Below are 144179 nucleotides of genomic sequence, written 5' to 3'. Positions count from 1 at the left end.
TGCGGGACGACAGGAAGCTAACAAAGATGCTTTTGTAGACGGACTGTTGGACAGCGAAATCAGATACACACTCCTGAAGGAAGAAACGGGAAGCTTCAATGCAGCTACACAACGGGCCATTGCTCTAGACGCCATCAGTAAAGCGGAATCCAGTCGACTGCGAGGACGAAGAAACGGACATGTGAGATGGACAAAGGGTGAACAAGATAATGATGAGTCAGTAGCAGCTGACTTTAGAGCACTCAACACCAGTCTGTCATCGGGTTTCAATCAAATGATCGAGTTTTAGACCAGAAGCTTCAATAAGATGCTAGAGCAGCAAGAGCGACATACACAGATCATGGAGAAGATTCTTGAGACCCAAACAAGGTTTCTATCCGAATCAAGTCAACCCAGATTTCAGAGTAGAAGTCCGGGAAGACCGGAAGGCTTTCGACCCAGAACGTCTGCGATGCAGTGCTATAATTGCAACGAGTTTGGGCACTTGTCCAATCAGTGCCCACAGAAAGGAACAATACAACCGGGTATAACCGCAAACTTGGACACCGATAGACAACCAATCGTAAAAAGCATTTTACAGAGAGCGAACCCAGAACAAGTGAGCAGTATCAACAAAGTTCAAGCCGAAGCAGTCTTTGGACCTACAGTCTACGTGATTGTTGATCTTGACGGACATAAACACAAAGCGTTAGTGGATAATGGGAGCAATGTGAACATTCTATCAGAAAAAGCTTACTCACAGTACGAACAGCGTTCCAAACTCAGACCTTTCCGAGAACAAGTTCTTTCGGCCACCAATGATCCTTTCGAAATACTTGGCGTTTTTACTGGCGAAATAACGTTCGACACCGGGGTAAAAGTAAAAGCCGATCTCCTGGTGACCCCAAACACAGACGTGCCTTTGATACTTGGAACCCAGGTGATGGAGGAGAATAAAGTATCAATCGACTTCCATTCTAAGCAGCTCATGATGGAGAAAGAAAGCAGTGTTGTAAATTTGCAATTTGCCTATAAACCTGAAGTCCCCAGGCACGTACATCTTTGTGAGACGGAAGTAGAATCTGGTCTTGATCAAATTGAAACAATGGAAGAAACACAGGACAGGGCAACTGCAGAAACAAACCTAAACCTATCATGCGATGAAGAGTTGGAACAGATTTGTTCTTTAGCAATTCCAGACAGGAACCAACAAACTGACGATAGAAGAACACTGCTACGAGAGTTCAGAGATGTGTTTGTAATGAACGACAACGAACTTGGACAGACACACTTGGTTCAGCATGAAATTGACACAGGTGATACGCTGCCCATCAAGCTTGCACCCCATAGACTTGCACCTGGAAAGATCACTGTGGTTAAGAAGGAGATTGAGGACATGTTGGCAGAAAACATTATCCGACCATCAAACAGCCCGTACAGTGCACCAATCGTTCTCGTTACCAAAAAGGATGGGAGCAATCGAATGTGCACAGACTTCAGACGACTAAACGAAGTAACAAAGAAAGACGCTTTTCCCCTTCCGCGAATTGACCAGATACTGGATCATCTTCACGGAGCAACGATTTTCTCAAGCCTCGACCTAGCCTCTGGATATTGGCAGGTCCCATTAGCTGAGAGTGCTATTCCAAAAACTGCGTTCGTCACTCCCGATGGTGGACACTATGAGTACCTCAGACTTCCATTTGGACTTTGCAATGCACCGGGAACCTTCCAGCGACTTATGACAAGCATCCTCAATGAATATCTCTTCTCGTTCGTCCTCATCTTCTTGGTTGACGTTCTGGTGTTTAGTAGGAATGTGGAGGAACAAGAAAAACACATGCGCCTCGTTTTCCACGCTCTTCGCCAGGCCAATCTTAAACTCAAACCCAAGAAATGCCGCCTCTTTCAAGAGTCCGTAACCTATCTGGGATACAAACTGAGCCCAGAGGGAATTGCACCAGATGAAAACAAACTCGTTGCAGTACGGGACTGGAAACGACCAGAAAACGTTACCGAAGTGAGGTCTTTTATTGGATTTTGCAGTTACTACAGACGGTTCATCAAAGACTTCGCTGGGATAGCGAAACCTCTTCACCAGATAACAAAAAAGAACAGCCGTTTCACTTTGAACCCTGAATGCCATAATGCTTTCGAAAAACTGAAAGCGGCTTTGATTGATAGCTCAGTACTCAAGCATCCGGACTACAACTCTCCTTTTATTGTGGACACGGATGCAAGTGACAACAGTCTTGGGGCAGTACTCTTGAATATTGTCGATGGAGTAGAATACCCAGTGGCTTTCACAAGCAGAGTTTTGACCCCAGCAGAATGTCGTTACTCAACAACAAAAAGAGAAGCATTGGCAGTCATTCAGGCGATGAAATGGTTCAAGCCTTACATTTGGGGAACTCAATTTGTGCTCAGAACAGATCATGCATCGCTACAGTGGTTATTTAGACAATGACGGGATGATATTCAGGATGCTACAAAGACCGCAAGAGTTTGATTTTCAAGTAGTACATAGACCAGGAGACAAGCACGGGAATGCAGATGGACTGTCAAGACAGTGCAGCATCACACCTGAGCTAACTGAAGCTGAGAGACTGGATATGTTTGGAAGTTGCCCATCAGCTAACTCTTTGGAAGACGCCCTCGGAAGAATTAACTTAGTTACAGCAGAGGACACGAACGAACCAATGAGTATCCAATTTCAAGAAGACGTAAACTCACTTAGACTGGCTCAAAGAAACGATCCCTGCTTACGTCTCATCTTGCAATGGGCAAACGCTGAGAAACATCCAGACCAAAATCCGCTGAGAGACTTAAAAATCAAGAAGGCAAACGCAATAGCACAAGGAGAAGATGCAGTAGCGATGTGGGGCCTTTGGGACCAGATGGAACTGACTGATGGCGTGCTGTACAGGAAGTGGCATGTAGAAGGAAGCAATACAACACAAAAACAACTTGTAGTACCGCAGGGACTCAGAGAGACAGTTTTGGAACAACTTCACGATTCAAAACTCAGTGGAGGCCATTTTGCTTTTCAAAAAACCTTGGACAGGGCAAGACAGAGGTTTTTGTGGCCCAATATGAGAAAAAACATTGAACAAAAATGTGAGAACTGCACCCTGTGTCAAGCACGAAGTACCGCTGGAAAGAAAAGAATAGCCCCTCTCCAGACAATCAACGTTGGGATCCGATTCAGCAAAGTGGCAGCAGATATCCTAGGTCCTGTTACCCGAGCGAAGACAAGCGGTGCAAAATACATACTCGTGTTGACGGACTATTTTACAAAATACGTGGTTTGCGTTCCCTTAGAAAGAACTACGGCCGAAGATGTTGCTAGAGCAATTGTGGAGAAATGGGTTTTGACGTTTGGAGCACCTGATTGCCTACACACCGATCAAGGATCAAACTTCTGCAGCGAACTGTTACTGGAAGTGTGCAAAATTTTTGGAATAGAGAAGACAAGAACATCTCCATATCACTCGCAGGGAAATGGTATGATAGAACGTCACAACAGAGTTGTTGCGAATGTTATTTCCAAATATTGCGCAAACAATCCAAGTAGCTGGGATCAAATGATTCCCTATCTCAACTTCGTCTATAAAACGACCGTACACAAAACAACAGCACAGACTCCATTCTCCCTTGTGTTTGGACAAGAATGCAAATACCCGATTGAGTTGCTACTCCCGAAAGCACCTGGTCACGAAATTGCCAAATACGAATTCGCAAGATGGCTCAACGAGCAATTCAGAGAAGCACATATGAATGCTAGAGAGACACTTGATTACAAGCAAGAAAGACAGAAAGATATGTATCAGAAAAACGTTTTTGGAGAGGAATTGAAGCCAGGAGAGAGAGTCTGGCTTTTTGCACCCCACAAAGCGAAATCAAAAAAATTCTTCCTTCCGTGGGACGGACTGTACAACATCATTGAGAAGACGTCAGAGGTCAATTACAAAATTTCAAAGGATGCGAATGCAAAGAAATGGCAGATAGTCCACTACAATCGATTGAAGCCTGTGAAGGAGGAAGACGAGTTACCCAGAATGGAAACGAGATCATCACATCAGGAAAAATGGCCCAGCCGCCAGAATATAAATGACCAGGAAGTTCCCATTGAAGTAAACAATCAAACTTTCACTCCAGAAGTTATATCAAAACGACCCAAACAAGAGAATCCCTTCAAATGGATGGACGAAGATGAAGATTTTTTCTACGATCTCTTTGCAGAGCGAGAACATTCAACTAAAAGGCCCACTAAGACTAACATAGGAGCAGAACCGAACACTCCGGAACAAGCAACAACCCAAGAGCACCAGTCTCCTTTTGTAACACCAGCCAAAGAGATTGAATCTACACCACTGCCCCAACGACCACACAAGCCAAAAAATGTCTTGAGGGACCTCAGTGAAATACAGTCAACACCTGCAAGCGCCAAAAGAGAAATGTGCAAACCAAAAACATTTGGAGAACTTTTGGGAACCAAAACTGACGAAACAGTAAACTCCATCGCTAAAACCCGAGAAAGACGCGCAGTGAAATACCCAAAACGATTCGGAATCGACGACGAATAAAAAAATAATATATGTTATATATATATATATATATATATATATATATATATATATATATATATGTCTTTTAAAAAAAAGAAACTTGATTAAGTTTCTCTATATAGCATTGCCTAAAAAAATGTAAAGATCAAAAGATGAGCCGAAATTTCTATTAACGACGGGGGCATTCGTAAAACATATTTGAATAGCACCAAATTAAAAAAAAAAAGAACTATCTTGCAAGTTAATGTAACACCGGTATTATGAAAAGAACTAATTAGCTCGAATACATTTCAGGGAATTTGGGGGAATTTTTGTAGAATGTAGCACTCTTTCTAATACAGAAAAAATGCTATCTAGGTTTAGCGCAGTAATTAACCATAGTAGTGTTTAGATGTACAACTTTGTGATATTTATATTATTACTTGCGGTACGACAGCAAACAGCGGAGAGTGCACGAACTACTGCGCATGTTCTCTTCCAAACTCAAACTCCAGTTTCATTGGCTGACTCATATCTGACTGTGGATATCGCAGTCCCACTTCCAAAGCTGTTGAACCTGGATCTCCGACCAATTTATAAATTCTCTTCAAAACTTCAGCAATTGGAACAAAAAACATGGAAGAGCTCCCAGTTTTGCAACAACCCAGAAATAAGCGCACTATTACAGCACCACTTTGACGGAATAATCTCATCTATTCAGACAGAATACGAAAGAGCAGAGAAAGAAAGGACAAAGCTTGTCAAAGAAGTAGCATCGTTTGTAAACCAGACTATCACTCTTCAGCGACAGAGACGACCACGACTGCTGTTTGCAATGGGAGCTGCGACGGCGATAACTTTGGAACCCTTACTGGAAAAAGCAGGCTGCAGGCTACTCTCAATTTTTGGTCTGTTTGAAAGCTCCAAGCGAAAGATGGAACAACTGGAAGGACGGTTGCACTATTTGGAATCAAGAATGGTTCACCTGCACAGCGAAGAAAAAGAGTCTATTCAGGTCATGGCCAGCAGTAGTTTGAAGCTTCATGAAGACACACGAAAAGTGCTAAACTATTCAAAGGATAACTTTGAGATTCTGCAAACAAACCTGGAGATGCTTCAAAAACAATGGAAGAAATACAACAAGCCCAAGCCTGTGATCATCGAAGGTCTGACGTTTTTATGTATGCCTTTCGCGCCCAAAGTGCAATTAACAACGTATCGTGGACTCTCAATGCTATGCACAGTGAGTTGCAAGTACAAACACTATATTTTTGACGGAACAGAGAAACATGTTTATTACAAGCATTGGAGTGCTATCCAAAGGAACACTGCCAACCGCACTAGTACCCTACGAGGATTTACGGAAAATAATTACAACACTGAAGCTGGGAGACAACAAGTGTTCAATCCCAGACGACCACTCAACTTTACTTTACAGCCTGCCCTTAGTGAGAAATGTTTTTTCCAATCCACACGGACTGTTAATCACAATGGAGGTGCCAGTATACAGTGGTGAACCAATCCACGATGCCTACAAAGCAATCCCTCTGCCGCAACCAATCAAGAACACAACAACGGCCGCAACTCTAAAATTAGAAAGGAGCTATTTGATTGTATCAAGGCGAGAAGAAAGCTATGCCGAAATGAAGAGTGAGGAATATCTGTCTTGTTGGGGGACACAATTGCTTACACTTTGCACTAAGCCAGTAGCGTTAGTGAGCGCGCAAGATCAACTCTGCTTGACTTCACTCCTATACAGTCACGAGGTGGCTGCTTTGAAGACTTGCACACGAGAAGTAACCGAATTGCCAATTTTACCGACAGCAATCTACCTTGGGAACTCTATGTACCTCCTCAACGCGGCAGACGATCAACAATTTTTTTATAACATAACGTACAGTGGGGGCAGAAAGTTTTCAAACCGTGTGCCAGCCTGTAAAAGTTGCCTAGTGCATCCCCCCTGCAATGGAAAACTGGTTCAACCGCAGAATGGACTGGTCATGTTGCCCGATCCAGCATATTGTCTTCAACACAGTGGACTAATAACAACAATCACAACTCCCGAACTACTGGATACCGCTTTCGACATCCCGAGCTTTCCAGCGGTCACGCCTACAGAAGAGAGTCGGAACTTGATCTTGCATAGGATCAGATCGGCACTCAAGGATGTGCCTACGCTTGATGTCACGCCTGAATTAGTCAGTGAGATGGTAGACAAAATCCATCAACAACTTTCTGACGAAAACAACTTCAAATCCTTTGGCCATGGGTCAACACTGCATACATTTAAAGAGCTGGCTGGTCTGCTTGGTTTCTCTTTATGGTGTCTTGCTTTTTTCCTTCTGGCTGTCTGGACAGGGAAGAAGTGTTACCAGTCCAAGAACACTACGAAACATATTCCTAATTTGCCCAACGATGATCAACGAGATATCGGAACTGACATGCAGTTTGGGGAGAGATTAAACTTAGTTGAGAGAATGCGAAATGAGGAGACAAGCGCTGATTAAGAGAAAAAAAAACTGTCGTACCAAAATATGGTGATGGTGCTTTTATATACTTATACTCTAATTTCACTTTATTGTACTATTCAGGAGAATAGTTTAGTCCGGATGGGTGAGATGTAGGAATGGAAAGTTAAACTTAAGCTTTTTTTCGGAAAAGAACCAAATTAAAACTGGCCTTGAATTATTCCCAACACAAAAGCGAATTCTAAATTTGAAACTGTACAAAGATAATAATGGTAAAGAAATTTAAAATGATGAGAATGGTTGAATAAGTAAATATTGATTCTGATAAAGATTATATCATGGATTGAACACCAAAATTCTCACCCACTTAATATTGGATTAGAAACCCAATTTAGGGGCCTAAGTTATCAGAGTCATGAATGACCTTCTGAAAACTTTTCCCAAAAAAGTATTTTTCTCACAAAAATTCGGAACATTTGGTAAAAATAGGACTAAACTATCATAACCAAACATAGATTAGCAGTATATATACGGCTCAATTTTAGCCAACTTGTGTAACCAAAATCAGTCTGAAAATAGTTATATTGTCGTGATAATCGAAATTTCGGAGTGAGTTAACAGATCTCTGTCGTGGTACTGAACTTGTAAAAATTGTTGAAACTAGTATACCCTGGTAATTATACTTTTCGTTAATTTAACTTAGCAAATTTTCAACTACTTTCTCTTTTTGGACCTTTTCTTATAAATTAGTAGAGTTTAAACTGGTATCTAGTCGATATTTGTTAAACACTTTGATACGTGGCACTCATAGGCATCTGTAACTAGTTGTTTTGAAGGAACCATAGTCTTGTAATAATTAGGACTGGGTAAAACTTAATCGTTTCTTTCGGTTTTCTGTTAATCAAAAGCGTACTTGTACAACTTTAGTAACTTCACAATACATCTCTAAGGATCTGAAATCATACTCAATCTAGCTTCAATTTATTGGATTTAAATTAGTTTGGTGACTAGTAAAGTAGTGATCAACCAATCAATAATTAGGTTAAGTTAGGTTAACGGACTGGAGGACAGCACCGAGTCCAGGACAACATCAAGACGATTGATTTCTCAGAGTATTAATCGGCCAAGCTCCTTCCAGGAGACCGCATAGTGAAGCCACTCTGAGGGTAGGCCTGCCTGCTCGTAGAAGACTTGGCAAGTTAAGTTAACCCATGTAGTATGGAATGGTGAACCAAGTAGACAATTAAAAAGGTCTGCAGTAACCTGAAATACCTGATGGGCAATGTCTTAACGTTCTATCAAGTTGGTTAATACTCGTCTGGTTGGGTTGTGGAGTGAACACCGACGAGCTCTTCACGTCATCTACTATTTATTTTAAGTATATTGGTTGATCGATTAATTAGAAACTGAATTGAGGACCTGGTATAATTCTCAATCTTAGAGTCACCAATTTATTTCATTTTGTAAAGCATTTCTTAGAAGCTAAAATATCATATAACATAAAAAGGCATTACCGACATATTTTAATAACATTATTATTAGCAATTGACTACAGTTCTATAGCGCCTGAAAATACTTTCTTTAGGACTTGAACGGAGGGCCTGGTATAACCCTTCAGTCTAGTTAAGAGTAGCAGGTTTTGTGAAGTTACTATCCAGTCCAGTAGTTTTCTCTAAGATAGATTTTAGGAACAATTGTGGAATTGTGAATAGGGTAAAACCTCCACCCTAAAATTCAGATTCTATAATTTTGCTTTTTAACAAAAAACAGTATGTTTTTAGGTTATTGATTGAAAAAGATCAAAGCAACATTTGCTACAGTAGTGAGTTGATTATTGCTTTTAAATTTAATTTTGGAAAGAATGCACAGCGTGAACATTACCTATATAGTTAGCAGCCAAGTACCTTCATATTTTGTCTATCCCTTTTCCATTTTTTTGAGAGTTTCACCCGAATTAGTGAAATCCGTTTCAGTATTTCACCTAATGTTTCTTTTGAAAGGTTGAGAGAGAACAACCTAATGTAAAAAGTGCATAAAATACACGTGACATAGCTTGACAAGAAACTGTACTTGCTCAACGTATACTTGGCTAGAGAAAAGAAGCATCAAGGAGCAAGAAAGAACATGAGAATGGGTTATAAGAGATGCCCAATTTCGAGAGCTTAAGACCAGTTGGTGTAATGGTTAGCACTCTAGTCTTTTTAGGAAGAGATGCTGGTTCGAATCCAGTACTGGTCCATTTTCACAGTAGTTGCGCCTGTTTAGAGCCCTTAACAGTTTTACTTTGATTTTTATGCTATTAATCGTAAGGTACTTCCTGTTTCAGAGCACAATTTGTCTAGTCGATTTTTGCTTGATTATCTATGCAAAAATATCCTGCTACACAACAGTAATTAAAATGGCGCGACTATCTTTGTTTAAAACATGATTTATTGTTTGTGTTATTTGGGACTCGGAACTATAAATTATCATCGAAATTGTGCAAGATCTAAGCCCATCAGCATGCTTTTACTCATTATAATCTGGAAATCCAGTGGCTGTTTCAAAATTTTGATTTAATCCCCCTCTGATCAGACATCTGTGTATCCCTCAGCAGACATTACCCACGAAATGGCTTTTTATCCGATTTTAGTTTGTCGGTAGTCAATGGTTATTCCTGGGGAAAATGCGTGCTAAGTTGTAAAAGAACGATACTTTGGACAGCTATCGTAGATTGGTGTTCGAATTCTAACAATGCCACAATGATTTAGAGGATTAACTGAAAAACTAGGCCATATGTTTCCTTGAGAAATGTATTCATATTAACAATACTGTTTATTTTCATATTTTTTTCTCAAGACTTTTAGTTACTCAATATAAATTTGTTTGATGCACTGTAAGAGATAGTGAATCTTTTTACTTTTCTTGCGTGATGTCTAAGTTTCTGAAATATTTGTGTTAATAAACCGTTGTTTTCTTTGTCAGTTCACATCGAATCAATAATGGAATCACTTTCGTTGCTGTTTATGAAGAACCTTAAGGAATCACTCCTTTTTACGTTTGTTCAGAGTAAGGAGTATATCTGAGGCTATAAGAGGGCACTTTCAAAGATGCCTACCAACTTCTACAGCCAGACTGGCGAGGACAAGGACCGCATCCACTTACACATAGTGCGGGGAGACACCGACACATCCCCAGATGAACGCCATTTCCTCAAATCTGTTGAAAAGGGAGACTTCTCAAGTGTGCAGAACTTTCTAGAAGAATCAGCAATATACTTCAACATCAACATCAACTGTGTGGATGCTTTGGGCCGCACAGGTTTGATAATAGCTATTGAAAATGAGAATATGGATATTATTGAACTGTTGTTGTCTTACAACGTTGAGTTGGGTGACGCGTTGCTATTTGCAATTGAAGAGGAGGTGCCGCAAGCCGTGGAGATCCTGCTCACTTATCGGGTTCCGAAAGCGTCCAAGAAAGACCAGATGGCCTTGATGAACGGAGGGAAAAAACAGGAAAGTAATTTTACCCCTGACATTACACCTGTTATCTTGGCTGCCCATACGAACAACTATGAGATTCTGAAGACCCTGATTTCACGTGGCGCGACAATTGTGAAGCCCCACGGGGTTAAATGCAGTTGCTACGAATGCGTTCACAGTGCAACGTTTGACAGTTTGAGACATTCCCAGACTAGAATGAATGCGTACAGGGCTCTAGCCAGTCCCTGTCTCATGATACTATGCAGTGATGACCCGTTTCTAACAGCGTTTGAGCTCAGCTGGGAATTGCATCACTTGAGTTACGGGGAAGTTGAGTTCAAAGAGGAGTATCAACGGTTGTCCCATCAATGCAGTAAGTTTGCAGTTGACCTTTTGGACCAAACTCGAGGTAGTCAGGAACTGAAGACGATTCTGAACAGGACTACAGATCCGATTGAGATCCTTGAAATGGAGGATGAAACAGGTGAAAGCGAAAAGGAAAACATGAACTTATCCCGATTCAAACTTGCGATAGAGTACAAACAGAAACAGTTCGTATCCCACCCCAATTGTCAACAGCTGTTGAGTCACATGTGGTACCAAGGAATCCCCGGGTGGAAGCAAGGAAGCATGGCGTACAAGTTAGGTTTCACCCTTTTGATATCATTCACTTTTCCCCTGACGTCACTTTTGTACATTCTATTCCCGTTTATGAAATCAACTGCCGTTCTGAAGAACCCATTTGTAAAATTTATCAATCATAGCGCGTCGTATGTGATGTTCCTGGTTCTACTGGTCCTAGCATCGACTGACTTTTTCAACGATTCCAACATTCACAATACTCGTTCGCGGCCACCGAATATACCAGAATGGATAATCGTTACGTACGTTTTGGCGTTCATCTGGAACGAAATGAAGGAAATATACGACAGCGGATTCATCGTGTACTCTTCAGATCTTTGGAACATTATGGATTTCATCCAGAACGCGCTTTATCTGGCTACCATATCGCTCCGACTGGTTGTGTTCTTTGGGGAGGACTTGGAGATCGGGCGCGAAGAAATGACCTCTGCTGATCCCATGCTGGTGGCTGAAGGCCTTTTCGCAGTCGCAAACATCAGCAGCACACTTCGGCTTTTGTTTCTGTTCACTGCAAATTCACAACTGGGACCTCTTCAGATTTCACTCGGACGAATGATAATCGACATCGTGAAATTTCTGTTCATATTTCTGCTGGTGCTGATATCGTTTGCAAGTGGCATGAACCAACTGCTATTTCTGGAGTACAGATACACAGACGCCGGAAACGCTGATAAAGGATGCGTTGGTGTGACTTGTGACGAACCGAACAATGAATTCTCGTCGATATACCATTCAATGGTTTCTCTCTTTTGGACTGTCATGGGAACCGTGGACCTGAAAGCGATATCTGTGAATACTGATCACGCGTTCACTGATTCCATGGCAATGGTAATGTACCTTGTATACCACATAATAGCCATTGTTGTGCTGTTGAACATGTTGATTGCTATGATGAACTTGTCGTATGAACAAATCGAGATGAAAAGTGACAATGAATGGAAGTTTTCACGCTCCAGGCTTTGGATGAGCTACTTTGAGGATGGAAAAACGGTCCCACCGCCGTTTAACATTATAATATCTCCAAAGTCGGTGTACAAGTTCATTCACAAAATACGAACTCTTTGCGTTTCTGACCTTCAAGAGTTGAAAAAGCGACAAAAAGCTACCAAATTGCAGTCCAAAATGCGAGAACTTGAGCGAAAATATCAGGATTCAATGACTAATTTGACCCAAAGATACATCGCCAACTTGAAGAAGTCACAAGATTACGAGCCAGTTACTGAAGATGATCTGAACGAAATCAAACAGGATATTTCAGCTTTCAGATACGAAGTCATTGAACTCCTTCGCAGAAATATAGGCGAAGATACAAGCACTATGAACTCTCGCAACGAAAGTGGCAGGCGAACAATCAATGCAACGAAGAAGAAGTCGACACTCAAAACTAGTCGCAAATCGGTTGTTGCAGCCAACCTTCAAAACGGTTCAAGTGTTGAAAGCCAGGGTTCCTCAAACGATTTGATTGGAAACGGAAAAGCGGGAGGACGATTAGTTAAGGTGCAGTCGGCTGAAAAAACTGACGAGAGTAACACGGGACCAACAAAAACGGAGAGCACCGAAGCCCAGGTCAACGATAACACTTATGAAACAACGTTTTCTGACGGAAAAGTTCACAACGTGACGTCACAATACATGCACGGCAATATAAACAACACTGTGAACACAAATTTGATCACTAATACTATGATGTTCAAAATGGATGACGCCAATGGTGGTGTAGGATATACGATGATGCCAGCATACTATGACAACTCCCACCATGTGTTCCAACAACCCTTTGTTCTCGTTCAGAGTACCGAAAACCCAAACGAGTTCCGGGTCAGACCAATTCCGACCTTGAACGAGGATGCAACCGAGTCCAAAGATCAAAATCACACGAACTGCGAAGACGTTCATCTGGATTCTGAAATCCACTCGGAAATCAGTTCTCGCCGTCCCAGCATTGCGTCTATTCGGTCTATCAATTCACGAAGGATGTCGTTAATTAGCAGGAAGACTAGCCAATTGGAAGCGGTCAGCGATTTGCCCAATCAATCGGCCAAGGATTGCAAGTTGGAAAACCCGAAAGATTTCTCTGTTGACCAGACCGATGACAGCCCTGAATCTCAAACCCCCAAAAGCCAACACGAGAATGACTCGATTGTGGTAACGGAAGGAACAAAAGACGATAATGATAAAATGACCAAGTTTATTGATGAGACTAAGGACGCTAGAGGGACCAACAAAGCGCAAAAATCGACTCTCCAAAAATTGAACCTAAAAGAGCCGAACGCTGAACAATCAGAAATTATCGACCCGAAAGGAGAAAGTGGTTCACAAACGGGAGGAAAAGGCGGAAAACTTGAAGTATCATTGTCAATCGATGACGTTGTAAATACTGATGACGCAAAACCTTTGATAGAAAATAAAAATGCAGATAGAGAACCCAACCAAGAGCGGAACGCGTTTGAAATGAAAAAGCGCTCTGGTTCTCCTAATCCAAATGCGAGCAGCAAGTACCCCCAAGGGTATACGGAATACCAGGGTATCAAGTTTTTGCCCCCAAAAAGCCCAAAATTTACCCAAATCACTCTGAGTGGTGCACCGAACAATCAACCTACGCAAAAACCACAGGTAACAAAAAACGATTAATGTAAGCAGTGTTTTCACATAATCAATTTTCTAACATATCCGATTATATATCTGTAATGAAAGATACTATAATTTTCTATGAAAAGACTCTAATTATTTTCCATAACCACTTCAATTTTTTGCTGACAAGTCCTTTAATAATGTTGACAATGATTTTATAAGTTCAGAAGTATATATAGTTACAATTTGATGTTCATGCGTGCAGTAAAATATACAAGAAAAATATTTTGAACTCAGAAAACTATATATAGAGAGGAGATAAACTCCTGGGCAAATTCCTCGATAGTTGATTTTTAGAAACATTTAGTATATTGCGACTTCTTTCTTGCTAAAATTGTATAACATCTAATTCTTTTAAGCTAACAAAATCAACTGTTGAAAATGTTTTAAAGCAAAATTTTGATATTTAAACCAGCAAGTTGGCTTTCAAGTTGCTGATGCCCTTGTGCAAATTAACTCAATTCGCATATTAAACCCTGAAAAGACTGTCACAGTTTTGCTGCTTATTTTGACGTTGGTTGCTACGGGACTTTTGGCTGCTGATAAGACTGAATTCTCCCTTTCATAGCTACTTTTAAGACTATACCGATCTCAAGATTGTGTAGAACTTGATTAGCTTTTATTGGTCGCGTAGAGCTCATTTATGACGCAAGCATTATTATGAGTATTTTGATCACTGTAATTAGAAGCCAAAATTCCCTTCATTTGATGACTACGAGAAGCTGAAAATAATCAAATCGAAATAGTTCCTAGATGTAAATGATATTATTGTTGCACTGAAAACTTTGTATTTGCCCTTCAAATTTAGAATAAACCATATTTCCCCGAAATCTTTTTATCTAGCGAACTATATTCGTGAATCACCGATATATCTGATTTCGGGACAAGTTATTTCATCGAAGATCAATCACTATCTAAGCTTATAAGCTTTGTTTGGATTCAAATTCTGAAAATCTGATCCCCAAATTGGTTTATGATCAGACCCAGTCGAGCGCACACCCGTGTGTTCCCAGACCGAAATTACAGGGTCTGGACGGAAGTTCGAGCGCACTACAGTCTGGTCGATGGTGTGGAGATGGTCTGATCAGAGGTCAATTTGGTCTGAAAAGTCTGATCGTTGGCGGATTCGAGCGCACTTGGGTCTGATCAGAGGCGACTTCGAGCGCAATTGGGTCTGATCATAACCTTTTCGAGCGCACTTTGGTCTGATCAGAGACAAATTCGAGCGCAATTGGGTCTGATCGTAACCTCTTCCAGCGCACTTGGAACTGATCAGAAATGTTTTCGAACGCAATTGAGTCTGATCAGGGACCATTTCGAGCGCCTTATTTTTTTTTAATTTTTTTGTTTTTTTACTGAGAGATGTTGGTTCTGATCAGAGACTCATCTAAAGTCCGATAGCTCTGATCAGAAAAAAGGAGTCCAGCTGATAGCAAAGGCCGGTCCCCTTCAGAGGAAATTTTGATCAACTGGAGACTACGATGTTTTTATGGAAAGCTGTCTAAATTCATCCATTGAGTCAGAAATATACACTAAACGTTACACTAAATAAAATTTGCTCTCAAAAGTTGGGTTTCGTTTTCTTAAGCAATACTTTTATATTTGGTTTTTGCTTAGATGAATTCAATACCGCAAAGATCAGTTTTTATGAAATGAATATATTATAGCAAAGTTAAGAGATTTGTTCATAAGTAAAATCTTTCTCTGACCAGACTATTTCGAGCGCACTTGAGTCTGATCAGAACTGGTTTCGAGCGCGCTTCAGTCTGATCATAAATGGCTACAAGCGCAACTGAGCCTGACCATAAATGCTTCGAGCGCAACTGGGTCTGATCATAACCTCTTCGAGCGCACTTGAGTCTGATCATAGTCTGATTAAGGTCTGGGCAATGGTCTGAATTTGAGTCTGGACCATGGTCTGAAGACGGTCTGATCAGAACGCCTTCGGTCTGAAAAGTGTGATCAGCGACCCTAGGATAGCTGCATGTACTTGAAAAACTGGCAATCTTCATTTATGACGTAATTTTCAATTAATTGTCATTAATAAACTTGGATTCGAAAACGACCATGCATGTTCTAAAGTTCTAGATTTCTGCAGTGCCACATATCGCAATGCAAAAGTTTCCCACGTAGTATCAGATTTCAAACATTATCGCAAGTTGGTCTTTCAAGGAAGGTTGTGTGACTCCAGCTAAAGATACTTCTAAATAAGCTAATGAAGACATAAATTGTGGTACACCACTGCGACACGACATCATAAGAACTTTCAAGTTTTTTAAATGAAATGACTTGACGGCAATCAAAGAGAAATGATTCACAATGTCTTTTGATTAATATGACATTGCAAACAATGGCCGAGAATAATAAAGGCAACTTATTGAGAAAACAAATCTATATCGACGCTAATTAATGACTTCAAAATTGAAACCATTTTTAGGTTTACGTTAAATGCTCAATCAAATGTTCAATAAAATTTGCAATAAAAGATCAATTGACCTACCGAATACAAAGCATCATATGTGAAAAAAATTTTGCAACAAAAGTAAATTAGTATTTCGTGCTTTTTCATGGCAAATTATAACCATGAATTTTTCATTCATAAGACGGCTACCTATTTTCTTTTATAAAATTGTGGTACTTTAATATTGTGGTACCTTTTATAAAAATGCGGTTGCATTAAATTATTTTCCTTGTCCGGTAGGGCATGTGGTATCTAATAAGGTTTTATTTACCAGTTTAATTTTGTTATTTATGTTGACCTTATGTTAAATAAGTCACTCTATATTTTAGACGTTAATTTGTTCACTAACGGTAAAATTACATCCGTCTGTGAGGAGGTCACGGGTTCACACTGTCCAACCTTTGTTCTCTCTTTAAATATTTGCCTCCAAAACCTCATCATTTTTTTAATATGCTGAGCAAATTCGGTGCAACCCGGGTCAAGGTTTGGCGGTGAGTTTTCGTAAGAAATGCGGTGAAATGCGGTGAAAAAAAGTAATTTTCACCGCGTAATTCTTACATCTTTTTGCGGTGAATGCGGTGAATCGCGGTGAATTATTTATTTTCCCCGCGTTCTCAGTATTCTTACAAAAAGAAGAATCTTCCCTACCCGGGTTCGAACCTCTGACCTCCTGCATGCCTTCAACTGCTTATTCCACTGCTCCAATTGTCACCTACTTCTTTGATACTTATTAAGATACTTTGAAATCAGATTGAGTAAACGTCGGAAACCAAATGCGGTGAACTTTTCTACGAAATGCGGTGAATTTTTGTAAGAAATGCGGGGAAATGTGGTGAATTATTTTTTTCACCCAATTCACCGCTTGCACCGCATTTCTTTCACTAATTTGTCACAAAAGTCGAAGTGGTGAATTTTTGTAAGAAATGTGGTGAAATGCGGTGAAATATTTTTTTCACCGCATTCACCGCAATTCTGACAATAATTTGCCACAAAAGTCGATGCGGTGAATTTTTATAAGAAATGCGGTGAAATGCGGTGAAATGTATTTCTTTACCGCAATCACCGCATTTCTTACAAAAATTCACCGCATTCACCGCATTTCTTACAAAAATTTACCCGAAAACCTCGACCCGGGAAATACAGCCAATTAGGAAATTCGATTGCGACTCTAGTTTAAAATCTCAGAAATTCGTTGTTCTGTTTAGGAATTACAATCCCATACGATTAAAAATTCGAACCTTGCGTTGACTTTGGGTCCAAACTTGCAGAACAATTTAAACGCAAAAAAGATTGCCGAAGTCTAAATGACTAGTGAGAATAATGAAAGATAGCTTCAATGCTTCAATATTATCACTTGTAAAATTTTGTATTTTTTTCGTTAGAGTGCTTCTAGCTTGGGACTGGCTAGCGCCCAAAACTCTTTCAAAAGTCCGAAGATTTGTTTGGTGGTTCCTCTCGTCGTAGGGCGTGTACTGTGTTGTCCGCAATAAATGTTGTGCTCTCAGTTGCTGGAAAATTTCACTCTGGATAATTGAATTAATAATCAAAATATGTAATGACAGCAACAAGTAATCTTACAGCCAGAGACAAGTAATTGAGTAAATTCAGCAATCAAAAGCATTTTTTCTATTAAAACTAATTAATGGTTCACACTAAGTCAAACCAATTCAATCACTCTATCCGCAAATATCCACAAATCCGCCACTTTACTTACTAACCCAAATAACAAAAAGAAGTTTCGCCTCCCAGTAGCCATGTTACTGGTCAGAAACTCAGAGTCTTTGCAACCAGTGATTTTGAATAGTTCTGCAGTTTCACTCACTGCTATTTACGAAACTATGTTCTTCCGCAAAGAACTCACTAAGTTAACACAAATCTTCTCTCACTAAGGACCAACTGCTCCCTGAGTGTTTTCGCCCCCAATTTTGTCTGACGAACCGCTGTTCCTCAGCTTCGTAAGCCTCTCTCTGAGCGTTTTTTTTGTGCTTATGGGTACTCAATCTTATCAGCTTTTTATCAGCAAAAAGTAACGTGTCGTTCCCATTAAGGCATTTTGACTTAACCTAGAAGTGTAATAGTGGGCGTAGTTTGATGGGCACGCGCAGTAGTTTATTTTAAGTAAGTGCTTGCTCGAGATGACCGGAATTTTGTGGACAACTCGCTTTGATAAGTTCATGATCAAGCAAAAGTTATGTTTCATGTTTAACAGTTCTTTTACAAGCACATGCATTCTGTTTTTATTCTTTCCCTGTTACTGATATTTCTCTGATTTAGACTATGAATAAATTCGCTCCCCTGTTCCGTTCTAATATTTGTTTTTAGTCAAATTTTAACTTTTCTCCTTATGATCACAATAGTAAACTTTTTCTTTGTATAATATTTATCAGAATTAAATTTTTAAAACTGAACGATAACTAATTTGCCTTCTTCACAGTTGAATGTGGTTTTAGAGTAGATATTTTGACTCTGGTACAAGTGTTGCTTCTTTCAGAGACGCAAAAAAATAGTTATTGCCTCTTCTTTGTTTGTTTTAAAAGCAAAATGAACAGCTTTGGGTTACAGGAAAAAATTTGAATGTCCACTACCTATTATTTCTACTAGTAGGGCAATTTTGACTCTCTCAACTGTATAATTAAAAACTGTTTAACAGTTACTGTTTTCTAGCTCAGCTTTCAATTAGAGCCGTTGATTTTCCCAAATTTTCCCTGATATATTTGACCTCATTGACAAATTTGAATATAAGAATTCCAACAGTTATTTGCGTTAACTCCTAAGATCTATACAAATTTCTGCAAGGGAGTACAGTGCTTGGATCCAAAAAATTGCATTTGTAAGATCGAAAGACCTCTGAAAGTGCCTATAAACCTGCAAAATGACTAAAGATAGCTCTGAAGGTCGTCCTGATAAAACATTTTTTTCTAAATTGTTAAACTGCTAGGGAGCAATAAGGCATATTTAGCCTATACGACAAGAGTTTAACAATAAAATGTGTGTGTGAGGCAGAGGGGGAGTTGGTAGAAGGGGGTGGGGTTTTGAAGCCAACAAAAATGCGCAGCTGGCTGACAACTACACAGATCACAGTTCGAATCCTGTGGCCCAAAAGTGCGTTTAAATCTCATCAGTTTTGTGATACGCAATCATAGACATTTTTAAGGCTCTCAGAAAACTGCTGAGCAACTTAATACTCAGGGAATTTTCCTGTTATTCTTTTGTGCAAAATTCGATGATCAAACAAAAATTGGTAAAAGAAACAAACAGTCTAACGTCGGAAAAATTGCTCAATCGGAAACAGGCGGAGCTTTTTCACTCGGGGATGTACTCTAGTTTTAATATTCTTTGTTTGCAAACCAGGGAGTTAAAGGAACCCCGGACTTCCGGAATTATCGACACAAACATTGCCCGGTCGGCTATCAGGCGCTTTTTATTTTTTAAATCTTACAATCGTTTCTATTTTAGCAACAAACATAACTTCGGAGTGAGAGCAATTGTGATCACCGAAAAATGAAGAAGACAGTCGTGAAAATCAACTGAGAAGTCACAGAATGTTCTAGACTAAAAGCGCAAAAAAGTCAAACATCAGTTGCAATAAAAAATAAGCCGGAAGAATTCTGGAAGCAACTCCATGCGTCGAAGCTTAATAAAAAAAGATGAGAAACCGAAAATACAGCCAAAACCAGTATCTTTTATTTTCATTAACATTTATTTTTTTACCCACTGAAATTGACTAAAATCTTTGATAAACATTTACACCTGTTGCATCGAAATGGATTTGAAAATTGTCATTATTGAAACAAGTTATAAAAAAAACAATTACCACATCATTCAGAAACGAAATACAAAAAAACCTCACGTATCTAAATCTTCAGACATCTTTGTGACAGAAAGAAAATCACAGTCAATTTCTGGTATTGCAAAATTTCGTTTTAGTAGAAACTTATCTAGTAACATTGAAAAATGGCCAAAACTCTGAATGGGCAATTTCTGATAGGCTCGAAAAATGGACGGCTAAAAATTGTCAAGAAAAAACTAATGGCATAAGTCCTAAGAATTGAGAACTCCACAACTAGCTATGCAACCCAAAAAACATAGGAAATCATGAGACAGACTTTATCTTGAACTGAAAAGAATTGTTTAAGAAAGAGAAAACCAACATTTAGACATCAGTAATGTGTTCAATTTTTTGTTTTGAAATCAGAACAATTAGGACTAAAGCAATGTGTAATTCTCTACTATCGGAGATATAACAGAAAAAAAGAATGTTAACTATTGTCTTATTTAATTTATCATAAAAAAGGGGAAAACAATGAGGCCCAGAAACAAAAACCATTTTATAACCAAAACATGGCCTCAAGACTGTTTTGCAGAAAAATTAAAAGTAACTCCAGCAAATTACAATAAAATCAATTTCAAACCAAAAAACTGAATAAAAAACTAAAATTATATGATCTTTAATATTTTCTAACGTTTAAACAAAAAAGAATAAAAAATAGGCATTAGAGGAAAGCTAGAATAATAAGCGCTATAATTCGAAGCATACGAACACATTGTAAGAAGCAAAAAGACTACTTTGTTACTTTCAAAAGTTAAAATTCAAATTCATAAAATGCAAAACAAAAACAAGGATGTTTCATGGTTAAGCATTCGTGGCTTCAAAAAATTCCCTTGTCAACCCTCTTCTAATTTTTTTTAAAAAGCAAAAAAATTCAAATATTTGAAACCAAGTTTTTTGAAAATAATTGTCAAAATAATTTTCAAAATGCAATTATGAAGCAAATTTTAGCTTATTATTAGAATTAACAACAAAACCATATTTGAAAAACATGAAACTAAGACCCTCAGGGAAAAAAAGTCTTTTTTCCAGCAAGTAAAACCATATAAAACCAAGATAAATTGCTAAAATGCCGAAAAATTGGACTAATTGTCGAACGTTATAAAACTAAATTACCATAAGTTACAAGGAAGTTCTTAATGACTAAAAGATCAGAGCGACGTTGTCGTATACTCTGATTGCTTAGAATCTACTCTTAAATAAAATTGAATGATAAAACACCAAGACAAAAATTCAGAAGAAAAATTGAGAAATGTGCCAACTTTAAAATTGAAACGCATTATTAGGCTCTTAAAAAGTTTTTGGTATCAATTCACCATCGATCAACCATTATTTTTTAACAAAATATAGCAGGAAAGTTGTCGAAAAAACTGCAGTTGAAGCGCTTGATGCACATCGCGATTAGAGAACCCAGGGTACGAATTTTCTGGTCACTAAAACTTGGATTGCAATTAGCAATTACAACGTGCAAAAGTAGACTGCTAAGTTTTGCGGCCCTAATTTAGCGGCCAAAACTTAGCGGCTTGCTCGCAGTAAAGAAGCTAAATTTTTGGAGGTGAGGCCAAACCCACTCATACTTTTGACATTTCCCAAAAAAACCTGAAAAGAAAGCACTTTACTCGAATTGGAGCCGAAAATGCTACTCTACTCACGATAAAGTTTTCTTTATGGGTGGGGAAAACATCAGCCGAAGGTAGGATTCGCACCCCGACCTCCTGAGTCCTCCGCAGAGGTATTAACCACTGCGCTATCAGGGACTTGAAAAACAATCGATTTTCTTGGAACAACAAACTTTTCATAGGAGTGAACGCAATTGAAAACATTCAAAAAAAGTGCGTGAAAAAGTCACTTGAGAAGTCTGGAATTATTTTAGAAGAAAAGCGCAAAACGGTGCAATAAAAACGACACATACGATTCCAATAATTGCTTCTCATTCGAGAGTAATTGACAATCCATTTAGTTGAAAACACAATAGTGGAAACAGCGAGTTGACGTCAATAGTCAAAGATCGTGACTTAAGTAAAACAAAAACATGTGCTCAGAGGTAAATCGTAATTTAAAAACATAGCAAGCATGTCTTGAATTAGAATTCAAAGAATGGAATTAAATTATGATCTGGCTAATAACACTTTTAAATCAATATCAAACTTAAAGAAGCGGAACTCCATGACTGTATGCACAAAAAATGGAAACATTTAAAAGCTTTCGTTTCTAAGATCTAGTGTTTTCAGAAAATAAAATAATATTAAAACTTTGAAAACCTTGAGCCCTGCCATCCTTAAAATGAGTGAGCAATACAACAACCTAATGGGAAACAATGGCCAACAAAGCAAAACGGCAAAAAACCAAAGAAACTTTATAAACTAATCAGATTAGTCAAAGTAGAATACACACATATATCACAAAATTTTTAACCACAGCTAACCAGAAAAATTTAGAACTCTTTAAAGATCATTAGCAGGCCTAATTGCTGAAAAAAAGGACGATAGAAGTACACCAAATGTAGGCAAGATACACGAATCCACTTAAACAATTCCCAAACAAACGGTATCTCAGTGAATAAAAAATAGCTGAAAAATAAAACAAAAATTGCCCCTAAATCACGCCCTACTACAAAGCCAATGAGAACTGTCTCTCATTTTTAGAATGAGTTACAGAAATGCAGGCCTAAAAATTTAAAAAGAAATGGCAAAAATTGATTCTTCCGCACTCAAGCACGTAACTAGATGCTCTGTTTTTTTCTCATTAGCAAACGCTGAAACTAAATGAAACTAAATGTCATCAATGAGACAACAAAAATATTAAATATCAATTAGCAATCAGACTTGTCTTCCTTGAGATCAAGTTATACGACCGGAATCAGAACAACAAATAAAAGCGAAAATAAAAATTCTTTCGCATCCTTGGCAAACGATTTTTTCATAGAAAGCATTAGCTATCATCTGAAAAGATTAACTCTATTGATTTCAGCATCCTTAGCAATTCCTGAGACCTGTCTTGTTTCTTGAAATGTTTCTTGAAAACAATTGTTGTCCAAGCCAAACAAATCAATAGTTTTAAAACAAAATTTTCTGATCAATTTAATCACTGTTAGTTACCTATGATACCTGTCCATAATGAGGAAATGATAAGACGACAAAAAGTTCAACAAATACCTGAAAAACTCAAAAAATTCCTAAATAATTTTGAAAACAAATAGTGTCAGTCATGAAAACTAGTAGATATAGACTCACACCATCAATACGTTTCATTTGTGTCTGGTTAACAAGACCAGTCAATAATGGCATTAAGTGATAGGCTTTGAGTAAAAACTTTAAAAAAGGCAAATTTTAAATGTTCTTTAATAATTTATGATTAACAATAGTGTCAAAATCAAAACAGCTATAGTTGCCAATTGACCTCCAACAATTGCAAATAGGGGAAATTAGATCGAAAAAGTTCATTTTCATAGCACTGGAGAGAGAAAAATCACTAAAACATAGGTCAAATCGACTCACGTGAAAAAAATTTCCCCTGAAAATCTAAAATTTGTTAAAACACCAATTTCTCTTTCCACTTAGAAGATAGTTTCAAAAAATCACGCCTCAGACATACTCAAATTTTCGCTCCCTTTACTACTTCAGCGCGACTAAAACTGCCTCTCTACTTTGACTTCTAATTGACGTGAAAGCGGAATAAATTTGTGAACAGATCCTTAAAAAGGCACCCCTACCACACCGATACAATGCAAATATTAGTGAAATAATAGAAAGACAATCCCTGATTGAATTCATTGAAGTTTGATCAAATAATTAAAAGACTAGACCTAAAAGTGTAAACAAATGAATAGGGAAAGTCACTTTGAAAAAAATATCAAAAATTGAAAAAATTAGCAACGTTCGAAGTCAAATTAGCGCATGAAAAAGATCCACAATTCAGAAAGCCAAATTCTGTTCAAATACCGTTTTCACGCTCTACATTTGTTTCACTCGCTTTTTGGCTCCACTTCTGTTGTTCATAATTACTTCTCCGATTTGACAAAATGAAATTGAGAAATTTTACAAACATAGCCGGCAGATTGCCGGAAAGTACCCGCCGTTGACGCGCTTGATGCTCATCGGGCTTGAAACAGAAAGAGATAAATTGACCGTTTTTTTCAACTTTTTTTTAAGTGTCAAAAAGTGTTCTAATCTAGCGTGCAGTTTCTGTTGGATTCTAAAACTATACTTAATTCAGCATCTAAACTGAAAGCTTAATAGAACTGTCAGCGAGCAAACACTCTAATGAACTTTGATGACCTAATTCTCAATGAGTTAATGACCGGGATCTATCGGTATCCCGTCTATTTTCATTTTGCTCTTTTGACCATGAATGTATTCACTATCTTGCGTAATTCATTGAGTCAATGGATTTGAAAACCATTCAATTGAAACAGTGAGTGAAATCAGAAGTCAAATGTGAAAGTCGTGATTTATCTAAAACGAAAAACGTGATCAAAGGGTAAAGCGAATTAAAAAAAGGAGAGCGCCTAAATAATAGCCGTTTGAGAGGTTGACGGCGGTCATTAAAAAAAAACAGCGCAAGACAATTCAAATTCTTTGAATTTTAGAATGGAGAGCGCCTAAATAATAGCCCTTGAGAGGATGATTACAAACATAGACGGCAGATTGCCGGAAAATAGCCGCCGTTGACGCGCTAGACGCACATTGCGATTGAAACAAAAAAGGAGAGATAGAAATAGACAATTTTTTCCTAAGTTTCAAAAATTGTTCTAATTCAGTGTGCAGTTAGATTCTAAACTTATTCTTACTTCGGCTTCTAAACTGAAGGTTATTAAGCTTTATACCATTATCAGCTAGCAATCGCTCTAATGAACTTTGATAACCTAATTCAAAAAGACTTAATGACCAGGCTTTGTTTATACCATTTGTTTTGATTTTTCTCTGACATTGATCGTATTCACTAAATTACGTACTACAATGCTTGACAGAATTAAAAATCCATTCAGTTGAAACAGTGAGTGAAGTAAGTCAGAAGTCAAATGTGAAAATCGTGACTTATTAAAAACGAAAAACGTAAAACCAAAAGCTAAAGCGAATTTAAAAAGGAGAGCGCCTGAATAATAGCCGTTTGAGAGGCTGACGGCGGCCATTAAAAATGAGCCAAAGGGACGGAAAAACGGCTAAAAATGGTAATCTATATGCTCCATTCTCTCAAAAACACTGTTCAACGTCAAAGTCATCCACTGAACGGAGCACATAATCAAGAACTTCAAGAAAACCAATGTCTTAAAATCGCATTCAAAAGGGGCTAATTGCTACACGCAGGACTGTAGCTTTTAACTACAACAAACTTCGTTTGTGAGCAATTAATCACAATTACTCCTCTTGCTACATTAATACTTTTGTCGAACGGAGTTTTAATGAGGAAAACATAACCGACTAATCGTCGGAAGAATTCCTCATGATCGACAGGCGAGGCGATTTAACTCAGGGGCTGTAGCCTAGATAACCTGCTTTTTAAAGGCGCAAAAAAAAGTTTACCACGCCGGAGTCGCACCAATGACCTCCCAATCCCTGACCAAAAGCACTACCCGCTCGGCTATCTTGGCCTTATGCTGAGTTCTGCTGTAATCGATTTTTTTAACAACAAGCTTTACTTCGGCGTGAGAGCAATAGAGATCATTCAAAAATGAAGAACAAAAGCGCGAAAAAGTCACTTGAGAAGTCAACGAATTTTCTAGAAAAGCGCAAAATGGTCAAGCGAAAAATTTGCATAAAAAAGACCAACTCTTACAATAATTGCTATGAACTTAGTTCAAGAGCAATTAAACAATTCTTTATGCAGTAAAGTCAATTGAGTATAATTGAGTTCAGTCTGTTCAGTATTTTGATTCGATTTATACAATTATTTGATATATCTTTAAAGCATGCAATATACAATTAGGTAAAACTCAGATCAATCATGCAACAATTATTCTCGAAGTAATATCTCGAAGTTCGGTGAAATTCGCAGTCTAGTGTATTGTTTTCTTGATTGAGCTGAGTAATGAATTGTGACGTCATTACTCTTCTAGGGGATTGTCCACAATGTGTTGGAATGAGAAAGGAGTGAACAAATGACCTTCTCCATGGTAGAACTTGCTCTGGAACTCGACCCTGGAACAAGGAACCAATGAAAATAGAACTGATTTTTGACTTCGCACTGATTTCCCAGAAATCCAATTCATTTCAATTCAATTTGATTTGATTTCGATGTTTGTTCAGCAATGCTAATATTAACCCTCGTCAAGCCCGCCGTCGCTTTTTCATAAACAGCAGCTTGAAATTGTCGTTTTTCTTGCGACTATCATAAACTTTAAATTCTTAATTTTTCTGGTGGTAACGAATAAAATGTACTGCAATGACAGACTGAAAGGGCTAACCAGTGCAATCGGAGAGCGTGCAAGAAAGCAGAGAGTCCTTCCATGAGTAGGAGGATGGCGATGGTGAGTACCGCCCAAGCAGCGAACACTGGCGCTACCAGAACCGCACCCAGAAAATTTGAGGAAGCCAGACCCACGTTCATCACCTACCAAAATGATTATAAAAATCGCTGCCTTTGAATTTGAAGCCCGGGATATTAAAAACTCATTACACTGTTCGACAATACACATTTTACAATATATATTCATCGAAATACACACTCATCGACAATAGTCGCCGCTCAATTAGTACTGTATGATAAGATAGTACTGTATTGTAAGAGCAATTTTTTCATTTTATAAAAATTTGCAGAAAAATTCTAACAGTGTTCACATTTCCCAGTTTTGCATAAGCGATACTGCGATGTATTTAACGTAAAATTTGCTCAATTCGATGACAGAGTTGATAATAATGCAACATTAACAAGCTCTATATGACGCTTTAAAATGTCACACATGGTTGGGATACCATTGGTCTCTATCGATGCACCAGCGTAAATCCATAGAAGTTTATAATTTCATTGATGCATCAGCAATTTTATGGGCAAAAATTGACATTAACGCAATTTTGGGATTAACGCCATTCTGAGATAATTGAAAGCCATGTTGGTGACTACCAACCGATATACTAAAATTTGGCAATTCAGTCATGACAGCGGCTTGTAGAGTCAATGTATGTACAAAAAGCTGCTTCAAACGAAGCTAAGATACGCCCAATAAAAGCTCCGCTGAGCTATCGCAGCTGTTAAAAAGAAAGACTAGTGAGGGGTTACTGACCATGGTCCAGAGTACTTCAGACAGTTCAGCGTGTGCCAGACTGAGCGCCCAGAGTCGCAGGTAGGATGCAGTGTGGGAGATACAGCCGAGGCAGAACTCAATTGTATGGATAGCTTGCAGGATCATGATTTGACCAAAGTCAAACTAAACAAACATTGAGTTTCAACACAAAACACGTGACAAGAATACATATGTATCATTAATCTTCTAGAAAGAAAATTTCATCAATCTATGTTACGGCTAAATTCTAAAACTTGGAATAATGATTCAGATAAATGATACCGTTTCAGGTTCAGCTGTCGCGCTACTTTAACAAATGATATGGATTTTTATTGAATCAGGAAAGTATCGCTGTTGATTCTTGATTTTTCACTCTCCTAATTAATTTGAAATTTTAAATGTGGATCTTAAAATTTCAACAGCTAATCCTATGGACACTGTATTGTGTGTCAATTGAGCTATTTTAGTCGCTCGTTGGTGACCTCCTCTTCCTCAGTTTGATTTTTATTTGCATCTCCAGGAGGAATGATCAAATCATCATCGTCGTCATGCAAGGTGTGATCAATTCTCTCTTCAAATTCAGCCTCATCTTCTGAGCTGCTGTCAACAGCCACAGAAGTGTAGCCTCCTTTCTTTGCTTTTTTCCCACGACCTGATTTCTTGTTTCCCGAAGTACCAGCAAACTGCACATTCGCATCGCCATCGTCAGTTTGATTAAGCGCTGAGTACCCACCACGATTCCCCGAAGTTGAAGATTTCTATGAACAAAAACAGAGAAATGATAAAGAAGGGGCTCGGAGAAGTGTCTCACCTCCTCGCCATCATCGTGACCCCCGTGACCACCGCCACCAGCACCCGCCCCGGAACCACCCGCGGCCCCGTTACTACTGTGCACATCCGAGGATATGACTTGGGGCTCTTCGGACTCATTGGCCAGCTCGTCATTCGAGATCAGACCCTGAGCGCCCTCGGCGTCCTCGTTAGAGAGGTTATTCAGGTTTTTGAACGTGAAGCCCTGACAACACACACAAGCTCACATGAATCAACCTCCGATCTCCAATATGATAGATAGATAGATACTATAGAACTGGATAACAGACATTCACTACATGATATACGTAATAAAAATGGACTTGGTGCAAAACAAGCATTTCATGCAACTACTGCATATCAGAGAGCCATTCAACTAAACCATTTTCGAAAAGTGCATTTATAGCGAAGGCAAAATCAACCAGGACCATTAAAGGTCACTTTACTTCCACAAACTAGAAGACACCAAAAAAGTACGTTGGTCACGGGACTACGATCTATGGACAACTAATCTACATGCCTCGCTACATGCATTCAATCCTCAGGCGCTCCTTAAAATTATAGATCTAGCCAGAGATAAACCTCTCCTTGAAGAGATGCTAACAATTAAAATCAAAAATAGTATAAACAGCAGCCATGACAGAGAAACAGCAGCAAACAATCAAGATTAACAGAAAAAGTTAAAAATACAGACCTAAAAAAGTTATCACTCCAGTTTCGCTCGCAAAATTTTAGTGCTTATTAAAGAAACCCAAAAAAAGAAAAGCCACCATTTAACCTGTGATAAGAACAGACAGCAAGCAAGTGAAGCAATGGAGGATCCACCTCACAAGAATTCAACCTTACAAGAAACTTCACCAAAAACCCACATTTGAATCCATCGAGTTCTACAAGGCCTAGGATCTACATTACTGTAATATTTATTCTAACCTCAATACCAGCAAAACTGTTTTTTGTTAAAACGGCTGTGACCGACTGACATGCGCCCCTTTCGAAGTGCAGATCGCTATCTTTGCGGAGATAGAAAGGTCGTATCATTGGAAACAATTGATTTTTGAAGAGACATTTACATTTTCGTTGTATTTCTCGAAATGCTTTGAGAAAAATTAACTTCTCGATTTCCCTTTTCAACTTTCAAAGACAATTTAAATTTTGGTTAAGAAAAGAAGTTCTCCAAAATTTACTTTAAAGCAATTAAAAACATATTTCCGCAGAAACACAAACTCGTACGAAAATGCTTAGCAAGCAACACATATTACAAAAAAATGAATCGCAGTTTTGATTCATTCACAAAAAGTCACAATGACTAAATAGAAACGAAAAAAAATGAATAGAAGACCAATTCTATCTAGATGAACTCACCTATTTTTTAATCGCCACAGCTATTTCGAAAATTAGCAGGAATCCACCAAGTTTTTATTACCATTCCACACGCAAAATTTTCAGGTCTACAGTAAAAAAAAGCCGACACGTTACCGGAATGTAGCCAACATTGAGCCCACTAACCTACGTTGTGATTGAAGTCAGAAAAATAGAGAAATAATGACAACTTTTTTAAGAGCCAAAAAGTGTTCTAATTATTCCCACAGTTTCATTCCGCTCGATTAATATAGCGAAATCAGCCTAAAAATGGACAAAAATCAATATCAATACCAGTTATTAGTACATTCTATGAAAATTTTATAACCTAATGCCCTATGTCTTTGAACATAGTCCTAAATTCATTGCTTTATCATGCTTCTTTTGATTTCACTTATTAAACTTGAAGGTATTCACAAAAACATGCTGGTTGAATTCTAATTTCCATTTAATTGAGCCAATGTGTGAGATAAGTCATAACACAAGATCCATCAGAAACAATACAAAAAAGGAAAAATTTTAAAAAGTTGTTCTTCCATTTTTTATTGAAATCAATGTAATGAAAACGCGGTAAAATATACTGAAACCCTTAAAAATATGAAGGAATTTAATGTTAAAAGCATATAAAATCCTAAATTATTCACACCAGGGGACAGAATTACATTACTACCAACAAACAAAGGAATTACTAAAAATTTTGCGGCGACTGTTTAGAAACAAATCGTGTCTAGGGATAAAAACTATTACCTTCAGTCTAGGGATAAAAACTAGAGGGACAAAATTTTATTGCAATAGCATACCGATTAAATCAGCTATTACTCAGCCCAAGTGAAAAGACAACAAAAAGAACAATGAATGAGGCCAACGTCAAAGTTAAAATGAAATATTAAATACGCTCACTTCACCCTTAACATAAACCCAATAAGATATGTCATTAATGAGACTAAATTTGAAAACCACAAAAACGAATTCTGTCAAATAAGAATGTAAAAAATAAGAATGTAAAACCAGCGCACAGGTTACAAAATAAATAGAATCAAGTATGCGTCATTAAAAGTGATGAGACATGAAAGCAGCCCCAAAATTGGACAAGTTAATAATGTTTCAAAAACTACAGAAAAATCTATAGCTATTAATAGAAAAAAATGATAGGTGCAAGTCTTTCTCATTTGAGAGCCAATGAGACTCATCATTAAAACATGTTAGTGATGACAACACAAAAATAACAACTTATGCGCGAAACACAAAGGCACTAACATTTTAAACTAGCAAGTTTTTAAGCAGAACTATTAGCAGCCGATTGCGGTATTCAAAAAATAAATGACCACCATTAGCAAACATGTATCGCCCCTTTAGTAGCCTTCGCGAAAACTCATGTGATATAACATTAAAAACGAGTCAAATTGCCGCATGTGAAAAAAAAATCCAGCTAAAAATCAAAATTTTGTTCAAACACCAACTTCTCAATTCCCTTTAAAAGCATTTAGAAAGAATGTCAGGCTTTAAACTACAAGCAATTTTGCTCCTGTCACTACTCCAGCATGGCTAAAATCCTTACTCAAATTTGCCTTCTCATTGACATCCAAAAGCCAAAAAATGTGTGAACAGCTCATACAAAAAATTGAGCTGGATTGTTAAAAGAAGAGAAAGCTTAAATAATAGTCGTTGAGAGGTTCGCGGCGGTTATTAACAAATCATTGGGTTGAGGTACATCTATAACTTTTTGGGAACCGCCTAGTGTAGACAAAGACGGAGGCTTTAAAACCATGATTTTATCTGCGAATCGGCTAAAAAAAAAAGAGAAAACATTCATTAAAAACACGAACTAATCAATCAGTCTTACTGGAAATGCCTTTATTCCTTTCAGGCCATCTCTTGCTTAAAGCGTATATAGATTTTTCGTCCACGGGAGCGTGACATTTTTTGCATAATGAATTACATAAATAACGTGATAAATAACAACATAAAAATTGGGGCCATAAATACGGCCCTGAGACTAGATCCAAACAAAAACAAGATATCATGCTTTTTCATATCAAAGATCTCAGTGAAATGAAAAGAGTCTGTCTGAAGATGTTCATGTATGATAACCTAATTATATCTAACGAAAGTTCTTTTAGACAAAACAAAGATCGTCATTGAATTAAGCTGCACGACGATTTAACTTTTTTCGAGAAGGCAAAAATTAATTCAATAGTAGATAAAAGTATTTTTAATCGTTAAGATACCGATAATTTACGGAAAACTCACTCAAACCTCAAACGACTGAAGAGAGGTGGATGAATTTAGGGAGGCTAGCTTTAGCTTAATTGAAGTGCATAGTGTGAGCCCTAGGAGGGGGCGGTAGTAATCCTGGGGGGGGGGGGGGGGGGGGTTGAGGGAAGTGGGAGGTTGGACAGTGCTATGTTACTGCGGAATGAGGTTGAGGAGGTGAAGTGCCGGGGGGATGGGGGTGAAGTGATGTCAAACTCTTCAGTACTACCCTTCACAACAAACTCATGTCTCCTAAACAAGTTCGGTGAACCGCATACAGAGAGAATAATAAGCCGTAAGACTCTAAGAGATTCTAATACCCCAAGGCACTACCTGTTCATCTCGTTTTTGAGGATGAAAAGTCAGACGGATCAAAATTGGTCAAGAAAAAATTGCATTAAAAAGACCACAGTACTAATAACATAACAGACTAACGTCGCGCTCTCAAAGGACCGGCTAGCGGTTGGCTTTGTCAAAAGCTAGCCGCCGTTTAGTGAGGATAGCTTTAGCCTGATTCGACTCGGCAACTTTTAGTTTTCTAGCCTTGTTAGTAAATAAATCAAATAAAAATCTCAATTCAAAAAATTGCAAAATTTTTTAAAAAAGATTCCAGATTTCGCAGTGAAAATGTTCAAAACTATTTTTGTCTCTAGAGTTATCTCAAGCAACCTATCTCCAAGACTTGGAAAGCTTTGTTGGCCAGTAATGATTGTTAAACTCAGAAAAGGAAAAAAAAATATTCAAAAACTTTGAAAACAATAGCAAATTTTAACAAAAATTGAAGCTTGCTAAAATTCAAGATATTCAAGTCTTCAAAACCATTTCATTGTCTCAAGAGACAATCCAGTATCCCTATTTCAAGCTTTAAATAATTTCACTGGCTCATAAAGATCCATAAACTTGGAACATCATAATAATTTTCAGAAAATGAAAAAATTAAATTTTATCAAAAAAATGCTAAAGCTGGAGTCATTAAAATATTCATAAGCATTTCACTAACTCTAGAAACTATAACGCAGCTTATCATCAAACCTGGGAGGAGGTCCCTAGAATCCTAGTGCCGGAAAAAAATCAAGATTCAAAAATCTTGAAAAAATTGCAAACATTTTTTAAAAATTACTGATATTAACATCTTGAAAAACATTCCATTACATCCAGAAGCTACCGGGCGCTACCTGTTTATCCCGTTTTTGGGGACGAAAAGTCAAATGCGCCAGACAAAAAATCGGCCAAGCGAAAAATCGCATAAAAAAGGCCAACATACAAATATAATTGCTACAAACTTCGTTTGAGAGCAATTAATAACTGCAACAGACTTTGTTGGAGAGCAAATGAAAAATAGATTAAATAACGGGCCTCTGTAAAAGAAGGCAATTTGAAGCTCTCAAATCAGGGAACCTCTTTAAACGCCACCTTGACGATTTCAAAGAAACAACAATTCCCAATAACTCGAAACTAGTTTGAGGAAAACAAGGAAGATTTATTCACTTCATTTTTGCATTATCGCTTCGCATATAACTTGTGATTTTTTATCCATTGATTGGCATAAAAACCAATTTAATACTTCGCCTGATTTATTTTGGCCACTTAAATTGTTGATTACAAAACTAATCAGTTTCTCAACTTTGTTGACTTTTTAACTCTAACGCAGGCAATTTTGGACAAATAGCGTCATTTAATGACAATCAAATAAGAAAACAGCTGAAACTAAAGATACACTAAAAATAAACATAGCCGGTAAATTGCCGGAAAATAACCGCCGTTGGCGCGCTTGATGCACATCGGGATTGGAACAGAAAAAAGCGGTGGGGGGTCAAAAGTGGGGGTGTATTCAACCTCTAAGAAACACCCTTCACACCATAAGTATAATTCTCCTAAATAGTTTGACCTGAAAGCAATGCCCACGGGCGCTACCTGTTTATCTCGTTTTTGAGGACGAAAAGTCAAATGCGTCAGACAAAAAATCGGTCAAGCGAAAAATCGCATAAAAAAGGCCAACATACAAATATAATTGCTACAAACTTCGTTTGAGAGCAATTAATAATTGCAACAGACTTTGTTGGAGAGCAAATGAAAAATAGATTAAATAACGGGCCTCTGTAAAAGAAGGCAATTTGAAGCTCTCAAATCAGGGAACCTCTTTAAACGCCACCTTGAAGATTTCAAAGAATCAAATATTCCCAATAACTCAAAACTAGTTTGAGGAAATCAAGAATGATTTATTCACTTCATTTTTGCATTATCGCTTGGCATATAACTTCTGATTTTTTATCCATTGATTGGCATAAAAACCAATTTAATACTTCGCCAGATTATTTTTGTCCACTTAAATTGTTGATTACAAAACTAATCAGTTTTCTCAACTCTGTTGACTTTTTAACTCTAACGCAGGCAATTTTGGACAAATAGCGTCATTTAATGACAATCAAATAAGAAAACAGCTGAAACTAAAGATACACTAAAAATAAACATAGCCGGCAAATTGCCGGAAAATAACCGCCGTTGGCGCGCTTGATGCACATCAGGATTGGAACAGAAAAAAGCGGTGGGGGGGTCAGAAGTGGGGGTGTATTCAACCTCTAAACCTCTAAGAACCACCCTTCACACCATAAGTATAATTCCCCTAAATATTTTGAGCTGAAAGCAATGCCCACGGGCGCTACCTGTTTATCCCGTTATTGAGGACGAAAAGTCAAATGCGTACAAAAAATCGGTCGAGCGAAAAATCGCATAAAAAAGGCCAACATACAAATATAATTGCTACAAACTTCGTTTGAGAGCAATTAATAATTGCAACAGACTTCGTTGGAGAGCAAATGAAGAATAGATTAAATAACGGGCCTCTGTAAAAGAAGGCAATTTGAAGCTCTCAAATCAGGGAACCTCTTTAAACGCCACCTTGAAGATTTCAAAGAAACAACAATTCCCAATAACTCAAAACTAGTTTGAGGAAAACAAGGAAGATTTATTCAATTCATTTTTGCATTATCGCTTCGCATATACCTTCTGATTTTTTATCCATTGATTGGCATAAAAATCAATTTAATACTTCGCCGGATTATTTTTGGCCACTTATATTGTTGATTACAAAACTAATCAGTTTTCTCAACTTTGTTGACTTTTTAACTCTACCGCAGGCAAATTTGGACAAATAGCGTCACTTAATGACAATCAAATAAGAAAACAGCTGAAACAAAAGATAAACTAAAACAAACATAGCCGGCAAATTGCCGGAAAATAGCCGCCGTTGGCGCGCTTGAGGCACATCGGGATTGGAACAGAAAAAAGCGGTGGGGGTCAAAAGTGGGGGTGTATTCAACCTCTCTAAGAACCACCCTTCAAACCATAAGTATAATTCTCCTAAATAGTTTCAGGTGAAAGCAATGCCCACGGGAGCTACCTGTTTATCCCGTTATTGAGGACAAGAAGTCAAATGCGTCAGACAAAAAATTGGTCGAGCGAAAAATCGCATAAAAAAGGCCAACATACAAATATAATTGCTACAAACTTCGTTTGAGAGCAATTAATAATTGCAACAGACTTCGTTGGAGAGCAAATGAAAAATAGATTAAATAAAGGGCCTCTGTAAATGAAGGCAATTTGAAGCTCTCAAATCAGGGAACCTCTTTAAACGCCACCTTGAAGATTTCAAAGAATCAACATTTCCAAATACTCAAAACTAGTTTGAGGAAAACAAGGAAGATTTATTCACTTCATTTTTGCATTATCGCTTCGCATATAACTTCTGATTTTTTATCCATTGATTGGCATAAAAACCAATTTAATACTTCGCCTGAATATTTTTGGCCACTTAAATTGTTGATTACAAAACTAATCAGTTTTCTCAACTTTGTTGACTTTTTAACTCTAACGCAGGCAATTTTGGACAAATAGCTTCATTTAATGACAGCCAAATAAGAAAACAGCTGAAACTAAAGATACACTAAAAATAAACATAGCCGGCAAATTGCCGGAAAATAACCGCCGTTGGCGCGCTTGATGCACATCGGGATTGGAACAGAAAAAAGCAGTGGGGGGTCAAAAGTGGGGGTGTATTCAACCTCTAAACTTCTAAGAACCACCCTTCACACCATAAGTATAATTCTCCTAAATAGTTTGAGCTGAAAGCAATGCCCACGGGCGCTACCTGTTTATCCCGTTTTTGGGGACGAAAAGTCAAATGCGTCAGACAAAAAATCGGTCAAGCGAAAAATCGCATAAAAAAGGCCAACATACAAATATAATTGCTACAAACTTCGTTTGAGAGCAATTAATAATTGCAACAGACTTTGTTGGAGAGCAAATGAAAAATAGATTAAATAACGGGCCTCTCTAAAAGAAGGCAATTTGAAGCTCTCAAATCAGGGAACCTCTTTAACCGCCACCTTGAAGATTTCAAAGAATCAAATATTCCCAATAACTCAAACCTAGTTTGAGGAAAACAAGGAAGATTTATTCACTTCATTTTTGCATTATCGCTTCGCATATAACTTCTGATTTTTTATCCATTGACTGGCATAAAAACCAATTTAAAACTTCGCCTGATTATTTTTGGCCACTTAAATTGTTGATTACAAAACTAATCAGTTTTCTCAACTTTGTTGACTTTTTAACTCTAACGCGGGCAATTTTGGACACATAGCGTCATTTAATGACAACCAAATAAGAAAACAGCTGAAACTAAAGATACACTAAAAATAAACATAGCCGGCAAATTGACGGAAAATAGCCGCCGTTGGCGCGCTTGATGCACATCGGGATTGGAACGAAAAAAAAGCGGTGGGGGGTCAAAAGTGGGGGTGTATTCAACCTCTAAACCTCTAAGAACCAACCTTCACACCATAAGTAGAATTCTCCTAAATAGTTTGAGCTGAAAGCAATGCCCACGGGCGCTACCTGTTTATCCCGTTTTTGAGGACGAAAAGTCAAATGCGTCAGAAAAAAAATCGGTCAAGCGAAAAATCGCATAATAAAGGCCAACATACAAATATAATTGCTACAAACTTCGTTTGAGAGCAATTAATAACTGCAACAGACTTTGTTGGAGAGCAAATGAAAAATAGATTAAATAACGGGCCTCTGTAAAAGAAGGCAATTTGAAGCTCTCAAATCAGGGAACCTCTTTAAACGCCACCTTGACGATTTCAAAGAAACAACAATTCCCAATAACTCAAAAGTAGTTTGAGGAAAACAAGGAAGATTTATTCACTTCATTTTTACATTATCGCTTCGCATATAACTTGTGATTTTTTATCCATTGATTGGCATAAAAACCAATTTAATACTTCGCCTGATTATTTTTGGCCACTTAAATTGTTGATTACAAAACTAATCAGTTTTCTCAACTTTGTTGACTTTTTAACTCTAACGCAGGCAATTTTGGACAAATAGCGTCATTTAATGACAATCAAATAAGAAAACAGCTGAAATTAAAGATACACTAAAAATAAACATAGCCGGCAAATTGCCGGAAAATAACCGCCGTTGGCGCGCTTGATGCACATCGGGATTGCAACAGAAAAAAGCGGTGGGGGGTCAAAATTGGGGGTGTATTCAACCTCTAAACCTCTAAGAATCACCCTTCACACCATAAGTATAATTCTCCTAAATAGTTTGAGCTGAAAGCAATGCCCACGGGCGCTACCTGTTTATCCCGTTTTTGAGGACGAAAAGTCAAATGCGTCAGACAAAAAATCGGTCAAGCGAAAAATCGCGTAATAAAGGCCAACATACAAATATAATTGCTACAAACTTCGTTTGAGAGCAATTAATAACTGCAACAGACTTTGTTGGAGAGCAAATGAAAAATAGATTAAATAACGGGCCTCTGTAAAAGAAGGCAATTTGAAGCTCTCAAATCAGGGAACCTCTTTAAACGCCACCTTGACGATTTCAAAGAAACAACAATTCCCAATAACTCAAAAGTAGTTTGAGGAAAACAAGGAAGATTTATTCACTTCATTTTTACATTATCGCTTCGCATATAACTTGTGATTTTTTATCCATTGATTGGCATAAAAACCAATTTAATACTTCGCCTGATTATTTTTGGCCACTTAAATTTTGATTACAAAACTAATCAGTTTTCTCAACTTTGTTGACTTTCTAACTCTAACGCAGGCAATTTTGGACAAATAGCGTCATTTAATGACAATCAAATAAGAAAACAGCTGAAACTAAAGATACACTAAAAATAAACATAGCCGGCAAATTGCCGGAAAATAACCGCCGTTGGAGCGCTTGATGCACATCGGGATTGGAACAGAAAAAAGCGGTGGGGGGTCAAAATTCGGGGTGTATTCAACCTCTAAACCTCTAAGAACCACCCTTCACACCATAAGTATAATTCTCCTAAATAGTTTGAGCTGAAAGCAATGCCCACGGGCGCTACCTGTTTATCCCGTTTTTGAAGACGAAAAGTCAAAAGCGACAGACAAAAAATCGGTCAAGCGAAAAATCGCATAAAAAAGGCCAACATACAAATATAATTGCTACAAACTTCGTTTGAGAGCAATTAATAATTGCAACAGACTTTGTTGGAGAGCAAATGAAAAATAGATTAAATAACGGGCCTCTGTAAAAGAAGGCAATTTGAAGCTCTCAAATCAGGGAACCTCTTTAAACGCCAACTTGAAGATTTCAAAGAATCAAATATTCCCAATAACTCAAAACTAGTTTGAGGAAATCAAGAATGATTTATTCACTTCATTTTTGCATTATCGCTTCGCATATAACTTCTGATTTTTTATCCATTGATTGGCATAAAAACCAATTTAATACTTCGCCGGATTATTTTTGGCCACTTAAATTGTTGATTACAAATCTAATCAGTTTTCTCAACTCTGTTGACTTTTTAACTCTAACGCAGGCAATTTTGGACAAATAGCGTCATTTAATGACAATCAAATAAGAAAACAGCTGAAACTAAAGATACACTAAAATTAAACATAGCCGGCAGATTGCCGGAAAATAACCACCGTTGGCGCGCTTGATGCACATCGGGATTGGAACAGAAAAAAGAGATAAATTGACCGAATTTTTTTTCTGCTTTTTTTCGTGTTAAAATGTGTTCTCATTTGGCGTGCAGTTTCAGTTGGATTGTAAAACTATACATAATTGAATTTCTAAACTGAAAGCTAACAAGGTTAACACCAATGTCAACTAGAATAAACTCTAATGATTTTTGATAATCTAATTCTCAATGACAATGACCGGGCTTTATCTGTTTATCCTGCTTGAGTTTGACAGTATTCACCACATTGCGTAATTGAATGCCTGAAAGAATTTAATATCAATTCAGTTGAAAAAGTGAGTGAAGTAATTCAGAAGTCAAGCGTTTTTCATTGAGAAATTTTCAAGAATTTTCATTGAATAAACAAAAAACGAGACCTAGAACGGACTATGAGTGAACTGGGAAAACCATTTCTAAAAATATCAGATTAAAAACATTTTAAAATTCAACATGAATGTCAAAATGCCGCATGTGAACAATAAACCCCTAGCGAGAGATGGAAGTTTGCTATTAACAAAAAAACTAAGCCTAGAATGGACTATGAATGGACTGGGAAAACCATTTAGAAAAAATCCTAAAAAGTGAAATTGCCGCATGAGAACAAAAAACCACTAGCGAGAAAGCGAATTTTTGTTCAAACACCGTTTTCTCACTCTACTTCAAAATTAGAGCGCCGCAAAACTACTCGCTTTTTCGCTCCAATTCCTGTTTCGGCGTGACCAAAATCACAACTCCAATTTGACTTCAAAAATCATGAAAATGTGTGAACAGATCTAAAAAAAAGACAGCACCCAATACAATTCAAAACATAGCCGGTAGAATACCGGAAACGACTCGAATCGTCGTAAAAAATAAATCTCTACCCTAACTTGGACAAACTCAGAATATCGAAAAAAAAACACTAGAAATAACAAAAATAGTAGACCAATATAACATAAAAGGTACGTTGGGGGGGGGGGGGGGGGGGGGTACGTGGGGGGTGGGGGTAGTTTTTTTGGGGGGAGGGGGGCGGGGTAGGTAATTAAATGGGATCAAATTTTCTCAAATTGACCTCTTCACCTTGAATTACAGACTGTTACCATTTGCTATACATTACAAACTAAGCTATTGTTAAAGTCCAATGTTCGAAAACAGAAGTCAACAATCAAAAACGGAGGTAAAAGCTTGACTAGAAAGAAGTCAAAATTCAAGTCATGAACAAACTTGCTTTCTGCTAAAAAAACCTGTACAATCTCAATGCTCGTCTTCGAGTCGTAATTATTTGAGTTGCAAAAAAGGACAGAGCCTAAATTATAGCCGTTTGAGAGGCTGACGACGGCTATTAGAAATTTACCGAAAAGTAACACCAAACTCTTGAAAAATTTATAGCAGTTTTGTTCCATCGAACCACAAAAACTATTCCGCATGTAAACTTTCTCGCTTCGTTTTAAGACTTGGTGGCCACTTTCTCCAATAAAAAAAGCTATTACTCCTAAATCTTCGCCTCTATCGCATACTCGTTGCAATGTACAAAATGAGAGTATCTAATCATCTCCATAAATTTTAAAAACATAGCCGGCAGATTGCCGGAATAGCTGCGAAAGAATAGACCTGCGTGCCATATAATAGAGATAGAAACAGATAGATCTAAATTAAAAAATCGACGCCGCTCAAAAACAATTAGGCTAAAAAACATTCAGCGATAAATTAGTAAAGCTTGTTAAAATTCAGAAGCCCCTTATTAGGGACCTTTACTGCACATAGTTCCTTTGACCTTAAACAAATTCAAATTAAACTTAAGTTTTTAAAGTGCAAAAGTCATTTTATTGAGTGAGGTAAGTCACGTATGATCAAAATCTAATCACGCAAATAACCAAAAAACTTTCGCTAAAGCGAGTGAGAAATGACGTCACGCGCGCAAATGCTGTTAGTGAGAGGAAGAAGTCATTCAGAAAATTTGACTTTTTCAGCTTTGCTGTGTGAACAAATGTAAAACGAAAAAAGAGCGTCAGACGACGAAACAAAAAAACATAGCAGGACAAGTCCTGACGTACAATTCAAAGAATTTTCATTGACTAAAAAAACTAGAACTAGAACGGACTATGAATGGATTGGAAAAACCATTTAGAAAAAAATCCGATCCAAAAAATTGAAAAAACAGTAAAAATCAAAGTGAAATTGCCGCATGTGAACAAAAAACCACTAGCGAGAAAGCGAATTTTTGTTCAAACACCGTTTTATCACTCTACTTTAAATTTAGAGCGAAAAAATTTCACGCCGCAAAACCACTCGCTTTTTCGCTCCATTTCCTGTTTCGGCGTGACCAAAATCACTACTCCAATTTGACTTCAAAAATCATGAAAATGTGTGAACAGATCTTAAAAAAAAAGACAGCGCCCCAATACAATTCAAATTCTTTGAATTGTAAAAATTCTTTGAATTGTAAAAAACCAAGAGCACCGCAATATAGCTACGCTCAGCTTACAGCTTCGCAGCTATAATAAAGGAAAGCCCGAAAGGCTCAATTTGTTAACGCAAAGGAAACACACCTTCTTTTATTGCCACACATTTACACAACTTTGATGTAGGCAGTGACTACCCGCGTTATTAAGTATTAAATATGACATAAAAATCAAAATTGGTAAACGGATAACTCGTGAATGGAACAGACAGATGTCGAATGAATTTCTCTAACATAATGGGGTGCCTAACAGGAATATTCCAAGCAAAGTACGGGCTATTTTGAAGCAAGGAAAAATCAAGCAAAAGCAGCCAAAGCTGGTAGGCATAAATACCGCTCAATAGACCAGCAAGACCCAAATAACCACTACAATCTTAGAGAGCAATCAATAAAGTAAATAACTTAAAGTAGATAGTTTACCAAGTAGGAGATTGATTCATGTAAGTTGCGTAGTTGTAGTATCTTCAGTTAGAACCCAATAAGCTCTCTTCTCTCGCTTAGCCCAAAAAGATGGCGATTGAATAAGAGACAAATTCTTAGTGCAAAATGAGTGGCACAAGGACAATGAAAGTGATCAATTAGTAGGACCAAAACCCAAAATCAAAACATACATTTACACGTTAACATATACAAAACAGCATATGCCCCTTCGACCGCCGAATTGGCCGACAGGAGGCTGAGCCGACAACCAAGAAATGAGAATTTAAATCAACACCCCGACTGCACACCAATTGTAATGGTTGGGCGAACAAGTGATATTTTGACCAATTAGATTTGTCGACCAATAAGGCGTCGGCCCAATTTCTTGTCCCAATTCCTTGACGGCTAAAGCCCCTGTCGGTCAATAATCCTAGCACCCTCTGTCCTTAGGCGCAATTGGTTCAGCGTCACAAACACCACCCTCCTCCAGGAAGTAATTAATAATACGCAATATTAACTAATTAGTATTCATAACCAAGTTAGGAAATGAAGTTATGTCATCAAAAATGATAACGAATACCACATAAATGTGATGAGTGAAAATGGCAAACAATTGCGAAGCCCAAGAAATGACCTTTAACACCATCAAATAAAAAATAAGATTTGGATTTCAGTAAATTCATTAATTTAGTTAGTTAGTTAGTTAGTTAATAATTAGTAACTTGATACCAAGGCAGAGAGGATAGTTGATTGAAGACAGAAATTTTTTAACTTACGTTTCCAAGTGCGCTGTTTCGTTTCGTCTTAAAAACCGAAATAACATTAAAACCTCGACCTAAATTTTGTTCAAAGTAAGACCACCAAGGTCAACTCAAAAAAGCTATCCTCAATTTATAAACCTATAACTGATAATACAGGTTTTCAGCTTTATTAATCATTGCATCGCTGTTCTGCTCTTCCAAATATCGGCAACAAAAGACTGATTTCTTTTTCTATTCTTTTTCTCTAGGTTAATTTACAGTTTTGAATACATGTAACGAAGTTTGTGCTTGTTTAGTACTTGCGAACAATTTTTTTCCTTTCATTTTAAAATTTCTCTAGGACGGGTAGATAGCATCGGACTCTTACTTTGAAAGGTCGTCATTTCGACAGGAAATTTTTATTTTAAGTTTGAAAAAAACTTCATGATCTAAATTCATGCACATGTGGATGCAAATATAAATGCATGCGAGACATTACAGTTTCTGACATTGACGCAGAGGTAGCAATCGCCGCTAAAAGGAGCTAAAATAAGTGAGTATTTCATTCTCTCTTCAACAAACCTGGAATGCGTACACCTAAAGGAGAGGAGAAATTAACTGATTAATGGACACTCACATCGGAAACTGACATCTCTAGCATGGATTTGGATTTGGTATATTTTGGCTTTTGGAAAAAATCGGAATATTTAGGAAGCCCCAGGGTTTAAACGCAAAATGTAAAGCTTGCCTGTAATTTTCTCTATGGGTTGCTCTTGATATATCAATCTCAGTAAATAATACCCACGGCATAAGGATTGCGCACCAATTCCAAACTTTTTTGTTCCACACAGCCACATTTATACATTGCCGAATATGCATTTCTAATACGCGCACCATCAACAAAAGCGGTTCTCCGAATAGGAATCTCAGAAATTTCGAGGTAATAAAAAATCCAAATATAAATCTTTTAGATATCACATAAGATTTGTATGACATCAACTGAGATTCTAGTATAGAAGAATTAATTTATCCTTTGTATCATAATACAAAATACTGACAGTGAGCAAGCAGTAAATACGATCGATACTCGGAAAGGACAGGAATCTGGGTTTTGCGACCCTCACTAAAACTGACCTATAGTACGAGTATTCGGACGGTTTATCCCTGATTGTTAGTTTAAGTTAAAGAGAGTAGTCCTTATGTAAAAGAGATGCCCCACAACCACAACAAAGCCCCTATTGGATTGACGGGTGAGTGCACGTGAGATAGAGAGAGAAAGAGTCCTCTTATGGGATCTCATCATCAATACAATGATGGAGACAAAGTTGCCAAGCTACAGTGCTAACAACCAATCACAAGTGAAGGGCTCGTTAAAAAAATTAGAGTACTCCATTTTGACAGAAACCTGTGACCTGATATGTACTGTCCAAATTTAGACAAGAATTCTAGTTTATAATCCACATTATAATACCCGCAAGAATTTTGCCATTGAGTTTTTACAACTGATAAACTATGAGGTCATCCAAAAATTCCAAGGTCACAGACATCGTGTTCAAAGCTTGCGCATACCCACCTGAATGCCCCCTCAAAGAACGGGTATTGTGATATCTGATTTTGAAAAAAGCAGCTTATTAATGTACGATCAGGATCATGATCAGTTAGATCAGGATATTAGCACTGCAACTTGACTATATCTTCAAGAAAATGTCCCAATTGCCCACTATATGCATAAATTTTCCCAGATCCTCTTAAAAAGTGCTGTGGCTTAATTACTTGAGTGAGTGCGTCAGTAGAGCAACCCTGCTGTGGCTGTGAGGCAGATCTCTGCTCATAGAGCGAGTTCTCGCTTGTGACCGTATCACTGTTCATTGATGACCTCTTAGCTCTTTTATAGGCTGGAGCAACTGACCAATCAAGGCAGAGCAAATTGTTGGCAGTAGCCTGACGAATAGAGATAGACTTCGTAGAGAAAAGGCAATAAAGTAGCGTAGTGTTAGTTTGTTAATAGTGCCAGCCAGTTAATATGCCGTGAATAAGAAAGGGGGCATAGAATCAGAGTTTGCTATTCAGAATTCCTTTTCATACTTAGTCTGCCTACTAATTATTTCAAAGCATTAAATGCATATCCTCTCACTTGTATTAGGATGAAATGGTTTTATGATAAAAAATATCCTTATAGGACGATCGACGCTACGAGCGTGTGTGGTGGCGAGGGCACTCTTATTCAATGAGAGGATCTTTGAAAGCAGCCAAATTTTTACCTCAGATTTCAGTTTTTCAATTTAATGGGTCGCAAAAGAAGAGCAATTTGTCCAATTGTAACCCGAACATTTAAGGTTTTGTAACCCGAACAACTTTTCAATTCGCGTACCAATTTTCGACCATTTTCAATCACCTTTTCTTTTTCTTGTATTTTACTTTTGAATAAATATTCCCAAATATTTATTATCAGATGGCAAACTCAACTGTTTGTAGGAGGGTCGTTTAGATGACAGCAATTGCGGACAACCATAAGCACAATTCAGTTTAGTGTATGAGCATACAGAGAAGTCCAACTTACAGCTGCTGGGTTTTTGTGCTGAATGTACATGACGATAGGCTTGAACAGCAACATCCACGGCACACACGCCACTCCAATGACCAGCAGAATGCACTGGACAGTGTATTGACCAGTGTAGAGATCGTCGTCTGGTTTTCCGAACATGAACATGTTGGTGAATGTGATCAGCAGCTGAGGAGCTCTGTAGGAGTTCGTGTGATCGAAAGCGAACCACTTGTAGAAGATCATGAACACCAGATAGCCAAACAGTCCGCCCAGAAACAGGACCTGAAAAAATAGATTTATGCAAATACATAGAATAATAATCGCTGATAAAATTATCAAACTGCATCAGAAAAGGAACTGAGTTATTATTCTGAGCTCCTGATTAAACAGCCTGCTAACTATTATGAATAGTGAGCACTTATGTAAGTCTACTTTAGCCACAACGCTGGCTCCAAATTTTGTTCTTAAAAAAATTCTTTAGTTTTCTTTAATTCTTTAAAAAAATTAAAGTTAATATATAGAAGGAAGAATGATCATTTCAAAAATTGAACAGAAAGTTAGTTCTAAATCAACAATTTTCTAAAGTTTGCAGTTTGTTCAGAAATCAACCAAGCGCTTGAAAAACGACGGATTATTTGAAAAAATTATATTAAGAGCTAAGAAAATAGGAAAGAAAATTAAGAGCAAAGAAAATAGAAACACCCAGGTCCTTTACAGAGTTAAAAAAAACAATTCCAATCACTTATAGAGAAAACCGCCGACCAATCCATTTGAGCTCATGGGATCAAAAACACAGACAACATAGCCACCAAATATCAGTAATAACCGCGGTTGACTCCTAGATCTAAACTAGGATCGAAACAGGTAAAATAACAAGTTTCAAAATGTGAGCAGTTTTTGATGGATTTATTACTCAGGATTCTCTTAAATCGACTTAGAACAATTAGAAACCTCTTAAGTTTAACAACAATACCAATCAGTAATCACTTGAGCGAACTCCGATAATCTAATTCGCTTTATTTAATGATGGGGCCTCGACGGTTCATGTCTCTTTCAATTTCTGTGACGCAAAAATTCCAATTTCCTTTGGTTGAAACAGTGAGTGAATTTAACCAGAAGTGACAAGATGGCTTAGTAAAAATGAAAGGTAACGCACGCGCCGAAAAATAGCAGACAAGTACTGTATTAAAATTTGAAGATTTCTAATTGGCAAAAATTTGAAACATACCCGTCAGATTGCCGGAAAATAGCCACGAAGGAACAGAAAAACAAACTGATTTTTGTACAAAAACACTTTGAAAGTGCGAACTATTTCAATTGATCTCGTAGTTAGATATACTCCTGTTTCTAAATGAGAGGATGCAGGGGCTATTATAAATATCAAAACGCATTAGAGATGTTATCTAAGACTAATAAGAACAAAATTCAAGTAGCGGGCATTTAAACATGGCCTTTATTGGTTCATCCCGTTTCGATTTCGTTTTTAGATACTGATTCTGTTCACTTTAAATTGCTTTGCTGAGCAACTGCTGCTTGCAAGCACTTTGAGCAGATTGAGAGAAAGAAACTAGCATATAGAAGTCAAAAAGATTTTATGCAAAATACTGAACACGCTGTGAAAAAAGGTAAACATACCCGGCAGATTGCCGGAAAATAGCCGCCGTTGATTCCAATAAGCATGATAGGGATTGAAAGAATAGAAGATATTGAAAAAAAATTGTACAAAAACATTATTTAAGTCCGATTTATTTTGATGGCATTTCGTAGTTGAATATAACGTACTTCTGTTTCTTAGAGAGAGGATACAGGGGCTAAAATCAATACCAATAATCATTAGAGATGGTAACTAAGACTTATAGAAACGACGTTCAAATAGCGGGCATCTAAAATTGGGCTTTATGGGTTTATCCCGTTTCTACTTCTGACTTCAATTTTTTATACTGACTCTGTTTATTTTGAATTGCTTTGCTGAGCAACTGATGTTCAAAATCACTTTTAGCAGAATGAGAGAAGAGAAAAACTAGCCTAGAGAAGTCAAAAATATATCACGCAAAATGTTGAAAAAGCGGCAAAATGAGGTAAAGAGAAACATTTTTTTATTCGACGAAGTAAAAAAAAAACATAGCAGGACAAGTCCTGACCTACAATTCAAAGAATTTTCATTGACTAAACAGAAAACTAGACCTAGAACGGACTATGAATGGATTGGGAAAACCATTTAGAAAAAAGTCCGATCCAAAAATTGAAAAAAAAACAGTAACAGTCAAAGTGAAATTGCCGCATGTGAACAAAAAACCACTACCGATAAAGCGAATTTTTGTTCAAACACCGTATTCTCACTCTACTTTAAAATTAGAGCAAAAAAATTTCACGCCGCAAAACCACTCGCTTTTTTGCTCCATTTCCTGTTTCGGCGTGACCAAAACCACTACTCCAATTTGACTTCAAAAATCATGAAAATGTGTGAACAGATCTTAAAAAAAAGACAGCGCCCCAATACAATTCAAATTCTTTGAATTGTAAAAATAGGAGCGCTATAATAGCCGGCTGAGAAGATGAGGGCGGCTATTAAATACAAAAAATTCTAGTTCGACACAGCAGGATAAGTCCTGAAATACAATCCAAAGAATTGAACAAAAAACTACTGTATCTGAAAAATGAACAAACTACCTCAAAAGTTGAAAAACTAAAAAACGAAACTTAATAAACAAAAATATAATCAAAGCTAAACCTCCAAGCTTTCACCCTGAAGGCCAAATTTGATCCCTTTGAATACGCCCATTTACCCACGCAAAAGACTTGAAAGGGGTTTATTGGCCATAGTAAAAATTGAAAATAACAGAATTTGTTTTAAGTCTCTAAATTTTGGGATGTTACTATGCTCAAAAATATATTTTTATCTCTCGGATCAGTCCAGTTATACATCTGCAAGACCTTTGAAAATTTCATTGTCCCGAAATATCGATAAACTCAATTTTTGTGACACTGAAATCTTCACAACCATTTCCTTGTCTTCAAATGCTTCACAGGGTCACAAAGATCAATAAACCCAGAAAACGATAACAAAAAATTTGAAGAGCTGGCCCATTGCGAAAACGGTTTCACTGACCCATTGGGAACAGTAAACTCAGAACATGACAATTATTTTCAGAAAAACTTAATTTTTCCCAAAGAATTGCAAAAAACATTCCATTGACCCTAGCAGTAACCTATTATCAAACCTTGGAGGAAGTTTGCTCGGCCCTGTGCTCAGAAACTATCCCTGTGCTCAAACTATCCCTGTGCTCGGCCCTGTGCTCAGAAATTTCATTGTGCTCAGAAACTATCCAGTAACCCAATTTAAAGCCTAAAAAGTCTCACTTGACCCTAAAGAATGATAAACATTTTTCAATTTCATTTCATCACATTTTTCAATTTCAAATTTTATCACAAAAAAATTGACATTAAAAAATTGAAGCCCAATCCATTGCCACTAGAAACTATGCAGTAACCTATGACCAAACCCTCGAGGAGGTTAAGTGTCCCCTGGGAATGGAAAAACATCAAAAAAAGAAACATTTTCAAAACATTTAAAAATGGAAAAATTAGTAAAATATAGCTTAAAACTCGTCAAAAAATGATTATTTCTTGCAGAAGAGCTTTATCAACTTCAACAAACATCAATTTCAGATTTTTCAGACAAAAACTCGAAAAGTGACAAAAAACGTATTAAATTGCAACATTTTGGGCTCAAAAATTAATATAATAAAAATCACCTTTTAACCTTGAACTAAGGCATTCCCAGCACCAATCTAAGCACTTGAAGGACTGCCAAAGCCATCTTTAGGCATCTAAGGACCACTGCGCTACTAAATCAACTAAGAGCCTCTAAATGACAACTAAAAGAAGCCAATGGCCTTAAACGACAGCTAGAATTAGCTAAGGGTCTCTAATGGAGCTTGATGTCCGCTGAGCGTTACCAGTTTATCCCGTTTTGAAAACTCAAAGATATGGAAAGAGGCATGAAAACATCTCACAAAAAACATAAAAGGACAAGCCCCAAATTATTATCCAAAGAAGTGAATAAACAATTGACCTGCCAATTAACATTTTCATAGCAATATTAAACTAAATTAGGCAAAAATAACCACGACCATACATTTGCAAAATTAAAAATTTTGTTTTACAAGATTTAGTGTTTTGCGAAACAAAAGAATAACACTTTATGAAAAAAACTTACCCTGCCCATACTTAGATTGAGTACAAAATACATCAACTTTGTGGGAATCGATGGCAGACGATTCAAAACTGAGGCAAAATTATAAGACAATAGAGGTCAAATTGGAAAAAAATTAGAAAACTCACACACAACGTGGAGCAAATTGGAGAACGTGAAGAACGTGGAGAACGTGAAGCAAATTAAATGACCAGAATCACGCCGCACTAAAGAATCAATGAAAAAGCCAGCGACAAGACCGAACCGAAAACTAACGAAAAATTCAAGACTAACTTTCAATTACTAAAAGTGTTCAATCAAAAAACCGATTACTACAAACTCATGAATTTAATTAGATGCATTTTTCCTCGTCAGCAACCAATGAAACATGTCATAAAAAAGACTGAATAAGAAAACCAAAAATACCAAATAATAAGACCAATTTTTTTGCAGAAAACCAAAGAACTGGCTTCTACTTTTTGATCATTAACAGCATAAAAGTTATCGAAACAATTAGCTCCACTCATTCCAAGAAATCGTAATCGGCAACCAAAGAGACCTGCCATTACTGAAAATAAGTTACTTAAGTATAATTCGAAGAAAGCAATAGCATTTACATCTAACGATTTGAATTCATTTATGCATACTTAGGAACTGATGAGACTCGTCATTAATGAAACTGAGATAAGACAACAAAGTGACAATAAAAACTTGCTAATGTAAAAAAATGACAAGTTTTTGAAACAAAATTAGTGTCAAATCAGAGCAATAAATTGCTGTAAACTGAAAAAATCGATAAAATAAATTTTATTAGAAACCTATGAGCTATATCACTAATGGGATTAAATGCTAAGACAGCAAAGTTTCAATAAATACGTGTAACTCTCAAAAATTCAAACTTTTTCAGAACAAATAGTGTAAAAGTCATCGAAACCGCAAGCTATGAACTCACACCACTAATTAGGTTCACTTATGTTTCATTAGCAACCAACGAGACCTTTCATTAATGATCCTTTGAGATAGGACATGAAGTTTTTTAAAAAGCGGACAGAAATCAAATACTCTCAGAAGTCATAAAAAGCTATAGCTGTCCTTTGATGAATTCAAGCAATTGCAAATAGGCGCAATTAGAACACATATGTCTCCTTTTAATAGCACTCAAGAGAAGAAACACTGAAAACAAAAGTCAAATTGAGGCACGTGAAAAATTCCCTCTGAAAATCTTTGTTGAAACACCAATTTTTCACTCCAATTTGAAGCGAGTTTGGATAAAATCACTCCTGAGACCTACTCGGCTTTTCGTCGCCTCTAGTGTGACCAAAATCGCCACTCTAATTTGACTTCTCATTGACATGAAAAAGCCGAAAGAAGTGTGACCAGATCTTGAAAAAAGAAAGCACACCAATACAATCCAAATACCACCAATACAAAAATAAGAGAGCTACAATAGCCGACTGAGAAGATGAGGGCAGCTATTAACTACTATACGAAAGGTCTAGGAATGGAACTTGAAAACCATTTAAATTATAACCGATCAAAAACTTGTCAAAGCAAGTCATATTACCGCATGTTTACAAATCTTTGTGGGAGACCTGTGAAACTATCTTGGACAGTAATAACGCCGGCTGAGTATATGACAAGTCTAATAAGTAATTCATCGGCCCTGAAGCTGTACGCAAAATCTTACTGAAATAAATGTATCCGAAAAGCCTGTATGCCTTTTTCATTTGCAAAGTTTTTTTTATTGAACTGCTTAGAGATGAAATACTCCATTACTTTCACACCAACCCATTTTTTAAATTATTCATTTTGAAAATTTGTTGTGGTGGGTAAATTTGTAGTCGGATTCTTCTATAACCAGCATTCGGTGGCAGATGAGGTAGCCAGACTAAAATACTGGGCTGATTCAAAAATTAACACGCTAAAACCCCCCAAAAAATCTGTGTTTTTTTGTAGTACCTGGGGTATGAACTCTCCGATGATATTGACGGGTTTGTGGAAGTAGGTGTGGTTGAGGAAGGAGAGGAAGACTCCGAACATCATGTGCATCACTCCCAGAATCACAGACAGCTTCATCTTGAACGAGTTCAGGAAGTCCAGCTTGTTCTCCGCCACTTGCCAGATCTAAATAACGCAAACATCGGATGTTCCAGACCTCTTAGCAAGAGCATTTTAACTTGTTACAATACACCAGTGATAGATTCAAACTTAGGGTTGAGTTCCCGAATTTGTGTATCTTTTATAAACGGCTTTTTTTCTTGTTCCCTGATGCATTAAAACAGCATTCAGCATGTCGAGCTGCTATTCATAGCTATATGAAGCTCAAACAAACTAAGTATTATTCCCATTTGGTTGCACCTTCAACCTTCTGACGCATTAGCAATTCGATAAACAACGGAAGCATAACAGTAGCTTTCAGTACGGTATTAACAAGAACAGGGAATCAGTAACGTCATACCTGGTCATGCCATTTACTTGAGCAATCAAATTTATTCTGTTTCGGCTCACCCCAGATTACTGGTTATATAGCTTTTACATCCTCAGGCGCACGAGCTATATATTTTACATTAAGTGCTATATAGGGGTCATAAAAACAACGGTGGAAAGATGTCAACAATGTTACCTCTATTCAGTTAAAATTACAGACCTTATATACTAATGAGAATCAAAAACGTACTGGGTCCATGCCGAATGGGTATGGTGAGTTGTCACCAAATGAACTCTCTGGATACAGCTGGACAGTGTCGTCCTTGCTTAGGGTCTTAAGTTTGTCAGCAACATCAGCTGGGATGCCCCACTGACTCCCGAATATGTTCATGCTCTTAGAGAAGAGGTCATTGTAGAGCAGCCCAGTGTACACTGAGAAGAGACCCATCAGGAAGATGACGTATCGACCCCCAAAGAACATGCTGAAGATCTGAACAGATATTAAGTAATAATTTGTGTCAATTTAGACCTCTTCTGACTGTGACCCCAGCTTAGTGCATTAGATGTAACCAGTACGCACGCATTTAATTGACACAATGATTTGCTATTCTCAAATACACGCTTTTTGTAATAGGGGACGCAAAAGGTACGTGGACAATTGACAAAAGACCGTGAATTTAACTTATTTGATTGAACTGCTGGGTTTCAAGACTAAATTTGATTAACATACCCAGCAGATTGCCGGAAAAAATCCGTAATTGATTCCAATAACTGGGATGGAAGAAACAGAACATTGAAAAAAAATTGATTGCCGTACAAAAACATTTTGAAAGTGCGAACTATTTTGATACTCCGTTTGTTAATGAGAGGGTACAGGGGCTAGTATCAATTCCCAAAAAGAATTAAAGACGTTTAAGCGGGCATTAAAATTGGGCTTTATAGGTTCATCCCGTTTTTATTCTGATTTCGTTTTCCCATACTGATTCTGTTCACTTTTGTTTGCTTTGCCGAGCAACTGCTGCTTAAAAGCACTTTGAGCAGAATGAGCGAAGAAGGGAACTACTCTAGAGAAATCAGACAAGAATTTTCATTGAATTAACAAAAAGAATCTAGACCCAGAGTGGATTATGAATGGCTTCGGAATGGCATTTAGAAAAAGAATTATATGAAAAAATCAAATTTAGAAACAAAATCAAAGTCAAAATGCCGCATGAGAACAAAAAAAACACTAGCGAGAAAACTAATTTTTGTTCAAACACCATTTTCGCACTCTGCTTGAAAATTCGAGCGAAAAAATTTCACGCCGCAAAACCACTTGCTTTTTTCGCTCCACTTTCTGTTTCGGCGTGACCAAAATCATTACCTCAATTTGACTTCAAAAATCATGAAAATCTGTGAACATATCTTCAAAAAAACATGCCCGGAAGACTCCGTTATTGACTCAAAGAGGATCTTAACTTACGCCCTAGCCATCAACTAACAAAACTAGCAAAACTATTTACTTCCTTTTATCTCTCAATTTGAAGAAAAAAATAGGAAACAAATTAGAAGAGAAAAGAAAAAGTGGAAGCTTATTCTTTGCAAGGAGAAAAACATTTTTTGCACGCGTTGCGACTTCATAAAAATTTTTGATAACAGAATGTCTCACATATTCAATTTCTGTTCAATAAAACCGCATATGTTAGAAAAAAAACTCACATATTGCTGGAAAATAGCCGCAATTGACTCCCATAAACCCGGTTGTGATTGAAAATTAATTTTTGTACATGAAAATAAAGTATGTACACGAAAATAAAGTATGAAATATGCTGATGTTCTTCCATAGTTAGACATACTCCTGTTTCTTAATGAGGGCATACAGAGTCTGGTATCAGCACCAATAAGCATTAGAGAAGTTAACTAAGATTTATAAGAACAAAGTTCAAGAAACCGGCATCTAAACTTGGGTTTCATGGGTTTAACCTGTTTCTATTTCTTTATTCATTTAATGGTTATTGACTCCGTTGATTCTAGATTGTTTTTCTGAGTCACATATGACTAAAAGTACTTAGACCAGACAGAAAAATTTAAAAAGATCAAGTCAAAAAATAGGACCACTATAATAGCGGGCTGAGAAACGGAGGGAGGACATTACAAAAAATGAACCGCGATTACATTTCGAAACATACCCGGCAGATTGCCGGAAAAAAGCCGCCGTTGATTCCAATAAGCATGATTGGGATTGAAAGAATAGAGGATATTGAAAAAAAAAGATTTTTGTACAAAAACATTTTTTAAGTCCAATTTATTTTGATGGCATTTCGTAGTTGAACATAACATACTTCTGTTTCTTAGAGAGAGAGAGAGAGAGAGAGAGGCTACAGGGGCTACTATCAATACCAATAAGCATTAGAGATGGTAACTAAGACTTATAGGAACGACGTTCAAATAGCGGGCATCTAAAATTGGGCTTTATGGGTTTATCCCGTTTCTACTTCTGACTTCAGTTTTTTATACTGACTCTGTTCATTTTGAATTGCTTTGCTGAGCAACTGATGTTCAAAATCACTTTTAGCAGAATGAGAGAAGAGAGAAACTAGCCTAGAGAAGTCAAAAAGATATCACGCAAAATGTTGAAAAAGCGGCAAAATGAGGTAAAGCGAAACATTTAAAAAAAATTGGAGCGCTATAATAGCCGGCTGAGAAGATGAGGGCGGCTATTAAAAAGAACAGCAAAAAATTTGACAAAATCTGAGAAACTCGTTAAATTTGTCAATAATTTTCTCTTAAAAATGTTGTCCCAATAGATGTTTTCAACAAACAAAGTAGTTCCTGTTCATTCACTCATCCCAAAACACTGGAAAACAAGCAAAAGTAGTAAAAACTGAAAACTTCAGAAATGATATATTTATTTTTTAAAAACATGTGCTGTCAAACCTTCAATTGTTTTCACGTAGTATTAATGACCCTACAACACCAACCTTAATTAAACAATTGAATATGAAAAATACTCTGAAAGACAGAAAAAAACATTGAATAAAAAACTGAGAACAGAAAAATTGAGCCAAAAATTGTCAAAATTTAGACTGTTTTCAGCTACAAAATTCAATTAATAATTATAAAATTAAAACGACATGAAAACCCACAGTAATACAAATTGCGACTAAAAAATTACCCCGGACACTAAAAACCTGAAAAAGTGTACAAAAACCACTAAAAAGGGTCCATAACGTCAACTAACAAAAATAGCTCAAGATTGCATACAAAATTCTAAAATATGATTAAGATGGTCAAATGCTCATAAACAATAGCGCCCCCAAACAAATTCTTTGAATTGTAATGACAAAAATAGGAGACTATAATAACCGGCTCAGAATATGAGGGCGGTTATTGACAAGTTGCCTAAACGGTATATCATTAACTCGGACTCATAACACATGCACGCAACACTAGATATCAGTTGAATAACCTTGCTGTTTCCTGTTTTTCTGACCTAGAAATTTTTCAGACTCTAAAATACACAAATTCCTGATTTAAATCTCCCTGTCAATTTGTTACGCCAAAACATAGCCGGCAGATTGCCGGAATAGCTGCGAAATAGACTTGCGTGCCGTAAAATACAGATGGAAAAAGATACAGAAGAGTGAGCTGATAATAGTTATCGCCGCCGCCTATAGAACTTACAAGTTTATTTCATTTTGGGTGCAAAAAAAAAGTTTTCCTGTCGCGCCTCGAACCGGCGATCTCCGGATTAACAGCCAGTCGCCTTAACCACTCGGCTGTCGGACCATACAATCAGTTCTCTTACAATCAACTTTGTTTTAGGAACAGATTCTGTTTCTGAATTACCGCAATTTAGGTCACGCAGAAAGCGTGAAATCAAGCGCGAGAAAGCCATTTAAGCAGTGACGAGACAGAATGTTCTAGAACAAATGTAAAACGAAAATAAAGCGTCAGACGACGAAACAAAAAAAAACCAAGAGCACCGCAATATAGCTACGCTCAGCTTACAGCTTCGCAGCTATAATAACGATCATCATAAGACATAGCCAGCAAATATTCGAAAAATAGCCGCCGTTGACCCGCCGTTTGACGCACTTTGTGATTGAAACAGAAAACGAAAAAAAGATAGAAATTGACAAAATTTGACAAAAGTCAAAGTGTCCTTATTTGGTGTGTAAATTCTGCATATTCGGTTAGATTCTAAAATAAAACTTAATTCAGCCTCCAAACGGAAGGCAGTTAAGCATAATAGTAATGTCGGCCAGCAATCGCCTTAATGCACTATGACTTAATGATCGGGCTTATATGTTTATTCCGTCTTTTTTGATTTTGCTCTTTTGACCCTGGCCGTATAACTACACTACGTAATTCAATAGGTGAAAGAATATAAAATTCATTCAACAGTGAGTAAAGTAAGTCAGAAGTCAAACGTGAAAAATCGTGACCATGTAAAACAAAGAAACATGATCAAAAGGTAAAGCAGATTTGAAAAAAAACAGAGCGCCTAAATAATGGCCGTTGAGAGGCTGACGGAGGCTCTTAAAAGACGGAGGCTCTTGAGGACGAACCAACAAAATAGAGAACATAAACGACTAACGTCGGGCGAATTGCTCTCAAACGACCCGCGAGCGGTTGGCTTCGTCAGTAGCTAGTCACGGTTTAGTGAGGCTGTTTTCGTCAGTAGCTAGTCACGGTTCAGTGAGGCTAGCTTCAGCTTAATTGAAGGGGCGTAAGGTGAGCGTAAGAAGGGGTGTTGGGTGTCAACTTCTAAGAACCACACTTCAATCCATAAGTATAATTCTCCAAAACAGTTTCTGTGAACCGCATACTTGGAGACCAGTGAGTTGAAAGGCTCTAAGAGCGCTTAATGCCCGCTGGGCGCTACTTGTTTATCCCGTTTTTGAGGACGAAAAGTCAAATGGGTAAGACGAAAAATCGGTCAAGCGAAAAACGCATTAAAAAAGACCGTCAGGACTAATATAGTTGTTACAACCTTCGATTGAGAGCAATTAATTACTTCGCAAAAACAACATCAGGAATTAATAGAGAAGAAAACTTTTATTTATCCACCATAAACAAGTAGCATAATAAAATTATTGAATTTTAAGTCTCGAAATCAAAAGGATAAGATCAAAAGGACAAACAACAAGATCACTGTGGTGTTCTGTTCAGTTTGCCCGAAGAAATACCTATCTATAGAAAAATGATCAGAATCACAAGTGAAGACGCACGCTGACCTTATAGGGATATTGAGAACAAACGCTGACATTATAATGACATTGAGAACAAACCTCGTTCTTGCTTTTAGCAGCAATGATCTGCTTCTCTTTCCAGATGAGGAGTCCAGCGAACAGAGCCATGATAAGTCCATGGCCACAGTCACCAAACATCACAGCGAACAAGAATGGAAACGAGATCACCGTGAACGGCACTAAACACACACACCATATAAACTTCAAGATCAAGTGAACAAAGATAAAAGAGAAAATGAGCATCAACGCTTATTTTTCGTCTACTTCCAATTTCGGACGCTCATAGTTATTCAACATGTCCAATTGATGCTCAATTTTTAAAAGTATGAGTCATAGCCACGACTTTTACGACGTTTTCTTACGTTTACTCAAGTAATTCAAGCACATTCTACATTGAAAACAATACAATAGCTCAGTCACTAATTTCTAGACTTAATTATAGGAACCCACTTATAACCAACTCGAGAACCCACTGATAGTCCCTTCGTGTTAGTGTAACTTGTGCACAAAAATTGCCTACAAAAATTAGTATTGAAATCAAGGTTCAAGTGTTAAAAACTAGACTTGACTAACTAGGGTTCATCTCTCTGTATGATGCCACTCCATACGCATCAATGATGGTCTGAAAACCCTCTGTGAACTTGTTGGTCCTGTTGAAAGTGGGCGGCTGCTCCTTCGTCGGGATCTGTGTCAACACACTCGGCACACTTGAACCCGCATCCGAGGTACCCTTGTCCAGCGCAGCTTGAATCTTGGGAATATCCGTTACCGGAATCCAGCATTGGACCTAGACGAAACAATTCGGAAATTGTAAACGCACTACTTCAACAGGCAGTCTGTTTGAACAATTATTTTTAACACTGCTGCTGCGTTTCCAATGTTTGATCTCAATTTTGAAGATGATTAAAAATTAAGTTGAAAAGTTCCCCCTGGATTTTTCAAATGCTTAGAAAACATAATTTTGCACAACGAGGAGGTAATAAACAGGCTAGTAGAAGCTCAATAATGCATAATTTCACTGTTCTGAAAACAAATCCATTGAAAATAAATCTATAAAATTACTCAAACCATGACAGCATAAAAAACTCACTAATGTATTTCCATCCCAACTCACTAATGTATTTCCATCCCAACTCACTAATGTATTTCCATCCCAACTCACTAATGTATTTCCATCCCAGCGAATTCAAACAATTAATTTGACAATGGAAGAAATTCAGTCTTTTTTTCTCCTTTCAGGCTTTTTGATATTGAGTTGCTATTTTAATGCATCATTTTATTTGGTGTACGTTTTACCCTCTGCTTGCCTTTGCATCAGTTCTCAAAACATTGCGCAAAGCTTCTTCTGATCCCCTTTGCCCCGTTTTCTACCTAAATTTGGCTCAAAACATGTTGTTTCTGCATTAGACTGCTGAGTTTCATGTGCCAAGATTTATCAAGATTTTAGCAAGCTGCGCCTAGAAATGTTTTTGCCTATCAGGATCTTGTTAAGAGGTTTCAAGTTTTGCAACACTTATCAAGATCTTGCATTACATGGCAAGGTTCACCAAGATTCGAGTCACTTGGACTGTACAGCCACTATCGTGTATAACTTTAAATGTAGAGAACCTTGAGCCTACCTGCAGATACTTCTGGGACACTTGGAACAGATTGAGTGTGTGATAGATGCTCTTTATCTTCCTCACTTTGCAGAACCATTGGGGCAAGTTAGCCGCAGCAGACTCCAACACCCGCGCCCTGTGTGACAGGGTTTGATCCAACACAGTTTGCAAATCAGCAATTCGTGCTTCTACTCCCTTCAGAGTCTCTCGCCGCTGTGCCGTGTCCTCGGGACAAGGGTAGAGCGTGGCACGGAACCCTTCACAAATCTTCTTCACTCGATTTCCAAGTTGTTCGCCTTGGAAGAACACGATGAACACACACTTGCGCAACGAATCTCCCTACAATAAAAAAAACAAATTTCAGAAAACCTCATTAAAAGGCAGATTTTTGTGAGAGCAGAGGGTATTGGCCCCATTGCCGTAAAATTTTTTATTGCCGTAATCAACAGCACCGGCGACCAAGAAGAGAAAGATCAAAAAGTTGTTCTTGGCAAATTCAAATTAATCTAAATATCATACTTTTTACTTCCTTTCACATATTTGAGGAAAAACGAAGCGCCAAAATAAACCACTCCAAATTCATTGTTAGAATTCATAACGTAAACAGAAAAGAGTTGGATTTACGAACAGTGGTGGGGTCGATGAGTGGTTCCTCAATGTCAGCGTGTTTGAGGAAGACGTTTCCTCTACACACTCGCCACAACACTCTCTCAAAGGCACCCAACAGCTCCCTCTTTATCACTCCAGCAACCACACTGAAACAGTATATTTTTCATGTCCACAACTGTCTCTAAATTTCCATATTTTCAGAAATTTTGCATATAGTTCCGCTGCAAGTTGATAAAAAAGACGACATCGTCGCACAAACGCAATTTTTACGACTCAAATTGAAACAACAATTAGCAATGCGCATATTCCGATATTCTTGATAATAACCACAAAATAGCTCTCTCAGATAACGACCAGGAAAACGCAGATAGTTTGTGTGTTGAATATAATATTCCAATTTACCTCCAAAGTCTGTTAAAATATTTCTAATAGTTCAATAGATACTCTGCCATTCATGAAGTAGAGGTAAGTAACGCTTCTACATCATGATAGAAAATTTCAATAGCAACCGACTGTTTTTAACTTGTTTAAAATTTACTCAATCTGAAAAATAATGGTACAATAAAAAAAATCAAGGAAAGCGTGTCCCTCTCTATAACTCCAAAAAGTTGAAATGGTTGTGAAAAAATGAAAATAGCCCTCATTTAATCCCCACTAAATTGCACCGCTGTTTTCAAAACTTCAAAACTCTACGAAGCTAATTTGACGAGATATCATAATGTAAAGGACCAAACAAAGCCAGCAGATAGGCCGAAAAGTAGCCGCCGTAGAAACCACATACCGAAGTTGGGATCGAAACAAAGAATTCTTAGGAAATATTGACGACAGTAACATTTTTCTAAGTGTCAAACAGTTTCATTGGATAAAATAAATGTGGCAAAATCAGCCTCTAATATGGAGGAAAATAAGCCTAATACTAATACCAATGCACCCTAAGAACAGTTGATAAATTGCACTAAAACTTGAAACATTAATTTTCATTGCCCGGGCTTAATTGGTCTATCCCGTTTCCTTTTGAAGTTGAACGTATTTACGTAAATCTGCTCAATGAGTCGACCAAACACTTTTTTATTTAAAAAAGCTGCATTAAAAACAAATTGAACAGAAAAGAAAAAGCAATCAGTGAAATTTTTAATCATAGCGTTGAGATGGCCGGAAATAGCCGTCACGATCTTTTTTTTTACCACGCTGGAGTTGAAACAAGCAAATAATCATAGTGATAATAAATTGGCCACCTGTTATTTTGTGAAATCTGAGAGTTGGATACTGAGTGCAGTTTTTGCATGATAAATGAAGGACAAGGATTATAGAATATAGCTCCTACGCGAAAGGTTCAAAAACTCTTAGCTTCAAGAACTAGAGTAATTAAATTTATGGCACCGCTTAGATGATCTTCAATTTGTCTACGTTTTTATAATTCAAATTAGAAAAAAGTGAAGAGGTTATATAATCGGGCGAGAAAGTCAAAAACTTATCACACAATTGAAAGCTGACGCGAAAAAGAGTAAGGAATGACGTTAGACACGAATTGACTCAAGGAAAAAGGCACTAACAATTAGCTATTACAAAATAATTATTTGCGATCAAAATTCAAAACTTTAATCCTGGAGAAATAGAGGACGTAAGTTCGCAGAGCACAAATTGTACAGAAGTAGAAATCACTGAAATATAAGACATCAAATGGTCACAACAATCATCGAAGGTGACGAAGAAATAAAAAAAGTATCAGGACAAGCACTGACTAACAATTCAAACAATTGAAAAACTGATAACCCAGCAGCAAACCTCTTTAAAACAACTAGCCTCTGGTGGCCAAGAAAGCATATCACCCAACAGATTCAAAACAAAATATCAGAGCAAAAAAATATTCCAAAAAAACTCATATTTTACGTCATGTCATTAGGACACCTTACTGTATTCTGAATACCTTAAACACGATATTTCATTGATGCTATTCTACATAAAAGAACACACGAATTCCTTTATCAATTAAAACACGGGACAAAATTTACCTCCAAATTAAGGAATCAATTTTAACACTTCACACCAACTGATCGGAAAACAAACTCTAATTTTTTTTTGCAATATATGGTTGGTGAAATCCGCTATTATTGGGACTGAGCAACAAAAGATACAATAAATTGAGTACATTGAATAGGTTCACATTCGGCTCATTACAGCCCAATGGTACCAGTCATTAAAGAGACCAAATGCCAAAAGGACAAAACAAAGAAATGCCGTCAAAACTGCGGAACTTATCATTAGTTTATAAAAAATAGTCAAAGTTAAAAACTATTAGCTACTAGTTGAAGACATTGAATAGGTTCACCTTTATTTTTAATAACATCCACTAGAACATTTCCTTTTTAGACAAAAAAAGATTGGACGAAGGAACAACAAAAACAGGCAAAACTTAAAGATTCAGTAACATTTCATGAAATTAAATAGTGATAATGTCGTAAAGACCACAAACTTTGAACTCTGAGCATTAAATAGTTTTTTTATGCCTCATTATAAAGCCTATTCGACCTATCATTAATAGGACTAAGTGCTAATACAACAAAAAATCAACAAATACGGGCAAAACACAAAATATTTTGTGAAGAGAGATAGTAAAGAAGTCAGAAACCATTAGCCCATTGACCTTTGAAATTCGTTCGAAAAAACTACTGCTCGCTTCTTTGTTCTTTTCTACTCCGTGACTAAAATCACTAGAACAATTTGACTTTTCATTGACAACAATAAGTCGAAAAAAAGTTAGACAGATCTTAGACAGATTGTAAAAAATTACGATCAGATCAAAACGAGCCTCGCTGTCCCTTCGCGGCTATAAAAATTAATTTTGGTGCTTATTGAAAAAATAGTCACATCTTCCTAGTGGAATAACAAATTAAATCTTTGCTTCAAGATTCTCCAACGTGTCTTGGGTTCTACATTCGCATTCTACATTGAAGTCAGAAAAATTTGGCAAAAAATCCTGGTAAAAACACTCAAATTTTTAATTTTATTATACAACTGTTTCTTATTTCAAACAAAATTTTGACCAGATAACTGAAAAAAGCGTCAGAAATAATTCTTACTCGAAGCAAAACAGCTGAAATGTATCAACGTGTAATCAGTGACAGAAAAAAAACTACAGAAAATAAATGCAAAATGAATGAAAGTCGACTTAAGTAATAAGATAAGATAATCTCAAAAGCAAACATAGCCGGCAGATTGCCGGAAAATAGCCGCGATAGACGCTCGTCGCCTTCCATGAATTGAAACACCTAAAGAAATAAGATAGACAGATCGACCACCAGTCCTTTAATAGACCACAAGACTTTTTGGGTTAGCTTCGGACTGTCAATTTTTTGACACATACGTTCTATAAGGAAAAAGCCCTTAAATAGCTATGTCAAAATTGATATTCGAAATCAAAATATCAAGACTAATAATCACGAATTAGGGCATACAAGATTGGCACTACTTAGATGCACACTATTAACTAGTAAATCTTCATAAAAAATTAAAGTTCCATAAGTGAGTTCAGAAGTCATTTTTTTGAGTGAGGTAAGTCACGCAATTGACCTAAAAGCAGAAACGATGTCACGTACATAAATTTTAACTGCAAAGCAATAGAAGTCACTGAAGTCAATTCCAAGAAGTCAGGTCGTAAGAATCATCGATGGAGACGAATTAAAAAAAAACACGATGTCCCCAATAATAGCCGCTATCGCTTCGAGGCTATTAATAAGATCATTTAAATCTTATAAAACTGAATAAATCAAACAAAGTCCATAGATGAGCCTTCTTGATCTGCATTGGGGTGGGAACCGACAAAGACAAGAAAAAGATACTAAAAGTCTTATACAGATAAAAAAAAAATAAGTCCAGATCTGTTAGATAATAATGCTGACCACAACTTTTACAAAACTAACTCAAATTAAGCTTATTACCAACGCCGATTAGAAATTGCTCGAGGGAGCCATGATAATTAATACGCTATGACTTAATGACATGGCTTCATCGATTCATCCCGTTTATCGGATTCGGATTAATGCAATAAATTGTAATTCTTGTTATTTGAAATACTGATTGCGGTAAATCGGAAGACAAGCTTGAAAAGCGATCGTAAAAACAAAAAATGTTAAGGAAAAATAAAGCGAAGTAATAAAACTCCCACCCTTCACACCATGAGCATACGTCTCCAAAACGCTTACTGTGAATCCCATAGTTGGAGGCTAGTGCGCTGAAAGGCTCTAGGATAACTTAATGCCCTCTGGGCCCTACCTGTTTACCCCGTTTTTGGGGACGAAAAGTCAAATCGGTCAAGCCAAAAAACGCATACTCCTCAAGACTAATATAATTGCTACAAACTTCGTTTGAGAGCAATGAATCAAACTCAAAAATTTTTTGAGCATAGAAGTTTTACGTATTACGATAGGAAGTACATATGATACCTCGTGTGCTCATTCGAAGCTCAGTTGAAATCTTAAAACGTGACCGCAACTACAATGTTTTTATTAGTTTCCGATTTTTAAAACTGTTTCTAATTCTAATTTTATATTTTTAATCAAAATTTGTTCTGCTTAAAGTTACTAAAAATTTGAGAATTCCCTAACAAATTTTTAGAACTGGATAAAAGTTAAATAATATTCTTTATAAATTTTGTTATTGCCCTAATTTGTCAATGTTCATAGTTCAAACATCAAAAAAGATGCAACTTATATTTTGTTCATGAAATACAATGAAAAGTATCATAATTTATTAAGTACCATAAATTACTCTCGAAACTTAATCAATGTCCCAAGTTCTTCTAAGGTATTTATTTTTGACAGCAATTCTTCATTTGTTAGATTAAAAAACCTTCTGATTACTAAGTGCCGTAATCTTAACTTAAAATTTCCCAACTTAGAGTCAACTAAAAAATCCCAACGCATCAATTGTTCCAAAAAAACATTAAATTAGAGTGTGATATACTCGTTTGAACTTAACTTTTACAATTTTATTAACATAGCTGGCAGATTGCCAGAAAATAGCCGCAATAGATTCGTAGATCGGCCGTCTAAAAAAAACAGTAAAAAAGACAGACCAAAAAAATTCGTCTTTTCATTGAAGGCTGATCTGCTCTATTTTGATTAAAAATCTGTATAAGTTATTGCTGCCATTATTAGCTGATCTCAAATAACCTTCATTTAGAGTGACACACACCCATTTCACCTTATCTCTTTGAATTAAAGTAAATAAAAGTCAATTTCAAAGTGAGGAAGTCATTTTTGAGAGTGAGGTAAGTCAAGTGTGACCAAAAATTTAATCACGCGCATGAACAAAAAAAATCGCTCCACTAAGAGCGAAAAATGACTTCACATATGCAATTCAGTTGAAATTGCATGAACGAATGAACAAAAAGTGGCTTTGACGTCATATAGTCGTAACAAAAATCATGACGACGAAATAAAAAAAACCAAGAGAAGGCCAATAATAGCCCCAGCTATCGCTGTGCGGCTATTAAAAAACAATTGTTTTACTTTCACCTCTAGTGAAGTTTGCGCAATTCAACCGCAAAATCACATGAGTGGATGGCCAAATGGTGGCTTGAAATGAGCGTGAACAATCGGTCGTAGCAAGCATCTTGATGAAATGGAAAAACATAGAACGACTACACTTAAGACTACAGGGCATCAAAGGCTACAATAACATTTAATTGCAAAACTGAACGACTTCGCAAGGTAAGGCCTAGTAATGGACTTTCCAAAGTGTTTGTCGAACAAAATACATCAGCAAACTCGAGAAAAACCAAAAGAAAGAACAAAAAACTCCCGAAAACTGAATTTCCATTTACTTTACTTTGAGCTTCAGGAAAAACCACGCCTAATATTTAGAAGCTCGCTCAATGGCGCCCTTTACAACTTCCGCTCGACTAGGATCACAACTATATTTGCACTACAAAACTAATTGCTACGTGTAAACAGATCTTAAAACAGCCCTCAATTAATTAAGCCAAGTTAACAAGCTAAACCCAAAATTACTATTGTTTTTTGAGCACCCGAAAATGATATCGAAAACCAAATAGACATGGCAAAAACAAGCAATATGTGTAAAATATTTCCATTACATGAAAACTACACCTTGCTTCTCTACATGAGTTCAATTCTTCATTCACTTGATAAAAGCGCCACTGCCAAAAAACTTTCCCACTCTGCTGAGAAGTATGAAAAATTGGGGTCATGAACCTTCTCTTTTCATCGTCCTCTATTTGTTTCGTGAATAAAGGTTGATGATAAAATTGGACTTAGTTGAATTTGAAAAAAATTAACGCGCGAACTGATCTGAAGACAATGGCCAATACTATTCAAATGAAATAAGAAAACCAAGTGAAGGCCAAAAAAAACCCATTCAGCTAAACGTTTCGGATCTATGATAATACAATGAACTCTAATGGCACAAACAAAATCCGGGCAAAAAAGCTTTATAAGTAATCCTTAAAAAATTCATTGACATTTGAGCATTTTTGATTGAAGCTCAAGTTTAATCTTGGCATGCGTTTCAGGTACATTTGGTTTTTATTTTGGTTTTCATGATCACTCCAAACATTTTTTGTAAAAAAATATTACGGGCAGTGATAAAAGACATGGAATTCCAAAAAAAAATGTTTAAAATTTTTCTACCAAAACAATTTATTTTTTATAAAACCTATATTAAAAATGTCAAGTTGGCTTTTCATTCTTCTATAATTAATTTGTAGCCTTCCATTTAGCAGCAAGAAACATTTCAAATGCAGCAGCCATAAAGATCGATTGTGGTATTGCATCACCGAAGTCAAACGAAAAAATCTATAGCCCGCGGATTACCGAAAAATAGCCGCGAAATAGACCGCTGAAACCCACTAGTTAAAAATAATCAAAAAGACCACAAACAAAAAACTATGGTTCAGAGTGAGATTATCTTTGGAAAATATCCTTAATTTGGAATCAAATTTCAAAAATAATGTCTCAAGTATTATAGCCTTATAATTATATAGCTTGGTTTGAAAAATCTGTTTCAAAAAATCAAGCAAGTTTACATTTTACATTAGATTCAATGAGCGCGTGCAGAAGTCATTTTTTAAGTGAGGTAAATCATTTATCCCCAAAAATTTAACATGATAGACCTAAAATGTAGCAAAAAATGATGTCACGCACACAGATTTAGCTTCAGTCAAGTAGAAGTCACCAAAAAGTCGAACTTTGAGTTCTTGGCGCGTGATCAAATGGTCATAGCAAAAATCGCGAACAGGATGAAAAAATGAAAAGGACGAATGAATGAAAGGAAACTATGAGACCAATAATATCCTCCGCTATCGCTTCGCGGATATTCAAAAATATAAGCCGACTGAAATCAGACAAATTGCTCTTGAACAACAAGCGGGTGCTCGGTTTAATTGTAGCATGCTTCATGGGGAGGGAAGATAAGCATGTTAAAATGTCACCAGAGCTTTCATCAGTGGGAAATGAAGAATTAATGACAAATTTAGATCCAGTAAGACTTCAAAATATATTGAAAAACCTAACGGGCACGCAAAAGAATTATTGAAAGACACACACGCTAACAATAACTGCAAAAAAGATCTAAAAAATGAGCAAAAAAATTGCCACATTTCTATTTAAAATTGGACTTAGTTGAATTTGAAAATTAACGCGCGAATGGACCTGAAGACAAGGGCCAATACTATTGAAATGAAATAAGAAAACCAAGTGAAGGCCATTAAAAACCCATTCAGCTAAACGTTTTGGATCTATGATAATACAATGAACTCTAATGGCTCACACAAAATCCGGGCAAAAAAGCTTTATAAAAAATTCTTAAAAAATTCATTGACATTAGAGCATTTTTGATTGAAGCTCAAGTTTAATCTTGGCATGCGTTTCAGGTACATTTGGTTTTTATTTTGGTTTTCATGATCACTCCAAACATTTTTCGTAAAAAATATTACGGGAAGTGATGAAAGACATGGAATTCAAAAAAAATTGTTTAAAATTTTTCTACCAAAACAATTTATTTTTTATAAAACCTATATTAAAAACGTCAAGTCGGCTTTTCATTCTTCTATAATCGATTTGTAGCCTTCCATTTAGCAGCAAGAAACATTTCAAATGCAGCAGCCATAAGGATCGGTTTTGGTATTGCATCACCGAAGTCAAACGGAAAAAAATCTATAGCCCGCGGATTACCGACAAATAGCCGCGAAATAGACCGCCGAAACCCACTAGTTTAAAATAATCAAAAAGACCACAAACAAAAAAACTGTGATTCAGAGTGAGATTATCTTTGGAAAATATCCTTAATTTGGAATCAAATTTCAAAAAAAATGTCTCAAGTAATATAGCCTTAAAATTATATAGCTTGGTTTGAAAAATCTGTTTCAAAAAATCAAGCAAGTTTACATTTTACATTAGATTCAATGAGCGCGTGCAGAAGTCATTTTTTAAGTGAGGTAAATCATTTATCCCCAAAAATTTAACATGCTAGACCTAAAATGTAGCAAAAAATGATGTCACGCACACAGATTTAGCTGCAGTCAAGTAGAAGTCACCAAAAAGTCGAACTTTGAGTTCTTGGCGCGTGATCAAATGGTCATAGCAAAAATCGGGAACAGGACGAAAAAATGAAAAGGACGAATGAATGAAAGGAAACTATGAGACCAATAATATCCTCCGCTATCGCTTCGCGGATATTCAAAAATATAAACCGACTGAAATCAGACAAATTGCTCTTAAACAACAAGCGGGTGCTCGCTTTAATTGTAGCATGCTTCATGGGGAAGATAAGCATGTTAAAATGTCACCAGAGCTTTCATCAGTGGGAAATGAAGAATTAATGACAAATTTAGATCCAGTAAGACTTCAAATTATATTGAAAAACCTAACGGGCACGCAAAAGAATTATTGAAAGACACACACGCTTACAATAACTGCAAAAAAGATCTAAAAAATGAGCAAATAATTGCAACATTTCTATTTAAAGGCTGATTAAAAGAATTATACAATAATATCCGCTGTAATTGATTTCTAGGGTACAATCGTTGCATTTGCTGGTTCTTATAAAAATAAATCCATTATGATGAGCCTTGCGGCTAAGATCAAGTCATGGTCACACATAAAGTAGAATTAACATAATGCATGATTATTTTTGCGATCACTGAAAACTGAAGACAAACAACCGAACACAGTACAACACATGACCTTTTGATTCCAAGCTACCACACAATCACAGGCAATGCAATTTAACAAGACTTCAGTCCCAAAATAAATTTCATTAAAAACTTAAAACAGCTGCGAGACTAAACTTTCTGCAAAACTAAAAGCTATGCTCAGCATGCATCAAAGCTATACTAGACCCCGCATTTCAAAATTATGCAAGACCAGTTCCCGTAATCAAGTTTCTGTAATTTGTTATTGAAATTTTATTGTGAAATCAGTAATTTGCTTAAATCTTTGGAACGCACATCTTGATTTAACAAATCACTTGATAATATACCAAAGCAACGAGTAATTTCCAAATTCAGCTTCCGACTTAAGTTAAGCGTTCCAAAGACCGAGAGATGATAACATACACTGAGCGTTTAAAATGGTGTCACAAAGCTTGATGAAGTGCAATAAAGGGGAGGATGCATGTTTCACTATAAATAACTGCTTCACTACCGCCAGTGGCATTCTTACCCTAGCTTCGTGGCCCCGGGATCATCCGAAGTGGCCACTTGGTATTCGGGGTCAGATGCCCCGGGAGGACCGAACTGGCCTCCGCCCTGAAACAGCAAAGCATGCCTCATAAACACCCATAAATAACCAAATGTCCTCACCCTAGCTTCAGCGCGCCTCCGCTCTGATGTGCCTCAGAACCCGCCCCCGACTCAGGGTCCAGAAGTGCATCGCCCTCCTCGTCATCCGCACCTGATTTGGACGCCGGAACAAACCTATGGGAGTCTGCCTAAACCCACAATGACTGCCATAGAAACCCATCACACCAATAACTATCCAACTACCATTCTAAATCAATTAATGTCAATCGATAGAGAAATATCAAGTTATTACCACAAACAGTCATAGAGAAAACGATGCTTTCTTTGACAGGCAGAGTACAGGAAGTTCCAAGAGAACTCGGAAGTCGGGGACGGGCGATGGCTGCAAACGACCGATTACAGAGCAACCGCTAAATCTTCGTTTTTGACTAGATTTAGAAACATACGCTTGAATTATTTGGGAAACGCAACTGTCATCTGCCCAAATACACATAATTCATTTATATATGAAAATTAGCATCTGATCTTCGGCTGAGTGTAACATTAATTTTACAATGAAGGGTAAGAGTAAAATTTGAATCCGATTAAGCCGACAACAAATTTCCCAAGCACGGCAATCAGCAAAGCACACAGTGAAGTTACCTCTTGGAAGAAAGTGCTAGTCCTTAGGAGCACTTGTTTCAGTTCAGTCAGCTCCAAGAAGTTCTTCTGCAGTTGCTCCTGGTTCGACAGCAACTCACGCAACTCGTTTTCCAACTTCTCCAATTGGTTCTAAAACACGATTAATATAATTATGAAATTAGAAATTTTATAATTTAATTAGTTATAAACAAAAAGAAAGAGAATAATTAAAGCTTCGATCTGTAAAAAATGTACCAATGTCTGGAAAAATTTATTAAGTGACATGTATTTTCATGAACCTCGCAAGGTAAGTCTAATTTAAACACAAATCTTCAACAGATAAAATAACCGACAAATGCAGGATTTAACAGAGCAATTACGTCGATTGCTATAAAAAGTTTTTTTTCTTGATACAGGAGCATTGTGAGAACAAAAATGAATCCTCGCATGAATCGGAGAGCGCCCCTTAAGAAAATTAGAAAGCAAAAACTTCTAAATCAAGCGACGAACCAATCAAACGCAAAAACCTCGAATGACTTTAAATTTAGTACTTATTTGAGTTAACCTCTTAATAGAGATCTTCTTAACAAAAAAGCGCAAATTAACAATAAATTTGTCCAAAGTTTCCAAGCATAATACATAGACAGATGTATCAAAAACCTCAGAGAAAAAGGTACTGGGCCACAACTATGAGCCAGAAATAAATATTCTTAACATAACCAACTAAAAACGGAATTCTTCTCGCACAACCAGTAGGGCCTCTAATCTATTGCAGTTTTATTGGGGGGGGGGGGGGGGGTAACTATACAAAAATAACTAAGAGGGCTTCATATGACGTCTTAGGTTATTATATACCACTACAAACACTAAAAAAACGAACACTAAAAAATTAAAAAGAAACAAACTAGACCGATTTTGATGCACTTTTCATATTACTTTTAGCAGGCACTCAAATGCCGCCATTAGAGTTCAGCTTCTGCCACTTGTGAATGATAGAAACTTGAATCACGCAAAAGTTGGGATAAAAAAGACCAACAATTGTTTACAATAATTGCTTCGAGATTCGTTCGAGAGCAACTAACAAGATACAGCCTCTTATTATCATGCTTTAATGAATCAAAATTAACGAAATTCAATTTAGAAAGAAATTTTCAGAGAAAAGCATAACCGACTAACATCGAGCGAATTGCTCTCAAACGACCAGCGAGCGTTTGGCTTCGGTAGTACCCAGAGCAGGGGCATTGGGAGGAGGGGGCAACTCATGGGGCGCGGGGGGTAGGGTTGGGATGGCTGGACGAGATGGGGGTCCAAACCACCAGTTGGAGGAGGGTGGGTAAGTGGGGGAGGGGAGTGAGGATGTAGGAGAGGGGTCAATATTAAGAACCCTTTACACCATAAAACTGTCGCCTCAAAAAATTTTGAGTGAATCACTTTCTTAGAGACTGGTTAGGCGTAAGGCGCAGAGAGAACTTACTGCCCTGAAAGCGTTACCTTTTAATCCCGTTTTTGAGGACGAAAAGTCAAATGGGTCAGACAAAAAATCGTTCAAGAAACAAATCGCATAAAAAAGACCACAAGACTAATATAGTTGCTATAAACTTTGTCTAAGAGCAATTAAGCGCCATAAACGTGAATCAGTCACCGTGAAAAAATTGGAATTGGACTCTGGTTGGAGTAACCAATCGTATTTTTTAAATCAAGCATCCGCAGGAAATGAATAAAACTACTACTATAAGAACGATTTAACTACTATGGTGACCAAGTTTTCCCCGACAGGGGCATTTCCGACTATAATAGTTGACAAATTTAGCCAACTATTTACCTAAAAGGAGAAACTGGACTATTTCTCGAGAAATGATTGGTAAAATAAGCTATTACAAAGAAAAAAAAAGAAAAAATATACGCCGCAATTATAGCAACCATCTTAACAACAGTTTACTGCAAATTTCCAACCGTCAGGCATGTGTACGGCTCGAAGAGGAAGGCATCACAACCGCACATAAAAAGTAATAGCTGGGGGGTACCGGTGGTTTCAAGACCAGTAAGATTTGTCGCCCTATCAGAATTAAGTCACCAGCTCAATTTCTCATTTCATGTTTGTCGGCAAGAAATTTGAGCACCTCTTACTCTCCTTAATTTTTACGCACGTGATATTACTGGCATAAAAAATTTTTAAAATTGAATTTTAGATGAAACCTATTGAAGCCTGTTATCAGAGGTCACACTCGGAGAAAATTTGAACTTGAAAAGAATAGATGTGAAAAGAATAGCGCAAAAACCAATACTAATGAAATGACACCAACCAACTGAACTTAGAATAAGCAAACTCAATCAGCATTAAGGCTTACCAAACTTTATTCCAATCTTCAAGCTACTCTACTCGTGCTTATAATGTCAGAAAATTAGATTCTTTTCACCAATACCCATACAAATTAATATTTACGCACATTGAGAACCTCCGGGTAATACGAATCTCACCCATTTATCCCATTTTTGAGGATAAAAACGCAAATAATCAAATGAAAAAAACTGTCAGGCAAAAAATCGGTAGCACGAAAAACTTCATGAGACCAGCATGACTAAACTAATTGCTACCAACTTCGTTCAAGAGCAATTAATAAAAACAAGCAACTGACTAATGTCGGATTGATTGCTCTCGCACTACAGTCGGGGGGGGGGGGGGCAATTTAATTTAAGGATTTAGCTGAAAAATTTAATTAGGGGTGCAAAAACTACGACCTCATAGGGGGTTCGAACCCACGACCTACCGGATAACAGTCTAACATCTCAGCCACTAAGCTACATCGGCTTTGATACTCAACCACTCAAAATAGTTTTTATATTAGCAATAAATTTCATTTCGGAATGAGAACAATTGAGATCAATCAAAAGTGAAAAGAAGCGTGAAAAAGTTAGTTGAGAAGTCAAAGAAGTTTCCAGAACAAAAGCGCAAAAAGAGTCAAGCAAAAAATTTACATTAAAAAGACACGTACGTATACAATAATTGCATCAAATTTCACTCGAGAGCAATTAATCAGGTTGAAGCAAAACGATGTGATACTCCTTTTTAAACTAAGCAGAAAACGACTGCTGAAGAGAATTTATTGTACAAATGTTGCAATAGCTGAGACTGAGATTTTTAATTATGCTCACAACGTCTGATCTTCCTTGATAGTTGCTTTGAAAATTCATCCAGATTAATGAGATACAGATACAGCATCAAAGCATACAGATAACTGAAATTAACTTCGGTTAACAGAATTTCGTGAAATCTTGTTGAGTACAAAATGACGCTAGCGAAGAAATTCAGTTGCTGGATAAAAAATTAGCGATACGAAGATAAATTTTTTTGAAAAGTGGCCAAAACAACGTTGAAAAACACCTTGAGATAAAATAGCCTCTATCGCTTCGCAGATATTAATCTTCTGAATTGCATGAACTGATCAAAAAGATCAATTTATGCTTCATGTTATGTACATGATTAGCTGTAATACTTACATCCAACTCATTCATCTCCCTGGAAGCGGGGACTTGTCTGTTCTGCTCAGGTGGGAGAGAGGCGGGTATCTTGATGTGTGCCTCCTTCTTCACTTCCTTCTCTATGAACCTCAGCTTCCTCTCCATCTCATCACACCTGCGCACTTCGTTCACAAACTTACGCTGGAAAGCGTTGACCTCGGGGTTCATCTAAACAAGACAACAAGGTCATTTTCCGAGATAAATTTTCATCGGAAAGGTCTGCAATGACGCAAAATGACCTGGTTAGAAAAAATGCAACACTGAGAATGAAGTCATTTATACTTCGAAATCTTCAGTCATTGCCAGCAATGAACTCTTGCATTCTTAAGTCAGTTATCCACTCTCGCTACAAAAACTTGTTTTTTTTTAACAATGGCCTCCCATTTGGTACCAGTAGAGAATTGCCTCCCCTTCTAAACTACACTCGATATTATATTACATTATGCTCAACATTTGCACATAAACTTATACTGTTCAGACATTTTCCGATTGCTCATTAGATCGCTCTTAAATTCTATTCACGAATTGCCTCCCTTTTTCTGTAGGGGAGGCGATTGATGAACAGATTTAAAAAATGTAATTGAAAGCATATAAAAAACTGAAAGAAACCACTTTTTGAAACGTGATTGCCAAACTCTGCAGATCATTAGTCAGTTACTTTTTATCAAAGCATGGTCTCCAAAATGGCATTATTCTAAAAATTTGAACAGTTTGAGAATTACCATGGCAGGCAAACTTAAATCTCAGTCGAAAAAGGCGACAAATAACCAACGGAATGAATCCTATATAATGCATTAAAGGAAAGACTAGGACTCACATCTCTGAACTGTACCAGTCCAATCTCGCCCACTTCTCCCACGCAGTTGTACGCAGCCTCGCTCTGCAGGAACAGCTGGTACAGGGCCATCTCTTCACACCGGAACAACGACATGGCTCCGTCTTTCTCTCTGGCTCTATTCTCTAGTCTTCAATCTGTCCTCGAAGTACTTGTATCGCTCCGCTTCGTTTTGTAGTTAGCAAATCTCGCTGTATTAGCGTCGCACGACAAACCCAATGAAATTTAACCCAAATTAGCCCAATGCCAAATCTGAAATTTGCCACGTTACTAACCGCAATGCTTATAATGCTGTTATAGCTAGCATTTACCAAAATGGCAAAAGATGTGCGTTAAACATACAGCGTTAAATACAGTAAATACTGAATGGTTGAAGCTGTTTGTAAGCACGTTGGTATATCTGATGCTGCAATGCATAACAAGCTTCAAACTAGCTCAGTAAGATATTACATGCTCTGGTGTACTATAACACCAGCATGCGTATTTGAATATATCGATGTATTGTACGCATTATACTCAAAATAAAATTGGAGCGGATGTTCAATATTAGCTTGAAGCTCACAGAAAACAACACAGCATTGAATTAACTACACATCGTTCTTCACAACGCCGTTTATCAAAGCAACTAATGGTAATCAAACAAAGGAAAATTTCAAGTTTTCCTTAAGCTATGTCACACATGGCTAGATTCGGCACTTTCACCGAAAGAAAGTCTACCATGCAAATACGGAGCGAGATTGTTAAAAGGTAACACAAACTGGCGTTCACTCGAATATTAATTAAAGTTGCTAAATTGTTGAACTACGGCGGGGGAAAGTTAAAGGATAAACTCCTCAAACAGGCCTTTTCTCCTTGAATATTAATTGAATTGCTAACTTCTGAGTTTAATGATAATGTTCGAAAAAAAATCAGAAAAAAGTTAAGTTTAGTCGGGTAAAAACATGCTCGAGCTAAACAAGTCCTGTAGAACATCAATACTCCTCTCCGAGTTGTAAAAAGCCATATGTGACTACATTGAGTGTTTCATACTTCGACGAGAATTAATGATAGTAACAAAGTTTTATAAAACTTGATCAGTTTGAAAAAGATTACTTTGACCAAAAAACAAGTCAATTTAAATGAGAATAAAAATGGTGCAAGAAAAGAAAAGCAATACACTTATTCTCAGCAAATGATCACTTGAGTACAGCTGCTAATAATTCTGAATTAGAGCAACATAGATAATTTGAAAGTGAACAAACATAGCTGGCAGATTGTCAAAAATAGCCGCAATAGCTTCGTAGATCTGCAATCTCAAAAAGATAAGACAAAAAAAATTTCATCAAATGGCGAGATCTTACATTTTGATTATGAATCTGTATAACTTAAAGCTGCTTCTATTAGCTGCTCTTAAATAACCTTCAATTAGAGTGACATACACTCACTTGACCATTTAAATTTTTAAAAAAGTCAATTTCAGCGTAAGTCATTTTTGAGAGTGAGGAGAGTCACGCATGACCAAAAATTGAACCACGCGAATGAACAAAAAAAACTCGCTCCAATAAGATTAAAAAATGACGTCACACACGCAATTCAGCTAAAATTACATGAACGAATGAACAAAAAGTGGCTGTGACGTCATATGGTCGTAACAAAAATCTTGACGAAATAAAATATAGCCGGAAAGATTCCGAAAGCAACTCGAAGCGTCAAGACTTCATAAAAAACCACAATTGCAGCTGAGGCCATTACCATTTTTATTAAACCATTAACCCATTACCTCCCCAGGTCTGACCTAAAGATTGGTGAAATTTGAACCACTGTCACCAAGAGAAACGAAATGCAGCAAAACTTTATATTATTGAAAACATTTTGTAACATTAAAAAAGTCCAAAACAATTCGGATTGTCAGAATGCTGATAGGCTGAAAAAACTGCCAGGGCTATCATTTGCCCTCAAAAAATTCGTGATTCTAATCTCAAAAAGATCGCGAAAGCAAACGGAAGATAATAATAATAACTTAGAAACTTCTTCCTCAAACAACATATACTTCTTCCTTGTTGTAAATATGCTAGAGAACATGATTTCATACAATTTAAAAATTAAAATCATAGAAAAGAGACAAAGTAGACAAAATAGAAAAGCAGAGAGACAAAAAGAGACAAAATAGAAAAGCAACAGAAAAAAATTATAAGGCAAAAAATCGTTTAAAACGAATTCCAAGGCCGGAAAAAAGTACAAAAAATAGTAATAAATTTAAATTTTGGAAAAGGCTTTCTAGCAAACTCTCAGTACTGCCTTATTTTGAATGAAATCAATTGCAAACAAAAGAAATAATGAAGAACTAGAAAACATTGAAATCAGTCAATTTTCAACAACTGAAAAATCAAAATAACCAGCATAAATTTAGGTGCCAGAACAAATCTAGAATGATACAAACTAGAATAAGAAGAATATGGACACAATGTAACGAACGCCGCAACGAAGACTAAATCTTTTGATTTTTGAAAAAATCAAGAAAAACAATTACATTTATTTTGTTGTTTAGCATTCATAACATAGAAAAGACAACGAGTCAACCGAGACAAAGATCAATCCTCCTGAACAGACAAAAAAAGGAAAAAGCAGAATTGAAACATACGAAACATTGAAAACTTTTTAAAAAATGGTAAAAAAAATTTTTAAGACTACATTTATGAGAAAAATTTAAACTGTTTCTCAAAAACTTAACGCCAATAAATGATCGAATTCTTCTTGAAACAAAATCAAAGTCCCTAATTTTGCACGAAAAGACTGTTTCTATTAATTAAAGACAAAAAATACAGACATTAAAATACAGACAAGAAACAGAAAAACTAGCGAAATCGGATTAGCATATGTACAGTTTTACAAAACAAAATTACATTAAGTTAGAAAGAGTCGTTGAGTTTGTAAACTATCAATAGGAAGTTGCCAAATTAACTGGTTTTTGACAATAAGCCGGCTGAAAGATCTAAAAATGAGGAAATTAATAGAAAAAAAGCCAAACATTAACTAAAAAATTAAGAAATATGTGCCAATTTTGAATCTGAAACGCATTTTCAGGCTCTGCAGAAGACTGTGGTACCAATTTCCGAGGTTTACGTTTCAATATAGCATCAAAAATTACAAGCGAATAAAAACTGTGTCACGTAGACGAAAAAACGGCTGAAAACGGTTATCTAAATGTGCCATTCAGTCAACAACTACTTTTCCAAGTCGAAAATTCAGTCACTAAAAGCAGCGCATGATCAAAAAACTTCTATCGCTCAGAAAAAATTTGTTCACACAACAATTTGTCTCACTTTCGCTTTTAGGTCAAAACAGCGTCTGAACGAATAGTACTTCCGGTAAAAAAAACCTAAAGAAAACCAACACTCCTCGAGTCGTAATAAAAACCAAGAGAAGGCCAATAATAGCCCCAGCTATCGCTGTGCGGCTACTGAAAACATAGCTGGCAGATTGCCAGAAAATAGCCGCAATAGCTTTGAAGATCTGAAGTCTCAAAAAAACAGTAAAAAAAGAGACCAAAAAAGTGTCTTTTCATTGAAGGCTGATATGTTATATTTTGATTAAAAATCTGTATAAGTTTTTGCTTCCTCTATTAGCTGCTCTCAAATAACCTTCATTTAGATTGACACACACCCAATTGACCTTATCTCTTTGAATTAAAGTAATTAAAATTCAATTTCAAAGTGAGGATGACATTTTTGAGAGTGAGGTAAGTCAAGTGTGACCAAAAATTTAATCACGCAAATGAACAAAAAAACTCGCTCCACTAAGAGAGAAAAATGACGTCACACATGCAATTCAGTTGAAATTGCATCAACGAGTGAACAAAAAGTGTCTGTGACGTCATATGGTCGTAACAAAAATCGCAACGACGAAATAAACTATCAATAGGAAGTTGCCAAATTAACTGATTTTTGACAATAAGCCGGCTGAAAGACCTAAAAATGAGGAAATTAATAGAAAAAAGCCTAACATTAACTAAAAAAATTAAGAAATATGTGCCAATTTTGAATCTGAAACGCATTTTCAGGCTCTGCAGAAGACTGTGGTACCGATTTCCGAGGTTTACGTTTCAATATAGCATCAAAAATTACAAGCGAATAAAAACTGGGTCACGTAGACGAAAAAACGGCTGAAAACGGTTATCTATATGTGCCATTCAGTCAACAACTACTTTTCCAAGTCGAAAATTCAGTCACTAAAAGCAGCGCATGATCAAAAAACTTCTATCGCTCAGAAAAAATTTGTTCACACGACAATTTGTCTCACTTTCGCTTTTAGGTCAAAACAGCGTCTGAACGAATAGTACTTCCGGTAAAAAAAAACCTTAAGAAAACCAACACTCCTCGAGTCGTAATAAAAACCAAGAGAAGGCCAATAATAGCCCCAGCTATCGCTGTGCGGCTACTGAAAACATAGCTGGCAGATTGCCAGAAAATAGCCGCAATAGCTTCGTAGTTCTGTAGTCTCAAAAAAACAGTAAAAAAAGAGACCAAAAAAGTGTCTTTTCATTGAAGGCTGATATGTTATATTTTGATTAAAAATCTGTATAAGTTTTTGCTTCCTCTATTAGCTGCTCTCAAATAACCTTCATTTAGATTGACACACACCCATTTGACCTTATCTCTTTGAATTAAAGTAATTAAAATTCAATTTCAAAGTGAGGATGTCATTTTTGAGAGTGAGGTAAGTCAAGTGTGACCAAAAATTTAATCACGCAAATGAACAAAAAAACTCGCTCCACTAAGAGAGAAAAATGGCGTCACACATGCAATTCAGTTGAAATTGCATCAACGAATGAACAAAAAGTGGCTGTGACGTCATATGGTCGTAACAAAAATCGCAACGACGAAATAAAAAAAAACCAAGAGAAGGCCAATAATAGCCCCAGCTATCGCTGTGCGGCTATTAAAAACATGAGGGCTAGTCCTTAAGCTGAGCAAAAACATTTTGAAGGGATAAATATTAATTTGATATGCAACAGAGATAAAAAATTAAGTTGAAAATTAGGACACCGAAATGAGGTAATTGTGAATTCTGAACATTGATAATTATATAAACTTAAATACTGCACCGGAATCACTGAAACTTGAATTTCATTGAAAGCAAAAGGCTCATTCGTAAGACAATAATCAATTTTTGCACCACATCGGTAGTGCTTTGTGGAAGGCGCATTATCATTTTAAGGCATTAGATATGGAAAGGGTTGTTTTGAAATGTACGGCTTTGATAAATATGAGCGCCTCTTTTAATGCATTCGATATACTTTATGAAAGTCCCCAAAATCTTGTTCTTATGTGTTGCGGAACTAATCAACTTTGGAACTAGATTAAATCCAAATTGTGCACCCATAGTGTTAAATGACGATCGGAGAAGAATTGTTCAGCTAGACATTGTTTTGAAAGATTTTAACAATTTACAGACAGCAAATGTTCGTAGATGCTTTGAAACGTTAACTATTTGGACATCCCAAAACAGAACTAACTAGTCAAGTAGTCTTTGAAAGTAAACTTCTGACTATCATCAGTCGAATCACACATCTTGAGTACAATCAATTCACCTTTACTAGCCATGCAGAGATTATAATCAGATTTAGATTGTATCATACTACCTGCACCATTATGGTACCATTTCTGTTCTGCTTTAGCTGCACACTTAGTCAGAACCACCTTCTTGTAAGCAATGTCTGCCTCCAAGCAAATATCAACTCCATTTCTGATTTCGTTCGCAACAGTCATTTGAAAGTTCTGTGAGCCCAAAAAATGACAAGCGGGGTATATTTTCGGATCACCACTTTCCTGTTGCATTGTATCAACGCATTTCCCATCTGAGGTCTTCAGACCTCCACTCGCCTGAAGTTTTAGCGAGGGCACGTATTTATCGGGTTGCACATTTTCCATGAACCACTTGAAAGATTTACAGTTCAGACGCTTCCTCAAATTAACACGATCCGTAATGTTACCAGCATCTAAAGTCCTCAGTTCAGGATGTCGTAAGTAGACTATTTCTGCATACTCATCTAACCACACATCTGCTACTCGCTTCTGATTGATCGACATTGAATTCTTAACATGTCCAGGATAAGGCGACCCTCCTCTGAACACATGTCCGACGTGTGAACAGGGCATGATATCCAATCGACCACCACACATCCAAGTTTTGAATGAGATTTCCACATTCTCGCCTCCCCATACTTCAAACCCAGGGTCGTATTTTCCTAAATATTCCCACCATCTGCGGGAAATAGCAAACAGACCACCAGCCATTGTCGGAGATCTCACAGGATCTGCTTTCGTTTTGATCACCTTACGATCAAATTCGGGAAGCCCTTGCCATGTATGCAATAACCCCCAATTGAAGGTCCCTTGATTATCAACTGTACTGGATCCAACGAACTCGAAGCCTTCAGCAGTGATGATATCATGCGAGGGCATGACAACATTTCGATCATCTTCTTTAATTCTCTGCAGGAGAGGTTCCAGCCATCCGGGTCCGACCTCACAATGAGAGTCAAGGAAAAGGATTACGTCACCTAAATTATGACACCCATAGATGACGAAGACATGGAACATGAAAATGTTAATGTAGCCAAGGATTAATCATTCACTGTAAGACATTTTTAAGCATTTCAGCGAAGTTATACTAAACTGTCGCAAAACAGATTTTTCTCGTAGACACAAATAAAATCACGAACCAACCAATTATATTATTTATTTACAATTGGTGTCAACTCACAGAGACAGTATTTTATCAAAAACTGAGTAAATCAAAACTAAGAAAGCCAAAATTGTTTGCGAAGGTTGCCATACTCCCTTATGAAAAGGAAATCAGTGAAATTGTTGACTAATTTAAAGAGAAACAGTTAGTTTTAACACTTACCTTTGGCTTTGTCACTTCCTGCCATTCTGGCCTTGATGAGACCCAATCTCTTCTCATTCCTGGTCAGCTTCACTAAAGGAGGGAAGAGCGCCTTGACTGCTTTCGGGAGGGTCTCGTTGATCGACGGAATGCTACTGTGGTCATCCACTAAGATTATCTCAGCCAGGTATCCTAAAGCAGCACCAATGCAATCATGTACAGGGTCAAAATAGCAATGCTTCACAAAATAATCACTTAAAATGCTTTACATTAGAATGGGTGGTTCTGAACCACGAATCTTGATTCTCTCCCTTTATGCTCCCTTTGCAGGAGCTACATAATAGCCGCACCATTACTGTTGATATACCGTAGTCAGGCCGGCATTTTCCGGAGAAGAGCGCTACAATAATAGAGGCTCCCAAAATTTTAACCACCTTTGACAAACATATATTACTTAGCTCCAGCACCTCAATTGTCCGAAACAAAGTTCAAACCAGGACTAAAGAATTTTGAGCAATTCACTCACTCAATTCAGTCCTGAGCAGGATGCTGACCACTGTCCTAATCAGCGCAGATGGAGCCTCGTTGTAGAATATGATGATCACTGATGTCGTCGGCAAATCTAAAGCATAAACGATAAATCACTGCTGCAAAACTGGTCTTCAGTGGGAGAACAATGAAATGCAAAAATATTGCAAGGATCTAAAACTCAATATTCCGGACTTCTTTTCAAAATAAGTTACTAGGACCAAAATTAAGAAACTACAAAGAGTTCACAAATCTAAGCTTAATAAGAGGACAAATGCAATACAAATGCATTAGAGCATAACTTTAAAAAAGAAACTAGGCATAAGTACGTTAACTAAAGAGTTGTCTAATTGTTAGATCCAAGCAACGCTGACATTTCTGACTATAGATAGTCATGGCGAGATAAATTAAAAACCAAAAAACCAACATTTTGATATTTTTCCGATCTTAGAACTTTGTAAATTGGCATAGTCATAATTTTACAAAATAGGGCCACGAATGAAGCTATAAAATGACAAGGAGGCTCGGTAATGTGCGTTCGCACATTAAGTTCCGACCCCGCTCATCTACATTTTTCACTTAATTCTCTACCAAATGAGGAAGAGATAAAAAAAATTTACGTATCAACATATCAGTCAACAAACTACTAAAAGAATAAAACAATCTACTCTAGAAGTCCTATGAGACCTGTGGCTACCATAATATGACTACCAGAAAAGACGGCAATAAAAATCAAATATTTAAAAATAATTACGACCAAAACTCATTGTCCATTTTTTGAAAACCACTAATAATCAAATCAAAATGGCATCAGATAAAATTTAAACTCCGAAGATTAACAGGCATTATTTTGGAACAAAATATGGGAATTTTCCTATATGAGACTTGGCAACAAGTTGACTGGAAATGAGCAAAAGGGGCGAAGTTTATTAAAACATTGCTGTTTTTTAAAAAAGAATTAAATTCAAACTGATTAGAAAAATTACGCATCAAATGTAATCATTGAGAGAGTCTTTTACACCTCAATAGAGAGTGACTGAGGCCTTTCATTATCCAGGATATGTCATACGACTACAAGAAAACGACAAGTACAGGCAAAAACTAAAAATTTGCACGAAAAATTATGCACGAAAACGATGTCCCCCCCCCAATCAATTAAATATTAAGCTGATCACTAAAAACAGTAAAACTCTTCGTTTGCGTTTTTGAAGGTAACAAAATTTGTAAATCAAATGACGCCCATTATTGTAATGCTGTGAAAAGAGATCAGAAACCTACAAAAAGGGGCAAATACGCAAAAATCACTAAAATTGGTTTTTATGAAAACTGGTTGTTCCAAGACGAAAGACCATTTGAGAATAAAACCGTTATGAAGAGCAAATTGTATTTCAATAGATAAATGATGTGAATTATATATAGAGATGCTTAGCTACAATTTAACAGAAATAAAATTGGCAGATCTCAAAAATCTCAAATCTTTTTTTCTATTAAAAACAAATATTTTCAAAATTGATACCCAACAAAAGGTTTCGACTAAAAGAGTAAACAGTTTGTCTTGCAACTACCTTGAAAAGTATTTGCGAGTATTATTAATGAGACTAAACCATAAGACTATCAAATAACATTAAATACAAGATAAACTAATAAATTTCACAAACAACTTTACGAAACCACAGTTTTGAAGCCACTAAATTTGTAAGATATTAACCGCGAGAATATAACATCTTCACTTGCGTCTCCTTTGACCATCATAACGTCTTTTTGTAAAACGACTAACACAAAATGACAACAAAAAGAACCACAAAAACTGAAAAGTATAAAAGTATCTAAACTTCACAAAATTCTTCTGAAATAAATTGTCTAAGCCCTGAAGACATCATTTAAAACGTATAAACAACAGAAAAATTATTGTTTGATTCAACAAAACATTGAAAAGAGCTCTAAATAATGAGGCTATTTTACGAAAATGATACAACATTGTACAATACGAAAAAAAAACAAACCTAAACAAAAAGGGATAAGTTGAAGAATACTATTACTCTTTTTTTTAGAAATGTAAATTAAAAGCGAAAACAACCATTAGCTATTTACCGATATCAGTTATTAAGTTCATTTATTTATCTACAGTTGGCCACTGAAACACTTATTTACACAATATTTGGCATATGACAACAAAAATTAACAACAAATAAAGTGCAAAAATAAAAACCTCTACCAATTTCTGCAAGAGAACGGTGTCGCAGCCCTTCAAACCATATGTTATGAAAACAAAAAATATGTTCAATTTCAAATGTTATAAAGTTTTTTTTCAGTTAGATTGTTAAATAATGTTACAATTTACAAAAGAAACAAAAACAACGGCAAAAATGGGAAATTATGCACAAATATCAGAAAATTTTGTATGAAAACTCGTAGTACCAAAAGCAAGAAAAGCTTCTGTTAAAACAATCGGCCACAAAATTAGTTTGTATTCTATATGGAGGAAAGGTTGACCTCTACTTACTGAGAATAAACAAAATGTTGACTAAAATAATATAAAAAATTGACAAGTTCAAAAAATCACAGATTCCTTAGAACAAATAGATTCAATAACATAAGAGACATTAGGCAACAACCGAATGAATAGAAAAGGTTCACCTGCACCTCTTGAGGAAGAAATTTAGTTCTTTGAGTGGTTAAACTTAAATATCAGACTTCCAAAAGAATAACAATTGAAGGCAAAAGACAAGAATTAAGTTAATTTTTTACTAAAACTCTTCCTCAAAGCCATAAAAACCCTTTGGTTCTCTGAAAACAAACTGTATCTACATTCGGTCTCCAATTTACGTAAATTGGAGCTGTCATTAATGGAGCTGTGAATAAAAAATATTGTCTGTAGTTACATTAAAAACATTAAAAAAACAAAAGCAAAATATTTTGAAAGGCAGCATAAAAAAAGCACAAGTCTTTGATTCTAAGTATCCATGATATTGTCGAAGCTCTCACTAATTTTTTCGCGAGCTCAGCAAACCGACCAAGTGTTCCAAGTGTTTGCGAATTAGACCAATTGTTGCGTGGAATTCAAATATTAAAAAAAGAACGATGCATCTTGTATAATTATCGAGTGAAATCCGCAAAAAACGGCAGTGTTAATTCCAGAAGACTTCCATGCGGCGCCTACTTGCAACTAGCGCTTTTTTGTACTTAGAGAGTCTGTTTTAAGGTTTCTAGGTCACTAAGTTTGGCAAACTTTAACAAAGTGGACCAAAAAAGCATATTTTGTGCCAATTTTGATGAAAAAAAGTTTGAATTTTGAAAATCTTATCAAACATTTTAGCCAAAAAACTTCAATCAAACAATTCAGCAACGCTCTTCTATCTCTAACGGTAACAACAACACTCTGCCGTTAAAAATTTTAACTTATTTTGAACTATATTAGCGAAATTTTGCCCCAAATATTTTGAAAATGTGAACAAAAACAGTCGAAAGTTCACAAAATTTTAAACCTCGATAACTACCAGTAAAAAACGAAAATCGAAAAAATCTTTTTAATTCAAAGCATTGAAAAAAAAGCATTGAAAAAAGCTTTTCAATGATACCACTCACAATTCTCTACGATGAATATATCGATCGGCCAAAATTGACTGAACAAAAAAAACCCAGTTGAGTATATAGTTCCTCCTCCCCACTAAAGTGGGGGTCGGAACAAAAATAACGGAAAAACTATCATCACGCATGAAGAATAAATCGAAAAACATTTAAGCACAAATTTTATCTCATCTCTAGTGACTTTGCGTTAAAAATCAACAAGAAGCGAACTCGTTTAAAAACAAAGAAAAATTGAAGCTTATTAAGAAAAACAGAAACTTCAGGGATCAACATATGCGAACACAAGGCGCACTTCTGCTTGAAACAAATAGATTTAATTAAATAAACAATTTTAAACTTAATGAATAGTTTCTTGATCCAAAACCGAACTTTCAAAATATCTACCAATTTATAGAAAACATGCAGCGGGGCAGACGGCTTACGAAGGAGGTCAAAGATTTGTAGTGATAAATCTGGCCCCTTGTTGGCGCGCTTTTATTTTGGCCTTAAGTAACAAATTGCCAACGGGGACTGTCGAGCGTGCGGAGTTACGGGTGTAATGAGGTTGAGGGGGTGAAGAATGGAGGGTGGTGAAGTAGAAGTGGGGGGATCAAACTCTAGAAACCGTCCTTGACACCATGAATTTAGTTCGCCAGAGCAGTTTGGGAGGTTCGGATTCCGTTTTTAGCACGAAAAGCCAAAATAGTCAAACGGAAAATCACATTAAAGAAGACCACAGGGTTAATATAATTGCTACAAACTTAGCTTGAGAGCAATTGATAAAACAAAATCCACACATCTGCGATGATTGCTTCACACCATGTCCGAGAGTAAATAAAAACAGAAAAGTTTACAAAGCCGTCCAAACTGGCTCTTCGGCAGAAAAATTGAGAGATCATTGCAGCTGACAATGTGTTTCCTACCAACTACCCTAAAACTTGACCAAAAAAAGCCGTCCCAGCTCATTTTTTTAAAAAAAAATATAAAGACCCAGAGGCAAAAGTCACTCACCCTATTTTGACGTTCTTTGCGATCGTATTTCCAGTTGATGTTCTCACTTTCAGAATATCAGAGATTTTTGTACTATGTATCTGTGGTGAAATCTAGACATCGCTAAGGGTTAATAGAATACAAAAGTTCTGATGCGCTGCGAAAATGCGGGGCAAAATTGCTGATATGGCACATATAATAAATTGAAAAGAAAAAACAAGAAGCTCATGCAACTACTCTTTTTTCAGCTAGTTATTTCAAAAATGAAATAAATCAGATGTTAGACATCCCTTTCAAAAATTTCCAACCAAAAAATATGAATTTTCGAAACACATGAACAAATGGCGTTTAAACAAAGAAGCGCTGTGATTATAACAAACTGCTCTGCAACATAAAACTTTTAAAAGTAAAATAGCATTCACAACACGGTAAATCTTAAACAAAATCTATTTCAAAAAATGTTTAAAAACAAACGTTTCAAGAGCCATCAAAACAATTGCTAAGCTCTGGTACATCGCGTGATACAGTACCAAAAAATAAAAAGCAAAAAAGAAATCCAGAAAAAGCTCAAAATTCAAAAATTTCTTAAAAAAGGATTCTCAAAATCATCAACATCAAAAAGCTCACAACTTTCAATCAATCAATCAATCAGAGCATCTTTAGGTACGTCACAATTTCCTAACAGAGCGCAAATTGAAACGGTGAAGAATGCGGTCGAAAGAACACTAAAATTTAAGAAAAAGCGGCAACAAATTTATAACTCTAAATTTCTAAAATGAAAACGGCAAAAATCAAATTAGGAGGGCTATAAAGAGCACATATAATTTTTGATAACAACAAGAAAGGAACAGATACAAACAGCAAGAAATTTGGGGAAAGATTAGAATCTCAAAATACTTTCCGAAAAATGTGTTTTCAAAATCAAATAAACCGACCCAGTTGCACTGATAGTTTCATGCAAATAAAACCACGCTTCATCATAAACACATCATTTCTTACTTATAATAAGAGATAAAAGCGGCCGGCCAAACTTTTTCCGAAAAGCGTCATCAAAGTTATCAAACTAAACTTCAATCTAATAGAACGAACAATTGGTAGATAACAATTGCAGATTTCTATTTATAAGCCTTGACAATATAGACGATGCAGGCTAATTTAAAAATATCAAATTTTCTTGAAACTTCGGAAACACGTGGTTTCATTTAAGAGATACAGTTTAAAACATGACTTTAACATAAACTGACTAACGTGGTTTAAAACTGTAGCTAGTAAATGAAATCACGTGTTACCGAAGTTTCAAGAAATATATTGATTTTTTTAATTGGCCTTCATTGTCTATATTGTGAAAGCTTATAAAAAACGGCAACTGTTCTCTAGCAAACAATCTTTCAATTAGATTGAAGGCGATATTTAGCAACATACTTTGATAAATTTGACAAAGCTTTTCGGAAAAAGTTTGGCCGAATACTTTTACTTCTCGTTATATCTTGTTATAGGACTTTAGTTCGCCAGAGCAGTTTGCGTGGATCGGCCACTTAGAAGTCTGATAAAGTGTAAGGCAAAAATGGTCTGACGAAAAATCTTATTAAAGAAGACAACAAATTTAATATAATAGAGAAAAGCTTAGCTTGAGAGCAATTGATAAAACAGAATACACACCACTGCAATGCCCGAGAGCAAATAAAAACAATAGTTTACAATGCAGTCAAAACTGGCTCTTCGGCAGAAAAATTAGAAATCATTGTAGCTCACAATGTCTTTCCTACCAACTATCCAATAACAAGACCAAGAAAGGCCATCCAGGCTTAATTTTTAGGATAAAATAATGACCCAAAGACAAATTTTAACTCGTATTTTGACGTTATTTGTGATCGTATTTCCTGTTGAGGTTCTCACTTTCAGAAAATCAGAGATTTTTGTACTATATATTTGTGGTGATGAAATCTAGACATAGCTAATGGTTAATAGAATACAAGAATAATATTTCAAAGAAATAGGTGTAAGACATCGCCTTCGAAAACTTCTCACCAAAAAATAAATTTTGAAAACACATAAATAAATGGCGTTAAAACAAAGAATCCCTGCGATTATAAGAAACTGCGACGCAACAAAAAACTTTCAAAAGTAAAATAGCATTAACAACGCGGTTAAATTTTTAACAATCAATTCCAGAAGATGTTAAAAAATGAACGTTCCAAGAGCCATCACAACAATTGCTACGCTTTGGTACATCGCGTGATACAGCATAAATTACCTAACTACAAAAGGGAAACCCAGACTCAGCTCAACATTCAAAGAGTTCTTAAAATAAGCAATTTCAAAATCATCAAAATCAAAAAGCTCTTAAAATAAGCATTCTCAAAATCATCAACATCAAAAAGCTCACAACTTTCAATCAATCCATCAGAGCATCTTTAGGTACGTCACAATTTCCTAACAGAGCGCAAATTGAAACCGATAAGAATGCGGTCGACAGAACACCTAAAATTTAAGAAAAAGCGGCAACAAATTAATAACTCTAAATTTCTAAAATGAAAACGGCAAAAATCAAATTAGGAGGTCTATAAAAAGACATATAATTGTTGATAACAACAAGAAAGGAACAGATACAAACAGCAAGAAATTTGGGGAAAGATTAGAATCTCAAAATACTTTCCGAAAAATGGGTTTTCAAAATCAAATAAACCGACCCAGTTGCACTGATAGTTTCATGCAACTAAAACCACGCTTCATCATAAACACATCATTTCTTACTTATAATACGAGATAAAAGCGGCCGGCCAAACTTTTTCCGAAAAGCGTCGTCAAAGTTATCAAACTAAACTTCAATCTAATAGAACAAACAATTGGTAGATAACAATTGCAGATTTCTATTTATAAGCCTTGACAATATAGACGATGCAGGCTAATTTAAAAATATCAAAATTTCTTGAAACTTCGGAAACACGTGGTTTCATTTAAGAGATACAGTTTAAAACATAACTTCAAGATAAACTGACTAACGTGGTTTAAAACTGTAGCTAGTAAATGAAACCACGTGTTTCCAAAGTTTCAAGAAATATATTGATTTTTTTAATTGGCCTTCATTGTCTATAATGTAAAAGCTTATAAAAAACGGCAGCTGTTCTCTAGCAAACAATCTTTCAATAAGATTGAAGGCGATAATTAGCAGCTTACTTTGATAAATTTGACAAAGCTTTTCGGAAAAAGTTTGGCCGAATACTTTTACTTCTCGTTCTATCTTGTTATAGGACTTTAGTTCGCCAGAGCAGTTTGCGTGGATCGGCCACTTAGAAGTCTGATAAAGTGTAAGGCAAAAATGGTCTGACGAAAAATCTTATTAAAGAAGACAACAAATTTAATATAATAGAGAAAAGCTTATCTTGAGAGCAATTGAGAAAACAGAATACACACCACTTCAATGCCAGAGAGCAAATAACAATAGTTTACAACGCAGTCTAAACTGGCTCTTCGGCGGAAAAATTGAGAAAACATTGTAGCTGACAATGTGTTTCCTACCAACTATCCAATAACAAGACCAAGAAAGGCCATCCAGGCATAATTTTTAGGATAAATTAATGACCCAAAGACAAATTTTAACTCGTATTTTGAAGTTATTTGTGATCGTATTTCCTGTTGAGGTTCTCATTTTCAGAATATCAGAGATTTTTATTCACTATATATTTGTGGTGATGAAATCTAGACATGGCTAATGGTTAATAGAATACAAGAATAATAATTCAAAGAAATAGGTGTAAGACATCGCCTTCGAAAACTTCTCACCAAAAATAAATTTTGAAAACACATAAATAAATGGCGTTAAAACAAAGAAGCCCTGCGATTCTAAGAAACTGCGACGCAACAAAAAACTTTCAAAAGTAAAATAGCATTAACAACGCGGTTAAATTTTTAACAATCAATTCCAGAAGATGTTAAAAAATGAACGTTCCAAGAGCCATCAAAACAATTGCTACGCTTTGGTACAACGCGTGATACAGCATAAAACACCTAACTACAAAAGGGAAACCCGGACTCAGCTCAACATTCAAAGAGTTCTTAAAATAAGCAATTTCAAAATCATCAACATCAAAAAGCTCTTAAAATAAGCATTCTCAAAATCATCAACATCAAAAACTTCAAACCAAAAAAAATGAATTTTGAAAACACATAAATAAATGGCGTTAAAACAAAGAATCCCTGCGATTATAAGAAACTGCGACGCAACAAAAAACTTTCAAAAGTAAAATAGCATTAACAACGCGGTTAAATTTTTAACAATCAATTCCAGAAGATGTTAAAAAATGAACGTTCCAAGAGCCATCACAACAATTGCTACGCTTTGGTACATCGCGTGATACAGCATAAATTACCTAACTACAAAAGGGAAACCCAGACTCAGCTCAACATTCAAAGAGTTCTTAAAATAAGCAATTTCAAAATCATCAAAATCAAAAAGCTCTTAAAATAAGCATTCTCAAAATCATCAACATCAAAAAGCTCACAACTTTCAATCAATCAATCAGAGCATCTTTAGGTACGTCACAATTTCCTAACAGAGCGCAAATTGAAACGGTGAAGAATGCGGTCGAAAGAACACCTAAAATTTAAAAGCGGCAACAAACTAATAACTCTAAATTTCTAAAATGAAAACGGCAAAAATCAAATTAGGAGGGCTATAATGAGGACATATAATTTTTGATAACAACAAGAAAGGAACAGATACAAACAGCAAGAAATTTGGGGAAAGATCAGAATCTCAAAATACTTTCCGAAAAATGGGTTTTCAAAATAAAATAAACCGACCCAGTTGCACTGATAGTTTCATGCAACTAAAACCCAGCTTCATCATAAAGACATCATTTCTTACTTATAAGAGATAAAAGCGGCCGGCCAAACTTTTTCCGAAAAGCGTCGTCAAAGTTGTTAAACGAAACTTCAATCTGATAGAACGAACAATTGGTACATAACATTTGCAGATTTCTATTTATAAGCCTTGACAATATTGACGGTGCAGGCTAATTTAAAATTATCAAAATTTCTTGAAACTTCGGAAACACGTGGTTTCATTTAAGAGATACAGTTTAAAACATGACTTCAAGATAAACTGACTAACGTGGTTTAAAACTGTAGCTAGTAAATGAAACCACGTGTTTCCGAAGTTTAAAGAAATATATTGATTTACTTAATTGGCCTTCATTGTCTATATTGTAAAAGCTTATATAAACTGCAACTGTTCTCTAGCAAACAGTCTTTCAATTAGATTGAAGGCGACATTTAGCAACTTACTTCGATAAATTTGACAAAGCTTTTCGGAAAAAAATCGGTCGAAAACTTTTACTTCTCGTTATATCTTGTTATAGGACTTTAATTCGCCAGAGCAGTTTGCGTGGATCGGCCACTTAGAAGTCTGATAAAGTGCAAGGCAAAATGGTCGGACGAAAAATCATATTAAAGAAGACCACAAATTTTATATAATAAGAGAAAAGCTTAGCTTGAGAGTAATTGATAAAACAGAATACACACCACTGCCATGCCCGAGAGCAAATAAAAATAGTTTACAATGCAGTCAAAACTGGCTCTTCGGCAGAAAAATTAGAAATCATTGTAGCTGACAATGTCTTTCCTAGCAACTATCCAATAACAAGACCAAGAAAGGCCATCCAGGCTTAATTTTTAGGAAAAACTAATGACCTAAAGACAAATTTTAACTTGTATTTTGACGTTATTTGTGATCGTATTTCCTGTTGAGGTTCTAACGTTCAGAATATCAGAGATTTTTGTACTATATATTTGTGGTGATGAAATCTAGACATGGCTAATGGTTAATAGAATACAAGAATAACAATTCAAAGAAATAGGTGTAAGACATCGCCTTCAAAAACTTCTAACCAAAAAAATGAATTTTGAAAGCACATAAATAAATGGCGTTAAAACAAAGAAGCCCTGCGATTATAAGAAACTGCGACGCAACAAAAAACTTTCAAAAGTAAAATAGCATTAACAACGCGGTTAAATTTTTAACAATCAATTCCAGAAAATGTTAAAAAATGAACGTTCCAAGAGCCATCAAAACAATTGCTACGCTTTGGTACATCGCGTGATACAGCAAAAAATGACTAACTACAAAAGGGAAACCCAGACTCAGCTCAACATTCAAAGAGTTCTTAACATAAGCAATTTCAAAATCATCAACATCAAAAAGCTGTTAAAATAAGGATTCTCAAATTCATCAACATCAAAAGCTCAAAAACTTTCAATCATATTATCTGTGCATCCTTAGGTACATCACAATTTCCTAACAGAGCGCCAATTGAAACGGTGAAAAATGCGGTCAAAAGAACAGCTAAAATTTCAGAAAAAGCAACAACAAAATTATAAAGCTCAATATTTCTAAAATGAAAACCTCATTAATCAAATACAGAGGGCTATAGAAAGGACATAGAATTTTTGATAAAAGCAAGAAATCCAGCAAAGATCAGAAATTCAAATTAACCTGTCGAAAAAAAAATCAAAATCAAATAAACCGACCCAGTCGCAATGATAGTTTCATGCAACTAAAACTATGCGTTATTATAAAACACATCATTTCTCACTTATAACAAGAGATAAAATCGGCCCGCCAAACTTTTTCCGAAAAGCGTTGCCAACGTTATCAAACTAACAGCTGCTCAATGTGAACTTCAATTTAATAGAACTAATATTTGCTAGATAACCGTAGCCGATTTTGTTTATAAGCTTTGATAGTATAGACAATGCAGGCAAATCATAAATCAAAATTTCTTGAAACTTCGGAAACACGTGGTTTCATTTAAGAGCTACAGTTTAAAACCATCAATTTAACATGAACCGACTAACGTCGGAAAAATGCTCTCGAATGACAGGTAAACTCTTCTTTATGGGTGCAAAAACATCAAACGAAGATAGGGTTCAAACCCTGGACTCCTAAGTCCAGTTCCTTCACCTCGGCAGAGGCATCAGCCACTCGGCTATCAAGAACTTTTAATCGTACCTCTGACAATCGCTTTTATTTGAACAAAAACTTTATTGCGGAGTGAGAGCGATCGAAAACATAAACCGACTAATGTCGGAAGAATTGCTCTCGAACGACAGGCGGGTGATAAACATTTGACCCCGCCGGGATTCGAACCACTGACCACCCGCTCTATAACCAAATGCACTGACCACTCGGCTATCAGGCCCTTATTATGACTATGCTGCAACCGACTTTACATTAGCAACTCGCAGTGAGAGCAATAGAGATCGCTCAAAAATGAAGAAGGAAAGCGTGAAAAAGTCACTTGAGAAGTCAAAGATTATTCTAGAAGAAAAGCGCAAAAACGTCCACGCAAAAATTTTGCATAAAAAACACACGTTTACAATAATTAATTCTCATTCGAGAGCAGCTAATCAGAACGATTACGTATGTGAACATTTCCATACAAAACTTAAAAATACGAAAACGGCAAAATAAAATCAGCAAAACTGCATGACTTCATGAAAATAGCGTAATAGGTAGGAAAAAATCCATATTTTTGTCACAGTTATAATTGTATACTAGTAGAGCTGCACCTCAACTCGATATAAACAATCAAAGAAGTTGACAAAAAACGGAATATAGTAAAAGCGGAAATAATAAAACAGTCGACGCTTTAAAAATAATTCAACAGCTTTTAAAAACAACTCTTGTCACAATTGAGCTAACCATGATCGTACGTTACAGCTGCACAGTCCCCATGTCTCAGATCCTTTACTCGTCTGTCCATCGGGACCTTCTCACTGGCCAGAGTGTCAAAATTGTTCTCCTTGAACCTCCTCTTCGAGATCTCAACATCGTCCCCCACGTGCACCACTTTAGCACCATCTTGGCCTATAAACCATTTGACTATCAAAACTATGCACATTTTTATGTGGGTTCCTCCTATTTGCATTAGTTTCTCTCTTAAAAACTTTCAGCGGATAGTTCATATAATGGATAAAAAATAAACCCTAATTGTGCTCAAAATGCATTGTTTCCCGCTACATAGACAGCAAAATAGTCTTGCTTAATATCAAACTGCAAAAGGAAAACGTACAAATGTTAAGGATAGCCTTTATCTCGAAATACGTTGCCCTGAAAATACTCGACAGTAATGTCCACATGACGATATACCTTCCAAAGTTATGATCAATCAAATTAGGGATTTGTTACCCTTGTAATTCAACTTCTTTACACTCATACATGAGGTATAAATTAGTTTAAGAGTTGAAAAAATACAGGAAGCTATTGCTTGATCATAAAATCTCATGTTGAGTACACCAGATTAATTTCAATAATTATTGCAACATTTTCGAAGAATATCTAGGTAACTATATTGCAAGCCGGCTTTTTTCTCCAGTACAAATTGGAACATTTTTTACCCATCTTAGAAACATAGGAAGGATACCACAATAAAGCCAATAAAATGTCTTCAAATCAAAAAGAACTTTAGACTTTTGCCTCAAATATTTAACAGACTTTTTTGCACAATTTTCGACTACTTGATGTCAATGAGATGCCCAAATCGAGCATTGGTTGTAGTCACCCTTGTGTATCGAAGGGACAAAAACGCAGGTATCTTTAATGCCTAAGAACTTCTCAAACAATTAAAGTGCATTGCAAAAGTGGAGTTTAAATTTTTGGTTTTTGTGAGTGAACATTTTTAAAGTATGGCAACGTGACTTCGATCTTCATTCATATTTCTCTTGAGCTATTGCCACGTTCTCATTTTGCCACTCTCAACTAAAATTGACATATCATTGTTAAATCTTACGATTTTCAAGTAGTTGCATTACCATGCTTGGTTCCTATTTCCATCTAGGAAAAAAACCCTATTTTGTTTATGTCTACCCGAAACAACCAGATGAAAAGATAATTATTCTACACATAGCAACTTATCGTATGTAACTTGCAAACATTGATTATTGGTGCTTCATTTACATAAATTTATACAGATCATGTTCTCCCCATTATAAAGAATTCCAAATGTTTTTGCTTGAAGTCATCAACGAGCATCCGATTGTTTCGAAGGTGTTCGTTTTTAAATAAAATTGGCGACATTAAGTTTTAACATTCCTTGTCGTATTTAGCCTTAAATGTTAGTCGGATTGATAAGAGATATCGTCAACATTAATTGAAGCATAAGTAAACCTAATAGTTGTTTCCACTTCGTGTGCAAAGGTTTGTTTTTAACATTATAAATGCTGACATTTTCCGTTCGTACCCCCAGTTAATAGCCTCCCCCAGTTGGAATACGTGCCATTACACAGTAAAGCATTATGAAAAGACATGTCATGTGCACCTGGTGGCTGCAAATGAAAAGATCCAAAATTTCCATGAAAAGCTGGTCCAAAATTTCCATGAAAATAATAAGTTTTGAACTAATTGATTCTTTTTTGTTGTTCTGTCACTTACTCCCAAAAGAGATAATGTGGGCTTTTTGAGTCGTTTTTCTTAAGTGTTGAATGGTTTCACTTTATAGCCTCTAATTTATTGACATCGAATTAATTTGTTTTGAAAAATTGTAAGTGGATTTTTGAAGTTTGATAGTATGAGAATGAATCCGCTGTCCCATAAGGTCCAAGTGATTACATTGAATAGTTTTCAAAATTTAGCAAATGGAGTTCCACACTAAATTGTCATTAAGTAATAAAGTATTTTTGAATTTTTCCCGTACACATTCATCTCTTTGTGCTCTTCATATTTTTTCCCGAAAGAGTCGGCAAAAATCCTTAAAGGAACACAAGCTAACTAAATTAAAAATGCACTGATTTTCTACTTATCTAATGGTTTTCATTACATCCTTATTTATGTAAAAAGTATTCAATTTTTACCCGCTTTCTTGCATTCATCTTTTTTTGTCTGCCATTCTTTGTAATGAAAGTTCTTATTCTCCTTCCATTGAGACGCATCAATACTTGCGTTGTGATTTCATATGAAATCCAAATGCTTTTGTTCATTTGACATATTTTTCAATAATTAGTTTATTCTTGAGCTATCATATTATTTAGTGTCATTTGCGTTGTCTGGTCAATTATTAGTATATTCTTGACCTATAATAGTATTTAGTGAAATCTGTGCTGTCTGGTCAATTGATTCCATAATAGAGATTCTGGAAGGCATAATTTAAAAATTAAACCTCGTTAAGACTCTCAATTTGTAGCTAACAATATCTCGAAACTAAAACTAACTGATTTCGAAGTATTTTTCACAAATTTTCATTCATTCCTGTAAATGTTGATTCTATATTTCTGTCCAATTTGGTATTAAAAACATGAACGGACTAACGTCGGACAAATTTCTATCGAACGCCAGTCGGGGAAAAATGATTCAAAAGGGCGCAAAAAAGACTGCGAGGAATTTGAAACCGCAACTACATGCGTGCTAGACTGAAGCATTAACCACTCGGCGACCGGGTCCTTGTGCTTTCATACATACAGTCGTGTCTATTTTATCAACATAAATAATTTCAGAACAAGAGCAAGTTAGATCCGCAAATAAGTAAAATAAGTAAAATAAAATAAAATAAAATAAGTAAAGCGTGAAAAGTCGTTCAAAGAGAGTGAAAACGAAACAATAATTTAGAAAACGCTCAAACGAGATTTCTGCATACAGACACACGTTGAAGACTTACTCAAAAGTTTGTTCGAGATCAAATTAAAATATACCTGGCAGATTTCCGAAAAATAGCCGCAATAGCTTTGTAGATCTGATAGTAAACGAAAAGGACCATAACAAAAACTTTTTGATTAAAAGCTGAAACGTTATATTTTGATTGAGAATCTGTTTAAATTATTGCTGCTTCTATTAACTGCCCGCAAATACCCTTCAGGTAGATTGACACGCACTCACTTGGCCTTATCTCTTTGAAGTAAAGTAAAAACAAGTCCACTGCAGAGTGAGGAAGTCAATTTTGAACGCGAGGTAAATCACGTGTGACCACAAACCTAATCATGCGACTAAAAAAATCATGCGAATGAAAAAATTGAAATTGCATGAACGGATGAAAAAGCATATTTGAAGTGATTGTCACGTCATATGGTCGTAACAAAAATCCTGACGAAATAAAAAACCAAGAAAAGGTCAATAATAGCCTCAGCTATCGCTTTGCGGCTATTAATCAATAAAATACTCTTTCAATCGATTGAAAATTTCAATGTGTTAAACAATTTAATATAGTTTTAAGTTAAAAAAATTTTGATGCTCTTTTAAAAAAAACTGAGTTGTCATTTATGGCAATGTTGTCCCCTTTTATTACTTTGTCCCTAGTGAGCATTGATCAAATTCAGCTAATGCGTTGTACAACTTTTCTGTTCAACGTGCTTTTGAACAGCAGCTGCTGAGTATAGCAATTAAAATGAACAAGTCAATATCGATAGCCGAAATCAGAATCAATAAAGAAATAAACCCATAAAGCCCTATTTTAAGTGCCTGCTCTTTGAACTAGATTCTGAATAGTCTGAATTACTAGGTTTTATGCTTGTTACCAATGTTAATAATCACTGTTTCCTCTCAATAAGAGAAAGAAGTAAGCTGGGCATGCTAATACGCAATCCAACCAAAGTGGATGGCACTGTTTTAACAATTTTGTAAAACATTCAATTTGTTCTTCTGTTTAAATCCTCTCATCTATCCATTTGACCATTATCCAGTTTGAGGGTTTCTTTGTGCTGTGGAAGCTACATCCTCTTTAAAACTTGGCCGGCAAATTGAGAACGAAGAGGTAGAAATTGATCAAATTTTTCGTTTTTTTTAGTGTCAAAAAGTGTTCTAATTTGGCGTGCAGCTTCAGTTAGATTCTAAAACTGTACTTAATTCAGCTTCTATTAAGAAAACTGCTAAGCCTAATACTAATGTCAGCTAATCATCACTCTAATGAACTTTGATAACCTAATTCTCAATGACTTAATGAGTGCGCTTTATCGGTTTATCCCGTCTTTTTTGATTTTGATCTTCGTTTTGTAGTCACTGCAATTCAGTCAAAATAAAATATACTTATCGGAGTTATCATAGACAAAATAAAATATCGCAAATGGCATTAATCATTGTAGAAACAAAAGAAACAGGATTATATTCAACGGCAAACGATTAAAACTAAAACCAATGTCCAGAAAAACCCGCAGACTAAAATAATCAATCACAACCTTTAAACAGAATAACAGCGATTCTTAGTGCTGAATTATATTAAATAAGCCCAATTGTAAAATTTAAAAAAATGAAGATTCCACGAACAAGACTAATATCATTAAAGTTCTATGACAACTAAGAAAATTAAAATTAACCCATAGAAGCACACCTAACAAAACTATAGTTTTTAGGAGAATGCTCGAATGATACATGCTAGAATGGGGAGAAAACTGACACATTGTAAAAGACAAAAGAAAAAGATTACTTGTGACTTTTGAAAAATAAAAATCAAAGTGGAGACAAAAAATTAGAAGAAAAACAGATAAATTTCATTACTATGCATTGGAGGATTGGAAACATTGAATGACTATCCTCCTGTATAGATGAAAAACGTAAAAAACATTTCAAAGATTCGAAATTTTTAAATAATTTACAAAAATTGTCAAAAGTTTTTAAAATTGCGCTTATGAAAATTTTTTCACTGTATTTTAACAACTCAACAGCAACAAAAACATACCCGGCAGATTGCCGGAAAATAGCCGCTGTTGCTTCCCATAGCCAAGATTGGGATTGAAAGAGAAAAATAGGGAGAAAAGTTTTGTACAAACAATTTTAAAATGCGAACTATTTTGATGTCATTTTGGAGCTGAACATACTTCTGTTTCGTAGTGAGACCACACAGGGGCTAGTATAAATACAACTAAGCATTAGAGATGATAACTAAGAACAAAGTTCGAGTAACGGGCATCACGTTTTGAAAGCTCAAAGAGAGTATCACGTTTTGAAAGGTCAAAATCATTGAAAAATGAGTGAACACATCTTAAAAAAAACACAACGCCCCAATACAATTCGAATTCTTTGAATTGTAAAAATTTTGGAGCGCTATAATAGCCGGCTAAAAATTCCATATATTGACTGAAAATTGAAGAAATATGTTCGCATTTTTACTCGAAACGCAGTACTAGGCTCTCATAAACACTGTGGTAACAATTTTAGAAGCTTACATATTAATAAAGCATCGAATAAAATTTGTTTCCACAGAAAAACCAAAAAAGCAAAAAGGCCAATTGGACAAAAAACGGTTATCTATATGCGGCATTCTTTCAAAACACTTCTCAAAGTCTTTCAATTAACGAAGCGCATGATCAAAAAACTTCTTTCGCTCAGAAAAAAAATATTTCATACGCCAATTTTACTCGTTTTCGCTTTTAGGTGCAAACGCCTTCTGAACGAAAAGTACTTCCGGTAAAAACCCTCCAGAAAACCAATACTCCTCTTCCAGTCGTAAAAACGGAGGGCCTAAACAATAGCCGTTGAGGGGCTAACGAAGGCTATTAAAAATGTCAATTGATTAAATTTATGCTTTGAAGACAGGTATATTTTAGGTAATTAGATGCATCAAACAAAAACCCAAACCCGACTAGAGATGGGCAATTATTCTTAAAAGACTGTCGAGAAGCTGGCTTTGTCAGAAACTAGCTAAAGCAGTAATTAGAAGGAGGGTAAACCAGTAGAAAAAAAACTACTGAATCACCTGAGTATTTACACACTAGTGTAAACTTCACGGCAGTGTACTTTACAGGTATAATGTTACACGATTATGACAATATGGCAAAAAATATATATTTCAAAAGAAATAAAGTAAGTTTTCAATCCTTAAGTAAAGCGAGAAATTATACTTACATTAATTATCAATGCGAACAAATCCAAACTTTATTTATTATTATTGCTTTTAAGAAGTCACAAAAATTTGAAATCACGCCATGAAACTTTACAAAAATTATAATTTTTATAGTTAGCAACGAAACGCTTAAAGAAAAAAGCTCTCAGATTTTTTTAAATGTTGCGTAATTACATAGGGAGAATAAAACATTTTTAGGTTAACTTGTTCAAAACTTCAATACCTCTTCGGATCACGCGTTTATCGTAGGGTTTGCTCCTACTAACTGTTCGATGAAAAAACATCCCAGTTCCTTGATGTTTATAGCTTTCAAAAGTAGCTACCGAGAGTCCATTTGGACTATTGAATGCTGGTTTTGGATTAGTAATTAAGAGAGAGGTAGCAGGTTGTTCTGTAGGCAAGCAGGAGGTGAACAGGTAATATTTTCGGTTGCAACTTAATATCCGTAGATGACTCGAATTTTGATCGATGACAAAACGCTTTTACTGCCCAGCTTAATTGTTTTTCCGAGGTAATGATTAAATTGTTATCAACTGTGCTCAAAAGTACGGCTGGATATTGTAAATGGCTAATGACTAAAGAATTAATCATAACAGGAAGTAAATTTTTTGGTAGGCAGTCTCTCAAGTTATATGAGAATTTAATACTTCGGGCCATTTTCGAGAGCAGATTCTTTACCTCTGTTTGATAGTTGAGTTCAGTATCTATAGTTATGCCCAAATATTTCACTTGAGCTTTCTCTTCAATTTTTTGTTCTCGAATTTAATGTTTGTGGTTGATTTTTTTCGCCAAATACAATAAATTCAGTTTTATCTGCTTTTAATTCAAGTACCAGTGACGTAAAGTAGTCCAGCATATCTTCTATTGTGTGCTAAGGTGACTTTTTATAAACAACAAGGCCGCAATGTGATGTCAAAAGAACATTATCGTCAGCGTATTGGATGATTTCACACGTTTTTAGTTCTAAATCGTTTTACATAAAGATTGAAAAAAAGCGGTCACAGGACTGTACCTTGAGAAACCCCAAGATGTAATTGAATCCAGTCCGAAGTTTCATCTCTCACAACTACTCTTTGCATCCTACCGCTTAAGAAGTTAAGATTTTTACAGAAGAATCATTGAATCCAAGACTTTTCAAATTTTTCTAATAGTATAGTAAGATTAATTGAGTCTAAGGCTTTTAAGAGAGGCATAAAAGCACATGTAGTAAATTTGTTTTCATTCAATTAATTTCAAACGCACTCAGTGAAGTAAACTAATGTGTATATAGTAGAATATTTTCTGAAACCAAATTGTCTGTTGGCTAATAATCTGAGTGGTCTTGCTAAAACTGCCGAGGCATCACTGAAAGCCCATGCTGGCGATGTTGTCGGTCCTAAAGGTTTAGATGGGTTTACCATTCTTAGGACTTGTTAGGATTCATATGAAACGAAATGAAAAGTCATTAATTTTTGCAACTTTGTTGGAAACTTTGTTTTAAGGTAGGAGGATGTTGAAAAACGTCGCCTAGTTTTCTAAATTTATAGATTTGCAATCTGCTCTGTTATAATTTCACCAAAAATTTTTCTCAAATTTTCAATAGATGTGGCTGTTTTACTGCATTTTCTAACTTTGTTTATCAAATTCCATTTTTAGCGCTTGGATTTGGATGTTTGATTGAGTTGTTTTTGAAAGGAGCAGAAACTACAAAAAAAATTTGAACCTGAGGTGTTTTTGTTTTTCCCAAAATTAATGAATTCACACTCAGTTAAAAATTTTGTCACGTTTGATTTTTTCTCGTGGAGACAATTTTTTTAGCTAAAAAATAAAGGGGTTTCTTGCTACGCACAAAGATTATTCGTATGGAAGCATGCATTTGTATAGCTTTTGAGAGGATTTTTTCAAACTCTGTTTTTTCTGTGCATCTTGGTATGCGTAAAATTCATGCCAGTTTGAACAGTCTACCGTTTTCTGAAATTCAGATTCATTATAGTTCCTTTTGACATAAATATGTTTGATCCGCGCTCTTTTTGGTACCAATTAGTTCTGAAATTAATTAGTTGAGTGAAATGATAGCAACTGATCAATGACTCAAAAGTAGCAACTAATAAGGTCTTCAGATATTTATCGGTTATCAGAAAATCTATGAGCGTTTTATTGTGGGACGTGATTCTTGTGGGGTCCTCAACATTTATGGGATTCAAATCGTAAGGTCTTAAAATGGTATACAATTTTTGTTTTTCATTTTTGCAGAAATAATTTAAATTATAGTCGTCCCTTAGAATAATTGGGTTGTTTTCAGTAGGTGCATTATCAATGTTTAGAGCCAACTGGTCTAAAAATTCATCAAGCATTCTTTTTTGAGGACAATACGCAATGTTAACCAATGCTTTCTCATTCATCCTTATTTTTATTTCTACCCAGAGTCTCTCAAAACTTTAAGATGGCAGGTTTAAATCTTTTCTGACTTTACCTTGGAACTTTTTTGGAAATAAAAGCAGTACTCCTCCCCCTTTGCATGTTTCTCGATCTTTTCTGAAACAATGGAATGAGTTTTTGCAGAGATTCACGGAAAAATCAGAATCCGTGTCACTCAGCCGACTTTCTGTTATTCCGTATATACAATTAGGCCCAATATCATTAAGTACAGCCTTAAGTTGTACTATTTTTCCAGTAATGCTACGAGCATTTAAGTGGAAAATTTTTAAGTTGTCAGGTTGTTTTTTTGAAACTTCAAATACGTCTCTATAAGTGTAGAGCGGTCCAGGATTGAGTTCGATGTCTCCACTTTTTAAGAGTAAAAAAGAGCAATTACTGCTTGTAGTAGAAGACTGTATTCTAGATTCTAGGAAAAGCGTTAGATAAAAAGTTTCTATCGGGAATTGTTTTGTTTCCTATGTTTATTAGTAAAGATTTCTGCTGCTCTGATCAATGTAGCCATGAGAAAAGGATCAGCCATATATGAGCAGACCAGCAAAAAGATGAGGCGTGAATTCAAGTTACGAGCTGAGTTGATACACATTAAACAAATACTTGGCCTAACAATGAGATCAAATAGAAACCGGAAGTTAATTAGGGTTATAAAAATTATTAGACCGATGTTGATAGTAATTACCACCATACAAATTTGTTGAATAGTGGGAGTTACTTCTAACAAGCATTTTATACGATTGGGATTGAACATTGGATGACATATTGTTAACTGCTCCATTGGATGTTTTCAGAAGTTGCAGCAAAATATTTTTTAAGTACGGTATGCCTCTACGATAATTCAGATGAACATTGTCATGATATTTCTGGTTGTAGTGTGCAACGCTATTATTCACCCGTGGCACATAGCGAAAGAGTTCGTTCTGTCGAATAACAAATTTACCAGAAGCATGATCGTTGTACTTGCTCGACAATAAACCATTAAACTCGTCAAATTGCTTGTTTTTTTTAAACATTTTCAAATTTGTATTTGAGTGGTGGCACTTAGTAAACAACAAAATTATCAGGTCCAAATTTATCCACACACCGATCAATTAATTGTTCAAACTCTTGGAAGATCTGGTTAGCAATCTTGTCGTTTTTGAGAATATTGTTTGTGCCATCTTGAAGAATCAATATTTAAAGTTTTTTTTCGGTATATTTCTCCAGGACTTTTATTTTGTCCTTTATTGTTGAGCCACTATATGCGTGAATACCACAGTCACTAGGACGAATAGTTGCATCGCTTTCTAATATAGCAGCAACTATGTTACTACCCACAACAACTATGCTACTACACTGTTGACTTGATCATTCTTGTGTTCAATCGGGTCGAACTGTTACCTTGTCAGCAAAAGTGACTTTTGTTTTTGAAACCGTAACCTCTTCCGGGGTGGCGTCGGATGCTTCATCAGCCCGTGATAAGGAACCCCCTTGTTGCATTTTTACCTCTAATAGTTCTTTTTGATAACTTGATTTAACTTTTTCGATAAAGCGTTCTTTGCTTTCAAGTTTTTGATGTAAATCTAAATATAGTTTGTACAAAAATTCTTCTATCATGGATAGCCAACCTTTAAGAGAGAGTGGCGCAGAGAAGGAATGCGAATGAGAGCGGTGTTCTGATATATCAATGATTTAGGTTGATGAATGTAAAGTTTTTGGATGTACCGTTTCAAAGGTTTGCTCAAAGTTTAGGCTAAATTCGCAATTTATTTTGATAAAGAAAGCATTCGAAGGTTACTAATTTAGAAAGTTTCAATTCGCGTGATTTAGAACGTTTCAATTCTGATTTAGAACGTTTCTGATTTAGAACTGATTTAGAACGTTTCAATTCAAAAAGGGTCTTCATTAGTAGGGCAATCTGATAGCTAAAATTCTGGAAAATAATATCACTAGAATAACAAGCACAAAGAATTGAACGGATAGGAACAAAAAACAAAATTTAATAAGGATGATTCAAACAGAACAATTTTGTATTTAAAACTCGAAAGTTTCAACATTTCTCAGCAAGAACCGATACAACGAACTGTTCGAAAAATAATGCTTATTTCAGATATACCTTTATCGAAATTTGGCCGTAATAAATGAAACATGGAATATTGTGTGGAGAACACAAGGTACCACATGCACAGCTTTTCTGAACAATTTTGTTCTATTTTTCAGCGGTAAAACTTGCTAATCAGATGCAACTGAGCTGATTTTTACATAAATACAAAGTACTAAGATATAAAACAACTTTGCAAGAGATTTATTTGTAGAGCAGTACCTGGACTTTTATCATCTCCAACTAGAACCAAATTGAAGAAGGGATCCTTCTTGTCTTTCACCCACGAGCTGGGGTACTCCGAAGACTCCCCAATAGCGATAAATATTTTCTTATCCTCCGGACTGATATCTCTCATCACGCGCTGTCTTGCACCTCCACTTCCAAATCCTCCGATGCCATTCGGGTCAGAACTTTCGCCCGATCTTGGATTGAATAGATATGGCTCCATGATTAAGGCAAGGAGAAGGCACACAAATACCACTGTCAGACATCGACAATACTTTCGAGGCATGAACAGCCTCATAGAGCGTGAAACACTCATAATTTACTGCTGATATTGCACCAATTACTGATATGAGACGTTTTCTATATTAAAGCGAAAACTTCTTCACTCATAAATTATAATTATAATTTTCAATAAACTCAATGCAATTTAATTAAACAACACACAGATTTAGTGGCAAGCTATTTACACTATCTGGTGCGTAAAAACGCATGATAGATGTTAATATGACTGCGTGTGGATTACGTGAACGCGACCACTGCAGAGTTCCGGCATATGTTCACACTACACAAACTATACAACAACTAACTATCTGAAAAACATCGCGTGCCAACACAAACAAAAATATTTATCTCCGTTCAAATTTATATCTATTTATTGTCAATTGAATTGTTATGATTAAGCTGTCCTCGCATCCCCGGCGACAAAAAAAGCAAACCTTTTGACAAGAGTAGAAGGATCAAATAAAATAAATGTGTTTTATTTTGTGTTTAACTAGTTTTTATAAGGTCTCTGTAGCGTCTAAGGCGCAGGTTACGCCACAATTAGCAGATGAAGTTCACACAATACTAATGTCAATTTATGAGATATTACTGATGTTTTATTTTTTGAAACAGAATATATTGAACTAAACTGGACAGAATTTTTAAGACAATTATCTTCACTAGGAAGAGAGGACACAGCCACTTACTAGCAATTTTTCCTGTAAGCAAAGGTTGCCCGTACGACAGTTCCTGCCCGTACGACAGTTCATTATGTTACAAGAAACCGAAATACCTAAATTTACCAGCTTCTTACAAACAGAAGTCAGTCCAGTCAACAACTAGCCTCACAAAATTGAAACTAAATTCAACATGCAAATCTCACTTGAAGCCAAAATAAGCTTAATGCCTCATCTAGAAAGGAAGATCCAATCAGAGGAGAACTTCCTAACTTCATTCAGTTAATAATGCTTTCAACATGAACTTAATCAAAATGATCAGACTCAAACCACTAGGACTAGTCAGACAAACCTGGCTTAACCTGGGATGTACTCAAAATCTAACGAATTTTCTAACAAAATCATGGCCAAAGCCGATAGTTTTCAAAGAAAGGAAGACAAAAACTCAACGAATTTTCCGAAAAAGCGACAAAAACTATCATAGTAGAAGCCGTACATAAATGACATTCCAGACCTGTCCCAAGTCGTCAGATATTTTCTCTTTGCAGATGATATCAATTTAACAGCAAACAAAGTAATTTCGGATCAAAACAAAAGAATGTGACTAAAACAGGGAAATGTCTAAATGCCAACTAGCTGTCCCTTAATCCTGACAAAGTTGTCAAATGAATATTTAACTAGGTAAGTGCCTCTAATTACAATCAATTATCTGTTTGTTCTTTTCTTATACCTGAAATTTACGGAATTGAAAAACTGAAAAAAACTGAAATTTACGGAGCAAAATAACGTGAAAATAAGTTTCAATTTAGTGAAGAACAGTTTCCAAATAAAAGCATTAAGTTCCAAAAAGTGTTTTACTCCAGTTTATTTTTATCAAACATCGCACCTATATCAATAGTGCGTGTGGATATATGGATAGATTAACTTTACCGCCTTTGAACACATAGTTCTACTGCAGAAAAAACTTCTCAAAATCATTCTGTGGAACTACAAGGTATTAAAATATTTTTGTGGAACACAGGACCTCAACTGCACTCGAAATGCATGTTTAGGAACAATTCGAATTTGTAATAAAGTAAAAAAACAAAGACATACCTAATGATTTGTTTTCTTTTGAATCTCGATCAAACAACTGAACAAGAAGATCTATGAAATTCCGGTTGAAAAAACTTGAGTGTGAACAAAAATTCGAACGTAATTCACTGAGGTACAGAGGTGACAAATTATTTAATCTTTTTTATCGAAAAAAGAGTCCCAAAAAAATTTAGTCAGCTTTCTAATGGCTCGTTTATCAATCGGGAAACAAGATAAGGGATAACTACATTTAATCAGATATTGAATTTAAAAAACAATCCTTTCTTAATTGATAACTCGGATGAATCTTCAGAACTTTTTATTTAAAACAAAAGACGTCATATACTGCTTCAATTTTCTGTTGCCAGGGTCTCAAAAAGGGTAAACAATTTTGTCCAAAATCCACTAAAAGAAATTGAGAGTATCATCTATCCTTCCCCTAGCAAAAAAAAACATTTGTTTTTGGATTTTATATCCAACTTTCAAAAACTTAAGGGCAGTGTTGTGATCCAGTGGATCCGTACATTATCATCTATTAGTGTATACTTTTCTCCTGTTTAAGGTAGGGATAAATTGCTGACCTTAGCCCTAAAAAGTAATGTTTGTCATAATTTATATTTTGATGTTCATTTATACTCAAAAGAACAAACTGTCTCTCATCTAGAACAGAAGATCCAATCACAGAAATTCAAAAAACTTTTTAACTTAATTTAGTTAAAGTTTCAACACAAAATCCACGAAAATGATCAGACTTAAAAAAACTAGACTAGCAAGACAAACCGACTAAACCTTGCATGTACTCGAAATCTAACAAATTTCCTAACAAAGTCATGCCGATCGTCACTAATGTTTTCAAAAACAAAAGAAGACAAAAAAGAAGTCTCGGAAAAACCTTACATAGACCAAAACCATTGCAGTGTAGTAGTTGACGCTTTGGGCAACACATCCCGATGTGCATTGAAACTCGGTAATAAAGCAAAAATTAGTCAGTGTTCTCTAAAACCTATCAGCTCACTCGATGTTTTCTTAAAATCACAGTACACTCATTTGCTGACTCTATTTAAAAAATTGGAAGGAAAACATGAAAGCATTTTTTTGGGGGGCGGGAAAGGGGTAGGGGCTGCAATGCGTGGAAGGGGAAAAAGTGCAAAAAAAGGTGCAATGACAAAGTTGGTGTCAGAAAGGAAAAATAAGTGGTAAAAAACAAAAAAAAAACTAAAATTTCTGATAAAATGTAAAAAAAACTAAACAAAAGTTATCTTTAGCTCTTCGCGACCTCTTTATTGTCTCTTTAGTCTCCCTTTTGAAAAAATTCTTCCGTTCAATTGTTTTTGATTGAACCGAATAAGCTTTACAGAACACAGGAACTTAAGCGGTAAAATTTTAAGTGACCGATAAACATAATTTCTTTTAACTTTGAAATGTCAAAGCATTCTCCAAACAATGTAGTGCGTTACAGTTAACTTTCATTTGAAGGAAACTGTATCTAAAAGACGACTGATATTCCTTTTCTAAAAAAAACATTTCAATACAAAAGAAAACAAAAAATTCAAAAATCTCTGTGAAGTTTTCTCTGGCCTCTCAGAAAACTAACCCCGTTCGATTTAAGACCTCAATATTATAAATCAAATGATTTAACGGCAAACACATGGAAGCATTTTATTTCTTTCAAATAGAAAATCACAATTATCGTGAATTTTTTCAGCTAAACTTACGCTATACATTTTAAGCCCTCCTCATTGCAATTTCTCGTCATTTTAATTGTCAATGTGAGCAAATTAACAGAACTGATTCCTTGAACGACATTCAAAAACAGAAACAGTAAGGGCAACAAATAAAAAAATCCAAAAAAATGTTTGTCTCTTTTAACCTCCTCAATTCACACTTTAAATGATTTTAATCGGTACGCAATTCAAATGGTCAGCTTGTGATCAACAGTCAAATCTAATGAAAACGGTTCAATTTGGAATCTTAATTGACAATGCTTAGCCAAAGTGATCACATATGAAGTTAAAACAAAAAAAACATTCAGATAACTCCAACTAGGTCAAAAATTTCTTCAGTTGAGGATATTTTTAATTAGAGAGAAAGCAGATGAGAAAAATTATACATTTATTTCTTTGCTACTTCTAGGGTGTACATTCATCGCTTTAGCTACCTTTTGCAAACTACTGTGTTTGTCTAAGCTATTTTCTTTCTCTCAACCAACTGATTGATCCTGTCAAACTTCAAATTTCAAAGTAGCAGCATAATGTTGCAAAATATTTGACAGTGCACGGGGTTAAATATCTGTCAAAATTCTATCTAAATGATGGATGTGATTTTTTAAAACTTTTTCACATTAAAGAAACTTTTAATCACGTTTGCTCAAAAAAATTGATTCAATTTGAACTTTGCCAAATTGAGTATGATTTTCCTCTTTTAACAAAGGAAAAATTTGGACGAACTTGAGCTATATGTTGGAACATGCTGTGATACGCAAAATCTCGCACGGGCCGTCTTGTTGACAGACACAAAAGCAGGTCGTGATTTTAAATTAAGAGGTCCGAGTAAGTAACTTCAGCTGAATTAATCTTCCTTTTTATCATGCGGTGCGTGAAGATCAATTTCGTAGCCATAACTTGAACCATTTTCAATTCCATCACACTTGTTTAGTTCAGAATGAAGCAGTGGGAGCAGTATTTTGACGGGAATAATGTAGCATAAGTACGAATCAAGTTCGTTGATAGAAAAAAGACGGTATATTTTGCTTGAGATTAGTCTTTAAAAACCAAGTTTTCTCGAATAGGTTTCACAAAATTTGCGCAACTTTGAGTTGATTTTACCAAATCGAGCAGGGTTACTACTTCGAACCTGGTTGCTTTTTGTAGCGAAAGATGGCGGGTAATTTTGCCAAAAAAGATTGCGAAATCTAAATCAAAACAAAGTTATTTGACTTTCCTGTGCTCATGTTTGAAAATAGCGTCTAGAAAAAATCAAAGTTAAATGAGAGCAGATACATTTTTTTGGGAAACAAAATTGGCTTGAATGCAGTTTGTGTTGACAATGTTTGTGATAATTGTTGAAATTAATGATATTATTAACAGTACTTGATAAATTATTCCTAAAGTTGACAAAAAGGGAAATCAACAGTGTGAGAGATCTACTGCAATCATGTCAAAAACCCTTGGCTTCAGGTAGCAATCTCATAACAGTCAACACTGAAGGTATTATCATGCAATAAAAAATTTTAAGTGAAAAAAATCGCAGAATTGTTTCTGCTGAAGCGCCGAAATGCTGCTGATTACGACCGAAAGTATATATTCAGCTTAACTTATGCTATACATTAGCTTAACTTAAGCCATCCTCATTGCAATTTGTCGTCATTTTAGTTTTCAATGTGAGCAAATTAACAGAACTGATTCCTTAAACGACATTCAAAAACAGACACAGTAAAGACAACAAATTGAAGAAAACCAATAGAAATGTTTGTCTGTTTTAATCTCCTCAATTCAGACTTTAAATGATTTTGACAAGTACGCTAATCAAAGGGTCTGATTTTGATCAACAGTCCAATCTAATGAAAAAATCTAAGAAAATCTAATTTGGAATCTTAAAACAAAAAAAAACATTCAGATAACTCCAACTAGGTCAAAAATTTCCACAGTTCTGGATATTTTCAATTGGAAAAAAACTAGATGAGAAAAACCAGTCATTTATTTGCTTCCTTTGATGTCATTTGCACCCAAAAGAAATAACTGTCTCTCATCTAGAACGGAAGATCCAATCACAGAAATTCGGAAAAATTTCCTAATTTAATTAAAATTTTCAACACGAAACTCATGAAAATGATCAGATTTAAATTACTACCGCTAGCCAGACAAACTGGCATGTACTCAAAATCTAACAAGTTTCCTAACAAAGTTATGCCATGCCGATCGTCAATATTGTCTTCAACACAAACTCAAAGAAGTTTTCGAAAAACGTTACAACGACAAGACCATTGGATTATAGTATTTGAGGCTTTGAGCAAGACATCCCGATGTGCAATGAAAGCCTATTAACTTACTCGATGTTTTCTTAAAACTACAGTACACTCATCTGCACCTGTTGTAGCTACACTTGCTGGTTAAGAAGAAACTGTGGAAACTGATCAATCTTTGAATTCCGTCAACATGTTTACTGCAAACAAGGACAAAACTTCAGAATTTTCAATGCGAAATTAGCCTGAGTTTGGCCATTTATTTTGCCTTCTCTTGTTGCCCTCTAATGCAATGTCCAGTTGTCCTGTCGGAAAGTTAACAATTTACTGGAATGTCGTATCGAAAAATCGTTACTAATTCAAAATTGATCAAAATGGGAAAATATATGCCAGGCCTGCTTGTTTTCTTCACTTAAATCTTAACTGTTTGTTTACGCATTGTAGAGAAAAAATAAGAACATCTTTTTGTTCGTCTTAGAGTCTAGTTTTGAATTTTAAAAAGATGTAAAATTTTAACCAGGGAAAAGGGGAAGGCATTTAAAAAAACAAAAAGGAAAACGGTTTTTAAAGTTTTTTCCGTTCGACTGGTTTCTGATGGAACCAATAAAAAAGCTTTACAGAAAAAGAGAACATAGCAGTTGAACAGACAAAACAAAACTAAGTGAACGAATATCATTTAAATTCTTTCGAAGCATTTTAATTCTTCTCAAATTCAATTAAATTCTTTTAAAATAGAAAATCACATTTATCGTGTATGTTTTTCAGCTCAAATTATGCTGTACATATTGAGCCCTCCTCATTAAAATTTCTCGTCATTTTAGTTGTTAATGTAAGCAAACTAACAGAACTGGTTCATTAAACGACATTCAAAAACAGAAACAGTAAAGGTAACAAATTGATGAAAGCCAAAAAAAATGTTTGTCTGTTTTAATCTCTTCAATTCAGACTTTAAAAAGATTTTGATGCGGGGGCTATTTACGTGTTCTGATTCAGTTTACTGCAAGTAGTACCTTGAGACAGAACAATAAAGAATAATATCCTCGGCAACACTGATACCGTCTTCCACGTATGCTATGTTGCTCTTTCTGGCTGAATCTTCAAATTCTAGAACCCATTTATTCGAGGTAAAGAAAACAACAATATTAGTATTTCAGCAACAAAAACGAACTCTCTTCAATTTCAGAGTTTTTCTTCGATTTTCCAGGGAAATATTGAATAGAATTTTTCTTGTGGTTAATTTTAAGTGTTAAAATTAGACTTGTTTGATAAAAAAAACAAATGAGATGAAAATAACATAAAACAGAGTTCTTAAAAACACAAAAATTGCAATAATCAACAATTCAAATTTTTGATGACCTCTCGATAGTCGGCATTATTCTGTTAAAAAAAACTTTCAAGTTGACTCCAACTAAGTGATAGATTTCATCAGTTGTGGATATTTTTAATTAGAGAGAAAGTAGATGAGAAAATATCAGTCATTTATTTCTTTGCTACTTCAAGAATGTACACTCATCGCATTAGTTACCTTTTGCAAACAACTGAACTGTCTGTGTTTGTCTAAGCTATTTTTTCCCCTCAACTGATTGATCCTGTCAAACTTCAAATTTCAAAGTAGCAGCATAATGTTGCAAAATATTTGACAGTGCACGGGGTTAAATAACTGTCAAAATTCTATCTAAATGATGGATGTGATTTTTTAAAACTTTTTCACATTAAAGAAACTTTTAATCACGTTTGCTCAAAAAAATTGATTCAATTTGAACTTTGCCAAATTGAGTATTAGATTTTCCTCTTTTAACAAAGGAAAAATTTGGACGAACTTGAGCTATATGTTGGAACATGCTGTGATACGCAAAATCTCGCACGGGCCGTCTTGTTGACAGACACAAAGGCAGGTCGTGATTTTAAATTAAGAGGTCCGAGTAAGTAACTTCAGCTGAATTAATCTTCCTTTTTATCATGCGGTGCGTGAAGATCAATATCGTAGCCATAACTTGAACCATTTTCAATTTCTTTACACTTGTTTAGTTCAGATTGGAGCAGTATTTTGACGGGAAGAAAGTAGCATAAGTACGAATCAAGTTCGTTAAAAGAAAAAAGACAATATATTTCGTTTTAGTCGAAAGACTGCTGCAGTTGCTTTTCGGCCACGTTGATCACGATTAAATTTCAGGTTGGGCGTCAACATAAGACCAAGCTATTTTCACTTGAATTGCCTGAAATTGAGTGCTATTTAGATTTTCAGAAGAATTCTCTTTCTGATATTGAGACGTGCATGTTTCTAGACAATCTGTAATCCATCAGAATCATGCAATTTCTAGTCATTTTAGCTGTCAATTTGAGCAAAATAACAGAACTGATTCCTTAAACGACATTCAAAAATAGAAACAGTTAAGACATCAAATTGAAGAAAACCAATAGAAATATTTGTCTGTTTTAATCTCCGCAATTCAGAATTTCAATGATTTTGATGCGTACAAAATTTTTTGATGCGTACAAAATTTTTTGATGCGTACAAAATTAACATGGTCTGATTTTGACCAACAGTTCAATCTAACGAAAAAGGTTTAATTTGGAACCTTGTTTGACAATGAATAGCCAAAGTGATCACATGTGAAGTTGTAACAAAAAAACAGCAAAAAGTATTTTGAGGGAAGACAACGAAGTATACTATAATCGGCAACACTGAAACCGTCTTCAACGTATGCTATGTTGTTCCTACTTTTTCAAGTTGACTGGAAATTGACGGAATCATCAAATTCTAGAACCCATCTATTCGAGGTAGAGAAAATAACAATATTAGCATTTTAGTAAGAAAAACCTAACACTCTTCAACTTCAGATTCTTTTCGATTTACCACAGAAATATTGAATAAATTTTTTGTGGTTAATTTAAAGTGTTTAAGTTAGACTTGTTTGATTAAACACAAATGAAGCGAAAATTACATCGAACAGCGTTCGTACAAAAACTTGAAATAATCGAACTTTGCAAAACTGAGTATTAGGAGATTTTCCTCTTTTAACAAAGGGAAATTTGAACGAACTTGAGCTATATGTTGGAACATGCTGTGATACCCACAGTCTCGCAAGATCCGTCTTGTTGAGGTCGTGGTTTTAAATTAGGTCCGAGCAAGTAACTTCAGCTTAGATTATCTCCCTTTTTATCATGCGGTGGGTGAAGATCAATTTCTTAGCCATTACTTGAACCATTTTCAATTCCTTTACACTTGTTTAGTTCAGATTGGAGCAGTGGGAGCAGTATTTTGACGGGAACAAAGTAGCATAAGTACGAATCAAGTTCGTTAAAAGAAAAAAGACAATATATTTCGTTTTAGTCGAAAGACTGCTGCAGTTGCTTTTCAGCCACGTTGATCACGATTAAAATTTCAGGTTGGGCGTCACCATAAGACCAAGCTATTTTCACTTTAGTTGCCTGAAATTGAGTGCTATTTAGATTTTTAGACGAATTCTCTTTCTGATATTGAGACGTGCAGGTTTCTAGACAATCTGTAATCCATCAGATTCATGCAATTTCTCGTCATTTTAGCTGTCAATTTGAGCAAAATAACGGAACTGTTTCCTTAAACGACATTCAAAAATACAAACAGTAAATCAACAAATTGAAGAAAACCAATAGAAATATTTGTCTGTTTTGATCTCCTCAATTCAGACTTTAAATGATTTTGATGCGTACGAAATTCAAATGGTCTGATTTTGATCAACAGTTCAATCTAACGATAACGGTTCAATTTGGAACCTTGTTCGACAATGATTAGCCAAAGTGATTACATGTGAAGTTGTAACAAAAAAACAGCAAAAAGTATTTTGAGGGAAGACAACAAAGAATAATATACTCGGCAACACTGAAATCGTCTTCAACGTATGCTATGTTGTTCCTACTTTTTCAAGTTGACTGGAAATTGACGGAATCATCAAATTCTAGAACCCATCTCTTCGAGGTAGAGAAAACAACAATATTAGCATTTTAGTAAGAAAAACGTAACACACTTCAACTTCGGATTCTTTTCGACTTACCACAGAAACATTGAATAAATTTTTTGTGGTTAATTTGAAGTGTTTAAGTTAGACTTGTTTGATTAAACACAAATGAAGCGAAAATTACATCGAACAGCGTTCTTACAAAAATTTGAAATAATCAACAACTCAAACTTTTGATGACATCTTCTGGATGACATACAACATTATTCTGTCAAGAAAAACTTTCAGTTAACTCTAACTAAGTCAAAAATTTCCACAGTTCTGGATATTTTCAATTAGAGAAACAAGATACAATTAGAGAAAGTTGGGTCTAGGAAATAAACACCCACGGAAAAAACCCCACCTAAATTTCGATAGGAAATAAACCCCCACGGAAATAAACCCCCATTTTAAAATTGAATTTCGGTCGTCATAATTTGTTCGGTTGTGATAGTTTCATATCAAGTCCCACGGGCCACTGAGGCATGGCCATGGCCCGCGAGGCATGGCCAAACGCGCTAAATGCGCAGCTCTTTAATAGTAAAGTGGGGTTATTTCCGTGGGGGTTTATTTCCGTGGGTGTTTATTTCCTATCTAAAACGAAGTGGGGTTTTTTTCCGTCGGGGTTTCTTTCCGCAACCGGAGAAAGTTATTTGACTTTCATGTGCTCATAATGTTTGAAAATAGCGTCTAGAAAAAATCAAAAACTAAATGAGAGCAGATTCATTTTTTTCCGAAACGAAATTGGCTTGAATGCAGTTTGTGTTGACAATGTTTGTAATGATTGTTCATTTGAAATTAATCAAATTATTAACAGTACTTGATGAATTATTCCCCAACTTAAGTTGACAAAATGGGAACTCAACAGTCTGAAAGATCTACTGCAATCATGTCAAAAACCCTTGGCTTCAGCTAGCAATCTCAAAATACCAGTCAAAATAACACTGAAGGTATTTCCATGCAATACAAAATTTTTAGTATTGCTGCTGATTACGACCAAAAGTAGAGTTACCTGAACCCTACAAACCAAAAACTCAAATAAACCCAGATAAACAGCACGACCAAAGAGAGAGGAAGTTCGACCAGTTCTGAGAAATGCACAGAGGACACTCAATATAAAATACGATAAATTTTACTTTACTGAAAAGTGAATTAATTCCCGTCATCAGACAAACACTTTATGCAAAGTCTTTCATCCGGAAATTTTAGTTTCATTGCAATTTACAGTAACCCATCACCTTTTCCAACAACATGAGGAAATTACTTCAGTCGAGACAAATCTTACACCTCTGGTTTAGAATTACAGGTGCCCTTTTCTTTAACTGAATACAGTCAGTTTATGAATCGTGAACAAAATAGGAAGAGTTCACATGAGTTTCATCGTTTTTAACCCTTTCCATCTTTTGTTTGAAGATCAATAAGAACCAAACTGCATATAAATAGTTAAATATGATCATGAAATACAAAACAAACTAATTATCAAATGACTGGTCTAAACGTGAACAAACCTATGACTTTAAATTCGATTTGATGAACACATACAGTACTCAATCTAAGCAAATTGCCCCCAAAAACATTTGATGTGATCAATCACGTTTTTCGAACAAAATAGTATTGCTAATTGCTGCAGTAGTAATTCTGTTCTCAATAGACTAATTCAGCTTCAAATTATAGTTAATTAAAATCATTCCATTGAAAACCTGACCGCGACAGATTGAACTTAAGTATTTAAAAATTTAACACCAGATTAAACTTAAGTATTTAAAACTTTAACGCGCCAGATTAAACATAAGTATTTAAAAGTTTGTTTAATAACTACTCATAGTATAATAACTAATAGAGCAATGTCCAGTAAAGCAATTAAGAACTGGTTCAGAACTCACAAAGAGATAACACTCTTCCTCTTGTTATTTTGGGCTTCCGTTGGCACGTGGGAGTACACCGACTCCGTCGCGATTGAGCTGACGTTCATGGTTCCCTATTTGCCCGAATCATGGGCTTTAGGTTCTGTGTATGGCTTGATCAGCGGTTTGTCCAACGTAGCACTCCTTTCTGTCCCTCTTTTACTCAAATTTGGCGTGAAAAAATCTCTTATTATTACCTACTCTCTAGGCCTATTATTCAGTATTTTGTTAATACTGTCTTGGAACAAGACGGTGACGTTGAAACAAAATATATTTGAGGGCGAAATCAGTATTGGCTTCTTTTTTATTAGCTTTATCCTACTAGGTCTCGACGGTGTGAGAGGAACCCTTCTCTTTGCGTGGATAGAACGGGACTTTCCTGCAGATTTTGTAACTGCAATTTTAGTTGGTGAAGTGTCGGGTGGTTTCTTAGCCGTTTTAATGTCATATCTTCAGGGTTACAGGGTTATTTTTGAAGGCTCGACTGTCTACGGAAGACGGATGCTTGCAACTGATCTTGGGCCAATAACTGAAGGTACTGAATACCAAGCAAATTCTGGTAAGATAGCGTCACCACAATTCCTGTTTGGACCTTCAGTTGCTTTCGTTTTACTCTGCACGCTTTTCGCAACTGCTTTATTCGCTTTTGCAATCTTTATGTACCTGGATCTCAGTATCTTCAAACTAAGCCAAGACGAAACCGCAAAAAGCGAAAAACTCAAATTGACCGATGACCAATCGATACGTAGCCAGTCTGAGCTTCTGCCAACCAGTACAAAAGAGCTCTCAAATCACAAACGAAACAATAACAGCATTTCACAAGACGATCAGAACCAGCGATGGAGCAAAAATTGTATGCTTCTTTTTACGTTCATTACTGGAGGAATGGTATTTACGTTTGCTCCAGCATTCATATCATATACATCTCTACCCTATAGCCAACGATGCTATACCTCAGCTGTATCTTGTTGGGGGTTCTGGCTACCTATGTCTGGAATCATAGCCCACTATAAACCCATTCAGAGAATTATAACATTCTGGCTAACTATAACTTTTCATATCTTTGTATGTAGTATTTTGTTTTGGGTCTCATTGATGAGCCCCAACCCTCCGTTCTTGGGCTATTTGTTACCCGAATTTGGCATTATAGCTTTATGGAGTATTCAAGCACTTAGTGGTTACTTGACGCTTTCATCAGCAGTGCACAGTTTGCGCAGTATGAATATTGATGGTGCAGTAGTATTGGGGGTGATATTTCACAATTTGGGAGAATTCTTTATCGGAATTGCGTGTTTCGTCCTGATATCATGCACCAATTTGTTCCAATCAAGTTAGACTGAAACTGACGACAATTGATTTAGAGCTCAAATGATGTTTTTAACGTAATATTTTAATTTTATACCCTAGGAAATAGAAATTTTCTCGAAATGTTTGCAATAAAATAATCTTCATTAATTTCATACCCCAGGACTTAGAAAATATTTTCTCAAAATGATGCTTTTTTAGACGGTTCTTTTTCGATTTTTTTAGAGCGCGCTTGCATTGAAACAGTATATACGAACAACTTTTCTTTGTCTGGTAAATGGACTCCATTAAAAAAGTTGATCGTATAGTGTTTCAAAGAAGAATACTGTTTAACAAAAAGTTGAACATTAAATAAAATAACTGCAAACTCTATAAGATCGCATCTGAAACCAATTTGCAAATTTTTTTATCGTAACCCTGAAAGTTAAGCAGAATGAGAATCTAAGTTACAGAGAATAGTTTATTTTCTGTCAAAAATGTATGTTTTTGTGCAATCCATGTTGTAACTTTGGCTTTGTGTCTAATTAATTACATAAAATCAACAAGGCGGCTCGGTAATGTGCGATGGCACATAAAGTTCCGACCCCGCCCATCCACAATTTTGGCATAATTGTCTACCAAATGAGGAACAGATAGAAAAACCCAAAAATTATTTTTTGCGAATCCCAAAAAAAAGCCCAAGTCTTTTTCAAAAAATTCTGTATGAACGATAAGATAGCCTCCAAAGCAAATAACTCAGCGGAATAAAAATTGATGCATTAGATTAGTGTAATATGTCAATATTAAGAAAGCGAGTCAAGACGAACAGCAAAATCAAACAACAACAACAACAAACATTAATTACATCAAAAAATTTATGTCCCTCTAAAAAACTAAAGTTAATAACAAAGTCAACATACCGTCAGATAAACCTAAAACTAAACAGAAATAACATATAAATCACCAGAAAACATATGCGACCAGTCCATAAAAAGGTTTGGTAACAATTATACAAAAAAGAACAAAAACAGTAAAGTAAAAAAATTAACTTATTTTTTTTGAAACAGTTAACTTCAAAGTAATAAATACCATTAGGAATCAATTAATATTACCACAAATTTACGATTACCACTGCTTCTATAGAAGGGCATTAGGACCTGTCCTTAATCATTTTTTAAAGCGGCTAAAAAGAACAACAAAGAACAAACAAAATTTCAATTGAAACTTGCCAAAAAACGCTGTCAAAACCGTCAAGCCAAATTTTGGCACTCAAAATATATTTGATTGCGCCTTCTTCAAACACCTATAATGTATTACGTGGCCATTCATTAGTAAGACTAGGTAACAAGTAGACAAAAAAGCAAAGTGCTAAAGTATGTAATACTTTTAATTTTTTTTCGAAACAAAATTACATTCAATGTCATGAAAGGCATTAATTACAAAAAGAGCTATTCAAATAGGGTCGTTTATTCATAAAAAGGAAGCCCTCGGGACCTGTAATTATCCAGAATATTTCTTGCATCTACAAAAAGAACGTCAAATATGACAAAAATCAAATTAATTTACTTTTTTTGTGAAAAACCGGTGTCGAAGCCAGTAAGGTCATAACAAATTCTTTAAAAAAAAAATTTTTGGGACACCAATCCCTTTTATTCCCTTGACACCCATAATGTCAAATTTGACCTGTAATTAACTAACGAGATTAGGTAAAAAAAAACATAAAAAGAACAAAATTGCGAAGTTAAAAAGTTTTTTTTTTAATTTTGGAAAACGATTGTTTTCAAAGTCATGAAAGCCACCAGCTATCTACTAATATCAGAATATCGGTTATTCTATTCTTCCATGAAAAGCCAATGAAAGCCATCACTATACAGGAAATTTCATACGACCGAAACGACAAAGTATAAATGACAGTTAGAGACAAAATTAAAAAATTCAATTGATTTCTTCAAGAAAGAGGCGTCGAGGCCGTTAAAACGATGTTGTATATATTTCAGGATTTTAATAAGTTCAATTGTGCCTTAATCTGAATGCTAATAAGGTGACATGAGAACTGTCAATAATGTGATAATGTGACAAAATTAGAAAACGTGAAAAACTGGCAAATATCAAAACAAACAAAAACCTGAAATCTTGTAGTATCAAAGCCAGAAAACAATAACTTCAGGCTTAAAACTGCAACCGGGAATAAATGTTAAATCAGTAGAAAGAAGAAGCAGTCTTTCTTTGCTGACACTAAGCTGGAAGTTGAACAAATTAAGAAAAAAATAGAGGAAAAGTTATTTAAGCCATTATTTATTGAAAAGTCAATTATTTTTAAAAAAAGAAACGACCATAAAATTTCAATTAAAAAACTAAATGCATTAGCTTGGAGCTGCTTAGCAAGCGAATTGGTTGGACCTATCACTTCTGAGCTTTGATTTGATATGTTCTGTTCTTTATTATTAAAAAAAAGTCTTTTTAAAAAAAAAGACCGACTGATTACAACCCGATTTTTTTTTGGATTGTAACAGTCCAAGAATGGCCCAAAACTAGCCCTGCTAATACTTATTGTCCGTTAGGAACAATTGATTTTTCGAATGTTGTAGACATAGATAATTTGTTAGTTGAAAACTCTAAATAAATTCTCTGTATTTTTGATAATCAACGAGTAAAGTTAGCAAAAAACTGCAATTTTAACTACAGTGCACTCTCAGCGGACTCTGAAATAGAAAAAGCCCCCCTCTGAGTCTACAAAGATTGTATGAGTGTTGTTTGGGGGTGTACTGTCGGCAAATTTAATCAAAGTGGAATAAAGTAGCTTATTTCGTGCTGTTTTTGATGAAAAAGGCTATATGTTGTAATGTTTATCCAGATTTTTTGACCAAAAAAATTAAATCAAAACAATCAACAATGCTTGTTCGTCTTCAAAAATAAAATCAATGACACTATTCTTAAAAATTATAACAAATTTTAGCAAAATTGACGAAAATTTAGGCAAAAATTCCGGAAAATGTGAATAAAAACATCGTGAATTCACTCTTCTTTTCTCAGAAGTTTAAACCTCGATAACTCCCTGTAGAAAACGAAAATTAAAAAAATCTTTTTAATTCTACATTCTACGCTGGACGAGCTTTCTATTGATACCAGTCTCAACTCTCTACGATGAATATATCGAGCGGCGAAAATTCACGGAACAAAAAAAACCCATTTGAGTATATAGTTCCTCCCCCCTCAAGAGGGTCGGAACAATTAAAAACAAAAACGAACCAACTGGAAAAGTTCAAAACATTTTTCTACGCCAAACATCTTGAACTGAACATCTCGATATTCGACAAGTTTGATTAATTCCACGGTAAACTGAAAATTTCCAATTCGCTCGCTGTTTTCCAAACTCTCTAAACGCTAGGACACCGACACAATCATTTTCAACAGACCGTGTCATATCGTTTGTCCATTCAAAGCCGCACATGACAAAAAACCCTTAAATTTCTCTACGTGCGACGTCCTAGAAATCATTAAAGTTCCGACGTTCTAGCAAATACGCAGAAATTTTTCAAATTTTTCAAATTCATTTAAAACTGTTTCATCTAATTTTCATCTGCATCCTCTTAGCACTGAAACTCCTAACAACTAACAGTTTAATGACGCAACATTAACAAATGCACAGAGAACTTTGAAAACTACGGCAAAAAATATACAGAAAATTTCATAAACGGCTCTTAATTTGACGCAAATCAATAACTATTTTAACAGAAAACAAGTTGAAACTGATACCAACCAAACGTTACAAAAACCACAGCAAGATTAAGTGCAGCCAAAAACTTTTTTTAATAGGCTGTAAAAAATCTGAAACCGTCTGAAAGGTAAAAGGATAAACGTGACCATATAAAAACCGTTAAAAATTAACACTAAGAACACTCTGCTATGAAAGTGAGCTCGTAACTAAATAACTTTGCACGATTACGAAATTTTTATAACGCCTACTTTCAAAAACTGGTATGAGCAATACTTGCACTCTTTCCTCTCCGCTCTTCTATTATGAAAAATCAATTTTTCTTCAGGTCCAGCATTTGACTTCACATCCGGGAAATATAAAGAAACAGATTAAAAAACACTAAAATCACAACTCCTCTTTGTATTCGCGAAATTCAAGTAAATTAGTATTTGAGAAACGATTGAACGATTCGCAGCATTAAGATTCCTGAATACAACTGCTATTTAATACACAGCAAGATATATCGGTACTATTCGCAAAATTCCCTCATTCAGCTCGACTGAATATTTATTAAACTCTTCATGACACAGGAAGTAGCTGTAAAAGATTTGTCAAGAATGCTTTTCAAAAATAAACCAAACATTCCAGGAAATCTGTTAGGCTAGCGATAAACAATAGTACGCAAGCAAATCGTATTTAATCCAGTAGTAAAAAATGCAAAAATTGATCCAAACCATCAATCTTCTCTGGGGGATAACTTTGCAAACATAGCCGGCAGAACGATATACAATAGCTGCAATAGCTTTGTAGACCTGTTGTCTGAAAATTCCAATGAAACAGCAGGAATTTCAGGTTTTTGAAAAACTAATAACTGAAATTTCATTTTGTTCAGAAAAATTAGAGTAATAAAAGTGTTGCTTCTGTTGGATCTCCTCAAATAACCTTCAGTTCGAATGACATATCATCAGTTGACCTTAACTCTTCAATTATGTTGGCAAAAATGAGAGTGCTAAAGTTATTATTAATGCAAGCTATGTGTGATCAAAACTTCATTCACGGAAATGAACAAAAAAAATGGCTTCAATAACAGTGGAAAATGACGTCACAAACACATTTCAGTCAAAACTACATAATTAATGTACCAAAGGCAGATACGTAACAAAAATGTGGCCACTATGAAAACCAAGAGAAGGCCAATATTAGCTCCCCACTCAGGTATCACTATCCCACTTCAATGAATTTTTAAAAAGTAGATACTACTGAAAAGACGTGGCATATCTGAAGAAATAGCAACTTACTTTTTGCGATCTCAGCGGTAAAATATTGAACCACATATATAGGCAGTGTTGCAAAAAAAATTTGGCGAAAATGATTTTCTGATATGCTCGAAACAACTACCAGGCGAATCCATCAGTTTTCACTTAGAAAAAATCAACAATTGTCAGACAAAAGTGAATTAGTGGTTTTTCATAAACGTTTCATTCCCTATTTAAAAAATCCCCAAGTACCTCCAATCGATATTGCGAAAACCAAATACCAATTAAAAATAATAGTGAGCTCAAGGAATAAGCCTCAACATTTAGTAGAATTCATCTTCAGTTAAGTTCGGATGATCGTCATACGGTACTGAGATAGCCGAAAAAACATGGCGACTTTCTAACGCCATATTTTAACAGAGGTCCAAAAATACATTTCGTTACTTTAAAACATGAAATTTGTTTATTAAAAAGTATGGAGTCAATATTGGAAAGTGCAATATATCAATGCCACATGTGCACATGGTATCTCTTCCTTCTCTTTGCTCAAAGCTAGCTTTTGTCACTTTTATTCCCCGCATAAATTTTCACTCTATTTGTTTTAACTCAAGTGACAACGGGCCCGTATGATTAAAGAGCAAAAAAAGGCACAAGGAGGGAGAATGGAACGGGGAAGGAGAGAGCCACGGAAACAAGTGGGGGACATGCGATGTCATTCACCCAAAAATTAATAGCACCGGCCGATATTTTAGGCGAACGCTTAACAAGTCGATCGAGGAACAACTCGCCACCAATGAGTTACGCAGAGACAAATAACCCTTCTCACACTATTTGCTGCTCTGAGTTTTCTCTAGTACTAAAAACAAATAAGAAATTGAACAAGTATAGTACCTCGAAAACGAATTTATCTTTTACCCACGATTTATTTCCCAGCTATATCTTTTAACTATCACGTTAGCTGTTTAAAAAATCTCGTGGTGATTTTAAAACGATCACCACGTTCTTATCATCGTCATGAGTTTTAAAACTTTAGAACCATCAGTTTCATTGAACAAAGCAACAATACACCTCTCTTGCTCTCTATATTAATTTCCATATTTCCCTCTATATTCTCATTTAAGATTTGTTCAAACAATTCTTAGATTTAGATAGTGTTTACAAAGATTGGGCCGGAGGTGTTATCACTTATATAGAACAACTATGCGATATTTCGGCTAATTGGCGCAATGTCTGACTTATATGTTCAATTAACGGTTTATAAGACTGCTTGGGCCGAGTAGCCCTTTCCCTAAAGACCACCAAATTTACCTCCTCCTAGCTTATATAACAGAGCAGAATATGTATTAATGCCTCGATTCTCGCACCAAAGATACCCCCTACACCCACGTACTCACATCCTGATAAAATAGGCTGGCTTATGCGCTCAAAATGCATGCCATTAATGCATGAAATATGCTTATAAGGCGGTCTATTCTAGCCTTTTCCACTGGTTTGTAGGCAATGAGGAGGAAAATCAATTGCTAAAAGGAAAATCCATTACAATATCGCAAATATTGCTTTCCCACCGCACTTTTCGTTCCCAGTTTCTCGCTTGAACTTGGTCCTAATCGCCTTTTGAAAATCTATCGATGCAATTTTAAATACCACTCAAATTTTTATCACGCAGACCATATAAACGCGCACATACACACAAACGCGGCTCTACAAAAACCACCAACGATACGTATATCATTTTTCCGTTTCAACAGTACTACTTAATCATATAGCCAAGCATACTACAGCTATTTGGTAAAAAGCGACTAAACTGTGCTTTATTTGCAGCGACCAATTTTAACGAAAAACAGTTTTTGAGAATTTTTGGCCATTGCATTCTATCCTAACAGACATTGTATTTCTTATACCATCCCCTCTTTATAATGAAGATATATACCTCACGCTGTTAAAATGTCGCGGCGCTTTCTTCCGAACTCTAACAGCAACCCCAACCCAAATCAGCGCGCACTATCCCTCGCGCAGAACAAAGGTAGCTGTACTAATCAACTACATTTCACCATTTCTCATTTTCAGTAACAAGCACAAGGTTCCAATTAGTTTAAAAGCTCGGTTTTCAACCTGCAAATATTTAAGATACAGTCCCCTGATTTTCAATTCAGCGTAATTAAAATGCAAAGACGTAATTATTAATGCTAAAATTCACAGTAAAAATGAGGTTTTAGCCCCAAAAATAACGAATTATTGTTAAGTCTAAATGGTGAAATGTGTGCTTAAGACCCTCAAACAACAGCTGAACGTGAACGACTAGAAAGCCTTCTAAAGAAATTAGACAACCAGATTGAAAAAAGCCAAGAGATCCGGAGAGAATCCGGTGAATTACTGCAGGATTTGGGACTGGCGGCATCTATTCATGGCCAGATTTCTTCCCATTTTACAAGGCAGCCAGCACATGAAAATTTTAGGGGCCAAAAAGACGTTGCCCAATATAGCAAAGTAGTTCATTCACAGCCAACTTGGAACCAAGATAGACAAAGGAGGCTTAATGAGGGAATTAACATACTCACATCAGCTTATAACCAGAGACAATCTAACACTCAATATCTTAGTAATCTCCACTGATATTGCCTACCTTTGATGTTATTGTACAGGAGTTAGTTCTAACCAAGTCTTTGTAAATCAAAAACTTTTACACAGATATATTAGGCCAATAAATTTAGGTAAAACTCGCTCAAACACTAGAGATAGAAGCCATAGTGCGATTGAAAAGACTACCAAATGAGAGAAAGGGTTCAGAGTAACAAATTTTTCTTTTGCATGAATATGGATAAACATGAAAATTATCGAAAAATTTTTTGAAACCTAACAAATTTCATATTAGAAAAGTATCACAATTGCACTGTCTTATTTATAACTGGGAACAAAATTCATTCGCCCCACATTTTAAAAAACAATTGCTGACACATTTCCTGATAACAGTAGAAATATTTTTCAGTATAGCCTATGGTCGGTTATTTGAGTACTCAAAAAGGCTTAATGAATTCCCTTTAAATTCAACAAATGGGAGCTAAAATAATTAACAGAAGTAAAAGGGAGTCCACAGGTACAAAAAATAAGGGGTCAATTTCAGAAATATAATTACTTAAAAACAGTCTTCGGTGAAAAACATGACCATAAAATTTTCAATAAAACTCTACGAACGAGATTAGGTGTCCTTAAGTGACCTGTAAAATAAACTAAACTTACGGGAGCTATCACATTCCATTTTCAGCTTGACCTTAAGTGCGTTTACTTTAGAATCCTTAGTTTGACCTTTGATTTACTCTAAGAGCCCCTGGATCTCAATTAGATTCAACTATACTAAGTTCCGGAAAACGCTCGATAGAAGACTACAGGTCTCCACAGATAGAAATTGATGCTAACAATTATGACCGTCAGACAACAAAAAAAAAACATAGCACCACACGTCCAGAAATACAATCCGAAAAATTGAAAGAAAACTCTAAAAAAGGAAGCAACTTTCATTACTTTCTTTAAAAAAACAGTAGTGTTTATTAAATTCGAAAACAACTGCTAAATTACCGTTGACAAAGCACATACAAAACCGTTGAAAACAAATTCGGAAAAAGTGGCAGGATAAACGAAAAACGAGAAAACGGAACTTTCACGTATGTCTTTGAAAGCGTGGTATTTGAAACAGTGGAGTAAGTAATTGAAACACGTTCCAAAATATAAATCTTCAGCATATAAAAGTATCGGGCATTAGAAGGCACATATAGACAATGAGACGTTTTAGTTTATTTAACCAAAAATAGATTCTATTATGCATAATTATGAAGCTTGATCCAATAAAATGACATTGATATGACAAAAAGAAAAACAAAAACTGACTAACGTCGCACAAATTATTCTCAAAGGACAGGCGGGGCCAAGTTAATTCAGCGGCTGCAGCCTAGATAAAAAAATCCTTACGAGTGCAAATAACGACCAGGTTGGGATTCGATTTCCCGACCTCCGCGGTCCGTAATAGCATAACATTTCGGCTATCAGGCCCTCGTTTTCCTTTTTTACGATTGCTCTGATTTTAGCGACTAATTTTATTTCGGAGTGAGAGCAATTGATATCACTAAGAAATGAAGAAGACAAATGCGAAGACAACATAGCTATTATTATTTCATAAAAATAGACAATTAATCCAGAAGAACACAAAAAAATTTTATGAAATTTTTGGACTTTAAATTTATATATATATATATATATATATATATATATATATATATAGAATATATATATCTATATATATATATATATATATATATATATATATATATATATATATACTAGAATATATACATATATTATATCTATATACAATAATTGCTTCAAACGTCGTTTGAGAGCATGAAAACAACAGGCGAGGGCAAAACTCAAATAATCCAATATTGGATTGAAGCAGTGTCAGTAAGGAAAAGCATTAAAAAACCGCAAAAAATGAACATTTACATCTCTAGTGAACTGGACACTTTTCATTGACAATATTCGACAAAACAACAAAAAGAACAAAAAATACGGTTAAACTCAAAAACTCGATTAAAAAATTGAAAAAAAAAATAGAGTCAGGGTCACAAAAGTAAATAAATGAGCAGCCTTCAACTGAAGCACTTATGCTTCAAGAGAAAGCCGATAAGACCTGTCAGTTTTACACCTAAGCAAAAGAACATCAAAAGGCATAAAAATCGCGTAAAAAAGACCGACAGGCTGATATAATTGCTACAAACTTCGTTTGAGAGCAATTAATTACCTATCGAACTAACAGTTAAGCGAAGTCACTGATAATTCATTAGAAACCTAATAAGAGCATTAAATATTAAGCTTATACAAAAGGGGCATCCAAAAAACCCAAAAATTGCCTTTTAAGGGACAACCTATCATATTTTCATCATAATAATTCATTAAATAATAAATGAAATCAAACTACAAAAAATCATTACTCATGCACCTAATCAGATTCACACATACCTCATTAGAAAGTTGATAAGACATGAAACTATTGTGACTAATCAACAGGACGTCAAGAAGGACGAAATTTACGAGCAAACTCGAAAATTAAAATTTCAACACAGCAAAAAAATCTAAATTCATTAGCTGCCAATTAACGTCTGAAATTAATTTGCACGCTTTACAGTTGACGCTTTAAACTAATCGCTTTGTCGCTCCCTTTACTACTCTAGCTTGACAAAAATCACTGATCCATTTTGACTGCCCATTAACATAAAAATGACGAAAAAATGGGTGAGCAGATTTTAAAAAATGACAGCCCACCAATACAATCCAAATTCGTTGGATTGTAATAGAGCACCGCAAAAAAACTACTCTCGGCTTACAGTTATGGAAATTGAATAAAATACAGTACTCGAATAACTCAAAATCAATTAATCATCACTGAATAAAGAAGTCTCTGCTGCTAATCTTGTATGGTAGCCACGCAAGCAAAACATGCAGTTAATTATTTAACTTTTGTAGAAATGTGAATTAAATTGTAAAATTGTGATTTTCGACACATACCGTAGTGCCCATAGAATAAATTTATACAAATAATGAGTTAGTCAACCTGATACAGTGTTATGAAAGATACATTTCAACTCTTGTATTATACAAAACATATTGCAAAGTTCAATGGCAGTCAAGAAGTCGATTGCTGGTACCAGTGGCATTATATTTAAAATTTTTACATTACACAAAATATACAGAGTAGTCAAATCTTCTACAACTAAACATTTTTATTTACTTTAAATAAATCACTTCGGTTCTATTCTGTTCAGTCCCCAAAATTCCATTGATGACACTCAAATGGTGTTTTTATTTAACACTTTACAACTTAAAATAGCACGTCCGAGCTTTATTTATGTCTCTACAAAGGTTGGAGGGGGAGCAGAATAGATCCGTAAAATCTTTCTCAATGACTACTAATACCCACTGTAAGATAGCATGCTACGTAAAATATAAAAATTATAATCAATAGAAGAGCCAAGTGCCATGGAGTGCCGCAACGACCACCAATTACCAAACACCCAACAGCAAACTTCGGGTATTTCAGTGTCCTTCCTAATAGCCATAGCCTCCACCCATTCCCATATGACCTCCACCCATCTGCTGCTGCTGACCAGTGAAACCTTGAGATCCCACAAAAGCGCTATTTGGGTCCTTAACGCCAGAGCCCAGCATGCTAGCTCTATCGTCCTATTTAAAAAAATTAAAACTTAAGTCCATACTATCACATTTAGGTTATCTACCATTTTCAATTGCGATAGAAAACAGACACTAACTTGTCCGTCCAGGTTCTGGTAGGCCTGGCCACCACCTTGAGACATGAAGCCTGGCATCGCACCGCCTAAAAATAGACAAACTTCAAAGATAAATGACGCAATTTTCTTTAATTGCAAAGAAATAAATGATGTCATCAGATTCCAGCATCAAACATCATGTAGTTGACTTGAACGCACCATCCAGCACAAACTTAACTCGATTTGAAAATACACTAGGTTATCGCGAAAAAGATGTTGCTTTCATATTAAATGAACAATTACTCTGGCATTGCGGACAGCAATTCAGAAGAGTATGCCAAACGAGCATATTTGTTCTCTTTGAATGATACCCAGGTAACAACGTATCAATCAAGGTACAAAGTAAATCAAATTAAAACAAACAAAATTACAGATTTACACCATTCGTTATTTCAAAAGGTAAAATAATCTTTTAAATTCGAAAAAAATTTAAAATGGAAATCCATGTCTTATTGATTTCTCTTTGAACTGAAACGTATTCCCGCAAATCTGCTGGAAGGCAGTACAAACTCATTCATTTGAAGCAGAGAGTGAGGGAACTCCGAAGTCAAACGCAAAAAGGCTGAATTCCGTTAAACGAAAAAGGTAAACGAATTTAAAAATAGCAGGACGAGTACTGAATTACAATTCAGAATTGAACAGACTGATGGCAACGTTAAAAGAACAGGCTACCACAGTAAACAAATCTTATATCAAGTTGTATTTAAGTTAGGTCCAATGAGGTTCAGCTCAAAAGTCTTTACATAAAAGAACAAAAATGGCATTTGGCAAAAACAATTTTTTTAATAGCTTTAAAACTGAGGGGCAGCAATGTGATTGAAATACGCAACTAAACCAAAAAAAAAATCAGCATCTAACACCCTATACATCGATAGAAAGCACATGTCAATTTAAACCAAAACAACTGAGGGACAGTGTACCAAGGAAACGCCAAATTCAGGCAGCAAACAGAAGTTCAAACTTTTTTAAAACAAATTTTCACAATGCCAATAAAATCATTAACAATAAATTGAAACCTTTAAATGGATTCAATTATGTCTCATTAGAGATCAAATGAGACCTGCCATAAATGAGACTTGTGCTGCAACAGAACGAAAACTATTTCAGTCACTGTACTTTTTTTAAAACCAAGTCAAAATTGTTAAAACCGGTAGATGTCAACAAAAAAATTGAATAGTGTTAATAATGACTCACTAGAGGTAATGCGACATATCATTAGTGAGACAAATCGACAAACGACAACTTTAAAAAAAAACAAAAATCAGTAATGCTTATTTTGAAACAATTCGTGTTTAAGTAGTGAAAAAGTTAAATATTAAAGAAAAACAATTAATCAGAATCAGATATGACTAATCAGAGAGCCTAGAAACTTTTCAATTGTCAGAAGAACTACAATGACTTGCAAAACTAACAAGAAATCAAACAATTTTTCAAAACACGTCATGCACGCGTCCTGAAAACAATTAGATATGTATAGAAGCAATTGAAGATTAATATTTGAGTATTTACAGAGCCTTGATACCTGTCATTAATGAGGAAACGTGTCAGAACAATAAAAAAAGCACAAAAGCAGACATAATCCAAAAAAAAATCTATTTTTGAAAACATGAAGTCTTCAAAACCGTTAACTGAGAATAATGAAGATCCAAATATGTTTCCCAACAGCAGTCAATAGTGAGACTAAAAGACAGAAAAAAAACTAAAAGAATGGAAAGTATATCTTTTTTAAGATAAGTAGTCTCAGAGTCGTCGATACAGTGCTATTACAGAAGATCCAAATATGTTTCCTAACAGCAGTCAATAATGAGACTAAGTGACAGAAAAAAAAAAACTAAAAGATTGGAAAATAGATCTTTTTTAAGATAAGTAGTCTCAGAGTCGTCGATACAGTGCTATTACAATTCAGATCAGTAAATATGCTTCTTTAGAGAGACACTGTGACCTATTATTAATGAGAACTACCAATTTACAAAAACCAACAAGAAACCTTCATAGAGAGAACACCGAGAGAAGGGAAAGGAGATGGAGGACAAAGTCAAAAAATAGTGTATCTACAAAGTTCTTAAGCAAAAGTATCCGCAAAATGATAAAATTCTACTTCCGAGTTATTTCTATTCTTCTATGCTTATTCTGTTCAAAAAAATCACCCACCAAACACCTGACACAAACACATTAAACAACAAAAACTGCAAATAGCGGGAAAACTTGAAAGAAAATTAGAAACTTGTATTATTTAATTCAGTGAAAAGTTCACTGTCTATCCTCCACCGATAGAATAGTTCTAAAACAACAGACAAACACCGGCCGAGACTTGCTCAAAATTACTTAATTAATTTTTAACAAAAACAGCTGAAAATTAATATCAGTTAAATCAAAAGACAGTTAAATCAAAAGAACTAAATTGAAGCCAAAAACTCTAATAATAAAAACTGCTAAAAAACAGTCCAACATGGCAAATAAATAGCTCAAGATTGGATCTTGGAAGTATATTATTTTCTTCAGATGGTCAGACTAATGTTTTTGATAAACAATACAAACACCTTTAACGAAAAAAAATTGGAAATTGAATTTAAAACTAGCAGGTCCGTACAGGCTATCTGAATGCAATTTATCTTGAAACTTAACAATTGATATTCTCATCGAAAACTTATTCGTGATAACTGGTGTACATGAAATCGTTAACGATTTTTTTTTTGCAAAACTAATTAAGACACACCAACAAACAATGACGAGAGCCAAATATGTCAAAGAAAGGTTTTATGCGACTTAAGAGTTAAACATTCTCAGAGAGCTTTAAAAAAACAAAAAAGATAGAATGAGGTATAAAAATGGACAGAAAGAGAGATCGATAGCAGCAGAAATGTATTATGAATCCGAGAGCAACTAAATTTAATAACACGAAAAAAAAACCGAAAAAACAGAACAAAAGAAATATCTGAAAGCATAGAAGGAAAACAGAAAAAAAACAAGAGTCTAGGAGAAAGCCAACGTGAGCGAGAAGCGAAAAAAGAGGAATTAACGAGAAAAAGAGAAACTAAAATCAAAATTGATTAGACAGGAAAGAACAGAGAGAATATAATGCATCAAAAACCATGAGAACATCAGGACCTGACCGTAAGAAAAACAATAGGAAGCAAAAAATTAAATCAAAAACAGACAAATAGGAAGAAGTTAGTAAACAACAAAGAAAAGAAAGAGAGAGAGAGAGAGAGAGAAAGCAGGAAAAAGGAACGTGAGCGAGAGAACGAACGCGAAAAAACAAGAGCGATAGAAAGAAGGCAAATGGGTCAGCAAAAAGTAAGAAGCCGAAATCATTAGAAAGAAACAAAAACAAAAAAATAGAAGATCGCACAAAAGAAAAGAAGATAGAGAAACTGAAGAGAGGGAGAGATGCAACAGTTCAAAAAAAGAGAAAACAGATCCTGGGTGAAACAATGAATTCCAGTTCTCAAAAAGGATGAATGTGCTAATGAGAACACGATGGATGTGACTAAGACAAGGAAAGTGCTGATAAAAAAGAATCTCTGGCAAGCCTTTGCGAAAGACTTTAAGAAATCAACAAACACAGAACTGAGTTAAAGTGCGGGCTAAGCCACCAACATTTTCTTCAAAAAACTTAAAGAAGGAAAATTATATGCCCATCATGTTTTGTGTGCAATAACTTATATCAGCCCTTAACATGAAGAAGTCCTCTACTGAGCGCTAAAGAATTTGTACTTAATTCAAGACCTCAGTTTTGTCATAATGAATTTTATGATACCTAACTTTGGTTTTTGCATCGTGAGCTTTTGGGTCTTTTACGCTTCACAAATTTTAATCGCTGAATTCTACTGCATTAAAAACCTTTCGTACAGTGAAACTTTGGCAAAACGAATTTCCATCGTTCACTTTTTAATCCTTGACGGTTTCGGTGACTTTGCCTTTACAAATTTCCAAGACAACCTTTTTCGTCAACATTAATTTTTTGACACTTAAGTACGAAAAACAATATCAAACTCTTTGTTTTGACACAATTTTGATAATTTACCTTTTCAGTATCAAAAGCTTTTCGGTCACGGAACCTTTTCTGAAAAAGTTTCTGCTCAGAGACCCTTCTCTTAACAACTAATCGACCAATGATTTTTTCGACATTATTGTTTTTGTTTATTGAAACACCGATTATTGTCTTTTTCTCTAGCAAGAAAATTCCGTCAACAGGCTTTTTCGCAAAGCATTTTTCAGTAGATGACACGACCTCTTAGCAAAATTTTGGGTCAATGACCTTTTGGCAACACTTTTCGGTCAATGACCTTTTTGTTACATCTTTCGGTCAATAACCTTTTAGAAACATTAATCGATCAATGACCTTAAAGCACACTTTTTCGGTCATTAACCCCCGATTAAGCAACCGCTTTACCGTGCTCTTTGGTAGTACTGTTAATACATGCTGCTCAGCGATTACCTTAAAACATGCCGCCTTAAGTGTTCACACAATTAATATATAGATTGTTTTGGAACAGCCGCACGTAACAAAATAGCTGCAAAAGCAAAAAATTTACCACTAATTTTCTGGCTTCCTAAATTTTTTTTTAAATGAACAGAAAACCACTTTCTTCCCTCTGCAGTTCAACAATTTGACATAAAGACTTCACATAAAGTTTTCACATTTCACTTTCTGTTTTAAATACACTCCCATAAATTATCGATCAAAAGGCGCTCCACCAATACTCCTCTTCGAGTCAGCGCAAGAAAAGACAGCGCACCAATACAATTCAGATTATTGTAATTGTATAAAAAAGTAGCCCGCCTAAATATTAGCCGGTGAGGCTGACGGCAGCTATTAATCAAACTTAGAAGACAAGAAGGATTGACATCAGACCAATTGCTTTCAAACGACTGGCGCCGGGCTGGCTGTAAGTTCAATCAAGCTGAACTCACTGGATAAGGGGAAAATGGTGTAAGGCAAAAAGGGGGAAAATCGGAACTTACAGACAAAAAAGCTCCACACACATAATTACACAAAGTCTACTATCAGAGGATAAAAAATAAATTAATAAGACAAAAACAAATGAGAAACAGATTGCTTTGAAACAGGTAACAGGACCTGAATCATTCTGAGCACAGCAAAAACCACGGAGATGAAACCTACAACAAAAGCAGCTCCCCAGTAATTTCGGTAAATATAATGCACCGATTAAGGCTTTAAGAGTGCCACTATAGTCAAGCTTTAATAGAACTGCACAGTGGTTTAATAACCTCATGTTTTGCCTGTTTATCCCATTTTTGAGACAGAAAAGTCAAAATAGTCAGACGAAAATTTAAAACATAGCCGTCAGACTGCCAAAATAGCTGCAAAAATACTTACGCGATGTAGAATATAGGCAGCAACATACGAATTGAGTTGATTGAATGCAGTTGCCAACCTTTCTAGAAACTAAAATTTTTTCAAACTAATAAGTTCTTTTCAACAAAAATTGAACTCTTTTCTTCATTCAGGTCGCCATGCTTCATTATTAATATTCATCATTATGCAGGAGCCCATCATGACCTCTAAATTGAAGAGACTTGAGGTGACCTTAATAATGTTAGAAGTCATTTTGAGGGTCAGTCAGCTCTGCTCATAAAACTTAATCAGACGAATCAGCTTGAAACTCGCCGCCAATCAGTTTAAGAGGTCACATGACAATATACCCACTGCCAAAATACCTAATATGCCATTATGCCCAATTTATTCCCTTTGATCTTTTCAACAATCCATTTCAAATATGTTTTATCGTACTTAATCGTTCTAGCAATTTTAATTTTAGGATAGAATATTGGGTTTATTTATTTTGGCTATTTTGTCACATTGAGTATTTTGACCTGACACCAGTTTATGAAATGTCACTCAAAAAAAGTAGCAAAAGAAGTAGCAGCATGAAAAGATCAACAAAATTTCTCTTTTGATTTTGAAGTTTGCGGCGTGAAAAGATGTAGAACGACGAAGAGCGTCAGACGACGAAACAAAACTCAAGATCACCACAATATAGCTACACGCAGCTTACAGTTTCGCATTTAAAACAAGCAAAAAATCACATGACCCAAATAATTGAAAGAAATTTAGAAACAGAGCAAATCAAAATAGCTGTTACCGGTTGGAGTCTTGAAAAGGGAGGAGAGGTCGCCTCCTCTCTTTCCATAGTCAGAGGAGAGCAGAATGATGTAGACTGGCTTGAGCAACATTGCAATTACCGCCATCGTCACTGAGAAGTAGTACAGCCCAGAGGACACATTCCCATCGTCTGCAAATTAACACTTTACGGTCTGATCTGCATAGATATAATTTCACACAAAAATGTTCATCCAGATGCGACACGAAATTATGCACGTTTTTCAGTTTTTTCATCTAATCATACACTCCCAACACTTCAAACCCTTAACAATAATCATTTAATTGAAAGGCCATTAACAACCCCGCAAAGGCAAAGACTAACTTTGACGCACAGCTCTCAAGCAAAAAGCACATTTGGTTTTCCACAAATTCACTGCGTTTCGATCCTCGATATCTTTATATGGAGCCTTCGGGGGGGGGGGGGGGGGCTAGATAGACAAGGAGAAGAGGATCCAAATCATCAGTTGGTGGAGGAGGGTGGATTGTGGGAGTGGATTGATGGCGACTGAGTGTGGGGAGGGCTAAGCTCCAAAGATGAAGAAACGTTCACACCATGAATAAAGTTTCGGTGAATCGCATACTTGGAGACTAGAAGACTTTAAGAGAGCTGCTCAGCCACTTAATTCCCTCCGAGCGTTACATGTTAACTTCTTTTTGAGGACGAAAAGTCGAAAGCGTCAGACGAAAAATCGGTCAAGCGAAAAGTCGCATAAAAACCCAGGACTAATATAATTGCAACAAACTTTGTTTGTGAGCAACTAATAAAACTCTGTTGCCGTTGACACGTTTTGTATTAAAAGATGAACCAATTTCCATCCTTTGCAGCTTCCTGTTTATATTGCTTCTCCACTTAAGAAGATTCTATGAGACCTAGATCTTTTTATTTCAATCGCGCAATCATTAAAAACTAGAGTTTCTACACATTTCATTGAGAGTAGATCGGCCTATATTTTACCATTTGAATCACGTTTTGGTTACACCAATTTTCTATCAATGTTATATCACTTTGAAGAGGCTATTTTCCGTTACATGATGTTATTTTGCAATCATCCGCGAATAAAGGTGTGGAATAGGCAAGTTGTTCGGACAAAATATATAAAAACAGAAGACAAAGCGATGTTTACTTTTCCCGCTGAGTAGCTGCCAATTATCCTCAGAAAGTGACCCCCCTATTAAAGACATCGTTTAGCTTCTCTATAGAGCGTCATCATTATTGCCTAATTTACCAAGTCCATGTTTTTCTCAGAAAATTATGTTTAACCTCTCGATTCTACCTGATGGAGGCCTGAAATATCCAATTAAAGAACACATAACCCCGATAAAGCGATAATTCTACCTATGCTCCAACCTTGAGTTCTTGCTGCAACAATCCAGGCATTAAACACGGCCGCTCAAGCAAACCAATTTCAACCAAACAGGTATGAAGGCATCACCATTATCACCATCTTCTAGCTTGGAATCATCATCATCAGCAACATGCTGTAGTAGTGAGAGAATAGAGGGTGAGGTGAGATGGCCAAGTGAGAAGAATTCTAAGTAAGCGCTATCTACAAATGATCTACATAACTACTGAAACAAATCTACAGCTAAGGAACACTTTCCCTCGTAATTATGTATCACAATATTAAAGCCGTTTTATAATAATAATCTATCGCTCTTCATGCAATGATCGAATGCAGAGTCTGTTGAATATAGAGAAAAAGTTCCTTGGTGTCAAACGATGGTGAAGTGAAGCAATCAAATGAACATCTTTAGGCTATACATGCAATGTTAGCTATCTCTACCAGACGATACCTACCTACTAGGGACTTGTATGAGGTCCCAAAGGAGAGCCACATGTGTATGATATCGAATACGACGCCCATTACTAATGAGACCAGCAGCTGTAAAGTTAATGAGCACGCTATGATACTGTTAATGGAATGAGAATGGAACCACTCAAAGCTGATGACGGTTTAAAAGTATCATCCAACAGCCCTAATGCCATGAGCTACATAATTTTATTTTTAATATGAAAAGAACTCGGAGCTTTTCCCTTTGTGCCTGTCCCTAGAGCAGTGAGTAAGTATTATATACAACCCTCAAGCGCACATATCATAATGACTTACTAAGTAATGAAACGTGTTACATAACTGGGAGGGGCAATAACAGAAACGGTATATCACTTACCGGATCTATTCTGTTTTCCCCCCCCCAGTGTTTTTTACGCCCCCCAATTACAAATTATATGTTGCTATATAGCACGTTGCTATGTAAGAAAATAGATGCTCCTGGGGGGCGTAAAAAATATTAGCTCACTAAGGTGGGGGGCCAAAACAGAATAGATCCCACTTACCATTGATATTGGCTCAGGATTCTCTTTACAAGCCATGGCCCATAAAAAGAGGGCTAAACACCATGCCTCCATAAAAGCATAAGAACGTGGAAGCCAATCCACCATCTGAGTGCTGAAAAAGATAAGATTGTGAAAATCAAATGCATTTAACAAATTTTTCGATTAGAACAATTTACGCGGCAACATAAAGCATATCAATTCTTGTTGACCACTTACAAGACAGAGAAGAGGAAATATATGAATGCTATGGTTTTCACGGACAGGTTGGCTTTGGCAACCACCCCCGAACTGCTGCTCAGCAAAGACTGCATTTCAGATCTGAAAATCATCAGATGACCACAAGGCTCTTACCTATCATTGAATCAGACCACTCAGAATGTTGCTGTTGCTGATGCACACCTCAAATTTGCCTCGGAAGACAGAGGTACATACTCCATAAAAATATATGATCCTTTAGTTGAGTAAGGTTGAACTATGGGGCCTTTCCCTTTATTGCCCCTCCACAAATTTATAGCCGCCCATTATGGTATTTTAGTTATTGAAGGGCTATGCAACCAATGACTAATTTTGTGGAGGTGCTGAAAACTCTTACTATGGAGCCCGTAACCATAATGGAGCCCAAAAATTTGTCATCGGCTGTCCAAAAATTGCAACGAAGCTATCATTGAATGATGCCATATGAAGAGCAACTCAGGCAGCTAGATCTACAAGGGTTCCAAGCACAAATTGAGGATTCTTTATATTCATAATTTGAAGCAGCGAAGTTGAAAATAAACAAATCGCGGTTAGATTGAAGGAAAATTTCAGATCCAGGAGCTAAAAGAATCGAACAATCTACTGTAAAATCCGTGCACTGTCTTTCGGCTACAAAAAACAAGAACGGAAAAAGCTAGAAGCGAATTCACCTTCCAAAACTGCAGATTCGCAAACCGTTTAGAGAAATATGTTCAATTCAGTATACCGTATGGACTCAAGAAAAAACTGATAAACCTAATGTGGGAGTTTGTCAATAAACGATTTTGCGATAAGAACGTCTGCACTTGGCAAACCTTTTGCATTAATCAGCCCTGCAGCAAACCCGCTGCGAATCCCCAACAACAACAACACTGTGTAGGGCTACGGTTTGGGTTGGGGGGAGGGGTTCTTAAGCACGTTAAACCAAGAGATTACTAAAAATTCTCTAAGTCTAGGACTTTAATTTAATTATGAAGATGTAAATATTCAAACGGTTTAATACAGAGTAAGAATTATTGATTGAAATACAAGAAGTATCAAAAAATGAGAAGATGTAAAGCTATTTGGAGAAATGCAGCTCAATTATATGAGGTTTAGTTTCGAATATGGTCTTTGGTTTCGGTCCTATCAATGGTTGATTAATCTTAGGTTATTTTTACCCATTTTCTTTAATCTCTTTGGGATTTTATCATAGTTATTTTCTACCGCACGGGTTCCTGTTAGTTAAACTAACAGATAACTGGTTTACCTGCCTGACGAATGCCGTCAAGAGCAAACATTCCTTGACGTTTCCCGTCAAGATTAAATTCCGTGATGATTCCCATCGTTATTTATGATGTTTTCTTTATTTTGTTAAAATCCGGTTTACTCTTAGTAACCATCTCTTTATGTTCTCCCATTTAATGTGAAAATTTTGAATAGTGCGTTCAAAATGTATTTTATGAGCATGTCATTTATTACAATCTTTGGTTTACTTACTACACTACGACAGAAAAACTTTTGGTTCAATCAATTAACAAATTCAAGCACCAGATAAATAAGCAGTTGGGTGCCACCCATTGTTTGCGTATAAGACACGAGGACAAATAAAACCGACCGAGGGAAGCCTACAAGGATCAAATAGATTATTATAAGCCTTAATTTTGACTGTATTTTTGGATCTTTGGAGATGACTTAAAAAAGTTAATTCATTCTCTCAGGTTTCCCGATGATCTGTACTGTCTGAACAAGAGGAATTTTGCCAATGGAATGAGCGCAATGTGTATAAAGGCAAGCTTAATTTTTCCGCGTCAGCACTGACGTTACGCTAGCTAGTAACGGATGAAAATGTAATTATTAGAAAATGCTCGATTCGCTAATCAGAAGTAATCTTAAAATGAGGAGTTATGTGGGGTCTTCCCATTATTTCTCCCTCCCCCATCATAGTATAATTATGATGGGGAGCTACAGTTTATCTGACAAGTAGGCTGGGGTCTATAATGGGAAAGACCCGTGACCTTGCTGAAAGATCGAAAAGCACAGTTTCTTGTAGAAATCGATGCTTTTGCATATTTCGATTCATGTTGTGGTTGAGGTTTCGCAGTTGACTGCTTGGAAAAAAGACCCAGTCCTTGCAGAGAAGAAAAAATTGACAATTAAAATTTGAATTGTTAAAACCTTTTCAATGAAACCTCGGAAAAAGTGCTCGAACTTACAGAAATTTTGCTTTTCGGCTCCGCTATAGGGTCTACTGTTATTTGGGCGTTAGCGGTCATCTTAGTTTCATATAATTTCACAATTGCACTAATTGATAATAAAGGTGATGATCTGACCGGGTTGGGAGCCCTTGATTAATTTTTGAGGATAATTATTCTGAAATTACGATGAGCGGAGTTTCAAAGTCATCTTAATCATTATTGTAGCCATGGATCATGAGATTTATTATTTCAGAATATTCACAGGCTTTTTAAGTATTAGGGGTTAAATACTACTAAGGCACGTTTGTCAATAGCTTTTTGGGTTACGAGCACGATTTGTTTTGTTTTATCAAAAACAAAGGAACTTATGACTGTTGAGGGAATAAGGTTTTTTTTTGGGGGGGGGGGGGGAGTCAATGAAATGGATGTAAATACAGTCTACATATTCAATAAAATGATCAGAATAGCGGCAATTCTCAACAACAGCTGAGAAGACAATTTAGTTTAGCACTAAAAGTTTTTGTACTCTTACTCACAGTTTCCTGGTTGAATCAGTTCCGCTGCCATTTTGGCAGTTTCTCTGTCCCTCTCTCTCTCTCTCTCTCTCTCTCTCTCTCTCTCTTTAGTATGTGTTTCTTTTTGCTGTCCTTTTGTCATTAGGGGGTCACCCTTTTTAGGCTCCAAACTCTGATGCATTCACTCTTGGTAGTTTTAAAAAAAATGGCGCTGCCATGGAGAGGTAAATGATAAAGAGTGCTGTGATCAGATAGTAAGCAATGATTAAAGAAAACAAAATCCTGCAGTAAAATTCAAACACAGTTTTTTGAAAGACATCGATAATGGGAGCGTAATGAGTTACTAAATTCAGTTAAGAATCTCCACATTGGAATATTAATTGAAATTTCAGTCTTTCTATGTCGGGATACATTTCCTTTTTAATGTGCTTAACTACTAAATTAAAATCATGCTGATCATGGAATGCTATTATTGCAATGTGTCTGTCTTTGTAATCTTCGTTTAATCCAACAATAAAAATAGTGCATACTTTATCTTCAAGAGGTATAGAGTATGATTCTGCAGATGTTGGTATTACCGTGAGAAAAGATTGTTAAATAAATTTATTCACTCATTTAATTTTGTCTGAAGAATAAAAATGTGTAAGTAAGGTTTTGAATAACATTGGCATCAATAAAAATTGGTTAAATTTAAACGATTTTAAAGGAACTAATTGAAAAAGCTGTCTATAATGCTGTCGCATTGTAATGCGATTTCTTTGCTCGCTCTATTATTGCAAAAAATTTGTTGAATTAATTTTTTCTCGCTGAATTAATTAACTACTCAGTAGCATAGTTTTTTGTCACGTAATCCATTCTTTTCGCTGATATTTTTTGCAGGGCCTGAGCGGTTTCACTTTTTACTTCGGAGCAGGGCCGACAACTATAAAGTTTTCTAGTTGAAGAAAAAGATTTCAATCTAAGACTGAATTTTTTACTGCTGATCTTCAGCTTGATAATTCTGTTTGTGTTATTCCCATTAATACTTTTCAGGACCTTGAGGCTGTATTTGCAATAGAGTAATATTGTTGAGTATATTGGCTGCATTTTTGTCAGTTTCTATGATCTCTTGACATATTCTATTGCATATAACGCTGGTGTCAATTAGCGCTCCACGGCCTATTCCGCTATCAAATTTAATTTTGACATAGGACAAGAGATGTTCTCATATTTGGGTTTATATTGTAAATAGTTTCTTAGACTGCTCTATAGATGTGGTGAACTGTTTGCGACTTTTGGGCAATAAGGGCGGCTTTACTAGTTTTTTGATAGGAGGTTAAATTGAAATGATGTTCCTATGTTATCAATTCTACCTCTCTGAGAACATTGACTTCATCGGTGGTTTGAGTCACCACAGGTATAACAGAATGTACCGCCAGATCTATTCACAGGCATATCTGGTCTGGTGGGCAATTGAAGTTGTGACTGTATTAGGTTTCGGGGTTAAAACAATTGAGCGTTGGTGTTCGGGAATCGCGGTCTCTGGTTTCTGTTAAAGAAGTTTTGGCCTCTAAAGTTGATTCCCCTGTAGAAGTTGCGGTACGTTTGCCTCAAATTTTTAATGCTAGGCTTATATGGAACAGCAGGGAGTTGCCAATTTCTGTTAAATGATTGGTTAGGGAGTAGTTTTTATCTCTTTGTGTGGCAGTTTTCATTTTTGCTGTCGTAATGCGATTATCAATTCTTTGAAGATTTTTTTTCAAAAGAATCTTGCACCTGGTTTAAAATAGAGAGCGCATTTATTAAGTTCTCAGACACTGCATTGTTGATTTCATCGAATCTGTTTTCAGGGTAATAGTTCTTTCGACACATGTTTTCAAATGTCATCTGTTGTCTAGGAGTGGTGCAGAGATCGGTCACGGGCGTAGCTGTGGTTTGTTCCATTACTTTTGATCTAAGCAAGCCAGGCTTGGCCTTAAAAAAATTCGCTTCACCTGATCATTTTTGTTGTCCTCCGCAGCTTGTAACCTAGCGGCTCGTGCGTTGGTTTCTCCATCAAACGTGCGTGTTCTGCTCTACAACCTGCTCCCCATCTCCTGGAAGCGCTAATGCTGCAACTGCTGTTCGATTTTTTATTGTTGGATAGGCCTTTTGTGCTCTTGTTTGTAAATCCACCACAAACTTTTCGAGGCTGTCAGTTTTTGGGTTAAATTGTACCTGTTGAAATATAAGAACATGAAATTCTTGAAAATGTTGATTGGCAAAGTGGTCTCTGAGTGCTGTTAGGCTTAGTTCGAGATCGTTTCGGGTTGCATCGGGCAGCGTCTTAAAACATCGCAACGCTGCATCTCTTAATTGAAGATGTAGAAGGTTCAATTGCTGGTTAACGATGATTGCTGCGACATCAATGAAACCTCGGAAAAAGGAAAAGGTGCTCGAATTGGCAGCCATTTTGACTTTCGGCTCCGCTATTGGGTCTACTGTTATTTGGGCGTTAGCGGTCATCTTAGTTTCATATAATTTCACAATTGCACTAATTGATAATAAAGGTGATGATCTGACCGGGTTGGGAGCCCTTGATTAATTTTTGAGGATAATTATTCTGAAATTACGATGAGCGGAGTTTCAAAGTCATCTTAATCATTATTGTAGCCATGGATCATGAGATTTATTATTTCAGAATATTCACAGGCTTTTTAAGTATTAGGGGTTAAATACTACTAAGGCACGTTTGTCAATAGCTTTTTGGGTTACGAGCACGATTTGTTTTGTTTTATCAAAAACAAAGGAACTTATGACTGTTGAGGGAATAAGATTTTTTTTGGAGGGGAGTCAATGAAATGGATGTAAATACAGTCTACATATTCAATAAAATGATCAGAATAGCGGCAATTCTTAACAACAGGTCGTTTCTTATAGGGTCAACTGTCATCTTGGTTTCAAATAATTTTAAAATTGCACTAATTGATATTAAAGGTAATGATCTGATCGGGTTGGGAGCCCTTGATTAATCCTTCCAGGGCAATTATACTGAAATTACGATGAGGGGAGTTTGAAAGTCATCTATATTAATATCGTAGGCATGGATCATGAGATTTATTATTTCAGAAAATTCAAGGGTTTTTTTAAAAATAAGGGTTAAATACTACTAAGGCACTTTGTCAGTAGCGTTTGGGTTACGACCTCGATTTGTTTTGTTTTATCAAAAACAAGGGCACTTATGACTGTTGAGGGAATAAGTTTTTTTGGGGGGTAAATGAAATGGATGTAATTACAGTCTACATATTCAATAAAATGATCAGAATAGCAGCAATTTTCCACAACAGGGAGTATTTGGGTATTGAATAAGCGGTGGGAAGGCATTTTAGTTTAGCACTAAAAGTTTGTGTAATCTGACTCACAGTTGTTTCCTGGTTGAATCAGTTCCGCTGCCATTTGGGCAGTTTCTCTCTCTCTCTCTCTCTCTCTCTCTCTCTTGATTAAGTGTTTCTTTTTGCGGTCGTTTTGTCGTGGGGTCATCCTTTTTAGGTTCCAAACTCTGATGCATTCACTATTGGGAGTTTAAAAAAATAATGGCGCTGCCGTGAAGAGGTTAAATCGTAAAGAGTGCTGTGATCAGATAATAAGCAATGAGTAAAAAAAATCCTGCAGTAAAATTTAAACAGAGTTTTTTTAAAGACGTCGATGATGGGAGTACAATGAGTTACTAATTTCAGTTTGAATCTCCAATTTAGAATATTAATTGAAATTTCAGTCTTTCTATGTCGAGATACATTTCCTTTTTAATGTGCTTAACTACAAAATTAAAATCATGCTGATCATCGAATGCTATTATTGCAATGTGCCTGTCTTTGTAATCTTCGGTAAATCATACAATAAAAATAGTGAATAATTTACCTTAGAAAAATAGAGTATGATTCTTCAGATGTATTTCCGATGTTGGTATTACCGTGAGAAAAGACTGTTAAATCAAAATTATTCACTCGTCTAACTTCGTCTGAAGAATAAAAATGTGTAAGTAAGGTTTTGAATAACATTGGCATCAATAAAAATTGGTTGAATTTAAAAGATTCTTAAGGAACCAATTGAAAAAGCTGTCTGTACTCCTGTCGTATTGTAATTTGATTTCTTGCCTCGCTCTATTATTGCATAAAATTTGTTGAATCAGTTTTTCTCATTGAATTATTTAACTACTTAGTAACATAGCTTTTTGTCACGTAAATCATTGATTTCTCGGATATTTTTTGCAGGAACTGAGCGGTTTCACT

The 144179-nt window shown here is 35.8% G+C and overlaps 6 protein-coding genes across 14 annotated transcripts in view; 3 read left to right on the top strand and 3 right to left on the bottom strand.

The window, feature by feature from the left end:
* LOC142336020 (short transient receptor potential channel 4-like) overlaps positions 1-14030 on the top strand; it is a 19405-nt gene extending 5375 nt beyond the window's left edge. The window contains exon 2 of the mRNA XM_075384495.1: positions 10042-14030. Coding sequence (XP_075240610.1) covers positions 10084-13731 — 3648 coding nt within the window. The 5' untranslated portion in view covers positions 10042-10083 and the 3' untranslated portion in view covers positions 13732-14030. The remainder of the gene's footprint in view (positions 1-10041) is intronic.
* An 11805-nt stretch (positions 14031-25835) lies between these two features.
* On the bottom strand, positions 25836-74016 carry LOC142336018 (V-type proton ATPase 116 kDa subunit a 1-like). Of its 9 annotated transcripts, none has more exons than XM_075384488.1 (17): positions 73603-74016; positions 72765-72953; positions 69288-69416; positions 68706-68833; positions 58905-59031; positions 58295-58615; positions 57249-57462; positions 56715-56854; positions 51692-51931; positions 50974-51138; positions 44835-45101; positions 44048-44215; positions 42311-42337; positions 28052-28255; positions 27241-27384; positions 26425-26570; positions 25836-26158 (listed from the first exon to the last, which is right to left on the bottom strand). In XM_075384488.1, the coding sequence occupies exons 1-17, from the start codon at positions 73714-73716 to the stop codon at positions 26065-26067; spliced, it is 2817 nt and encodes a 938-aa protein (XP_075240603.1). In that variant the 5' UTR covers positions 73717-74016; the 3' UTR covers positions 25836-26064. The 9 variants fall into 9 exon arrangements, with proteins under 9 accessions (XP_075240603.1, XP_075240601.1, XP_075240602.1 ...); XM_075384486.1 differs by lacking the exon at positions 28052-28255 and adding an exon at positions 27723-27998; XM_075384487.1 differs by lacking the exons at positions 28052-28255; positions 68706-68833 and adding exons at positions 27723-27998; positions 68566-68651 and having other exon boundaries at positions 73603-74014.
* Positions 74017-78577: 4561 nt separating this feature from the next.
* LOC142336017 (polypeptide N-acetylgalactosaminyltransferase 13-like) lies at positions 78578-104926 on the bottom strand. Its single transcript, XM_075384485.1, has 5 exons — positions 104110-104926; positions 93275-93439; positions 81014-81109; positions 80509-80679; positions 78578-80161 (listed from the first exon to the last, which is right to left on the bottom strand). The coding sequence occupies exons 1-5, from the start codon at positions 104429-104431 to the stop codon at positions 79110-79112; spliced, it is 1806 nt and encodes a 601-aa protein (XP_075240600.1). The 5' UTR covers positions 104432-104926; the 3' UTR covers positions 78578-79109.
* Positions 104927-115061: 10135 nt separating this feature from the next.
* Positions 115062-117424, top strand: LOC142336916 (solute carrier family 52, riboflavin transporter, member 3-B-like). Its single transcript, XM_075385899.1, has one exon. It carries the CDS (start codon positions 115910-115912, stop codon positions 117302-117304), a length of 1395 nt encoding a protein of 464 aa, XP_075242014.1. The 5' UTR covers positions 115062-115909; the 3' UTR covers positions 117305-117424.
* A 4104-nt stretch (positions 117425-121528) lies between these two features.
* Positions 121529-125518, top strand: LOC142336914 (uncharacterized). The gene is made up of 2 exons (XM_075385897.1): positions 121529-124229; positions 124476-125518. Exons 1-2 carry the CDS (start codon positions 124151-124153, stop codon positions 124817-124819), a joined length of 423 nt encoding a protein of 140 aa, XP_075242012.1. The 5' UTR covers positions 121529-124150; the 3' UTR covers positions 124820-125518.
* Positions 125519-128093: 2575 nt separating this feature from the next.
* LOC142336913 (type-1 angiotensin II receptor-associated protein-like) lies at positions 128094-137345 on the bottom strand. The gene is made up of 6 exons (XM_075385896.1): positions 137223-137345; positions 137007-137118; positions 136470-136554; positions 134652-134801; positions 128524-128588; positions 128094-128437 (listed from the first exon to the last, which is right to left on the bottom strand). The coding sequence occupies exons 1-6, from the start codon at positions 137333-137335 to the stop codon at positions 128303-128305; spliced, it is 660 nt and encodes a 219-aa protein (XP_075242011.1). The 5' UTR covers positions 137336-137345; the 3' UTR covers positions 128094-128302.
* Positions 137346-144179: the final 6834 nt, after the last annotated feature.

This window comes from Convolutriloba macropyga, chromosome 3, assembly GCF_964194025.1.
Source record: "Convolutriloba macropyga chromosome 3, txConMacr16.3, whole genome shotgun sequence".
Classification (NCBI taxonomy): domain Eukaryota; kingdom Metazoa; phylum Xenacoelomorpha; order Acoela; family Convolutidae; genus Convolutriloba; species Convolutriloba macropyga.
The sequence above is the reverse complement of the archived record's forward strand: the minus strand, read 5'-3'. Positions and strand labels throughout refer to the sequence as shown.

Excerpts from the sequence above, each read along its gene's own strand:
- LOC142336018 (XM_075384486.1), bottom strand. The coding sequence starts at position 73,716 with ATGTCGTTGTTCCGGTGTGAAGAGATGGCCCTGTACCAGCTGTTCCTG. Across the intron at positions 69,417-72,764 it reads GGGAGATGAATGAGTTGGAT|AACCAATTGGAGAAGTTGGA; the intron begins GTAAGTATTACA and ends ATCGTGTTTTAG. Across the intron at positions 27,999-42,310 it reads GAAACAGCGCACTTGGAAAC|AAATCTTCAACTTCGGGGAA; the intron begins GTAAGTTAAAAA and ends TTTTGTTCATAG.
- LOC142336017 (XM_075384485.1), bottom strand. The coding sequence starts at position 104,431 with ATGAGTGTTTCACGCTCTATGAGGCTGTTCATGCCTCGAAAGTATTGT. Across the intron at positions 81,110-93,274 it reads AGCTGTAACGTACGATCATG|ATTTGCCGACGACATCAGTG; the intron begins GTTAGCTCAATT and ends TTTATGCTTTAG. Across the intron at positions 80,162-80,508 it reads AGGAAGTGACAAAGCCAAAG|GTGACGTAATCCTTTTCCTT; the intron begins GTAAGTGTTAAA and ends GTCATAATTTAG.
- LOC142336916 (XM_075385899.1), top strand. The coding sequence starts at position 115,910 with ATGTCCAGTAAAGCAATTAAGAACTGGTTCAGAACTCACAAAGAGATA.
- LOC142336914 (XM_075385897.1), top strand. The coding sequence starts at position 124,151 with ATGTCGCGGCGCTTTCTTCCGAACTCTAACAGCAACCCCAACCCAAAT. Across the intron at positions 124,230-124,475 it reads ATCCCTCGCGCAGAACAAAG|ACCCTCAAACAACAGCTGAA; the intron begins GTAGCTGTACTA and ends TGTGTGCTTAAG.
- LOC142336913 (XM_075385896.1), bottom strand. The coding sequence starts at position 137,335 with ATGATTTTCAGATCTGAAATGCAGTCTTTGCTGAGCAGCAGTTCGGGG. Across the intron at positions 134,802-136,469 it reads CTCATACAAGTCCCTAGTAG|ACGATGGGAATGTGTCCTCT; the intron begins GTAGGTATCGTC and ends GTTAATTTGCAG. Across the intron at positions 128,589-134,651 it reads CCTTTTCAAGACTCCAACCG|GCGGTGCGATGCCAGGCTTC; the intron begins GTAACAGCTATT and ends GTCTATTTTTAG.